We start from the raw sequence: 135,270 nt of genomic DNA, 5'->3' as shown, positions 1-135,270 counted from the left end.
TATTATCATTCAAGTTACACTTGTTAATCGCCAATTTTGGTAGTATCGATTTACACAACACGAGTTTTGTTCCTTGTTTCTTCCTGAGCTGCGTCCGAAATTCCATACTTCCACCCTAATGAGTATGCAAAAACAGTACGTGAGATTTTTTAGTGCGTCCGAAACATAAGTACGTACACAATAGTATGCACTATCCATACTCATTCTGGAGAAATTTATTAGTATGGGGATGGACACTAGCTAAGTAAAAACCTCCCACAATGCAATGCAGCAGTGTTTGGTTGCTAAGTGCTGCGCAGATACATGTGTCATAAGTATAATATTAAGTATAATAATATTATTATATAATATTAATATTATAATATTCGTATATAATAATATTATATAATGTCATCTTGTTTCGACCAGGATAAACGGGAAAGAGCGGAGCGGTGCTGCTACTGCTGCTGCCCCCCTCCCAACAGCAGGAAGTGCCGTTTGGCTCTGAGTAGTACGTTTGAATTAATGCATACTACTGATATTTACTCAAAAGCGTGCCAAACTTAAGTATACTTTTTGAGTATATAATGTTTAGTATGGCATTTTTTGACTTCTACAAGGCGTTTGATATGTTAGAACAGGGGTGGCCAATCCTGGTCCTCGAGAGCCCCTATCCAGCATGTTTTAGATGTTTCCCTGCTTCCTCACACCTGATTCTAATTACTCGTCATCATTAGCTTGTCATAAAGGTCTGGACAGCTCTGTTATTGAAACAGCTACTTTTATCACGGTGTGCTTAAGCAGGGAAACATCTAAAACATGCTGGATAGGGGCTCTCAAGGACCAGGATTGGGCACCCCTGTGTTAGAACATCAGTTTCTATTCAGTCTTGCGAATCTATGGATTTGGACCTACATTTTGTAACATAATATAATCTTTTTATCACTATTGACTGCATGTAAGCAACACCTGGGACGGACGAGGAAAAACTGTTTTGTTTTTCTGCCTTGGCTTTTCTATGAGCATGTTTTCTCTCACCAACACGCATTTTCAGAAGTGGACACATGTCCACATGTTTTTGCTTAGGGTTGCACATGTTTTGTTTGTTATCTTCTATGTGCCTTGTGCAATTACGTTCATTCTCATGGTTTCTGTGCCTTATTGTATGTAAACGATACATTAAAAAAAGAAACACGAGTAGATACATCCTATTGGTTTATTCACAATATTAGTTAATCAGTTATTGAACTGAAACGGATCACTACTTGCATACCAAGTATTTATGATAAAATATAGAATTCAAAGGCCGGAGAACGGAAAGAAGACAGTTGAAAGAGCACAATACAAAGTATGTCAGCATGAAATCATCCATTTTTAATGTGTGACAAAGTCCTGTGTCATACCTACCTACATATCCGTATCGGTATGTAATAAACTAAACTGTGTGAAATTCGCAAGAGTACCTGACTGAACTCTTCAGGTACTCGAAATTCGGGGCGTTATGATGATTATTGTAGGTGGGCAGTAGAGATAACTGCACTGGGGGCCGCATGGGGGACCCATCCAAGATGGCAGGCGCTGAAACGTCAGCTCCAATATTTGTTTATTTTTATTTTATATTGAACTTTATTTATTTTATAAATCAGTAAAATAATATAATCTGTCTACCATGGGCATAATAAAAAGTATGAACAAAAATAATGTGTAGAAAAGAAAATGTCAAGAAAACGTCAGCTCCAATAGGCAGCGTCCGTCTGTGAGGCGTCTACGTAAAGATGAGAAAAAATTAACTACAGAGGTCTCACTCCATTCTGATTTTCAGAATTTAACCTTTTTGTGAACCTAGAGCTTTCATCATCGTAAATTTAATGTATTCCTATGGAAAATAACGAGTTAAATAAAACATATGTACACATTTGAATCGATTGTACGTGTAAAAGAATAACACATTTATAATTGAAGTCGTTTTTTCTTTAAACGATGTCAAGCATCTTCTCGGAGACCTGCGTCTATGACGTCATTAAGTGGGCGGGCTCTCCAGGCATTTCCTTCCTTTCCAGAGAAAGCGTGGTGAAAATGGCGGCGCAAAGCTCGGTGCCGAGTGATCTCTACAAATGCGTTTATTCGTTTCTATTGGAGAACAAGTTCACGAAGGTCGCTCAACAGTTCCTGAAACAGACTAAAGTGGTGAGTAGCTCCCGCCGAGTGCTCGACTTCCAGCTGTTGTCGCTGCTCCAGTTACTTGTCTGGTAAAATGTGCAGGGTGAAATCAGCACGTGTAGCAGCACGCTGTTTATTTCTTACCACCTGTTAACTGAGATCATTTGTCTTAAAATTGCGTGTAGATATTATATATTTGATTCCGTCGTGTGTTATTGTAACTCACACGTTTGTCATTAAAAAAAAAGCCATTATACGTTGTTTGCCTCGTGTTTTTCAGCAAAATCCACCAGACCAAAATGAAGAAAGCCTCCTCAACATCTACAACTTCTGGGTCAAGTGAGTTGTATGGCTTTCGTTTTCTTAAATGTACCCATATGCTCTACTTGTTGGCACTAAACAAGGAAGATCTGGCCAAAGCCAGCATTATATCTGTAAATAAACCTGTTTTTCTTTACAATAAAGTATTTTTTTCTAATGGTGCCTCCAGGATTTGACAACAGTACAGGCAGTACTCGAGTTGTAAAAAAAAAAAAAAAAGATCAGGGGGGATGGTGGATTTTATCATATGGGGACAGATAATTTGTGCTGATTACAAATGATGTAATATATTACAAATAATAGCAGTGACCAAAACACCTGCAGAAATACTGCAGGAATGACATAGCAGCAGTTAAATGCAGCCTTCTGTAAGCTTTAAATATCCACTGGGCTTACATCAAATACATCAAAACACAACAATAAAAAAAAAAATTTCTGAACTTATCAATATGCCTAGGTCCTTCACAGGATAAGTAAAATGGATCACTGCAAAAATGCAAAATCTTAACAAGAATATTTGTCTTATTTTGTAGTTAAAATGTCTCATTTTAGTAAAAAAAAATCTCATTACACTTAAAACAAGACTCATTTGAAAAAACAATTTTCACCTGTTTCAAGTAGATTTTCACTTAAAATAAGTAGAAAAATCTGCCAGTGGAACAATATTCTTTTGCTTGTAATGAGAAGATAAATCTTGTCCCACTGGCAGATTTTCCTACTTATAATTTATAAGTGAAAATGTACTTGAAACAGGTGAAAATTATCAAATAAGTTATTTTTCTGGTGATGACTCTAAATGTTGAAATAGCAGTAAAACCACATTCATTGATGAAATGGCATATGGGATGGAAAGGCAGGATGACAGTTTTACAGGGGGGGATGATTTTGACCGTTTTTATTTTAGGGGGGATGCCTTCCCCCCTCAACTCGAGTACTGAGTACAGGCATTTAGTATTTGTGCAGTGTGTTATATAAAAAAAGAGTAGGTGGTCAGATTTTATTTTTTAGACAAAGAGAACATGTTGCATGATTGAAAAGTTTTTCTTATTTGTGAAATCAGTATGAAATATAATTAACTTCAATTGGCTAGGTCACCTGAGGCCAGGAAACGAAAAGTGTCCTCTCCTGCTAATGGTCCATCTGCCAAGAAGGCAAAAACCACTGCTGAAAGCTCCTCCAGTGAAGACTCGAGTGACTCTGAGGACACGAAGGCTCCAGCAAAGGCTCCAGCAAAGGTGCCAGCAAAGGTAGGCAGCGCTTTCTGCCAAAGAGATTTCTGCTACAGCTCGTCATTTTTGCCCTAAATATGGTTTATTCAGTTAATTAAAATATAGTTGTGTGTGTGTATATGTGTAGACTCCTGTTAAGGGAGCGGGTCCCGTTGCTGCTGCAGGCAGGAAAAAGGACACCAGCTCCAGCAGTGAAGAGTCAGACTCTGAAGACGAACAGCCTGCCAAAGCTCCTGCGCAAAGTGAGTTTCCACAGTTAGGTCCTTAAGAATACGCAATTCAGGTGAAAATCATTTAGATTTTAGAATTAGATTAGATTTTCTTCATTTTCCCACAATGGGGAAATTCACATTGCTACAGCAAGACATAAAAAGAAGAAAAACAGGGAAGTACAATAGCAGGTAATAACACCAGTCTTAACAGGTGTACATGAGCTCGTAAAAGAAAAGATCTTATTATATTATTTTATACAGTGGATATTGGACATTAAGTACTTAATAATAATAATAATAATAATAATATTATTATTATTAGTGGTAGTACGTAGGACTGAAACGATTCCCTGAATAATTTGAGTAATTCGATTTACAAAAAATGATCGAGGAATTTTCTCTGCCTTGAGAAATCGTTTAATTTTGCCAGGTCAAAGCATGGTATTTCGCCCAGACTACGTTTAATGTGTTGACGCCGCGCACGTAAAGGTAGAAGTTTGGTTTTTGTAAAATGCCATGCTCAGGCAGTCTGCAATGGCCCAGACGGGAGACGCATGTAGCTCAGTGCTTAACTTTTATTTTCAATCCACTCTATATTCTTCTGGTCCGTTCTCCTATATGTTCCCCCTCTAACCCAGTACATACATAGGTTCCTCTAAACATCTGTTCCCGTTACAGTTTTAACTAAAAGAAAATGTGCTCCAATACAGCAGGTCTCATAATTTTATTTTGAACACTGCCAAAACTCTAAAATCTTATTAAGACTTTAACTTAAAACTTAACTAGAACTTAAAATTTGCTTGACACAAATGAAAGTTCAATTGAAACACGTGGGGAAAAACACCTAACCTTTTAAGTTATGTGTGTTATCAGGTGTAATGGCATTTTTAGGTTAGAAATAATTAGTTTTGAGTGAAGGTAGTGAATTTGGTCAACTGGTATAAATTCAGGGTTTTTAAATGCACAGCCATGAACCTATTTAGTCTTAGTAATGTCAATTAACATCTAACATATGTATATTTATAATTGCTCTTTAACTAAACAAAAATGTTTTATCCGATTAATTGATGGAATTTTCAGTAGAATACTCGGTTACTAAAACATTCGAGTAGTACTATTAAACAATATAGTAGTACTATTAAACTCCGGATGTAAGTGTAGTATGCTTTATTTACTTGCAGAAACCAGTTCTGGGGCTGTCGCTAAACCCAAAGCAGCCGTTCCTGCCAAGGGTGCAGCTCAGAAGAAGCAGGAGAGCAGCAGCAGTGAAGACAGCAGCTCCGACTCGGAAGATGAGCAACCAGCCAAGGTATTTGAGAACTACACATTATTGCATGTTCCTGGTTGACTTTGAACAAGGGTTCCAACTAATGATGGCCAAATTCAGTCCAATGCGAGTTGTAGTAGATGAACGTGTACCGTATTTTCGCGACCATAAGGCGCAACTTTTTTTTTTTTTTTTTTTTTAATGTGCCGGGCGCCTTAAGAAACGGTGCGCCGTGTCTATTACCTGAATTACGGTAATGTAAGGCCGGCCACCATGAGAACGGTAAAGGGAGAAGGGGGCGGGTGAAGCCCCCGTGAGTTGCGACGTGAATGAGACTCCACTGAGCTGTTTAATGCGGAAACAGATGATGAAAACTTTTAAGGATTTGCTTGATGTGTAAAATACAATCAAACTAAGTTTTGCTCCGCTCTATTTAAATAAGCACACTTGTGTGTAGCGCGCGTGTGTTTTGCATGTCGGGAACCGAGGAAGCACCTGCCGTGGGTTTGCGGGTCCGATCGCCCCATCCCCGGGGCAGATCCGGCTGAAATGCCGGTGGTCTTTCCCCGGGAGCCCCTACTGCAAGTCCATGTGGGTTCCTCCGGTCCCGGCCGGTCGGAAGCGGTCACTTTCCCCGGTTAAAGCAGCGGCTGCAGCAGCGCGGCGATGCGCGCTGCTGCAGCCGACTTCCTGGTTCCCAAAGCGGGTCCGATGACCTGGTTCCCAGCCGCTTTAAGAGCAGAGATTTCTGGGGTCTGTCTCAGGTCAGATCAGCTTCACCCTCCGAAATTTGCAGCCAAATCTGTCGGTTACAAACCCGGTACCGGATCCCGACATGCGCGGGTGTTTTTCGCGGCGCGACACACACTTACTGGTTTATGTAGCGCTTGCCTGCTGCGCTGATGGACAGAAACCTATGGTGATTTTTAAAAGAAAAACTTTGCATAAGACGTTTCCAGCCGGAGTCATTATAAGGGCGAATGAAAAGGGGGGGCTGGATGAAGGGATGATGATCAAGAAGCTGAGACAGATCTGGAAATTCGGACTGGCGCAGCTGAATTAGCGGAGCGGAGCTCCTGTACAACCCGGTACCGGCTCCCCGACAGCGCGTGTGTGTGAGCGGGTCCAGCGCGGCGGTCCCGGGACCCCGGGCCGCCGCGGGACCAGCGCGGGGGGGGTCCCGGTCCAGCGCGGGGGAGCGGACGGGGAGCGGACCCGGTCCAGCGCGGGGGAGCAGACGGGGAGCGGACCCGGTCCAGCGCGAGGGAACAGACGGGGAGCGGGACCCGGGACCGCCGCGGTCGGGATTTTTAAAAGAAAAGCGTTGCCTAAAGAGACTTTTCCAGCCAGAGTGAAATGAAAAGGGCTGGATGGATGAGGAGATGATCAGTGGCTGAGACAGGTTTATGTGCAGCAACCCGGTGGTTTTTTTAAATTCTTTAATGCAGAAACAGAATATGAACCTTTGAAGGGTTTGATTGATGTGAAAAGTGAAATAAAATATCAAACTAAGTTTTGCTTCCGCTGTATTTTTAGCGCGTGTGTGTTTTGCAGCGTGCGTGTGTGCAGCTCCGTCTCAGTAGACGGCGCCTTTTGGGTCGGTGCGCCGTATGTATGTTTTAAAACCAAAAATGACACACAAAACTGAGGGTGCGCCTTTCCACACAGTGCGCCATATGGTCGCGAAAATACGGTATTTTAAACATGAAGCGTTTTCTTCTTCTGCTCTGCAAGGCTCCAGCCAAAGCTACTCCAGCAAAAGCCGCTCCAGCTAAACCTGCCCCAGTAAAGAAGGCGGCGGCTGCTGAATCAAGTGATGATGACTCGTCATCGGAGGATGATGCTCCACCAAGCAAAAAACCCAAAGCAGGTGTGTATTTGTTTATTTACCAGGATTTAGAAACATTGAGCAAAATTTTTAGGTGTCACTGCTTTCATTTACATTCACTGATTCCTTCAGACCTGGCTTTGGATTTAACCTAGAAGTTATTTGCTTACAGGGGGTTAAAAGCTTAATGGGAAAAAGGTACATTTGTGGTTTGATTAATGCAAATAAAGACTGCGTTTATTGCGCCGCAACCAGGAGTAGTCGAATGCACACCTCACCTCCACACGTTCAACGTTTCCCGGACTTCCTATTTGTTTGAAACTTAAATTGGATTCCTTCCTCTGTGTCAAAACTCCAAACCTTGAATGTAGATTTCATTTGGATGAAGTTGCAGAAAACCCAGTCTGGATTTTAAGGGCAAGGAATTGGTGAAGATTGTGCAGCCAAAAGACCTTTCTTTGATTGCATGTGACTGTGCATGGTGGTCTCGGTGCAGTTGGCTTAACCTCAGACACTCCAGAGTGTTGGTCCAGCTGTCATGTACAGGGAAAATCTTTGATATAATTTTCATCTGTTTAGGAATGTTGACACTTTTTTTAATGTAGGGTTGTGATTCAACTTTGTTTTTGTTTTTTGGTTTTCCACTGCAGATATTATGTCTTACATGTGACTGAGATTGGTTTCATATCTTTTCCCAGTGTGAAACTGATGTGGCAGCTAGATATGACGCAGCAGGTTTGTGAGCAGCCCTCAGTACAGAACAGTACACACATCACCACTCTGCGGTGCACGTATGTTTTACACTCCAGAGATCACTGGTAGTTTTAAAACAAACAGAATCTGCAAATCCCTGCTTCAGGGTTCCTATAAGAAGAGCATTTGGTCGCAGCTGTTAATGTGAATTGAACATTTTTTAATTCCACCGTGCCGCGCTGGGACGACATCTCGGCACGTCCAATAGGAGAGAAGGTGGTGGAGGCTGCGCCGACTCTTCTCCTTGCGCGGCGGTCGCACATACACAATGAATGGAGTTGTGTCGATTATGTTCTCACTACAAAATAAAAAAAAAAAAATAATGAACCGCTTCAGGTCTCGAATGGAATCGGGCCGAGACCACCTCTCCTAGGCGATCTCGGCTCGCTTGTTTTGTACCGTTTCAGAGCGTGATTGCTGTGTTCACATATACCAAACGTTCTGGTCTTTAGGGGGAAACGTTCCCTGTTCCGGAATAACTGCTCCAAACGGGACAGGTGTGAAAGCACCCGTAGAACAACACAAGCAAGAAATCACATATGAGGGTTCAGCTGGATAAGTGCTGGTCAGACTGCTGTGAGTCAGTTGGACACAGGTGCTGCCATGCCAGTGCTAGATTTTTTGTTGAAGTGTTTCCTTCCCACCCAACACAACAGTCTCTTTATACAAGAAAACTATGCCTTAAAAGACACCATCATAATATAATCTTGACATAAGTGCCTGCAGCTTTCTCAGTGCTGAGTCATGCAAAGAGCTGGACAAATCTTCTAGCTCATTTTGATGAGCAGAGAAGTTTTCTAGATGCAGAAGTGCTCCTTAAAGAGCTGAGTCTTTAGCTTGCTCTTAATAGTAGATGCAGACCCTGCAGATCGGACAGTTTGGTAGGTCGTTCCACCATCGGGAACAATGGAGGAAAAGAGTCTAGCTACTGATTTTACGCCACGTTGTGGTGGAAGCACCAGGCGTCTTCGCTGGCTGAGCGGAGCTGTTGAAAGGGAGTGTAGCTCTGGATGAAGGAGTGAAGGTAGGCAGGCGCCATGTGGGTAATTGTTTAGTAAGTCAAAAGCTTTGAAGCAAAGAGCTTTGAACTTGATGCTGCAACTGGAAACCAGTGCAGAGAGATTAACAGACATGAGCTCTCTTGAGCTGGTTGAAGACCAGACATGCTGCTGCATTCTTGATCATCTGCAGCGGTTTAACTGAGCACACAGGGAGGCCAACCAACAAGGAATTGAGCAGCCCCCTCTAAAGGTGGACTCCACTATGTGGTGTGGGAAGGGTCTTGTAACCTTCCCAGATTGATTGGGACATCAGTTGCTTTTATACCATCAGTGCTGCCACCTCTCCTTGGCATTGTGTTAACGCTTCAGAATATTCCAGACCATCACATTACCAGGTCTGGACACCTGATGATGGCCAGTTAATCAAGTGTAAAACTATTGTCGCTTTTATACCAGTACCTACTCGGCGCGACTCGCCATGTCCTCGTTTGTTTTTAGACAACCAGATGAGAAGTGGGCGGGAATGGAGCGAAGCTGCTGTGACGTATTTGATTGTGTGATTAAAACGGAGAAAACAACAACACTAAAGATGTAGAACCTGGAGGAGATGATATATATATATATATATATATATATATATATATATATATATATATATATATATATATATATATATATATATATATATATATATGGGCTGCACGATTCTGGACAAAATGAGAATCACGATTTTTTTTGCTTAGAATTGAGATCACGATTCTCTCACGATTTTTTTCCAATATAAAATTTATTGCACTTATTACTTTAACTTTGCAACAGCTGAACAAAAATATAATAACAATAAACATCTTGTCTTCTTTACACAAACCTTTGAATAATTTAAACAATAATAACAATTTTGAACAATATTTGTTCCTCCCTGAGTTGAACACCCTTTCAGAAAGGGGACTTGTAACAGATCCTGTAGTTCTGAGGCAACAAATTATTCCTCTGGCTGGGATGAACCCCCCATTGCCTTTTGCTGCTATTAAGAAGCTGCCGATACAAAAGGTAAACGTTACAAAAAATACGATGGTGCCTGATAAAAGACTGGCATCAACTTTGTAACAGCTGACATTGAACATAAAAACAATAAACATAAAAAAAAAGAATTAAATCGTCGTCATTTGGAAATGAGATTGCGTTCAAGCATGAATCGAGATCGCGATTATTATTTTTTTTTTTTTAACGATTAATCGTGCAGCCCTAATGTATGTATGTATGTGTGTGTGCTTCTGGGTCTGACTTGTGTTCAATATCAAGTTAAAAAATTAGAGTGAAAGAATCTTCAAGCGGCAACACTCGGCGCTGCTGAAAAGTCAACTGGGAGCCGCGAGCAGCTACTGTATGAAGTGACTGAGCTAGATCCCTTTTTTTTTTTTTTTTAATTTTTTTAAATTTTTTTTTTTTATAAATTCTCTCCTCAGCCACCAGGTTTATGAAACAGACTTTTGCGCTGCCATTGCTGGTCGAATAAAATGAAGAAGCTGCAAGCGGCTCTTGCGCTGATTCCCGCTTCCTGACTCAACCGTCTGACGGCCCCGACCAATCGGTGGCCTGTAGTGTGATGCCGTCAGACACAGGCGGACTCAGCCGCTTAGAACCTCGGCAGAACAGATACAGAAAAAGCATCAATTCGGCACGACTCCATCCGCAGTGGAGAAGCGCAAAACCGGGGCGAGTCGAGTCACGCTGAGTAGGTACTAGTGTAAAAGTGCCATATGAGACCCCCTCCTCGGCCTCTACCTCTAGTTTTAGAGCCTCAACTGGTTTTTGCTCATTAGGAAGGCTAGGCATTGACATTTTGGCAAACAAACTTCGACCACCGTCCTTATCACGCCGCGGGCTCTACTTCCTGAGGCGGTTGAGGCGTGCAGGACTTGGGGCCTCATCTCCTATAGATGTGCGGTGGAGAGTGTTGTGTGGTACGGAGACTGCACTGCAGCAGAGGGGAAGGCTCTGCAGAGGGCGGTGAAGGCTGCACAGGGAAGCGTGGGAGCCAGCCTCTCCACCACCGCGCTCATACACCCCCAGATGCAGGAAGAGCCACCTGCATCATGAAGGAGCCACTCACCCAGCACACACTCCCCTCAGGCAGGAGGTTGAGGAGCATCAGGTGTAAAAGCACCAGACTGAGAAACGACTTCATTCTGGAAGCTGGGAGACTTAAATACAAATGGACAGAAATTGCCACTGTAGCTCAAATCACTACTGACACTTTATCAATGCTGGTCATCAAGCCTTTATTTTGCTGCTATGACTATAATTCATGATTTCTACACTCCATATATTTTATATACACGCCATATCGATACTCAGGTTGTTGCACTCTTTACCACTTTATTACTTTTATTTCTTATTTATATTTTATTACTTGTTGCATGTTTACATGTTTTTTCATCGTATTTGATTAACCGGGACCGTGCCTACGCAATTTCCTTCCACCTCATGCAAATGTGATGCGAATGACAGTAAAGTAAGGCTGGGTACCGTTTCAAATGTCAAGAATCGATTTGATTCCGATTCTTAATATTCAGAATCGATTATAATGATTCGATCCGATTTGATATTGATTTGGCTTAGTGTTATTTAAAATGTTTTTTGAGCTGTTGCCCGAATTATGACTGTAAAATAACTAGTGAAATAATAATTTCACAATAATTATTGTGAAATAACTAAGAAATAACTCAAACAGGCCTTTCAATATCCATTTAAAGTGCAAAAAAGAGAGAAATTGCAACAGTTCGTGCAGTAAACAAATTATTTTAGCTTATCTAATTTATTCTGTCACCACGCACACACATTACCATGACGCACCTGGCATTTTTCAGAAGTGTCATGACAAACTGTGTGTCCGACTACTGGGATTAAAGTTCACCTGGCGAAAATGATGGAATTTTTTTTTTTTTTTTTTTTTTTTTTAAATCGATCTTTAGACATAAGAATCGATTTTTAAGAATTAATGAGAATCGATTTAGAATGGGAAAATCGTTTTTTGTTTTTTTTTCCAACACAGGCCTACAGTAAAGTTTCCTTTAATCCCATCATATTCAGGACGAGACATCTGAAAATGTTGTATAACTGTAACCCTTTGAACCCTGAAAGGAATGATGCCCCGATTGAGCTGCGGGGAACTGAGATTGATGACTAACGATCTCAGAGTAGTCACTGGGTCCAGCCTGGAGCCATGCTTAAAATATTGAGTTGCTTCAGTTGCACGTCACCTGATGCTGATCATCCGTCTGTCTCTTGTCAGGCGTCTACAGTGCAGTCCCACCCCCCGCTTCAGTCAAAGCAGCTCCTGCTGCACCGGCTGCCAGCAAGACTAAGGCTAAGGCCAGCGACTCTTCAGACTCCAGCGACGACAGCAGTGAGGAGGAAGAGAAAGTAGCTGGTAAGATAACCTCGCCTTTCTCATGTTGCTCCCTCTGGGTTTTAAGTCATGCATCTAACAGTGTTCGAATTGTTGCAGCAAAACCTGCGCCTGTCAAGAAGGCTGTTGCAAAACCCGCCGTGTCGAAACCAAAGAAGCAAGAGTCCAGCTCGGACAGCTCCGGTAATGATCAGGAATCCCATTCACTAAAGGCTCCCAGCTTAAAGTGAAGCTGAAAAGCTCATAAATGTTCTTCTTTATCCCCATGTCATTCAGATTCGAGCTCAGAGGAAGACGAGGCGAAGAAGCCCGTAGTCAAAGTAACCCCAGCTAAAGCCGCCCCTGTCAAATCTGCCCCAGCTAAGGCGAAGCCTGCTCAGGAGGAATCTTCAGACGAAGACTCGTCGAGTTCAGAGGAGGAAGAGGAAGCTAAGAAGCCTGCAACAAAGGCCACTCCAGCTAAAGCTACTCCAGCTAAAGCTGCTCCATCTAAACCTGCGGCTGTCACGCCTGCTAAAGAAGACTCCTCGGATGAAGACTCCAGCTCAGAGGAGGAAGAGGAGACGGCCAAGAAGCCCGCAGCTAAACCTCCACCTGCCAAGACCCCCCCAGCTAAGAAACAGGAGTCTTCAAGCTCAGGTAAGAGACCAGAAATGAACATGTCATTAATGTCTTAGATGTGTCGTTCTGGTTTCATACACGCAAGATGCTCTGACAGATGTTTTTGTTGATTGAAGACATTTTTCGATCAGTTTTCTAAACATTCTTGGTGTTTGATCCCTAATCTAGAGAGCAGCTCTGAAGATGAAGCCCCAGCAAAGCCCTCCACTAAACCTGCAGCCACGAAGGCAGCTGCTGCTGCTGCTAAAGCCCCAGCTAAAGCTAAAGCAGAGAGCAGCTCTGACTCTGACGACTCGTCCTCCGAAGAAGACGAGCCGGTTAAAGCCAAGCCAGCTTCAAAGCCAGCTACCCCAGCTGCTAAAGCTGCTACCCCTGCTTCTAAGCCCGCTACTCCTGCAGCCAAGCCTGCAGCAGAAAGCAGCTCAGACTCTTCATCCTCTGAAGAAGACGAGCCGATTAAAGCCAAGCCAGCTGCTAAAGCTGCTACTCCAACTTCCAAACCAGCTACTCCTAAGGCTGCTGCCAAGCCTGCGGCTAAACCTGCAGCAGAAAGCAGCTCAGACTCTTCCTCCTCTGAAGAAGACGAGCCGGTTAAAGCCAAGCCAGCTGCTAAAGCAGCTACTCCTAAAGCTGCTGCCAAGCCTGTGGCTAAGGCTGCTGCAGAAAGCAGCTCAGACTCTTCCTCCTCTGAAGAAGACGAGCCAGTTAAAGCCAAGCCCGCTGCTAAAGCTGCTACCCCGACTTCCAAACCGGCTACTCCCAAGGCTGCGACTAAACCTGCAGCAGAAAGCAGCTCAGACTCTTCATCCTCCGAAGAAGACGAGCCAGTTAAAGCCAAGCCCGCAGCTAAAGCAGCTACTCCGACTTCCAAACCGGCTACTCCTAAAGCTGCTGCCAAGCCTGCGGCTAAGGCTGCTGCAGAAAGCAGCTCAGACTCTGACTCTTCCTCTGAAGAAGACGAGCCAGTTAAAGCCAAGCCAACAGCAACCAAAGCAGCTACCCCAGCTTCAAAACCAGCTACTCCTGCAGCTAAGGCTGCAGCTGAGAGCAGCTCAGATTCCTCTTCCTCCTCAGACGAAGAACCGGCCAAGGCAAAGCCTGCAGTGGCGAAAACGGCCACCCCATCATCCAAACCTGCCACTCCTGCAGCTAAAAAGGCTCCGGCAGCAAAAAGCAGCTCAGAATCTGACTCTTCTTCTGAAGATGAAGAACCAGCCAAGGCTAAACCAGCAGCGGTTAAAACACCTGCTACGACCCCGAAGGCTGGTACACCTGCTGGAAAGCCCGGAGCAAAGGCAGAAAGCAGCTCTGACTCAGACAGCTCCGACTCTGAGGAAGAGGCAGCCAAACCGGCAGTCAAGAAGCCGCCCATAGCAGCTGCCAAGAAACCCGCCCCAGTAACTCCAGCGAAAAAGGCAGAAGAGAGCAGCTCCTCCGATAGTTCAGATTCTGAGCCAGAAACCCCTGCAGCGAAGCCTGCCGTCACTAACGGCAAAGCGGCAACCCCCAAGACCCCGAAGACCCCGGCCGCAGCGGCAAAGACGCCAGCAAAGCCGGCAGAGTCCTCGTCCAGTGACAGCAGCTCTGAAGAGGAGGAAGAGGCCAGCAAAAGTAGCAGCAAGCCTTCTACACCAGCTGTAAAGGCCAAAACAACTCCAGCAACCAAAACTAAAGAGAGCAGCAGCTCCTCAGACAGTTCATCAGATGAAGAGGAAGCACCGCGTAAAGCTGCCACTGCTCCCACCACTCCAACAAGTACGTTTTAAATCCACTGAACACGACAGGGGTGTAAACTGTGCATTCATTCATTATACGGTAGGGCTGGGCGATTTTGGACAAAAATAAAATCCAGATTTTTTTTTTTCTCTGAAAACCTGATTTTTTTTTTTTTTTGGTAAAACTACAAAAGACAATGGAATAAATTGTTTCAAATATTTTATCTTTATTTTTAAAGAAAAATAGCAAACAAATTTCCCTATTGGGAATGAAGTGCAATTGAAAGATACTGTAAATCCTCCTTGAGTTTAGTAAAGTGACAACATTTACAATTTTCTTGACCAAACAAAGATGACTAGACGAGCTCTGTCTGTAATGCAGCCAGCTGCAAAAAAGGAAAATCCATTTTCCTTTTTTTAACATCGTCTTGATTAATAAATACGATTTAATTTAAAATCGATTAATCGCACAGCCCTATTATATGGTATCTATTAGTGATTTTAAACCTTTCGTAGTTCAAAAATGTGTGTAATTTTAGACATGTAAAATTTACAATCATTAGTACATAACTGTTCTGCAGACTAATTCATTTTTAATTCATGCAGATACCAACGGAAAGGGAGAAGAAGAATCGTCATCAGAAAGTGAAGAGGAAGAAGTACAAACCCCCAAAAACAAGAAAGTAAAAACCACACCACAAACTTTCCCGAAAGCTAATAAGAAGGTAAGACTTTAGAGTTTAGTTTTTTTTTTCTTCTTGATTAACAGTCAATTCTTTCACAGCTGCTTTAAAAACAAATGCACCTGATTGGTAACTGGAATGATCATTGTCTTCCAGTCCAACGTACCCTTCCGGAGAATAGTAGAAGAGAGCGTCGCTGTGGATCCCCGTCTTGCAGACAACTCTTTCGATGCCAAGGTAACTTCAGCCCCCTCATCTTAAAGCATTTCCCAAGCATCACCTCACTTCCACGTCTCATATGACCCGTACATTTGTCTTTTGCCATTCCAGCTTGGAGCGAACGGAGACTGGGGCCAGAAAGCCAATGATGTGCTCAGGTTCACGAAAGGCAAGTCGTTCCGTCATGAGAAGACCAAGAAGAAGAGGGGGAGCTACCGCGGCGGGGCCATTTCCACCACAATCAACTCTATCAGGTTTGACAGTGACTGAGGATCCTCCTCTGTCACTGTAGCTTCGTATGATCAGGAGACGGCCGTCTGCTCCCGCAGCCGCCCATGAACTGTGACATCAACACCCAGCTGCTGCCGCGTCAGAACAGGAGCTGAACTTCTCAAGTCGGTAGTGGAGAACTTTCATTTGATCTCTAGTGTGAGGTAACAGTTTAGTGAAGCTGTGACGTCGCTGTACTGCTTGACATCCATGTGACATTAATACTTATGGCCACTAGGTGGCTGCAGGCCACCAGTTAATGGTACAGCACCAACGTTTGTCCTCTTAATCTGTGCTTCATCATAAAACGATGAGCAATATATCATCGTTTCTATCTACGTAAGAATAACAGGCCATCAACCAGTTCTTTGAGTTAAGATTTTCAAGTTTGTCAGGCTTTTATTTGTCCATGTGTAGACTTGTAAGGGGTGTTTGGGCTGATTCATGTAACAACACAAGTAAACTCTGAATGGAAATTAATTTTATACCATGTATTTATCAACTTTTATTCCATTTTGACCTCGGATGTCATCTGTTTGCATTTAAGGATATTTGCTTTGACGTTACTGTTTCTTTTTATTGGATCCCCGTGTTGACCTTCCTTTTCTGTTCAGCAGTAGAGTTTAAGTTGATATTCACAACTAGAACTGAGAGCCATACTTGCTTCCATTTGTAATTGACTTTACGACTTGAGAAATGTACTGTTTTTTTTTTTTTCTTCTTAAAACTGTAAATAAAAATTTGATTGACATCAGTGTTGTGTAATTCGTTTTTTTCTCAACATTAATGGAGATGTGTCCTTGTAAAGCAAAGTCATGATTTCCCAGAAAAGGTCAGATGTTCAGTGGTATTCAGCTAAACACCAGCTGTGAATGTGGAACAAAGTCCAGTAACACCTACCACTGCCATGGCCCGGTCTGCATCGTCCAGGCAGCGTGTCATCTTTCATTTACGAGACAGGGCAACACCTCTCCAAACGTGCAGCTGGAGCAGTAATGGTGCAAGTTACTGTACAGCAGGGCTGGTTTCCTGCCTCATCAAACCCAGGTACAAATGACTGCTGCAGACCTTGATGACAAGTTGATCCATTTATCAGAATCATGAAAACGTGTAGAAGGACAGCGGTCCTCAAGGACCGCTGCTGCTTTAAAAGGACACTGCACTAATGGAGCATCTAGACTGAAAATTCTGAGATCATGGTAATCTTGCAGGCACAATTTTCAAACTTCTAATATAATTGGGACGAGGTCTTTTGTGCTTTTCATATTGCATTTTTTAAAGTTCACAGAACATTGACATTTCAAAACTGGTAATGTGTCTGAACAGCAGCAGGTTGAATGAAAATAGTGAACCTAACAGTGAGGTTTTACTTTTATAAAGGCTTTGGTGAAAAATATGGGTGCGTAGATCGCTCTGGCTCCAGTTTTAAGAGCGTTATTGTACTTTTCTGGTTATTTTGGACATTTATCCTCAACCCCCTTTTTTTTTTTTTTAATCAAGTGAAGTCATTGTGAGGCTGAGTATTTCTAAAGTTGACAGACCATATGCCGAGACGTAATTAAACATGCATTTAATGGAAAAACAATTGACTTGACGCATGCACGCTTAACAAATGTGATTTCACAGAAAAGGAGCTGTTGACTTGAGGAAGAGGCCTGCAGTGTCAGCCTTTCTCACAAGTCTGGCACGTGCTACCGGCAGAGTGCTGCTTCAACGCTCACCGAGCAGACAGTTGACTGTGCGCTCGCTCAGGGTTCACATGGACGAGCTGCTGAGGAGCAGGAACTGTTGCTGGGCAAGTTTCCCAGCGCAGACACAAGCGTGTAACTGCTGCTGACCACTGGAACCTCTCGCTCTCTTTTTTTATAACAGTAAAAATGTATTTCTTTTTTCCTTTGCTATCGCTTCAGAAAACCCTCAAACCAAACTGACTTCCTTGGATGATGCCCTGCCGTTACTACATGGTGTGCATGTTTGAGGAGGAATGCTGAAAAGCTGTGATGTGAAGTTAAAAATCACTAACTTTAATTTAGCTTCCGGAAGAACAAATGTGAAGAATACTGATGAGAGCTCCTTTAACCTTTGAGATTTGTTTTAAATGAAAAGTGCGTTATGAATAAAATGTATCATTAACCAAATCTCCAGGCTGCCAATCGCTCCTCAGCCCCACGTCAGGCAGCCGTGACGCGTACGAGAGCAGAGCCGCGTGTGCGTGAGGGGCTGCAGCAGCGCCGAGCACTGCCCCCCTGTCAGTTTCAGTTCAACAAAACTGCTGACTGCTCTTCAGCAATCTCACTCACACACTCAGAGCTAAAAGATGCCATCGAGTGTGCATTTTTGTGCAAACAGGTTGAACCACATTTAATTTCAAGTGATTTCCTTGGTGCATCCGTGGATTAATTTTACTAATCTCTCCTGAAGCACTTTCCTTGAAGTTAAAGAGTGAAAATGAGAACATATAGACACAACAAACGCAAATCAAGCACAGTCATTAGAAAATGAGGCTCCCTCAGTTTTCATTTTTTACATTGTTAAAACAGCTTTAATAAGCATTTCTTTTAATATCCATTTTATACAAAGTGTTTTTCATGAGCAGTAATTTAATAATTAAAAGAATACATACTTTGAAGCTGACATTGCAGAGTAAGACGAGCAATATTGAGCTTTTATTGGACAATCAGAGGCTGGTGGACTGAATGACGTGGTGTCACGTACATTCAGTCCTGACCTGCAGATTCCTGTTCAGTAGTCAGGACCCTCAGTCACATCTGTCTCATCTGTCTCATCTTGCCTTTTGTAGTAAGATATTTCAAATGAAAGTATGTGTTTATTTTTAGTGTTCTGCAAAGTCACACAGTTAAAAAGCAGGTGTTGCATTTCTCAACACAATAAGGAAAAAATATATATAATAAAATGTACATATAGCCATAATGCTTTGGACAAGCATGCTGGAGAAGCTTTTCAGTACTTACTGCACTGCGTCAGGATGCAACGCTGCACTGACAGCATGAACTACAGCTACATGCGATAGTGACTGATGACGGCCCTCAGAGCTGCAGTCCTAATGAGTTCAATACATTAATTGTTGAAAGCTGTTGAACGAGAGCAACTGACTTTGTCTCTCGCTCGCAATGTTCTGTCCCGTCTCCATTATGTCTTGGGCATGGCAAAGTCCCAGGCGGTGTCCTGGGCGCACTTCCACATGGCGCGCACCAACCGGGTGAAGCCCATGTCCTTGGGCTTCTCCAGGCCGCGCATCAGCCGCTGCTTCATGATGGCAATGAACTCCTTGTTACTGAGCTCTCCGTTCCCTGGAGCAGGCGGACGGACGAGGGGAGAGAAGGGGAGAGAAGGGGAGAGGGACAGGACAGGACGGAGGACGATGAGGTTAAAAAAAAAAAAAGTAATAGGAAGATATGACTTCAATTTCTGTCCAGCTCTACAGGCGCTATTAGCTGCTCCTAATTGTTGACGGTAGTGAACGGCATAGCACGAGCTCAGGAGTCACCTCTAGGGAATCAAATCCTAGTGATCGAACTGCTACTCACATCAGAGTTAAAAATCATTTACATAAGTGGAACAAACTTCCTGTAGACCTGAGGTCTGCTCCAACTGTCAGCTCCTTTAAATAAGGGCTAAAATCATTACTGTATACTCAAGCGTACTCCTAAATTAAACTTACCTGCTGTATTCTACTGCCCTTATTTTTAACAGCTTGTGCTTTTTATTATTTTATTTATTTTCTTATCATCTTATTCTTAATTTTTTCCAATCTTATTTGTTATTTACTGTCTAATTATGTCTTGCCGCTTTTAATGTCAATGTAAAGCACTTTGAATTACCTTGTGTTGAATTGTGCTATATAAATAAATTTGCCTTGCCTAAGTTATTGATTTAGTCACAACTTTACATCCATCTGGATTGAAGCCAATGAGGAAATAAGAAAAGTTGCAGTTCATCGACTGACCACTGGGGGCTGGCTCCAAATGAGGGTCAATCTCCACCAACCTGCATGCTAAAATTTCCAATAAAACTAAACTATTTTGCACGTGTTAACCCATTCGCAGCTCAACACAGTGGTCATTTTTGCAATTGATGCTGCATTTGAAATGGGAGATTCTGTTAAACCAGGGGTGGGGGGTTAACCCTCAAGAGCCACAGTCCTTTAGATCATTGGTTCCCAACCTTTTTTTCCTTGTTTCCCCCCCTACTTGTGTCTAAGACCAGCCAGGCCCCCCGACCCGTACGTACTAGCACCAAAATAGTCTTTAATTGAAAAAATGAACATGAATTATGTTTTTTTTATACATTTCTTTCTTATACATATGACTTTGTTTTTCTCCAATGGTCACCAATGTATAAAATACGCACAAAAGGACATACAAATATTTCTGAAAAATGTCTCTTTTAATATGAGACCAACATTTTTTAACATTTTTTTCTTTAATAACCTGTCAGGGTAGATTAAATGTTGAGTAATGATATAATAATAAGGAATGAAATAATTTCCTGTGTTTGTCACCAGTGTATAAAAAACACAAAAAATATTCAAGACATTCATAAATTATTCCTAACAATGTCTTATGAATGACTCATTCGCAAATATAATTTTTACAACTGCATAATTTCAAAGCAGACAAAGTTCCGCGCCCCCCCAGGGGGGACCCGGACCCCAGGTTGGGAGACACTGCTTTAGATGTTGCCTTGCATCCACACACCTCATTCTAATTAAAGGTTGTCATCGCTTCATCATTCAGGTCAGTACAAGTCTGATAATGACAGTCATTTGTATCATGGTGTGTGTTGAATCAGGGAAAATTGTAAAACATGCAGGACTGCGGCTCTCGAGGACCGGGGTTCCCTACCCCTGAGCTAAACTCTGCAGGCGTGGATCAGCTGAAGGATCCAGGAGCCACGGCTAACTGGCTGACATGAGCTGGTCCTGTTGCAGTCAGCTTTGTGGGCCTGTTTGTTCTGCCCCGTTTGCAACAAGGCACTGCAAAGTATGAGGCTTCAAAACCACCCTTCACAAAGCCCTTGGGTGACGTCCCGGAGTATTTGTTCAGTAATTATGCATTACTAGGGTTGCCACCTTTCATAAATAGAAATAAGGGACGCCCTGATTTCAGCAGCGCAGGAGCCAAAAAAAAAAGCCCTAAAACTTCTAAACTGAATAAAAATGTGTTTATGTTATATGAAAAACAAAATGCTTTGAGTTAAAGTTTAAAGTGCTTTAATAGCATTGAACTTTCATGACTGTAGAGACAGACAACCATACTAGCAACTGAAATATCCTCCTATGCTACGTATGTCCACATCAGCCCGGATGTATAATATAGCTACAGGTGAAGAATATGGTGTAAAAGTTAACTTATTTCAATAATTCAACTAGAATATGGTGTAAAAGTTAACTTATTTCAATAATTCAACTAGAATATGGTGTAAAAGTTAATTTATTTCAATAATTCAACTAGAATATGGTGTAAAAGTTAACTTATTTCAATAATTCAACTAGAATATGGTGTAAAAGTTAATTTATTTCAATAATTCAACTAGAATATGGTGTAAAAGTTAATTTATTTCAATAATTCAACTAGAATATGGTGTAAAAGTTAATTTATTTCAATAATTCAACTAGAATATGGTGTAAAAGTTAATTTATTTCAATAATTCAACTAGAATATGGTGTAAAAGTTAATTTATTTCAATAATTCAACTAGAATATGGTGTAAAAGTTAATTTATTTCAATAATTCAACTAGAATATGGTGTAAAAGTTAATTTATTTCCATAATTCAACTAGAATATGGTGTAAAAGTTAATTTATTTCAATAATTCAACTAGAATATGGTGTAAAAGTTAATTTATTTCAATAATTCAACTAGAATATGGTGTAAAAGTTAATTTATTTCAATAATTCAACTAGAATATGGTGTAAAAGTTAATTTATTTCAATAATTCAACTAGAATATGGTGTAAAAGTTAATTTATTTCAATAGTTCAACTAGAATATGGTGTAAAAGTTAATTTATTTCAATAATTCAACTAGAATATGGTGTAAAAGTTAATTTATTTCAATAATTCAACTAGAATATGGTGTAAAAGTTAATTTATTTCAATAATTCAACTAGAATATGGTGTAAAAGTTAATTTATTTCAATAATTCAACTAGAATATGGTGTAAAAGTTAATTTATTTCAATAATTCAACTAGAATATGGTGTAAAAGTTAATTTATTTCAATAATTCAACTAGAATATGGTGTAAAAGTTAATTTATTTCAATAATTCAACTAGAATATGGTGTAAAAATTAATGAAAATACGGGACAAATCGCGTTCCGTATTAGTTCAATACGGGACGCAACATTTTTTTCTCAAATAAAGGACAATTCCGTATTTTACGGGACGGGTGGCAACCCTATGCATTACAAACTCATCCAACGGCATCTTCAGATTCCCGCTCAGGCTGTCAGCAGCTGTACTATAGCTGTAGCTGTTCTATAGGAGTCGGCTCTTCCCCCCCGCTGAGAGGAGCCATTTTGCCATCAGTAAATGTCCAGGGGTGAGATGTGATGAGATGTGATGAGTGTTTCACCTGCTTACCGTCACAGTCGAACAGAGCGAACACCACATCGCACACGTGATCCGACAGCTCCACCTTGGCCACAGTTCGGGCCACCTGCTTCATGGTCGCTGTGAGGCAAAACCACAAAGAGAGACGGTCACGTAACCAAAGCGTGAGTGGGAACACAGGCACTTGAGTCAGCTCACGAATGGCCCATGTGGAGAACATCGTGGGCACAAGTCAAACTCTGGATCAATAAGGGGGCAGGGTTTCCATCCACCAGGGACACATAAGGGAGAAGCTGAGAGGAGGAGGAGGAGGAGGAGCAGACAAGATGAGAATGAGTGCAGCAGAGAAAGATGGAGGCTGTGAAAGGTGCAATGTAAAAAATGAGAAAATAAACGGATGAAAACCATGTTGGCTTCATTAAGAATCGCTGCTTGGAAAACTACTTGGGCACAGGACATAAGGGAATGGGAGAAATGATGGCACAACAAGCTATCTGAGGAACAAAAATGGACCAAATCACACGGAGAATCTCATTAGAGGCCTCCTGTCTTTAGAAAGGCATGGAGGCTACAGCTCCAGACTACACTCCCACATACAGGAAACTGTACTGAAAGGCTGTGAAGTATTGGATTTGAGAGCAACATGGCTGAGATGAAAGGAATGGAAAAAGAGGAACAAAGACATGAAGGAGCAGAAAATAATACAAGCGCTCCTTCAGGCTGGAACAGCAGAAAGCCGGTTTCAGTGTCTCGACCACAGTAGGATGCAGATAATTTGAAGACTCATGCCTGGCAGCCCTCCATGAAATCCACAGCAGACTCATGTTTTCAATATCCCTTCTGATCCCACTCACAAACACACTAACCCACAAAAAAGGGTTTCTCGTGTGTACACATGCAGCTGAAACCGAAACCTAGAGACCGGGTCCTCGGGGTGAACCCCTCAAAGCCTCAGCACAGCAGCTGTTTCATCACTGAATACACAGGAAAAACAAATGGGGGCTTATTAATGACCTGAATTATCCTCATAAATGATAACGATGACGGCCCGTCAAACAAAGCTGCAGGTGTTTGATTCATGTGCTGCTGTTACATTAACTGAAAAATAAATCCAGTTAAAGGGGAAGTGTAATCTTAAGGATTAACACTGAATGTACTATGTATCTATGTGTCTAACAGAATACACCCTCTTGGTGTTTTGGAGGGAAGAGCAGACATTTGGGTCAGTCCAGTCTCCAGCCTCCACTCAGTGGCCTCATGATGAAGCCGGCATCTGTCAGCGCGCATTAGCCGTCTCCACTGCAAGTGGGAAGTCATCTGTCATGTGTGCATAAGTGTGTTTTTAATCTAAATATGCACGCTACTGCGGGCCTAAGGGGAGAAGAGATAAATAAATGGATGGGTGGACAAACGGATGACAAATAGCTGAGTTGGAATTGGTAGCGAAGCTGAGAAAAGAGAAAGATGTGGGAAGCAGATCTGGCTGGCAGGGTTTAGCCGAGGATGAAAGTGTCAACAGCCAAGTCTAAAGGGAAGTCATTAGGACAATAACATGAATGTGAACGTGGGAGTACCTTTATCTATGGAGGCTCCTGCCATGTGGTAGAAACTCAGGGCCGTGTCCACGTCATTCACATTCTTGAGGAAAGTAAAGAAGTTCTCCACCTCCTGGAATGTGATTCCCTGGGTAGGAAGGGAACATATGGAGCAAAGACAGTGTGGGTGAAAATCGTTGCGACATCTAACATCGTCCATCCTGTAAGAGCGGAGCAGTTGTGTCAGAAATGTTTCAGATACTGTCACAACAGACGCGGCGATTGCCCAATGCAGTTACTGGAAACAGCTCGCTTAGTGTGACACGAGTGACAGACGGAAATAGGCGGAGACTTTCACCCTCACGGAGGAAAAAAGCACCATGAATGGACGGTGGAACGGATCGTGTAATACACACTAGGAATGGGCGATATTTTACCGTTCACAATAAACCGTCAAAATTCCCCAGGGTAAGAATTTGTCATCTCGCGGTAAAAACGATAAATTCCCGTTGATGACGCGGAAGGATGGAAGGAAGGAAGGAAATGAGCAAGGAAGGAAGAAATGAGAATGAAAAAGAAAGAAAGAAAGAAAGAAAGAAAGAAAGAAAGAAAGAAAGAAAGAAAGAAAGAAAGAAAGAAAGAAAGAAAGAAAGAAAGAAAGAAAGAAAGAAAGAAATGAGCCTGAACGAGAAAGAACGAAATGAGCCAGAAAGAAAGAAATGAGCAAGAAAGAAAGAAGGAAACAAAGAAATGAGCAAGAAAGAAAGAAGGAAACAAAGAAATGAGCAAGAAAGAAAGAAGGAAACAAAGAAATGAGCAAGAAAGAAAGAAGGAAACAAAGAAATGAGCAAGAAAGAAAGAAGGAAACAAAGAAATGAGCAAGAAAGAAAGAAGGAAACAAAGAAATGAGCAAGAAAGAAAGAAGGAAACAAAGAAATGAGCAAGAAAGAAAGAAGGAAACAAAGAAATGAGCAAGAAAGAAAGAAATAAATGAGCAAGAAAGAAATAAATAAATGAGCAAGAAAGAAAGAAAGAAATGAGCAAGAAAGAAAGAAAGAAATGAGCCAGAAAGAAAGAAAGAAAGAAAGAAATGAGACAGAAAAGAAAGAAAGAAAGAAAGAAAGAAAGAAAGAAAGAAAGAAAGAAAGAAAGAAAGAAAGAAAGAAAGAAAGAAAGAAAGAAAGAAAGAAAGAAAGAAAGAAAGAAAGAAAGAAAGAAAAAGAAAAAAGGATAAATTTCTGTTGATGATGTTTTTGTGTAACAAACATGGCAGATCTGAGAGCGAGATAGATTTATAGTTACAAAGATGGAGTTGAATTGGTATTTTTTTTATCGTCATTTTTATAGTTATCGGGATAAATGCCAGAAATTATCGCGATACATTTTTTAGTCCATACCGCCCATCCCTAATACACACTGACACAAAACAACAGACTCACTGTCATACAACGCTCGCACTGCTGATGAGCCCATTTGCAAATAAAAGTCTAATCTTTGGGGAAACACAACCCTGGCAACAACACCCAGTCTGCATCTATATCACCACAGGAGGACTACGCTGCTCACCGTTTCTTTTCTCTGCTCAAACACTTTGGGGTCATGATGTTCTTGGGTATAATTTCAGTAAATTCACTCATGTGGCTCATTACAGCGAAGCAGAACAAGCATAAGAGCAGAATTCATGAAAGAAACCTGCCTTAAACCTAATTTGTGAAACATATATGACTGAGTGGTGAAAGAATGGTTGGTTGAAGAAAATGCTTCAATTCCTTTTTATTTCTTAAAACAACTGATGGATAGAGGAGTACAGAAGGAGCATTTCAAATGTGAAATATAAGTAATAATACAGAGAGAGAGAGCTGAACGAGGGATGAAAGCTCAATTTCTCTTGTGCTTGGCACAGATGACTGTCAGATAAATGATGTAAGACACTAAATGTGCTATCCACATGATGCAATCTATTACCTCTCACGCTCACAAGCATCATTTCCCAGCACAATCTCCTTTTCTCTTGGGGCGCCCACCACACCACCTGCCTCACCTCCTCCCATATAGGCCGGCTTGTTAAAATACATTCATCAAGTACTTTACGGTGATGTAAAAACAAAGTCTTCTTTCAGCTTTAAGGTTTTATAGATTCCAAACAAGGAAGTAAAAGAAAAAGGATATTACAATTAGGTATCTACATCAGTTCATTGCAGCCAACAACAGTGATTAGTGTTGCAGCCTCACAGAAGCACCAGCTCTGTGCTGAGTTGGCTGTTGTCTCCGTACTTGCACGCCTTTTTCCCCAAATGCTCCCATTTCCCCCAACAATAAAAAAGAAACACCAACTATTTTGGTTGATTGGAAAATTCTAATTGCCCCCGTCAATTATAAAAAGCAATAAATCACAAAAGAGATAAGAAAGATTCTACAACGACTAATGAAAGTCGTTCTAATTAAAAAGGATATTCCTTTGCATTTCAGGAACAAAAATACATCACATTCTTTCTGCTAATCAAGAAATAATAAAGTAAAAAAAACATGAACTCTGATTACGATACAATGTTGTGAAAAAAAAGATGTGCTACTTTTAAAATGAGCCAAATACAATCCAAGAATATCAATGATCTTTATGAAAGTTAAGTTATGATTAAACATTCAGGGGAGAGCTGCTCTTCTTCATCCGACACTGCAGAGAGCAACAGAGATGTGCTCGCTTTAACTCCTCACTAACCGGGGCAACATCCGATTCTCTCGCCTTGTTGAGGTTAATAAAGGTGCAGTCCTTTGAATGACCACTAGGGGCGGCCCCAAGAGTGAATCAATCTCAACTGACCTCCATGTTAATATTTCCAATTTTACAAAAGACATAAACAGGATTTAAATCAGGTTGAAAGTATAAAACAGCTTTGACCTTCATGGTAAGGCTTCACATCCATCACAACTGCTCGGGGGGGAATTTTGGTGCCTTTTTCATGTTAAATTATACAAAGCCACCAATAATTAGGGCCGTGGGTTTTTTGGAGTGACAGCTGTATTACAGTCCATGGTGTTAAAAGCTTGCTGTCATCACTTTAGATACTAAGCGCTTAGCATTTTCAGTGAGTTTGACATCTGAGCTTTGAATTAGCAGCCAAGAGTAAAATCACTTATTTTAATTATGTTGTTGTGCTTTATACCACAATCTGTACAATTAAATAGATTTGATCAGCAACACATGACTGCTATTTAATCTCTTAATTCCCATGGAAGCAGAAACAGTGTTTTCCACACTGCCGCTAATTTTGGGCTTAGGTTTTACCAAACAAACAATAACAGAGAAATATGTCTTAGGTTTTTGTTCATTTAAGGCTGTGAAGACCGCATTTCTTTTAGGGTTTGTAGTTTCTTATTCACACGACTGAATATCATCATAGAGTGCCTTTGAATGACCATTCAAACATGAAGGCTGATTTACCTGCGCATCCTTAAACATCTTCTTCAAGCCCTTCTGCATCAGCTTGAGTTTACGAGACTGGACGCCGCTGTAGGCGAGCAGCATACCCCCAAACTGTCTCTCTGAAATTCTGCCGTCCACGGGATCGTTCCTTTCAAACTGGAGAGAGAGAGAGAGAGATGGACACTCAAAGATATGCAGTGACAAAATTAAAACAAAAGTAATTAATTAATAATACGAGTTCAAAAGCATGGCGAGATGGGAAACGGTAAACACTGGTGTCACCCTTCAAGTTGAATCATGCTTGGAAGCTGCTATGGGAGCAGATTTCTCAGAGTTGGTGTAACAAGAGTGGGCTTTGGTTGTGGCAGGTCACTACACCAGATTTATGTCGGAGGACGCCAGACAGCCAAAACGCTCCCTCTATTCTTTCGCTTTGATTGGATTGACCTCTGAAAATGTCAATCAGTTGCACTTCTGGCAGACAGAACACAACTACGGCAAAAACACAACACAACTAAAATGGATATTTCAGGTATTATGTGATGAATCATGCAACCATCACTTAAAATGAAAGTCCCATGGATGACCGGAAATCTCTCTCTTTAAGATATCATAGCGTGTAAAGAACAATCTAATATACTTTTGAGCTGAAGGGCATTAAAAAAGTTACAAAAGTTGGGGAAAATAAGTCTGACAAGTTCAAAACTCAGTTAAACAGGCGAGCGTTGTTAAACAATGGCTACAAATTGTGAAATATAGCCATTAGTGAGCTGCAGTCTCATCCATAAATAAATAGAGCAAACGCATAGAAATAAACTGTCAGCCTTATTTGAGATTTCATTGTACTCTTGGGTACCGTGGTATTTCAAAGACATGACAGATAGTGCTTTCTTTCAGGCAGATGCTAAAGTTGAGCATTATTTTTGCTCTCAGTTGTTGTTACGGGAGAAGCGTGATGTCACTCTGAAGAGACGGGGCTTTTATACTTGACAGTCAAGTGTGACACAGACCAGTCCTGACACACAATCCATACAGCAACTTTACCAAAGTTTTCCTTTGTTCAATGTTTAATCTACACCTGTCAGTGGCTCTTTGTTTCTTCTCAGATCTGAAAATGTTAGGAGTTCACTTGTCACTTTGTTCTACAACGGCATAAGATTTACATGCTCTTCAATACTGTATACAACTTAAGGTGAAACCTTTGTACCCCTTCTTACGAGTGTTGTGACAGCAGCCTTGTTTGTAAATGCTTGTTAACATTTACTAAGTGTGGATCATTAGTATGTTCTACCACTACCCGAGTCAACGCAATGGAAAACAAGGACTGCAGCTGTTTTCAATCACGTTTTGGTCTCCCTTGCGGTCATGCTGCATCCCCTCCTCCGCAACACAGTGAAGTGTCAGTGGATCCGTGCTGTTTAATTAAGTGTCATCGTCTAAAGAGGACTTCTGAAGTCCCTAATAACTACAGATAAACTCAAGGCAGAGACAACAATCCGGCTAAGCTATAGCATTCATTTCCTTTTTCATTACCTCTAATTTGAGTACATCATGCTGCAGCATCCTCTGAAACTCCAGGAAGCTGCCAATAGTAAGTTTTCCCTTGAGGTCCTCCCCAAAGAAGTATGTGGTGAGAGCCGAGCTGCAGCCAGCTGTCTTCAGGGTGTTTCCGGTGGTGGAGCGGTCGCGGTGTCTCATGCCCATGCTGGTCTGTGATCGAATGATGCTCTGGACCTGCACATCAAGGAGTCAAATGTCAAACGGGCTGAGGATATATGCTATGCTTTTTTTTTTTTTTTTTTTGTCCAATGCAATCTGGCAATAATGGCTGTTTTTTTTGCCTGTTTTTTTGCCCGTTTGTGTGCATGTGCGTCTCCTGCCTGTGGGACGTAGAACTTATCGATAAAATCTCTACTGCTTTGGACAAAAATATGTTTGCCATAGGAATTTTCTTGGATCTCTCTAAAGCGTTTGATACCGTTGATCATGGTATTCTTTTGTCAAAACTCCATAGATATGGTCTTCAAGATGTGGTGATCACTTGGTTTAAAGATTATCTTTGCAACAGAGAACAATATGTTTGTATTAATGGTCATGAATCTAAGAAAGAAAAATTACGTTATGGTGTGCCTCAAGGGTCAATTCTTGGGCCTCTTCTGTTTCTAATTTTTATTAATGATTTTGCTGTAATGTCTGAGTCCTCCCTGCCCATTTTATTTGCGGACGACACCAACTTTGTCATGTCGCATTCTAATTTTGAATTTCTATTAAGAAATGCCAATACCCTGTTGGAATACGCCTCAAGATGGTTTCTGACGAACAAGCTTTCCTTAAATATAAATAAATCAAATTATATTCTTTTTAGAAACAAAAACTAATTTTTCCCTGAGCAGGATTTAAAGCTCCAAATTAATAATATTGAAATCCAACAGGTTTCATGTGTCAAATTTCTTGGTGTACTAGTGGATGAAAGATTAACCTGGGGAAAACATATTGAGTATGTATGCAAAAAAATTATGAAATCCTATGGTATTATTAGAAGAGTTTCTTTCTTTGTTAATCAGTCATGTCTCATGATATTATATTATAGTCTAATTTATCCATACTTGACGTATTGCAACATTGTTTGGGGCGCTTCTTATTCTTCGTACCTTAACCAATTATTTTTAATTCAGAAAAGATTCTTGAGAATGATCTCATATTCCTCTCATCAAGCACCTTCTGCACCCTTATTTAGCAAATTTAAATTATTATCAATTTTTTCTATTAACAAGTTTCAAACATGCCTGTTTATGTTTAAGTTCATTTATTGCAAACAAGACATTCCAGGCACTTTTCATAATTTTTTTCTGTTATCATCAGATATTCATTCTTATTCAGTTAGAGGTGGGAAGAACTTTCATTTACCTCTTTGTCGTACCTGCAGTCACCAATCCTTTATCAAATTCCATGGCCCTCAACTCTGGAACTGTTTAGATAGATCTCTTAAATTAGCCTCATCCTTAAAAACGTTTAGGACCAGCTTGGTGGGGTATCTTTTATCTAGACAAAATTAACAGGCTATTCTTACGGAAATGAAATTGCCATTTCATGGATATTTTTGTTTGTGTACTTATTGTATTTTTCTTTGTTTATTTTACCTTTTCTTTTTTCCTTTCTATTCTTTTGCTATTGACTGATTTGTTTTTGGAATTTTGTATTGAGGGGAGGATTTCTTATAAGCCCTTCGGGCTTCCTTTTCCTCTCCTGCACAAATTATTTGTCTTTATATGATAAAAAAATTATTGTATTATCACTGTGCAAAAAATAAATAAATAAATAAATTAAAAAAAAACTTCTCAAAGGTCTAACCTGCTCAAACTCTTCCAGGTCCACCTCTCCATCGCCGTTCAGATCGAACATCTTGAAAGCAATCTCGAAGTTCCTCTGGGGAGCTGGACACCCACAAAGAGATACATTCTTAAATCAGCTCATACCAATATGAAAAGAACAATCATTTCAACAACTCAAAAAACATCTGAAGAATGCCATACCGACTCAGTCATCATGTTTACTGTGACTCCATCTTGAGTTTTCCTTCCAGCCCACTGTGGATGAGCTGAGGCCCCACACAGGGAAAATAAATAACCCTCAGACTACGCTACAACAGCCGCATGGTCCGCCCCACCCAGATGCTGCATTACACAGGATTTCTGATTCATTTTAATCCTTAGCTCGCATCATTTTTCTGGAAAAGTTATATTCAATAAAAGTTAATTTATTACAATTTTACATTTAATGCATTTGTAAAGTCATGAGAAAAGAATATTAACAGCAGTGACAGCACAGGATTCATATGCACAATCCTCATGGTGTATAAACAGGAAAATATGAAGTGTGGTTGTAAAAATAAAACTAAAACATCGAAATCTATTTTGAAGAAATTAACTGAACAAACTCAGTTGACCTCCTGTGGCATCAACTGAGAGGGGCGTGGCATCATGAGTGACAGCATAACAGAGAATGTGGGGGACGTTCCTCAGTCAAGTTGCGTTCAGGAAACGTAGGTTGCAGAAGTTATCAGTAGAAGTATGATTCGTGATTGGCAGTAGAAAAAACTGATATTAGTGAGACATTTCTGTTTAAAAAGCTGTTTTAGACCGTACTTGGCACCAATCGCAGTATAAAAGCAATAAACTATGCCAGACTGTACAGTTCAGCCACACTTTAAAGTTTGACATTTCCCACTTCCACATACTACCGCATCGCAGTATCGTTTGCGGGACGCCAAAACAGCTTTTTAAACAGAAATGTGTCACTAATATCAATTTTTTCCACTGCCAATCACGTGAATATGGTGTATATACAGTGTTGAATCATACTTCTACTGATAACTTCTGCAACCTACGTTTCCTGAAGGCAACATGAGTGAGGAACGTCCCCCGCCTCCTCTGTTCTGCTGTCACTCATGATGCCACGCCCCTCTCAGTTGATGCCACGCCCCCCCACGCCATATCGGGGCCAAAAGTCCGAAACTGAAAAAAAAAATTTGAAACTGAAAAAAAAAGATCTGAAACTGAAAAAAAGGATGTGAAACTGGAAAAAAAGATCTGAAACTAAAAAAAAAGATTTGAAACTGAAATAAAAAAATTAAACTGGAAAAAAGAATTTTCAGGTTCAAATTTTATTTTTAAATTACCAAAACTTTTGGCCTTGATTTGGCTCCATACTGTGGCCTGGCCTGCACTTAAAACTTCCTCCTGGCATGCATGGACTGGCGTTAGGCGATCCATACCATCCACGAGCATGACTGACCCCTCAAAAGTGTGAGCGTGAGTCAGCGGCGTCTGCGAATAGCCCGGTTCAACTTGGTTACAGTGACTGCAACCTCTGGTGGCCTAAATATAAACCGAATTAAAGGATGAAGCCACAGTAAACCATTACACTTGGCTTCCTACCGCAGACAAGTGGTGTCTTAAGCCTGCTTTAATTGTGTTGTGGAGCTTGAATTCCTGTTCTGCTGCCACACTGGAGACTGGAATCACCAGCATCACTTGAGCCAGTGTTTTGAAGTCAGGGAACATTTGTCCCAGGGGGAGTGCGGAGGAGCTGCCAAGACTCCTGCACTTGCTATTTATGCACCCTCCTCTGTCCTATGGTTGTCCCAGACCCGCTCCAAGAGCGCCAGTCCAGAGCTCATCAATGTGCTGTCAGCATATTGAAGTGGGGTGCGTTGTGTACAGCACCAAGTTGAGCAATGACCCCCTCATGAGCTTAAACACCAGTTACGCACACTTAGCCCCATCTGGACAGGGGGGTCTATTAGTGGTCTATGTGTCGTTATTGACAATGCTGCTGCAAATGACATAATGTTATGGTGCTTCACAGCCTGTGTTCCAATCAGTAAATGACGGTAATTATTCTGCTAATGTGACCCCTGGCAACTGCCGCCCTCTGCCAACGCTAAAGCTGATAAAACAGACTCTGTATTGTCCATATTGGAAAACTGCAATAGAAGACATCCATTAGTCATATATGAGCATGTCTCTATCCTGTGTGTGTTCATCAATGCGTCTGTAAATTATTTTCTGAAGGCTGGCAACAACCACCACCAAACTCTGCCAGCCATTTAGAAAATTCAATCCAGTTTTTTGGAAAGGCTTCATTTTGGAAATCCATTGTATTCATTCCATTTTTTAATTTATGTATTTATCTGGAAATTAACCGAAAGAAACTTTTTATTTCCTCAGTTCTGCCTCTTTTTGAAAAGTAATGTTATCAGTTAATTAGTGGGAAGATGCTGTATATTAAATGTGTCTTCACTGATGAGGAAAACAAAGATGCCTATCCCTGATAGAGATGTTATTAGTTCTCTGTGTGTAAATAGTACCATAGAGTAGCATCTAACCCTGGAAGATCGCACTCCGCCCCAGATCACACTCTTTCCAGCCCCCTTCTAATCTGAAATGCCAGATGGGTTGTTACACAGAGCAATCTGGAAAGCCCTTGCTGGAAGCTCTTCGGGAAAAGGACAGGGACTTTGAGAAAATACTCGGCAGGTGACTGGATAAGCCATCTGTCCATCAGTGTCCACCCACGTTTGCTTCAAGTAATCACATCAACAGCGCTGGCTACAGTTGCTGAAATCAGATGCATAGCTTGAGGCAGCACCAGAAAGTTTGATGATGTTGTGAACTTGCAAGGCTCCAGCAGTCTTGTTGCCAAGCATTTCCCCAAGCATGGTTTATAATTTGTCCTGTCCCTGATCACTAATTGCTGAAACACATCACCACTGACGGCGAGTTCCTGCAAAACTTCCTGTTTGGGGCATTAAAGTCAGCCAGCTATGTGTGCATCTTTTTTTACGGTGGATAGATATTTTCATCTTATAAACCCTCTCAGACTACCAAAAATTGGTAAATATGTACCATAAAGATGCTTGAACAGAAGCTTGTTGAATCTGGTAGGAGAAATATGCAGTGTCCACAGTTCTGCATTTGCAGGAGTGTTAAATGGGCTGAAACCAACCACGATGCAGCCTAGCATGCCATCTGAGCCGATTATAATAAATAATCTGGGTACGATGAGGATAAAAGTGCTCCAACTATCAAAAAGGAAGGAGTCAACATTTATGTTCATGTTGATTAACTTGGGCTCATTAAGCGCAGGGGCATTAATAAGCCATCTTACATCCACAACCGCTGCTGGATACTGTTGGTGATTCTTGAAACATAACACCTCCACAGAAAACTTTGAAACAAATACAAATCCTATTCAACAATACATAGTCCAGGGAGTCTGGACACCTCAACAAAGTACTTACTGGACAGCACAGTGGTGAGGAAGATGTAGTCAGAGAAGGAGATAAGGCCACATTCTCCCAGTGTATAAAATATACTGTCTTCATCAGCAAACTTTTCCCTCTCCTGGGCAATTTTCTGCTCACAATGGAACACAAAAAGGAAAAAACTCTTATTAATAACATTTCTCCCTATTCTGCACAGTCTTCATAACTTTAACAGCGACAGTTGTGTTTGTGTGCAAGCGCATGTGTGTATGTGTGTGTGTATCTGAAACCAACTACGGTCAGGTGTAGAAACACAGGTACACACACATACACACACTGGGCTGCCGCACACATGAAACACATTCATAGTGCATGAGGTTAATTATATATATAGGTAGGTTAAGATAGTAACAGTCATGCAACTGCTGCATACACATGAAACTGTTCAGGCAGGTGAGGATGAAGGTGAGAAACAATTAGTCTGTGGTCAGTTCAGGTGCAAAACACTTAATCCACCAAAAGTTGTACTCACAGTGTGAAACTGATATTAAAAAGAGAAAAAACATTACAGAAGACTATAACATACACACATACTACAGCCTAACAATATCAAAAACATGAACATTTTTAATGATCACAAAATAACTGAGGAACTTTAACTCCCCACACAACCACACACACACAACCACACACACACAACCACCCACACACACACACAACCACACCTTGATGTTTCTCTCTTAGCATGTGTATAGTTACAGCATTGCATGAACATTTCTCTTAACCACATGCATACTACAACTCAGGGATAGACTTGAAAGACAGTGTCCCACTGAAAGGACGCTCCACCAGACAGAAGGAAAGAGCATGCCCAGAAAAGAAGCGTGGCAGGGGTGAGGGGCTGGGCGACACTGAGCCCACGCGGAGTTACCTCCATCTGTAAAGAGGTCCGTTTCAGAGGAGGAGGAAGGAGAAACAACTGTTAGAGGACATCATGGCCTCTGCTGTCTTTAGCAGGGCCTTGAATGACAAAAAATGTGCATGTGGATTCATTTTGACTCACACAACAGACACACACTCAGAAATCATCTCATTCATCACCAGATAACTGAGGGAGGCCACTCATATTCTAAGAATTCACTTATGTCTCATGTCCTTACTGTCAGAACTTATATTATGCCTTATATACACACGCAAATTATGTATACATACATGTATATATACACATGTATGTATGTATGTATGTATGTATGTATGTATGTATGTATGTATATATATATATATATATATATATATATATATATATATATATATATCCCAGACAGAGGTTAATACAGGTGAATTAGTTACTTCCAGAGCTGCATTCCAAGTATAGCATTTCCCATATTCTCATATATAATCTACCGAGGAAAAAGACCCATAAATGAATCTGAATATTTGTGGCATCCCTTCCTTGTAACAATTCTTTACAACATTCTTTCCCCATGAATCAAGCCTAGCCCTCATAACATCCACACGGCATCAATCCTCTCATTTTCATCTATCCTGGCTCTTACGAGCCAGTGATTCAAAGACGGAGAGTATAGCAGTTTCTTGTTAACATTTATTATTGATGATTGCAACATCCAGAGTATATGAAGAGAAAAAGGGCAGAGGGAATGACTGGAGGTCAGAGATGGAGCAGTTATTTTTGGAGAGAGAATGAAAGATGGGAAGAAATCAAAAGGCAAAATTTGAACTCTCGATGCCTCAAGGGTTGAAACGCTTTCAGGTGTTGGTATGTACAAATATGCAGAGTACTAAACACAAACAGGAGAGTATATAATGAAAAAAAGGGAAAAGAGCGGTAGTAAGAGGTTGGGTCTGGCTACTTTGCTTGGACCAATTAAACATGATGAGAAAGCCCTCTAAGCCTGAGGTGAGACAGCAATAATGCCAGTCCACACAACTCAAGATGCCCACAAATGTGCAAATGTGTATTTAAGTGCGCAACTATGCACTCACGTCCTGAACACACACAGCTACACCCACCAAGAGACATAAATGCGCTGGGCCTTATTATACTGATCAGAGCTGAGGCACAGAGCGCATTAGGCATGATAGCTCACTTTTTCCAGCGGGCCGAGTCAAGGACAAAAACAACCGCACAGAATAGCCTGTGTAACCTTGAAGGAAAACAAATGCAAATATGATGATCAAAGGGACCAAACGGCATATTCATCTGATCAAATGAGAAATATGAACCAAGAAACACACAGTCATCTCTCTCATGTCGTTTGTCTCAACGATATAACTCTCTCTAAAGATGCCCCTCTGCAGAGTTCACGGACATCAAAGCGGTCACACTCGTCTCCTATCGACAAGGCGCCATCATTCTGACAACCTATGTGTGATGCAACTCTACACACTTTCTAAAGCAAACACACACGTATGGCAGTGAGTATGCCAAGTTGACCAAGTGCCACATGTTTTTAGTAATTCATTATTTCCCTGGAGACCATAGCTCTGCAGTAATATCACGCCCTGTCCTCCTCTTCACCCTTCATCTTTCCGTTATTGTTGTCAAATCAAACTTTCGACTCAATATTTGAAGCACTGGAGGCTTAAGGGAAGAGCCATGGAGAGACAAAACAGTTCAGTACAATATTCCACCAATGAGTATCGATGCTTGAAAGTCTGTAAAGCATTTAGAATTCATGCCATTCCTGAATAAATACGATCTAAAACATCATAAGATTTGTCCTCCGGGTGCATGAAGAAATCCCAGTTGCCAGGATTTGAGTCTATGCAGCAGTAAGTTTTATGCTGCTTAATAGAATAACCTCTGTGTTGATTTGCTGTATGATCCGTAAGATCAAAATCATGGACAAATGTCCTGAATTCTTATAACTTGCTGGTTTTATTTAGAACGCGTTGTTCCATGAATGATGGCAAGTCTTTTTGGCTCACACACAGCGAAGCTTCCTATTTTGGTCTCTTCCATCCACAAACCTTTTCCCATCTGCCTTCCTGTCTGTCAGGATCTCTAGTAGGCTGCAGATGGCTGACAATGTTCTTCTTGGAGGGGCATTTCTTTTTCCTTGCAGGACTTCCGTGCACACTACTGTTGTCCTGATGCTGGACTCGCACCTTTCTGTGAAGAAGTTATCCTTGGTTTGAGCATATCCTTGTGTACCATTACACCCATTGTTCACAGAGTGTTTTTTTCTTTTCTTTTCTGGCTAATATCTCCCAACGATAAAAACAATGCTCTTAAAACTGAGTCGTTTGCACACCATCTGTTATACTGATGAATGACTGAGTTTACTCTCATTAGATATGATTTTCAGAACCCTTTTCCAGCCTAAGGGCATCAACAAATCCTTTTTTCTGAAGTTTTCAGAAATTCTGATTACTACAATGATATACTTCCAATAATCAGTTTTGAAGCTTTGATACATCTTTGCTCTTTAAATAAAAACAAGGCACCAAGTCAAACCTGAGCCCCATCCCATTGACCAATCTCAATTTATCCCAGGGGTTCCCATATTTTTGCCAGGGAGGTGCGCATCCTTGGATTATTTAAGTTGATAATGACAAGTACTGTACATTAAACTCTTATTTAACTGAGTACTCTATCTATTTCTAGGTCTGAATTGGAAAATTGCAAAAAAAAAGTCTAATTTCTTCAGCACTTAAGTACATTTCCTTCATTTGCGCATGCCTGATGCTTAATGTCAGCTTCAGAAATGTGATCATGCTATCTTTATAAATATCACCGTGGAAGATGGTCAAGGGGTCACGCATCTTCTCAGATGTCAGTAAAGTTACGGCCAAGTCCCCCAGCGGCACCCGTTTGACAAAATGAGCAGCCCCAGCGGCCCGTGAACTGGAGCAGAAACCAAGTGTTGACAGAGCTGCCAGTTGAGCTGTGCTGGTGGCTGCGCAGTGAAATGTACGGCTGTCACATACAAAAACAGGGTTAAAGGTTTGGCCGGGCTAATCTCTCCGCTGCACTGGACTAAAGAGCAGCCCAGAAGGGCCCCTGGCCAGCTTTCAAGCAAAGACACAAATCTACAAATGAGGATCAAAGCAGTCGCATGGAGGACAGCCAGAGGCAGATGTAGTACAGGGTTCAACTTCTTTCTGTCCATTTCACACCTTTGCAGTACAATAATGCAAAGTAACAAAGTTAATGGCCATGATTGCTTTATATGTTCTTTAGAATCTTATTTTTAATATGCATTTAAAAGCCACCAGGACATATTTAGATAATCATATCAACATCACAACACTGCTGTAGTGATGATCTTAATTGCCCATGATGGGCTCTCACTGCTGTAATGTCATTGTAACAGGAAAAAAAAGGTCAATTGTTGGAGAATAGGGATGGGCGGTATGGACAAAAAAATGTATCACGATAATTTCTGGCATTTATCCCAATAACGATAAAAAAAATACCAATACAAAAAGTGTCATCAACGGGAATATTTCTTTCTTTCTTTCTTTCTGGCTCATTTCTTTCTTCTTTCTTTCTTTCTTTCTTTCAGGCTCATTTCTTTCTTTCAGGCTCATTTCTTTCTTTCTTTCTTTCTTTCTTTCTTTCTTTCTTTCTTTCTTTCTTTCTTTCTTTCTTTCTTTCTTTCTTTCTTTCTTTCTTTCTTTCTTTCTTTCTTTCTTTCTTTCTTTCTTTCTTTCTTTCTTTCTTTCTTTCTTTCAGGCTCATTTCCTCAATTTATCGTTTTTACCGTGAGATGACAAATTCTTACCGTGGGGAATTTTTTTGACGGTTTATCTTGAACGGTAAAATATCGCCCATTCCTATTGGAGAAACTATTTTACAATTTGCTTTAATGAACTGTTGGATAATTAAGTATTTCATTTTCCATCCATCCATTGTACACTAGCGCTACCGTCAGATGTAATACTCCGGGCACCAGACCTGGGAGCTGATAACCAATAAGACTTGGTCTTCTCCGTGAAGCCTGCAGTGCTTCGTCACAGATAAGATCTGCGATGCCATCCAACACTGCAGCCGCAGGCATCAAGGACAAAGAGGGAAGTGTACAAACAAAGAATGGAAAGGGGAAAAAAAAACCTTTACAGCCCGTGGTCTTACTTTAAAATATTAAATTTTGGATACAATTACTTTTCCAAAGCGTTGTTTGCCACAGGAAAGAGATGCATTTAGATGTCTACAATGAGATCTGCCTCTGCAGATGAAAAGCTCAGCCTGCAAAGAGAGGTTTTGCTTCCTCATCTGTGTACGGATCTGTGTAGACGGGAATGACTATGCTAGAATAGAACCTGTCCTTAAGTGACCCTCTTTTTCTTTTCTTTTTTTTTTGCACATGCGAGTCGAAGGATTCTGGTCGGCTGGAGCATCGACATATAAAATGATTGATATATACGGTGGGAGAGATAAAGTCTGGTGGAAATGCATAAAAAATTTATCAGAAGCGGTACATCCTTTGTGCTGGTCATGTGATGCAATGGCTGGAGGGTTCTGTCACTTTGGCAGGTACGGCAGAGGCCTGATTTTCAAGGGGAACAGAATTAACAATGACCTGCTTGAGGGTAAAGTCAGCCTGGATCTGAGATGGATATTTCTGAAAGCTCTAACCGTGTAATCATAGTTGCTCTCTGCTGCGACACATGCATCTAGAGCAACCTAAAAGAAAACCGTGGCTTATAAATGTTACGTACTTTATAACATGTCTAAGAACTCCCAAGTGGTCACAACAGACTTTTTTCTTCTTGTATACGACGACAATTTGGAACGGAATGACCACAAGTGGGCGAGCAGGTGTGCGAGTGTAGAGGCCAGTAATGAACTAGCTTCACGTCTAGTCCCGGGAGTCAATGCAAAGCAGGTGTGCTTTATAATTAACTAGTAAGACGTGGAGAGGGAGGGGGAACTATTAAAAAATACTCCTATTATAGACAGTACTCGAGTTGAAGGGGGATGAGGGGGGATGGCATCCCCCCTGAAATAAAAACAGTAAAAATCATCCCCCCTGTAAAACTGCCATCCTCCCTTTCCATCCCTTATGTCATTTCATCAATGAATGTGGTTTTACTGCTATTTCAACATTTAGAGTCATCACCAGAAAAACAACACCAGAAAAATAACTTATTTGACCATTTTCACCTGTTTCAAGTACATTTTCACTTGAAATAAGTAGAAAAATCTGCCAGTGGGACAAGATTTATCTTCTCATTACAAGTAAAAAAAATATTGTTCCCCTGGCAGATTTTTCTACTTATTTCAAGTGAAAATCTACTTGAAACAGGTGAAAATTGTTGTTTTTTTCCAGTGATGAGTCTTGTTTTAAGTGTAATAAGATATTTTACTAAAATGAGAAATTTTACCTAGAAATAGGACAAATATCCTTATTTTGAGTTTTTGCAGTGAACCATTTTACTTATCCTGTGAAGGACAGAGGCATATTGATAAGTTTTTTATTTTTGTGTTTTGATGTATTTGATGTAAGCCCAGTGGATATTTAAAGCTTACAGAAGGCTGCATTTAACTGCTGCTATGTCATTCCTGCAGGTGTTTTGGTCAGTGCTATTATTTGTAATATATTATATTATTTGTAATGAGCACAAATTATCTGTCCCCATATGATAAAATCCACCATCCCTCCTGATTTTTTTTTACAACTCGAGTACTGATTATAGACCACTCTGAGATAAAATACAAAAATATTTTTAAAATCTTATGAGCTGAAGACTGTGAGCTGTCTCATAGCAGGAAAGGACAAACCAAAGTTAGATGACCAGGTTCAAAGCCAGCCCAACCTCTAATTAATTACCAGAGCAAAGAGGGAGAGATAAGCAATCTGGAATTGTCAGAGTGTATGTGGTTTGATATGAAAGCTTTTTTAAACACCGAAGCAGACAGAGGTCAAAGAAAGCAAGTGAGAAGTGGAGACTGTGTAAAAATATTAGAAAAAACAAAAGAAACAGCAGTGACAGTCCAAGCAGCTGCCCCGGGGAGCTTCCTGTGAAATCAGAAAAGGAGTGAACATGACATCAGTTGATTTGAAAAGGGACTCGTTTCCATGAGGGCAGTCTCCTCCACGTCTGAGTGACAGGTGCGGTCTTAGCAGGTTACACAGAAATCGGAGTAGCTTCACAAAGAGAGAGCACCACAGCAAGTAAAACAGTTCAGATGAATTTCAGATGTACACACCAAGTCCTTTCTTCAGTAAATCTAAACCATGCTCTACAGAAATCATGCACCACTGACACCTGGGCATTTCAGAGAATGAACTTGTGAAAGGCCATCAAGCACATCAATACAGCCTTGACATTTGCTAAAAGAGCCATTTCCTGGGTCCAAACCCACCCTGTGATGCCACCATGCAGAGAGAGGGGGCGCCAACACCAGCTGCTCTCCCTTTGAGGTGCAGGCAATAGAGCAGTGCATGCTGGGAAAATAGCTAGACCACCAAAGCATGTGGAAAGCTGTAGCCAATATTTCTCAGAGGAAATGAAAAGATGAGGAGAAAAGGTGTGTCCATAAAGCAAGGAAGAGAGAGAGGGCAGGTGAACAGCACTGCTAACATTTAGTAGAGACTACCGCTTCATAAATGACTCATTTTGGCCGCTCTTTGCATCCTAGCTTCCCATTCTCAATAAAATGTACGCATACACATAAGTGAGCTTCTCTTTTGGAAGCTGATTACTATTTTGTAAATTATGTAGCTGTGCTGTAGAGTTAATAATTGTGTTGAAGCGAAGGACGGTTTTCACTTTCAATAATTCAGCAGGGCAGCTTGCGGCAAACAGATGCCGCCTACAAACCATACAATGAGCACTTGAAAGGTCTCCCAATCGTATATTGTTTGAGTAGCTGATGCGAGTGCACATACAGTGGGGAGTGTGCTCACTTCACCTTATGACACTCCCCATTCCTTTTATGAGGAACAGGTTGTAACCGGCCCTGTCGCGGTTGGCTTATCTAGCTATTATTCTGTCTGACGGACGCATTCAGACCTGTCTACAGGTCTAATCAGTACAGAGATAAAGCTTACTGGTCAGGGTTCGTTGCTACTAAACTCAACATGGATGCGTAGATCAGACACTAATGTTACTGGAAACCAAGATGCCTTGAATGAACAAATCTGTGCACAATAATGCGTGATATGAGCATCTAAAGAGTCCCAGTCGACATGAAATTAACAGATGAGGTGAAAAAACAAGATATTTTTCATTATTAAAATATTTTAGAATGTTCTGCTGTAGTTGAACCATGGCCACTTATATGCAAACTTGTTGTCATACTCCATTTATTTCATTTTGTTTTAGAAATTAGTCATCTGGGAAGAATTTGGTAAAAAAAAAAAAAAATATATATATATATATATATATATATATAAAAAAATAGAAATAAAATTTGGTTGAACAAATATTAATAAAATTGTCTCCTAATTAGCAATACAACTACAGTCATGTTCAGTTCAGGCTAAATTATTGATTGAGTCATTCATTACAATATCAATTTGCATGGCCTTGGTATAATCTTCTTATCACACACAAATACAGCAGTGCTGCTTTACATTCAAGCTCCAATTATACGCCCATAGCATTTCATTAGCAGTTCATGATTTTGAGTGAGATTTTATATATATATATATATATATATATATATATATATATATATATATATATATATATATATATATATATATAAAATGCACAGTTGGGATTTGCTCCTGTCCGTATTACTTATAAAAAATGACTGCGACCATAATATGAGGAAAACTACTTATCCAGCCCTTCCCCTGAACTAACAAAAGTAAATGGCCTTCAACGTTATGGAGGTGTGAGTAATCAAAACATAGAAAGAAGGTAGAGAGACACCACAATAAGAGCAGGTAAAGTATACAGGTGTAAAAGGTAAAAAAGTGGTGACTACAAAGTGCATATTCTCATTCAGGTGCACACATGCTGCTCGGCACACACCCCATACCTGCCAGAAGTCCTGCAGAGAGGGAGGGGCAGAACGGCAAGGAGACGAGGACGGAGGGAGGGAGGGAGGGAGGGAGGGGGGAGACAGAGGAGGAGTAGAAGAGGCGGGGAAGAGAAGGAGGGACGGGGAGTTTGTGGGTGGAGAACAGGGATCGGCAGATGGAATGATTCAGGGGAAAAGACAGAGAGAAAGTGGGGATGTTGGGGGATGGGGAGTTCAAGGTGAAGTTTATTCACGAGGCAGAGAGGAGAGAGAAAATGGGGGCATTACTTGGTATGAGGACGAGAGGATGGCTAATCAGAGCATAGGAGAGTAATCAACAGTTAGCAACGGCAACATGAAATCAGAAACATTTCCGGCAGCTGAAAGCATAATACATGATGAAGGTACGAGGCAAAAATCACAGAGGTGCATAACATTTACAGCGGCGGATCCCATCACAATCCCAGTTACAGACTTGTAAAACAGTAGTCCAATAAATGCGCAAACAAAGCAAACAAGCTGGGTCGATATAAACCACAGACCTAAAGTAACCATATAAGACATGTAATGTTGGTCCTGGAAAAAAATGTGTCAGTAGGAGGAGCAGAGGGAAGGAGGGGGTAACTGATTTACAAAACCTACTCCTGCATATTTATTCCTCTTAACTATGTCCAAATGTTTATACATGAAATCTAGTTTGGATAAGCTATTCTTAAATATGAATGAGAGCTCCTTTTAAAGAGCTCTCACAGTACGTTTCACTATGTATCTGGCATCAGCAGATACGACATCGTGTGTTCAAGTTTGGCACCCAACTCCCAGTTTTCATATTTTTCATTCACCCTATAGACTTCAAAATTTTAAATATGGGTAAATGTACTGGCCATTTTATTTGACTCTACATTTTTGCCGTTTTTTTGTTCCGTGATAACTAGATTTCATGGTTTCTTGGCAGGACACTGGGATGATTTGCTCTTCTTCCAACTAGCTCTGAGCGACTGTTCAGCAGAAAAGAGGGGATCCTTCCCTGGGCAAGCGGGTTAGGGTGCAATCAAGGAGAGAGGGAAATGTTCACGCCCCTCTGGTCATGGCAGAACAATCTCCAGAGGCAACCAAAGCTAAATAGAGTATCATAAAAGAGCCCCGTTTCCAGAGTTTTTAAAGGCAAATAAAAACATATTTAGCCTTGAGATAGGGATGATCATTACATGAGCAGACGTGCCCTATGAACCAAGTGTTTACGCTTCTGATTTTTCTGCTACCACAGCACAAAAACACTTAATACTTAATTCTGATTAATGTATCCCCTGAGCTCTGACATTAACAGAATTTAAATACGGGTGATTAAAAGTTCTGAAGAACATGCCATAAAATATAACGACACGTAAAACTAAAAATGCAGAAAAAGAAAGAGGAAAAAAAAAATTGACAATGTATTCTTTTGTATGCATTCTCACAGACAATGTGGTTCATCAATATGGAGATTAGCGATAGAATTGCACCAGCCTGAAGGCTGATGAATTTTGTAATGAGGTTAGAAAGTTCAATCAGCACATGTATGACTCACTAAAATGAAATGAGCGAGGACGTTTAGCAACTAGGTATGAGATGATCACTGAAATATATGAGGCGGTAGTAACGCTCACAAATCAATACCACGTAAAGCAGTAAAAATAATGTTGATGGTGAGTTCTATTAATTGTTTCTTCTGTCCTTATGGCGGCCAGAGAAATGTATTCATTAGAGCACAGATACTTGCTGCTTCTGACTCATTCTGTGGCCACGGACGGTTTAACGCAGCTAAAGCTCACGCCTTTAAATTGTTTGTTTAGCAGCAGCGAGCTCATCTAGATGTAGATGTGTTTTGTTACACAACCATGTTTTACTTGGCTGAGATGGCCAAATGGTTTCGAACTAAAGACAAGCAGACATAAAAAAAAATAAGATCTCCTTAGAACCCCTCAAATATTTCTGTAAACTTTCAAAACTCGAAAATCAGTTTAGAAATTTACTGGGTGCATCAGTGCAAAACCATTCTTAAGCACTTTTATTTTTTTTAGGTGTATATAAATGAAATGATAGTACTTATTTTCTTTATTTCAATTTGATAACTTTTGTGCGTGAGCTTATCATTTAAAAAATAAATAATAATAATTAATCAAACAAACAGTTTGTTATGCCAGATCCTAGAACATTTCTAAAGGGAGACAAGTTACTGTTAAGATTTTAAAGTAATATCTCTCAGCACTACAAGCAGCGTAAACATCTCTGTTGTACTTAGGCAGATATCTTTAAATCTCTTGACATGAAAATTAAATTATCTGTATGGCAAGGCACCATGTGGAATTGGGAAAGATGAGAGAAAGTTTTTATTTTGTGCGAATGCGCTTTGGATAAACTAATCCTTTAAGCCTTTTTTGACACTGGTTATTTTGGGGAATGTAACTGGGTGTACTGGCCTGCTGTGAAGTGGGAAATTAAATAAACCAGTGAGAACAGCCTTTTAAAGACGTGTGACATACATTTAGCTGACAGTACATTTACATTATGCCAAAATATGTTTAAGTCAATTAATAACAAGATATTAAACTAAGACGTAAAAAATAATACGGTAATAACAAAACTTCTTGGGGCTGATCTTCTTAAGTTGAACCTCTTCAAAAACAAGACAGCCACATCTTACCTTCCCATCATAGCGCTTCACAATGAACTGATCCAGGCCTAGATCTGACGAAGAGACGATAAACAGATATTAACACAACAATATTCTATGTGAGACGGACTACATTTGTTACATAATCTGAGATTTCTGGACACTGAGATCATGAAGCCCAATTATTATCTTTAATAGGGTTACTGAACCACTGGGAAATAATAACAAGTCCTGGTGATTATAATCATTAACAATTCAACAGACACACAGACACACTAGCAAAAGCATATTAATGCATCACTTTGTCATCGGCAACTGAGACTCCACCACTTTTTTTCTCTATAAATCTGTTGGTAACGCTTGGTTAGTTAGGTTCAGTAAACTGAAGCCCCCACTAATCCCAACAAAGCTCACCTTATCTTTACTTTAAAAAACAGTCTGGGTGGGCAAAATAGAGGCTAAAGAAATAAAGAGCAAGGGAATCACGTAGCGGGGAGAAGAGGTTCTGGCTCCAGGAGTGGAAGGCCAATGGGGGTTGAGGCAACAGAAGTTTTCATCATGATTACAATTTAAGAAGTGCTAGGGTGAACAAAAAAAAGCCAGCATCAACGTGACAGGCCAGAATAAGTTCATATTAAGTGTTAACTGCAGTCTTGGCTCTTTAACTATGTGAATTAATACACCAGAGCTAACAATCCCCACATACTGAACATTAAACCGCAACTATATGACTGAAGTTAATGCTCTTCCATCCAATAAAATGTCAGAGATCTAACCCAGTTTTGGTGTGAGATAATAATACCAACAAGGGGGTATTTTAAAACATGGATGCTAAGTTAAACTCTATGCCTCCACAAACCTCCCCTGGTTGGAGATCAAATAACTCTTACTGGCTCCTTGCGTGATGTCAGATCTGCTCTGAGCTCAGCCAGTTAATTGTTACACCAACCGCTGTGTCGTGATTCCCTCAACCCAGCGTGACTGGACTGCCCTCCTCCATCCCTCCCTCCTAATACACTCAAAGTGTTGATGGCAAAAGAAATTGAACTCACTCTCAGGCTGCTTCTCATTGGGTGTGATGGAGCGTATGAAGTCCTGGGGTGTCATGTAAACCTCCGCATCCCCATGCTCACTTATGACCTTCAGGGTTGCAAAGTAGCGGAAAATTTTGTCCGGAGTCGAGTAGGCCCTTATTCTGTTCTCATACTCCATCACCTAAGAACCAAGCAACAGGAACAATTAAAATCAGGAGCTGCACACCACAGGCACCAGTACCAGTCTCGTGTAAATAAGAATCAATAAAATCAAATCACCAACAATTTTTCAATCAAGCCTGCAGTAAGGTAAATAATCTGAAAGAGAGTTAACCGAGTATGCTGGGATTGAAGGGGTGATAAAAGTAAATAATCAGGCAGCAGCAGGAAAGTAAGCTGTCAGCCCTGATGGAGAGGTATATTAACCTCCCGACGGCAGCACTTACACAACCAAAACAGGAAGTCAGGAGTCTTCAGGGTCAGTCTAACTGTCAGGCCCAAATGAAGGAAGACTGTCGAGTTTTCACCAGCACAAATGAGACTATCGTCTGTGCTCACCATCGTACGGATTTGGGACAAACTAAACTAATTCATTGAGCTCTGGTACACAGGTTAGCCATCTCTATGCTTGTTTTGACAACACCATCTGTTTTCCAGGAGAATATTTCAAAGAAACGATGCGTAGCTGGGAAACTTGACAGTGCAGCGCGTGCTTTTGAAGATAATCCACACAGGTGCTTTTTCATGCGGAAATAATTGCGAGTAGTAAAGCGACTCCCTGCGGAAAAATTCAAACTCGTTCAAACATTTTTTTCGGGCTGTCACTGAGATCAAATTGACAACGGAGAGTTTGTGAGCGGGAAGCCGCAGAGACGGATCAATCTATAATTTATTTTGAAGGTTTGTAGATATTATTAAATACTTTTCTGTTGATTATTCTAAATCAATCCACAATAATCCGTTGGGGAAATTTGTATGTCACAGGCAGAAGCAAACACCTCCAGATGCCTGTGAAACATAGATGTTCCACATTTTACTACAGTCGATGGCTAAATACGCAGATGAGCATAAAAAGTGAAGCCGACCCTCTTCTTAAAAAATTTGATTCAAGATCGTTTCCATTTTCAAAAGCTGAATATAAGAATATCACTATGGAAAGGTGTCTCAGCTTCTACTGTATCTACCTATCAAGCTTTTCACACGGGTGGATTGAGAGCCTGATATGTTTGCTCTAAAACTGTGGGAGATTTAATTCATTCGTATCATCCATCAAGCACTGAAATGTTCCTCATGCCAGCTGCTGTAACACAAACCAACAGCATGAATGAGCCGCCTTCAGAGTTTACAGCTACAGAAATGTTCAGTTTTTTAAATTCGGAACTTTCCCTCAACCAACGTAACCGTGCAAGTTGTTCCCGGTATTTTCTATTCAGAGTAGATCTATCAACGAGACTTGTTTTTAAAAATATGTCAAACTGTCCTAGTTTATTCGCAGAGCTCAGATGCTGAATTTTGTGTTGGTGACAGAGAAGCTCGGCTCAGATGACTCTCCATAACTGCAACATCACATCATAACATCCCCGGATCTGCTAAATCTTTCTGATGTCTTATTTTTTCCATCTTTCTTTTGCTTAGTCTTTGATACCTACACTTAAACTCCCAAATCATGATCTGAGGACACGTATCTGAAAATCATCATTTTATGGACTTCTCCTCCTTTATGAAAATCAAGTCGGCAGGAAGCTGCTTTGGTGCTGCGTGGATGCTGATTGTTGCGATGTTGCCATATCAAACTAATTCACGTCTAAGACCCTTGGTAAAATTATTACACCAGCAAATGTGTTTGGATTCACAAACCGATTTCCTCCCAGTCCACACAGGACAAAATGATGCTGATCTCTGTAAAGATGCTGAGAAGGGTTAACTATGAACTTCAAACCTTTGTGACTAAAAGTTAACAGTTGTGTGAAAATAGCTTGAGTCTGGAGAGAAATAAAAAACTTTAACCTTTGATACTGTGCTATTTCCCTGTTTTCATCTCTCTCAGAGTTGCAGCCTACTGAGCTCTGTGTAAACCAAACTGAATCAGACTGATGTTTGCTTTCTTTGACCTTTCAGCTCATATTTCCTTTATTTAACAAACATTCACATTTAGGGAGGTGAAATTCAAGTTCTATTCATTTTAAAGTTTAGTTTTAAATGTCTTTAGCGTCGTAGGCACATCACCTTTTTTCCCTAGAGATTGTTAAGCAATCTTATACAAAAGTATGTTTCAATTTAAAAGGAAAAGAAAGAAAGAAAAACACAGAATAAATGCCGAGAGTAAAAATGTCCTCCTGCTGTCCACTTTTGCATTTGATTTAAATATTCAAATGATCAACTTTAAAAACATGTTAGGAAAAAAAGAGCAGAATGAAAAGGCCATAAACAGAATTCCAGACAAATGGACGATGACCTAAACATTAAACATTGTTTGGATGACACTACTATACACAACTATGTTTAATGTTGAAGTCCTCATCCACTCATGCTGTAAAACTCCAAAGACATCGGCTCAGTAGGGACAGTGAGAGCATAAATCTGTTCCCCGGACTTATGGTTTCAACAGACTATGGATGCTGCTGCTGCTGCGGGAAAAGTGACTGCGCAATTTACCCATCTGCCCCCATAATTCACATGTACCTGTGCAACTGCATCACATTTCATCTTTAAAAATGGCATCTATTGTTCCAACCCTTTTCCTCATTTCTCAAATAATAAAATACTGAGCAGCGAAGCGTGTTCATTTGGCATCAAATCAAGCACCGTTGGTTGCTCTTCTGTTCATCCTCCGTCATCTGCTGCCTAATTAACAGCAATAAAACCTTCAGAGCGGTACAGTTTTGTTGTTTATGACAGCAGAAATGCATGACGATTTCCTCTGTGTCCCCCTCTAAATATTCTGTCCAAATATACTGTGTTTGCATATTGGACATTGATCAGGAAAACTTTCAAAACACCGTTCTGGTGACTGACTGAACGGCTGCAGGTTTATCGTTTATTGATCACCTTGCGGTCACGGAATCCTGAGCGGGGCTTCTTCTTTTTCCCCTCTCCACCTTCCTCGCTTCCGTCCTCATCACCGCTGCTCGGCTCCACTGATTTCTCAGACTCTGTATCTCTAACAAAATCAGGTTCTTCTCCACTTGGTTGCTCTGAGTGTCGAACAGAAGGGCCTGCATCAGCATATGCTCTGTTTTAAAAGACAGAAACACACAAGAATTATATCAATACGTGAGAGACAGTAAATGCTGTGACACAAGTGAAGTATTACACTATCTCTACCAAGGAAAATTATGGAAATAAGTTAAGCTTTTAGATGCAATGCTAAGAAATCTATCATGACAAATTCCCACTTGACCATATTTCTGACTAAATTGAAGATTAGAATAATTATAATAATAGTAAAAAAAATAAATAAAAATAATAATACTTAAAAAAAAAAAAGAAGCTTGGTCCGTGCGAGATTGGCTAAATAATTCAATCTAATGTGACATAAGAAGAATGAAGCCAGAGGTGAAGGCTTGGAGCAGTCCCATCCCATCAGTCTCAAACGCTGTAAGGTATCATCCATCATTCTGCCTCCGGCAGTACAGGCATTCTGTCCCCAAAGATTTCTACCTTAACCAGCTCCTATAACACTGTGCCCTAGCTAAAAAACAACAACATTGTTATTAATAAGTAGCCATAAAAACATTATAAATTGATTAATTCAATTTGGAATATGCTAAAAAGCCAAACTGCTTCAGAGAACTAATCAGATCTGCTGTTGTGTTGAGGTCGACAGAGGAGGCTGGTATAAGAGACTCAGAGGTGTCTCATAGACAGGGCGGTTGCTTTAAATAGGAAAGTAAATCCATAAAAGCGCAAACCTAAAGAAATAAGACGTAAATCACTCTTATTGTGAGACTGATGCTATCAAGACTTGGTTTGTCTATCATGCTGAGAAAGAAGACGACAACAAACTGCACACGTCGCTCATTCGAAAGATTGAAATGTCCTGAAATTGATATGCAACATAATATCAAATCAAACTTTATTTGTAAAGCACCTTTCATACAAAAATGTAACACAAAGTGCTTTTCATAAAACATAAACATAAAATGTATTAATTAATTAAAGGAATAAGACAGTAAAATGTATAAAATATACCATAAATAACAACTAAAATATTTAGATAGATAGAATAATGCAATTATTACCCAATCATTGGCATAAAGAAACACAAGGGTGCATTAAACAGCTCTACCTTTTCCAGAGTAGTCCGGCGCTAGCAGATACACCTGTCACGCCTGCCAGGGCTGCCAGCATCAGCCTCCTCCGACCAGGCCCTTGCGCTACTCCACGGTAATAACGGCGGGACAGTTGGGTCAGCCCCACCGAAACTGCGGATAATGCCCGCAATCGGAACATCCTGCAGTGAGACAAAGGCAGAATCAATACATTGCTTTCATATTTTGAACTGTTAGCATATGCACAGAAATGACTTAAAAACAACAACATAACTTATTTGAACATCATGAATTAAGCAAAGCTCTATTACTGCACCAATACATTTCCTAGTCCCATAAGCCATTGAAATTTTAGTTAAAGATTTGGAAACAATCGACCAAAAACATGATAAACACTTATCTCAAGAGGAACAGTTCACTCTTTAAGCCCCTTTTCTCCTCTACAGACGCAAACAGAAGCAAAACTCAAACTCATTTCCGTTGCAGAAGTTAAGCCCCTGAACTTCATTTTCAACTATAATGCCACTTAATTCTTAAGTGTCACGGAAAGCTGATTAACAATTAAGCTGACAGCTACTGGTGTGTATCTGTAGTTCCCATGTGTGTAATTTTAAAACTACAGGACAGACGAGTTCCCATCACAGAGGCCTTTAGCCATCACCTGTGGATGTTATTAACAACCCAGGTACCAAGTGTCAAATGGTCTAACCAGGAAGAAAAATGAAGAAATGACACGTGCTAACTGGAGTATTCAGCAACATTCATCTACAAGCCTGAAAAAGGAAAAACCCATGAAGAATTTCTGAATGATTTCAAAAACACTAACATCAAAAAACATGTTTAGCTGAAATGCTACAACAGAGTTCATTTCATTTCATTTCAATTTTATTTATTCCGTATCATGGAAATGGTAGTTAACATACATGTTCCATTCCATGATCGAAAAGGGGCAAGAAGAAGAAAGCCTTATATTACAAGCCCCTTTCTCAAAAAAAAATAAAACAATACATATGAAGATGGTCTGTCCGTCTGTTCAACAGTCACTGCTTATATAATACCAAAAAAAAAATAAAACAAAAAACAAAACAAAAAATAAGAAAACATACACAATAACTCACCAACAACACCAAAAACAAAAAAACAACAAAAGATATTTTACCTGTTAAATTCATATTGTCTGATTATCTTGTCTTTATACAATTTCTTGAACTGGTGAATATTTTTACAATCCTTTAAATCAATTGTTAAGGAGTTCCATAATTTTACACCACATACTGAAATACACGTTTGTTTTAAAGTAGTTCGTGCCAACGGATGTTTAAAATCAAATTTCCTCCTATGGTCCTTATTTTCTGAACTAAACACAAAAAAACGTATATTTTCAGGCAAGAGTTGGTCTAGGCAACAAATAATAATGGTAATTCTCTGTTCTCTGTTCGGTCTCCCTCCACTTTTCTTCTTCTAGCAGCTGGCCTTCAGCAGGACGGTCCCCCCCAACGAGCCAGGTCCTGCTCAAGATTTCTTTCCACTCAGGGGGAGTTTTTCTTTTCCACTGTTTGGCTTAAGGTTTTTCTCCCGCTATGAGGGTTTTTCACTTGCCTTGTGTTTTTTTTTTTTTTTGTATTCCTCAGGGGTCATGCTCAGCAACTCTGAAAATCCCATTGCACTGGTGTGACAGAGAGCTGCTTTTGCCGTGTTGCTTGGCACATCGTTAAGTGGTGGAAGCTGTTATTTATAATTTGATTTTCCATCTGCTGAGATGCTACACACCAATTCCCCTCATTCCTCTGCTATCAGCTACATTTCCATAGCCAGCTGAACTATCACTAAACTTAAAACGAGGGTTTCTGCAAAAATAAAATGACACTTGCTTGATTAAAAGTAGATCAAACAGATCGATGAAGAGAAAAACACAGGATAGAGTGACCAGTGTTCACTTTTCTACAAGTATGACAACAAAGAAAAGGAGATTATACGCAAATAAAATGTGCAAAAAGGACAATCTTAGGTTTACATTCAGTGAACTTTGTGACACGCACACAGCTCTCTTATCCTCCCAACCAGAAGTAGTAACTCCTAGGATGCATTCCATGCAGGCACACTAGACCAACAACGGGTTTTACACACTAAAAACCAATTTCAAGAGAAACTCCAAACAGTCACAACAAATTGGCTAGCACTCAATCATACAGAAACTCAAGCACATTCACTGATGAACAAAATCACAATCTTGCTGGTTCACAAATAAACAAAGTATAATATGTGCAGAATTAAAAGGCACTCTTTGTTTTTCCAGACGTGGTTGTGGTAATCTGCCACCTCAGGAGCAGACACATTTTTGGATTATATTCCTTTTTTCTTTCTTTTTTTTTTTTTTTTTTTTACACAGAATAATACATTGTACAGGAACAAATAACTGCAGTAAATAGTGACTGACTGAAACAATATACTATACATATAAAAACCAAGAAGAGAGGAGTAGATTAAAAAGCATCTCTGACATTCCACTGAGTGGCTACAATAGTAAATCATATGGTAAACTGTATTTCAACATAGATGGGTATCAAGGTAAAAAGAAACCTTCGCAACAGGGATTTTAGGAGGCATTGATGGAAGTCCTTTTGTTAAATTCTCTAGGCTTTTGTTAAAGTCATCTGATACAGGCTGAAAAAAAAAAATAGAGCACAGACCAAAATCTACCAAAATATTAAAGTGGTTGCTATATTTCAGATAGAAAAAAAAAGGATTTCCTTGTTGTGTGTATGATGAGCCAATGGCTGGTCAATGTTGACATTTTAAAAGGTTGATTCTTCTAATAAGGAAGTTACAACCCTAAAAGACAGCAACGCCCGAAAAAACACTTCTTACTTGTTTCTTTCTGTTTTTAACTTGTACACTAAAATTTGAATTGGTGAATCCACATTATTGTTTGCCATTACCAATTTATATCACTTCCTCATAATCTAAAATCTAAAATCTAAAAAAAAAAGTTCCTGAGAAAGACAGTTTTACCAAAACAAGCTGAGAAGTGTGAAACTAATCTCGGGTTGAGACTACTGCTGTTCGTTGTATTACCAAAAACAGAAATGAGACTCCTCTCATACAGTATATGACAAAAGCTCTACACGGTGCCTTTTTAACCTTATTGGGGCTCTACAAAGTGATTTGCATTGTATTTCTTATTTACCCATTCACAATCACGCATCTACACATGTTTTTTTTTTTTTTTTTACTTAAACGAAATTCCTATCACATTCCAATCACACCCCAATGAGCACATCTCGGTGTAATCAGGGGTGCAGTGTCTTTCACAGGGACACTCCGGCATGGGACTAGGCCAAGGATTGAAACACGACCTTCCGGCTGAAGGACAACCAACTGTACCCACTGATCCAGAGCCACCCCTAAAGGCCCAGGAGTACCAGCAAAGATATTTTCATTGCTGCCTCAGTACCCTGGAAGCCAGTAGTTGCTCATTTTAACCTTTCAAGGCAGCCAGATTCTCTGGAGATCCATTGATCATGACCACAAAACAAAATATCTTGCCAAGGTTTATTTTACGTGACAATGGTCAAAGTGCGGTGGGACAGTGGGATCTTCTTATTTAGAGGCAGCTGCATGCAAATTTTAAAGGGCATAACAGTGGAATAAAAATCTGGACCATATGTTTTTATGTAAGATATACACATACATATACATATATATATATATATATATATATATATATATATATATATATATATTGTTTGTTTTCAGTTCATCATCTTTTCTATCAAATGCAGATCTTTCTCAGTTTAAGGGTGTTTTTATATACATATAAAAAACACTTTCAGATCATTTGTTTACACTTTCAGTATACTTTATTTAGTTTCAAACTTCTGCTATTGATCTGATGTGAGGGGCGGTTCCCAATATTACTCGGTTGTGGAATCATGACTGTCAGAGGACGCTGAAGGGACTTCCCATTGACAAAGTTAGGCTATTTAAGACATTCATTACCATAATTGATCCTTAAGAGGTTATCAGATTTTTACAGCATCAACTGTAATAATTCAATATAATAACAGAATACAAGAACTGGCTACATTACACAGATCTGACAGTTTAAACCCAGCCTAACGGTGACAGATAGTGCTATACACATGATTCATCCAGTATTGTCCTATATGTATAATAACATCTGGCCAAGCCTGTTTGATCTACTACTACTACTGTCATTTAGCAGATGCTTTTATCCAAAGCGTCTTACATCTGAGAACAACACAAGCAAGAAATCACATATGAGGGTCCAGCTGTATAAGTGCTGGTCAGACTGCTGTGAGTCAGTTGGACACAGGTGCTGCCGTGCCAGTGCTAGATTGTTTTTTGTTGAAGTGTTCCCGTCCCACCCAACACAACAGTCTCTTTATACAAGAAAACTAAGTCTTAAAAGACACCATCATAATATAATCTTGGCATAAGTGCATGCAGCTTTCTCAGTGCTGAGTCCTGCAAAGAGCTGGACAAATCTTCTAACTGCAGAAATTATCCTTAAAGAGCTGAGTCTTCAGCTTGCTCTTAAAAGTAGGTACAGACCCTGCAGATCGGACAGAGTTTGGTAGGACATTCTTACATCGGGAACAATGGAGGAAAAGATTCTAGCTACTGATTTTACGCCACGTTGTGGTGGAAGCACCAGGCATCTTTCACTGCCTGAGCGGAGCTGTTGAGAGGGAGTGTAGCTCTGGATGAAGGAGTGAAGGTAGGCAGGCGCCATGTGGGTAATTGTTTAGTAAGTCAAAAGCAGTGCTTTGACATGAGTCATGAGTGACATGAGCTCTCTTGAACTGGTTGAAGACCAGACATGCTGTTGCATTCTTGATCATCTGCAGAGGTTTAACTGAGCACACAGGGAGGCCGACCAACAAGGAATTACAGTAGTCAATGCGTGACATGACCAGCGCCTGAACCAAGAGCTGTTCCGTATATTCTGTCAGGTGGGGTCTGATTTTCCTGATGCTGTAAAGAGCAAATCGGCAAGACCGGGAAACCGAGGGAACAAACCATATGGCATGTCAGTTTAAAAACTACTATAAACTACATAAATCTTGAAGCTCTGTAACTCGGTCCTGACTCACATAATATCAAACAATCTGAACAATACCCATTTATCCTTTGTAGGAATGGTTACCTCAATGTTCTATCAAACGCTATCAAATAAGGTGAAAAGATGACAGAGAATATTACTACAAACAGTGCAGTTACACGGAAGCAAGGCTTTTCTCATTGCCCAAAAGTAATATTAACTGTATAAACGCAAATGTCAAATCTATGTCTACTGTGGGTTATCCATCGAGACATTTTGCCTGATGTGACTATGTCTGACTATGTCTCTCGGCTGGCCTGGGAACGCCTCGGACTCCCCTCGGAAGAGCTGGAGGAAGTGTCTGGGGTGAAGGAAGCCTGAGCATCTCTGCTGAGACTGTTGCCCCCGTGACCCGGGAACGGATAAGCGGCGGACGATGGATGGATGGATGGATGGACATTTTGCCTGATACAAACTGATAACTGATCCAGACACAAAAACAGATTCTTCCCCCAAGCTGTTGCTCTGATGAACTCTCAACACTCATAGAGTCTCAGAGTAATCAATCAATAAAACTGTGCAATAATAATAATAATAATAACCACCTTTCAATAACCATGTCTACCTCATACTGCTGCACCTTTCACTTTTTTTTTTTTTTTTTTAAATTGTATATATGTATAGCTGTCATTTGTCTATTTACTGCACAGTGAGCGAGTCAAATTCCCTGTCTTGTTTGACCTGACTTTGCCAATAAACCTGATTCTGATTCTAAACAGAATCACTGCATGATGACCTGGCGAGACTTGGAAGCCCAGTTTTATGAGAACCAATGATTCCTAAAAAGTAGAGTACAGACAAATCCAAGGGTCCACCTGAGATATCTGTATCACCCCAATTTAGGTAATAAGAGCATATCATTTACTCACAGCAAATGGTAGATGTAGCTCATTTGAATGTAAATTATAGTCTCCTTACAGGACTGTCTCAGAAAATTTGAATATTGTGATAAAGTTCTTTATTTTCTGTAATGCAATTAAAAAAACAAAAATGTCATGCATTCTGGATTCATTACAAATCAACTGAAATATTGCAAGCCTTTTTATTATTTTAATATTGCTGATTATGGTTTACAGTTTAAGATTAAGATTCCCAGACTATTCTAATTTTTTGAGATGGAATATTTGAGTTTTCTTAAGCTGTAAACCATGATCAGGCATATTAAAATAATAAAAGGCTTGCAATATTTCAGTTGATTTGTAATGAAGCCAGAATGTATGACATTTTTGTTTTTGTAATTGCATTACAGAAAATCACAATATTCTAATTTTCTGAGACAGTCCTGTAAATGTCATAAGTGCACCACGCTCTAAATTAATAAATAAATCCTCCAGACAACCAACAAGGAGGCACACCGTTGTTTTCATGGGGTCTTCAACATTATGCACATAAATAACAGCATGCACATCTTGACCGACAAGCTTCATAACAAATGACTTATCTTACTGCTATATTTATTTACTGCAGTGGAAAAGTGAGCCTCTAAAGTTAGCCAGAAATGAACGACCACCCCTCGCAGTAACACTGGGCTTAGCGGTTGCCTGTCTTCCAACCAGTATTGGTCTACTTTTACAGCTCAAATGTTGTAGAAGTTGTTGACGTTTGGACACCGAGCTCAGCAGCATGATGAGCTAGCGCTTGCTAGTAAGTCAACGTTGTAATACATGATTACCTCAGTGCGCTGCTATTACACCGACTAGTTTCACTCTACTCTTTCATAAATATGTCTTACAGCTCGGGAAGTCATAATTATACTCACATTAAGCACGATAACGGCACCAATCGGTCTGAAGAGGATAAAGTAATCGGCGCTCGCAGCCGTCCAGCTGCACAGATGAAGCGCTTCCGTGTCTGCAGACAGTGGGCGGGGCGAGACCCAGTAGCCCCGCCCACACAGGTCAAGACCACGCCCACACAGACACCGTAGCCCCGCCCACTGTTGATATCAGTCTTTTTGGAATATTTATACTTTACTGAGAAAAAAGAAAGTTAACTTAAAGGGTATGGAGCTAGAACAGTCTCATAATTCACAAATGCACAGGACAAGTTTTACAAATGCACAGACCGTTTCACAAATGCACATAACAATTCACACGTGCGCAGGACAAGATATACAAATGTATTTTTGATGCACACACAAATATAACCTGATTTACAAACGTTTTTTTGTCTGTGAGCTGCGCTGGATTTGCGTGTGACTTTTGAGACTCCACTGACGTGACTCAATCCACAAATACGTTTTTTTTTACACAGAAGGATCTGCAACCAATCAGATGTGTTTCTTTGTTCCAGCCAATCATAAGAGTGCACCCCTAGTGGGGGACGCAGAGCAGTGGATAAAACACGACTTACTCGTAAACCAATCAGATTAAAGGGGTGGATACACCTGCTGTTTGAACTGCGTTAGCGCCGTTCGCTTAGAAAAGTGATTAATATTTAATAAAACGGGACCTATTATGAAAAACAAATTTTTTCTTGCTTTGACATATTTAAAGTGGTCTCCCCTCAGCCTGCCAACTCAGAGAAGGAGGAAAGCAACCAAATTCTGCAGTGTCTGTACAGCCGCCCGGATGAGCCGTCCAGTGTCATGTGACTTCTACGAGCCGTTCAGATTCTGCTCCCGTCGTTACGTAACCAAAATGCAAACCACGCCCACAACTAACACCGTGTACTAACTGCATGCAAGCGTCGGACTATCGCATCGCACTGCGTGACATCGGACGCTCTCTGTCCATCTCCCTCCAGCCAGCTGCCACTTTATTGAGGTTTTTGTAGTGAAATGAGGAGGTATCATAGAGATAACTTCTCATTTCAACTAACTGGATCAGCCGTTCCTCATCCATGACTGTTTCCTACAGCGATTTCAACCGGCTTTCAATGCGAGCGACAGGAAGAAAATAGAAGTAGGGCGTCCGACAAATGTTCAGCTCAAAACGCCGCACTGCGTCGCGCTGCGTCACTCGTGGCCAGTTAGGACAGTCAATAGAAAATAAAGCAATGGAATTGATTTTGTCACTGACGCTCACTCACATCGCATGCAGTTAGGACACGGTAACTCCGCCGGCCGGAGCTTCCGCCATTTTTTCGTAACGGTGTATCGCGTCATTCAGGCAGCCAATCAGCACAGTGACATTATCATAGCCCCGCCCACTCAGAATCCTGCATAGATAATGAGGTTAGAGAATGGGAAGATAAAGACATGGCTCAGATGCTGAATTTCTACTTTATTTAGCAAAAACAATCAAAAACTTGTTTTTAAGACATTCAAGGCCTGTTTAAAATAGGTATTAGATGCCATAATAGGTCCCCTTTAAGTCCTACTTGTGCAGTCCAGATCGATTCAGTTATGCCCATTAATCTAATTCTGTTAAATCCATTCATAATCCAATTCAATCCAGTTCATTTTTTTGCAGTCATACAATGGTAGTTCTTAAAAACGAACCAAGCCAACATAATGCATCAATTTTGATTCAGTCCCCCTGTCCTGAACAGGCACTGGACAGTAGGCAACAGTGGACAGAGGGGGGTGGTAGTCTAGAGGTGGGCTTGGGTCTGGAGGACCCAGGTTCAAGCCCTGGAATGGCTACCAAGAAGAACTCCTCTGTGTCTCAGATGTAAGTCGCTTTGGTTAAAAGCGTGTGCTAAATGACAGTAGTAGTAGTAGTAGTAGTAGTAGTAGTAGTAGTAGTAGTAGTAGTAGTAGTAGTAGTAGTAGTAGTAGTAGTAAGACATCTCCAACAGAACCATCCTAAGGAAAGATGGTTATCCACCTGAAAGCACTGAAAAGTTTGAAATTATTATGAGACAGCAGACCAGCAAACACAAAAGACTTTAGGCCAGGGATACCTGAAATGAGAAAAAAACTAATATAAGAGAGAGAGAGAGACAAAGTTAATAATAGCAACAATGACATATGAGTACACAGGAGTATAGAGAGCAGTGAGAAAGTGTCTGATGCATCATGGGATGTACCCCAGTAGTTTACACCTATGGAACTAAAACTAAAGACATGCTTTTCAACGAATAGTAAATTTAACCTTAACCAAAATGAAAGTCTTAAGGCTAACCTTGAAGTTAGAGAAAGTATCTGCCTTCAAAACCCAAACTGGGAGATGGTTCCACAAGAGAAAAACCTGATAACTGAAGGTTGTAACTCTCATTTTAGATAAACTATGCATGTACACATGCAAGCTTGAAAAACAATCGATTGGGAGACTCTGATGTCTTTAACGCAGGTGTTGAACACTGAATAATACTTAAAAATGTGACTGGTCTGAGTGACTGGCAGCTTCACAGCATGTCACAGCAAACACTCTAAATATTGCCTTGAATGCATATCTTGTGCACTGTCTGAAAGACATGAGGTGAAAAGCTGGAGAGCTCTGTGGGGATTTCTCATAGGTGACTGTCAATCACAGAAACATGATCTAAAACAGAGAATACCTACCCAGTTTATTCTTTATGATATGATGTTATGAATAAACTAAATATAAATGGCATGTAGAGTTGAACATCTGAGTCCAAACACCTGTTAAGTCATTTCAACCATACGGAGAATCTCAGGATTACCATCTCCACCTTTAGATATCAAAACAGCACCCTGTGTTTGTAGACTTATATGTCTAACTTAAAAATATAAAAGCAAGAAAACATTAAATTTTTGAGTGAGTGTAATCACTGAACACACAAAGAAAGTTTACGAACATGCGTAAAATTAGACTACAATATGCACATTTCCCCATTCTTGGAGACAGGAGCAGACATGTTGGAAACAGCAACACTCCTTTTTCTCACACGTGGGGTGTGACTCATCTTCATTATCGTACAAAAAAACGTCATAGACTGCAGTTTAAAAAAAATGCATACCCTTTTAATGTCACTTTGGTAGATTAATTTCAAAAGAATGCAACAATCCTTATTACTCTAATATCAGATCATCAAAATGTCATGAAGCTTAGCGGATGGCAGTCCACAGGGAGAAGAGATTTAATGGCTCCGCATTGATGAATAAGCAGAAAATTGGTGAAAATCGACACAAATATGACTTCTTTTCTTTTTTTGAAGATTTGTGATGTATGAGGAGAATATGATTTAATGATTGTAAAAATGGATCTTACAAGTTGGGCCAGACTCTGATCATGTATATTGCTTTGTCGATGAACTCTTACAATAACAAATGGGCATAAGGTCAAAAAGTTTCAGTTCAGCTGAGAATAAACTGCCCCTATGTTATAGCTCTTCTGTTATTAAGACCACCTACTACAACTACTATTGCTGCTTACAAGCTCTGTTATGAATTTCCATCTACAGTCTTTACCCGCCATCCCATGTCGAAGCATTTTTAAATCTGTCTGCTCTTTCGTTCTTCTCTGTTCCCCTTTTAATAAGTGAGTCTACCTCATTGTGCCCGCAGCTCTCCAGTGCAGAGCCCATTAATATGAGCAATTTATCACACAAATTCAACAATATGTAATTGTCAGCTATTGAAAATTCATATTTAATAGGAATAGCTTCACAACAACAATAACCTCGGCACGGCCCAGAACATACATAATGGTATATTTCTCTAATTTTAAGCCATTCATTTCATCTGTGTGCTCACTGTTTCTCACATTTTATTAACCTCATAAATATTCATAACACCATACAAATAAGTTTTTTAAACTCCTCAAAAGACATTAAGCAGGTCAAATGGATTTTGAATTGTTATTAAATTATGACAACAGATAAAACACACAAGTAATCAACTCCTGAAAAATGAAACTGAATAGGAAGAGCTGCTAAATGACTTAAGGCCGGTTCTTTTATATGTCACTGTATTCAAGGTCACTGGTTACGTTTAGGGCTCAGTATTCTGATGTATTTGAGGTAAATAATCATATAGCTGCTTTTCCATTTAGGTTTATGTTTCAATGTTCTCTTGTGACTCTGACACACATTTTCTTCAGCATGGCCTAATATTGTCTGGTTCATTAAGGTGGGATTTTTACTTTTATGTCCAACTGTCCAACTGTCTATGTGTTGTTATGTTAGAATTTACAGTATACAACGACAATTCCAGTTGATTACAGCCATCCTGTACCGTGATAGTTCGAAGGTGGATCTAGAAATAAGACAAACCAGCAGAGGTTCAACTGTCTTTAGGACCTAATTTTGTTTTAGAAACAAAAAACTTTCTCTGTGACTTTCTATTTATTCGTTTATTTTTACTGCAAGAGTGTTTCATGATAAACACGCGAAAATCTGCAAGGGAGGGCAGGCTTACTACACCCGCAGTACTTTTGTGCACCCATGACAAGTCCCAGCTGACCATATTTGGTGGGTGAAAACTAGTGAAACTTGATCCATACAGTGTCCCTTTGTTTAATGGTGAAAGATGGCTCAGTTGAAGACCTGCAGACAAAAGCAGACTCTAGTTACAGCTGTGCTGTGTTGTGTCTGTAAGCTCTCATATATGCATGAGAAACGCAGCATTCAGTGCCTTGTTATTGTGTTGACAGCAGCAATAGCAATAGCAATAGCAATATATATATATATATATATATATATATATATATATATATATATATATATATATATATATATATATATATATATATATATATATATATATATATATATATATATATATATATATATATATATATATATATATATATATGTGTGTGTGTGTGTGTGTATATATGACAGCCTTCTGCTTTGTCATGGTGCTAGGTTACATTTCAATCATGCACACACGTGCTTTCATATCCACCTTATTTTGTAGACAACGTAAGTTATCCATCACACCACCACGATGAGTTTATAAAAGTTTACAAGATTTGAATTATACCAATCTAAACTTGCCATACCTAATTTGCAGGAGTAATGCATCTGACATTTGAATTTATGAGACGTAATTTGAATTTAAATCAGTTTTCCCTTGAAATAAAACATATGACTATGGATTCCTGCTGTAGGCTTTTTTCATGCCGCATTCAAGCACTCAACAATGCTGAGTAGTAGTGGGCACCGATACTTTGTGATCTTATGTTGCATCTGCCCCATTAACTTATCATTGGATTTGATGGGTAGACATTGAAGACATAAAAGTCATAAAACTGCACAATAAAAAAATTATTCTCATTTAAATGTTCACGGTTTACTCCAGTTCAAATGCTAGGGCCTGATACAAACATGTGTTGGATATCTTCATTTTTTTTGGGCCACCTACACTGATTCAACTCTGGAAAGACAATTTAGGAATTAAAAGAGCTCTTGATTTAAAAGACGCAGTGGAATGTGTGTATATTCGCTTCACTGCAGCATATTTCTTTAGACTGCAGACACATCTTGTGCAATTAAAGAAACAGTGCAAAGGTTTATGTGACACGGAGCCTGGTAGTATTTGGTAGCCCGCAGGGATTCAGATGCATGAATCTGTGCAGCCTCAAGGTCTTGAGCAGGTCATTGTCCATACCTAAGAATTTGCATTTAAATTGCATCAGGCAAACAGCATTGGGCACCACAGAAGAGAAATTACATGAAATATGACAAAAGAAAATTGACAGACACTCAGCAATAAAACAATCCAAAAGCATGTTATGTTTTTTTATTCAGAGGTCAAAATTATGACGTGAAGCAATGTTACCATAGGCCTTTTCCCACAGAAAGAGTTGTGAAATGTCTTTACTTTTGCATATTCACAGTTCAAAATGTGCTATTTGCTATCTGGTCTCTCTCTCTTGATCAACACAGGTGTGGCACATGAAACTGTACCAAAGGTTTGGTGAAAGATTAAGGAGTGCACATTCCACCAGTGGGAGTCTCCTTGTCACTCATTGACCAAACAGACCCATTACCACTGCTATTATCTACATTTGCAGTGGTTGAGTGACTCTGGAGAGCACAAAACACCTCATAATTCACCGCTCGCACTGCCGTGCTGTCATGTGGAGTATCTGAGAAAGCATTTAAACAGTTCTACATTTGAAAGTAGCTGTTTAAATGTGGCTGAAGAATGGCTCAGATAAATTTGATCCTGTCAATTTGTCTTTTGGGACATTGTCACAAAGAGGGACTGAAGGACAAGCTAATATTAGACAGATGAATATAGTTGCCAGGGCACATTCAGACTAGTTGCATTGTCCATGCATCCTTCAAGGTAAACCTTTGCAAGAGACAGCTCAGACCTTGTCCTAGTAATGATTATACATGTATGGGTTATAATACCTTTCCAAAATAGCTACTTACACCCATGCACTTAAAGGAATTTAGGCCAATGTTGGACTGTTTATTTTTTAATACCTCCAACCGCTCTAAAGCAGTTTAACATGTAACTCAATCCTTAAGTCATAAAAGCATGTTCATTCTTCTGTACTCTTGGGAGTGACAGCTGTAGTAGTGACTCCCCAGAGTGTCCTGGGGGGTAAGATTTTCTGTTTTTAAATCACCAGTTAGGTCATTTAATACACAGTTTTTGCACATTTTAGTTTTTTACTTTGACATATTGGACGTATTTGTTTTCTTTACCCCCCCCTATAATGTAATGTATTGTACAGTAGGTAGGCTGGTGTATTAAGAGTGGAGTTTGGTGTTTGAGGAGAAAACAATTAAATGCAGCCGAGTTTTTTTTTCTTTTTCAGAATTAGAATCAGAATCAGAAAGAAGTTTATTGTCAAGTAGTTTAACACGCACAATTAATTTGTTGTGGTGATTGGTGCAATACAAAAGAGCAAATAACATTAAAGTAAAAAAAATTACATCTCTGTACTTTCCATACTAGTGCAACACTGGGCATGTGTATGAAAGCATAGTCCAGCAGTTTAACATATAACTCAATGCTAAAGTCATAAAAGCATGTTCATTATTCTATACTTCCTGTACTATTGGGAATGACAGCTGTAGTAGTGACTCCCAAGAGCCTCCTGGGGGGTAGGATTTTCAGTTTTTAGGTCATTAAATACACAGCTTTTACATATTTTAGTTTTTTACTGTGACATACTGGACCTATTGATTTTCCATAGCCCCCCTGTAATGTAATGTTACACTGCAAAAACTTACCAGGAATATTTGTCTTATTTCTAGTTAAAATGTCTCATTTTTAGTCAAAAAAAATCTCATTACACTTAAAACAAGAAAATCACCAGAAAAATAACTTGTTATTTGACAATTTTCACCTTTTTCAAGTAAATTTTCCCTTGAAATAAGTAGAAAAATCTGCCAGTGGGACAAGATTTATCTTCTCATTACAAGCAAAAAAACAAGTTATTTTTCTGGTGAGGACTCTTGTTTTAAGTGTAATGAGATTTTTTTTTGGACTAAAAATGAGACATTTTAACTAGAAATAAGACAAATATTCTTGTTAAGATTTTGAGTTTTTGCAGTGTAAGAGTTTTGTGTTTGAGAAAAAAAAACAAGTAAATGCAGCCTAGGCAGAGGTTTTTTTTTATCATTGCATATTTTAGTTTTTACTGTGACATACTGGACGTATTTATTTCCTGTATCCCCCTGTAATGTAATGTAATGTACTGCACAGTAGGTAGGCTGGTGTATTAAGAGTGGAGTTTTGTGTTTGAGAGTAAATGCAGCCGAGGCAGAGAGGTGTTTTTTTTCCTCTTTGCATACTGGTGCAACACTGGGCATGTGTGTGAAAGCAGAGTCCACCCCGCAACCCGCCCACCGCTCGCTCTTCCCTCGGTGCCGTCGGTAGGAGCAGCAGCAGCAGCTGGACCAGCAGCACCAGCACCAGCAGCAGCAGCAGTCGTCTCCTTCCCCGGCCCGCAATCACTCCCACAGATGGCTGCGAAAGTGTGCAGGTCGGTGCTGCTGCTGTCCCGGAGCAGCAGCGGCTGCCTGCCCGCTCTGGTCGGGTCCTCGCAGCGCCAGCGCCCGCACGGCAGGCCGGTAAGTTCCCGGGACGAGGAGCCGCTCCGGCGGGGCTGCACCGCACCGCCCCGCAGGGGAGTCGAATCGACGCAGAGCCTACGGCGTAGGGTACGCGGTGACGCGCACCGTATGGTGCGCGCTGCCGCGTACCCTACGCCGTAGGCTCTGCGTCGATTTAACGCAGGCAGGAGGAAAGAAGCGGCTAAGGAAGTAGCGCTCACTAGCCTCAAGATTCCCCCCCTCCCTACTCGTGTCTATTTCTTGCGACAAGGTGAAAAGCTCGGGATGAGTCAGGTTGTTCAGTCCCCGACCCGCTTTGGTTGGTTATATTCTTTCTAATGCAGCTTTTTCTGGAGCACTTTAGTGGCGCTGCCCCTCCGTTTACTGTAACCAGCCCTCATGATCTCCTCCCCTCCTCCCCAGCGCCCTTCAACTTCAACTCTATTTTCTTCTACCACTTCTATGTGGAGAATAAGGACATGTGGCTGGAGATCGGGGTTTATTTCGGGGGTTTATATCTGCAGTGCGATGGGAAACATCCTGCAGGGGCTGCTTGACAGTCACGCTGTGTGAAGCTGCAGTCTGTCTGCTGCTGCTGCTGCATTATAGGGCACAAAGTCCCAATCATGAAGATCTGGTCCAGAAAAAACTACACATCTGCGTGGGTGTGTGTGAGTAAGAGAGAGTGAGAGAGGAAGAGGAAGAGGAGGAGAGGGGGGTTGTCAGAGTTCCACTCACTGTTTATGCATGCACACGTATGAGCAGTACTCGAGTTGAGGGGGGATGAGGGGGGATGAGGGGGGATGGCATCCCCCCTGAAATAAAAACAGTCCATATCATCCCCCCTGTAAAACTGCCATCCCCCCCTTTCCATCTCTTATGTCATTTCATCAATGAATGTGGTTTTACTGCTATTTCAACATTTAGAGTCATCACCAGAAAAATAACACCAGAAAAATGTGACAATTTTTCACCTGTTTCAGGTAAATTTTCACTTGAAATAAGTAGGAAAATCTGCCAGTGGGACAAGATTTATCTATCTATTTTTCTACTTATTTCAAGTGAACATCTACTTGAAACAGGTGAAAATTGTTGTTTATTCCAGTGATGAGTCTTGTTTTAAGTGTAATGAGATTTTTTTTTTACTAAAATGAGACATTTTAACTAGAAATACGACAAATATTCTTGTTAAGATTTTGAGTTTTTGCAGTGATCCATTTTACTTATCCTGTGAAGGACGGAGTCATATTGATAAGTTCAGAAAAGTGTTTTTTATTGTTGTGTTTTGATGTATTTGATGTAATTCCAGTGGATATTTAAAGTTTACAGAAGGCTGCATTTAACTGCTGCTATGTCATTCCTGCAGCATTTCTGCAGGTGTTTTGGTCACTGCTATCATTTGTAATATATTATATTATTTGTAATCAGCACAAATTATCCGCCCCATATGATAAAATCCACCATACCCCCTGATTTTTTTTTTACAACTCGAGTACTGCGTATGAGACACCACATGAAGATGGAGGCTGGTGATGTCAGACTCTCCCAGGCCAGCCTGCTGTGTGTGCGTGTGTGTGTGTGTGTTTTTTTTCTTTCCTCCCTCCCTGGGTGTTTCCCCGTTTCAGCAGGGAGATCCTGGGTTTTCCTGCAAGCTGATGCAGGTCCTGTGCTCAGCCACTGTGGAGCGATTACTTGCAACCCTCCAAACTGCTGCTGCCCGTTCGCTCCCCGCTGAGGGAAGGTGAACATGTTTTTCCAAATTGCCACTGCAGTGCAATAGTTGCAGAGCTTGTTCCCGTGTTTGTGACCCTTTTTTTTTTCTCACCAATCGGAAGACGCCTCAGGTAGAAAAAGGTGAAGCTCGGAATGGACTCGATCGTGAAAGAATGAGGACATTCCTGCCACCTAGGACAGAAAAGCAGTTTTGCTTGTCTGTGGCAGATCTCTTTACTCTTTATTTGTCTTGACATTGCTTCCCCCTCCTCCTTTTCTTCCTGCCTTTGTTTCCAGTCAGTGGAGATGTAACACTCTGCTCTCCTTTTAGGCCGATTCAAACCTTTATATGACTGTGCAGAGGTTGTTGCGGCTCAGACGTGCTTCATGAATATTGACCTTTTAGAAGTTTTTGTTGTATGTCAGTCTCCTCAGGTTGCACTTTTGTTTTCTCGACCTCATTTGGCCCGTGTCCACTGAGGTGTTGCTGTCACAGCGCTCAACGCAGGTCTGTCACTCTGTGACAGCCGAGCCTCTGTGTTCATCCACCGCAGTGTGTGGACTTTTAGTTTTCACTCATGTTTATGAAGCTGCAGTGGGATGTGCACAGTTGCTACAGAGCATGCCGTCCCCGTTAGAGACTTCTGCTTCTGTAGTGCAGTTTTGTCCCGGTGGTCAGGGACGGCCAGCAGACGGTGGGCTCCAGAGGCTCACATTTAACCTGCACTATATTACTGTTGAGACACCTGTCATGTCCCAAAAAAAACCCACTGTCCTGACATGAAGACCGGTCACTGCGAGTAAACGCTACTTGTAACATGATTGTAAATGTGTTTATCTGCTGAATGAGCTTAATTGGGTCAGTATTTCCATATGCTGCAGTCAAAAGCAACACATTATGAAAAATTTAGAAACAAGAGCGATCCAATGATTAGAGGGGTATCTAGGGTATCCATTTCTGCTTAAGTAGGGGCTGACCGTTAAACCTGAGCTTCTCGGGGCTGCAGCTTTTGGAGTCATGGGGTCGAGGCTCACTCCCTGGTTTTAATCCAATCAGTGTAGGAGTAAACTAATTTAGTCCTGCTGTCTTCGTGAATTCAGGGCTCAAGTCACCCGGATTAGTGTGATAAGAGAGTGACTTTAAGCTTGTGACTGCTAGAGAGTGATTGATAAACTTGTCAGTGCAGACGGTTCCTTTTATAGAGATTTATTCTTGACGACAAAAGTGATGTGTAGTCTTTCATATATGCATGAAGGACTAAGAAATTTATGTATGTAGACTATGAAAGGCAACATATTTTTAAAAAGATGCAATGTAATGCTTTGGGGTCAGATGATTGACAGGTGTGTGGTTGGATAATATTGATCATAATTCAGCTCAAGCTGGATTTTCTGTGTTATCCATAGGATGTTTATAACGATATAATGGTCTCTATGTATTTCCTCCTATATCATGTCTGGTTCCTCTTGTGCAGGAGGTGAATCTTTCTCATCTTTGCTGAGGTTAGCTGATATTTATCCGTACGCAGGGGGAGTCTCGATGCACGTGGAGTTTCCTTTTAATGGGTGCAAAAACGGATCTGAGATTCCTTGCAGGCAAAGCGATTAGGTGGAATTTCAGTCAGCAGCAGTTAAAACAGGGATTGATTTACTGAATGAGTATTCCATTCAGTCCGTGTGCCATGTTGCGTTCTTGCCAGTGGTCATGAGAAACGTACAGTTTCCACATTACTTTAGTGCATCGACTGGCCTGGTGTATATGATTTAAAGCTTTTGAGGAGGCATGAGAAAATGAGATGCAGTGTAGAATCATAAGGTACACATATTGCAGAGAATACAGCTTTTAAAAAGCTGAATGATTTGTAGATATGGTCAAGTTAACGCAGTTCAGCGTTAATCCTGCACTGTGAACATGTTGGAAAACTGAGCCGAGCCCCCCGTAGAGAGCCCACTCTTCAATATTGGATTGGTTTGAGATGGTCAGTTCAGTTGCGGAGCAATGAACAGGAAATAGAGAGGAGATGGCCAATCGTGTGCTGCCAGACAGCCATGAGTTCACTCTCCTTTAGAGCCGACATATCTTTGTTAGACCAGTGTCCTGTGACAGAATGATTGCATTTGCACCGCCGGTGAGGGACATTTCTTCCCAGTAAAATCTACACTTTGCCACAAGATATGATCCCCATGTGTTTGTTGTTTGTAGTGGGTGCAGTTTCTTAGAAACGGCTGCTGTTTTATAGCGTCAGTGCAAATCGCAAAGGTAGACACAAAGCAGCATTAGGGACTTTTAGGGGGGGGGGGGCAAGTCCAATTTAACCCAACTTAGAGTAAACTGAGCTCACACAGTCAGTTTGTGTCTGCACTCTGCACTCATTTCTTTTTTAACTACCACCACAATACAAATATCTATTTGCCCATTTTGTAACTCGGGAATAAAAACCTCCTATTTATGGTGTTCATTATTGAACCATTTTCACAGGAGGCCGGGGACACAGCAAAGTAAATCCAGCCACTTCATTCAAAACTAATTGGGAAGGTAACCGGAGCTACTCTGCTTTAATGCAACACAGCAACGGGGACACAGTGCCAGCATGTGCAGCATCAAATACAGAAGAGAAACCATTTAGGGAAAATGTCAGGGATTACCCCCCATCAGACTAAACCAGCAAGCGTGTGTTGTCATCTCCGCAGAGTGATGAAATGTTTCTGTCTGGCTCAGCGCTTGTCCCGTCCTGCATGGTGGTAATCAGGATGTTGGTGAATGTTGAAAATATCTTTAACGGATGTTTTGGGAAATAAAATAGATTCAATAACAAGAAATCTGGATATTTTTTTTGGTAAACTTTTCAGCCAGCTTATAACCACTGAGATGAAAAGCTCTTCTTCTCTCTCCATCGGAGGCTCTGCTACAAATCAAACACAGGCCAGTGTGTGTCCTTTTCCCCCTGTGCTTTCCTCCTTTAATTTCCCTTCCCTGCCTGAGTTCATCACGTACCTGCTCGGCCCGTACCCTGCAGGGAGAAGGATGGTCTTGGTGGGTGGAGTGCTACAGAGTGGACGGTTACAGACACTCGTCTAAACTTAGCAGCTGCAGCTGAAACCCGCATCTATGCACCGTGGTGATTCTTTACGGTTTCATCTCCTTACCGGACTGAAGTGCCACATGCTCCTGTTATCTGGTTGTTGTGGCGATGCAGCAGCATTGTAATGATTGATACCATAGCAATGGGCAAAGTCCTCATTAGAGCTCTGGAAGGGATTTCACCCTTGAAGTGGTAAATGATTAGTGAACCGCCGCTGTTGGCGAAGACTAATTAGCGGTTTTCCATGTTTCTGTGTGGCCCCGCGTGTCTCCAGTCAAGTCTGAAAAGGACATCAAATGAGGCCGCTGTTTGTAATGTAATGATGGATGGACGGGACGCTTGGTTGCACCGTCCCATCTGCGACGCGGGGCTGCTGTCGGCGACCTCTGCCAGGACGGCAGGTCAGGTGGCTGCTGGCACCTGAAAGTCATCAGTAGGGGTGGGTATTGGGAAGGACCTCACGATACGATACACATCACGATACTTGAGCCACGATACGATACACATTGCGATATCCCGATTATTATATTCTACATAGTTCACCGAAAAATGTAAAAATGCATTACACATCTTAAAATCCAAGTTGTATATATGTACATCAGATGATAGTGATGGATCTTAAAATCCGAGTTGCACGTTCATCAGATTATAGTGACAATTCATGGGACAAACTGAGTCAAAACAATGTTTTATTATAACTATATAAGCTAAAGTTACAACAAATTTGTATATGTTTTTCATTTACATCATATGAAATTAACATTAAATTTAGTATGAGGTTGCTTTAATTATGTGGCAAATGATAATAAACACAAGAAAGATGGGTACTAAAACCAAGAACAGGCACAGTGATCAGTCAGTATAGATATAAATCCATAAATAAATAAACCTCTGTCCATTATTTTTCATTTTTTAAGGACAGGCAATTGTGTTTATATAAAAAATAAATTATAAAATGAAATAAAACGTGAAATAAAACAGTCAGTGCAGGGCCCTCCCAGGGTTGGTAGAGAGTGGCAATGCCCAGGACTGTCACTTAGGTAGGAGCACTGGTTGATATAATGGGAAAAAGATCGGGGATAAAAAATATAAAAAAAAAAAAAAAAATTAAAATTAAAAAAAAAAAAAATCGACATTCAAATCGATATTGAATCGGCTGGAAAAGTATCGCGATATATTGCCATATCGATATTTTTGCCCACCCCTAGTCATCAGCTGCCCGGCCTGTCACGCCCTCAGACACCAGGCTGGGTTCATTATTGTGACATTTCTGCAGGAACTTTGGATCCTAATGAGCAGCGTAAACAAAACTCATCACAGAAACGGATCAAGGTGTGCCTGGGTGGTATCGACTTGACTCATGTACATTTACGTCATGCAACAGGATTGAGTCTGCTTCCCTCAGAGTTCAATAAGACTTTATCCTGCTAAATATGAAGACTCTGGAGTATGCATCTAATTAGAAAGAGCGAGGTGCAACTGACCTCCCCCTCAGGAGGCATTGATCGTTTTCTGCCCTTGTTCATGCAGGTTCATGTGAAATCATACAAGCAGCAGACTGTGATCAATGTTGGTAAAGTATGGAAACGTGACAGTTAAGCTTAGAAAATTACACATTTCAACTTGTGTTTGCAGTGTAGTTGGAGGAAGCCCTTACTAAAAAAATCTGCTCATTTCCTGATTATTGTGTTTTCCATTCATTTGAAGGAAACAAAGAGGTGTAAATGGTCATCTTTCCATTACTATATACAATTCCCTCCCTTTAAACCTAAATAGCACACATTTGAGTTGTATAAGTCCTAAAATGCCTCATATACATGAATTGAAGTTTGATGAAAGGAAAATAGTTCATAGTTATTTATTGTGCTTCGTTGTATGACTGTATTTATTATCAACAAATGTGTTCAAATATCCGCATCATGCTGCCTACTCAGCTCTTAATATGTAAAACTTTCCCTCCATGACGTGCGTGTATCCCTGCAATTTAAACATCCCAGTGTTGCTGATACATACTTGATATAGATGTTCAATATTACGTGTGCAGTTTCTCACATGGGCCCTGTGACAGATTTCCCATCTCTGTACGTGCTGCGCCTGCTCTTCCCACCTACTTGTCTACATTTCTTTCCTGCTTTATTGATATCAGGCGGCGGGGGTTTCTGACTCCTGCAGATCCAGAAATGACAGTTAAACACAGAAAACTGTCATATCAGTGCAGAGCAGCAAGAGCAAACACATTCCAGAGAGACAGGCAGCTGCAGAGAGGAACCGGGCTGGATCGGCTGTCAACAGCGAGGTAGCCTTTAATTGGAATCGGGAGCATTATGCGTGAATAAGGCCCATTTTTACTAAGTGAGTAATTTGGTGGCGATTGCACGGGGGGGGCCTGCGAGGATTCCCTCGGCCTCAGGTTCACCTCTTTTATTCAGGAGAAAGTGCCTGCTTCTCTTACTGCCAGCACAAATGAATTTATCATTGCTTTAACAATGCAGTCCTCAAACCTGAAGTCTCAGTCCAAAATAGTTATTCTGCATCAGCAGAAATGTTAAGATTTAACTCCTGGAAAATGTCTGCCTGTAGACGCTTGCTTTTAAATTGTCTCTGGCATGTATTATAGTGGTTGTAACAGTTTATTCATGAATTATATGTTCAGGAATAGGTAATATACTTCTTCTTTGTCATCAATTCTGCAAAGTTAGGTTGTTAAACCAAAAGTATGATGCATATTTCAGTGCACAAATCACCAGGCATATGTTTTACATTAAACGTGGGGAATATCTATGAACTTAAACAACAGCTCTGATTGCTTGGCTGCACCTCCCACCGACACGTGCGTTACGATACACTTACAGCTCGTAAGTCGTCCTTCTGTTTCCGTTGGATCGATTCTCCAGGTTAATGGAAGCGGCCCTTGACATTTTCAATTTCGTGCCACCTTTTTGAAGGGGTGACTCGAGGCCGCGTGGGCCACCACCTCCTCCGATCAAGCCGGTTGACCCCCGACGAGGGCGAGGAGGGCAGGGCAGGCGGTCCTGCTGTGGGAGAATCTGCATGTATTGCTGAGGCGATCCGCCTGGTGACACGTACTCGCGGACGTCCTGGCAGATGTGGTTAAACGGGACGCGTGGGAAGCTGCAACATGGTGTCTCTGCAGAGGTCACTGTGGGGTGAGATTGTGTTGAAGAAGCAAAGGCAGGCTGCTGATTTGTGTTCGGCATCGCATCCTCTGCTCTTGTTCTCTGGGAAATCAGCGCGTAAGCTCCGGCTGTCAGAACGGGACTTACACACTTTGTACCAAGAAGACCTTTACAAAAAAGAAGAAAAATCAATTTCCATTTTTGATCTTGTAATGATGTTTACTGAACTGCACTTGAACCTGGACTTTCTCTGTATTTTCCATACATGTTCTCTTGTTTTGGAAACAGGCCCTCGTTTATGTTAGGTCTCCTGTCTCGGAGCTTCTGAAGCCAATTACGCTGCTTCTTAACACCTCGCTATGTCTGCTTTATCCCTTGCTGCTTGTATGACGTCCGCTTGCTCTCCGCCAGAAAATAAACCGTATGTATTTTGTGAGGGATGCTCATGAATGCCTCATTACACAACCAGAAGTCGAGAAGCGAGATTTAGCTGAGATTGATCAGACTGGGAGCTCATCTACCGAGTCGATGATCCCCGGGACGCGGTAGTCTGTGTCCGGCCGGGCGTCTGGTCTGTTTGCACCGTAATTACCCAGACCGCCGCGGTGTCATGGTAGATGCAAACGACACACAGTCGTATTCAGCGTGGAGAAAACTACCGGAGATATGCACACCTCTAACAAACAGTGGACCGCCAGCCCTGCAGCCACCTTGTGTTGTTAGTAATAATGAGCTGGACCCAGGGGACGAGCCAGATATGCCTAGGCCACAAAAACCTCGACCGTAATCTTGGCTCACACTTTCCTGGTGGGGTAACCGGGACCCATTCACATGTTTCCGTTGCTCCTCTGCCAGAATAATTGTAGCTGTTGTCTTCATGAAAGCAATGATGTCTGATGGGACTGCGTAATTACTAGTTTCAAATAAAGCGGGAGTCTGAGCTTTGAGCCTTGTCTCTTTTAATTAACTCCTCAATGAGCATAAATGCATCAATGACTGGAGACGCATCGGAGTTAATGTGGGAAGAGTTGGGAAGTGCTGGGGAGGGTGGCATCTTTTCATTTTGAACACATTGAAGCCTGATGCAAATCAACCAGCGGTTGTTTTTTTTAATGGTAACATATATTTCTAGGTAAATGAGAAGTTTTGACCTGGAAATCCCATCAAAAGGTTCTTTCACTATTGTATATATTGTGAAGACAAATACGCTTTGTTGTCAGCCATTTTACATCTTTATAACTGCACAATTTGAGCATGTGCACATGTTTACTTACAGGACTCTCAGAAAATTAGAATATTGTGATAAAGTACTTTATTTTCTGTAATGCAAAAATGTCATACATTCTGGATTCATTACAAATCAACTGAAATATTGCAAGCCTTTTATTATTTTAATATTGCTGATCATGGCTTACAGCTTAAGAAAACTCAAAAAATTTAAATATTCTGGGAATCTTAAACTGTAAGCCATAATCAGCAATATTAAAATAAGAAAAGGCTTGCAATATTTCAGTTGATTTGTAATGAATCCAGAATGTATGACATTTTTGTTTTTTTAATTGCATTACAGAAAATAAAGAACTTTATCACAATATTCTAATTTTCTGAGACAGTCCTGTATATATGTGAGGCTCAAATTAATGGATCAAACCAGTCACACATGAGGCTCAGTTTGGAACCATACTATACCATACCATGTGATCATGGTTGTGAGTTAAAATAAATGATTGATTGATTGATTGATTGATTGATTGAAAATGTTTGTAGGTTACCATTTTGCTGTACGTTATTGTCCAGTGCATCTTGACCTTTTCCACAACCTCGTACCCTGCGTTATGAAATTGTCTCATTCCTACCTGTGTCCCCAAAGACTCCCGTCTTGAGCCACTTTCGCATTGAGATCACCGGATCTTGCTCCAGAGATCTCCTCCACCTTCCAACTCCGGAACATGTTTGTTATTCTTATCTTTTATTTATTTTTTTGGTTCTCTCAAATGGCCACCTCAAAATTCAGCGCTCTCACTCCCCGGCAGCTGTTAATGTCACCTGCAGTGACGCCTCGGTTCATTTCCGCTGCTAAAGGGATGACAGCATACCGAGCAGCTCAGCTGTGGGGCAAGCATTCAGTTAAGATATGAAGAGTTGGCAAACAAACCCCTTCCTCATTGCATTTATTGCTAGATAAGAGTAGATTTATCTTGCATACTCCTCACACACATGAACTCTTTTGAATATGTGTTTAATCTGAATGAATGAAATGAATGGGTCCAAAAAAAAACACTTAAGCAATAAATCATGGCAGTATAAAGCCAACAAAGAAGATAATCAATCCCAACAGAGGCAGCGCCACGGAGACGGTGTCATTTGAGTAAAATGGCAGTCTCGCCGTCTTATTAGTGGTCTTTGTTTGTAGGTGTGTTTATTAATGAAACCCGACAGCTTCAATTGTTTTTGGTCACAGAGTTACTGCCGTTCTGTGGCTTTTGTTTACGGCGCAGGTGGTTTCTGGTGTTAAGAAGGACGACATTTGTGTAGCCTGAAGCTAATTGGGCCTATCAGCATAAGTGGAGAGGACCTTTCCCTGGAGTTGTGACAGTGTTTGCAGGACCGGAGGTAGAGGTCCCTCTGCTGCTCGGTTAATGAGTTTAGGCTGTGCTGCAGGTGTGCTGCAGCGGTGCCAGCCCACTCTTTGTTACTTCGAGGGAAAGGGGGAACATCAGGCTGTGTACCTTTTTAACGTCTGTTCTTGATGAAGATCTAAGAGGCAACCAACCTCGAAAACATCTGTGCTTTTCTCATCTGTATTCCACACAAGAGAGCAGGAGAAGCAACAGACTGCGAGTCCCCATGACTTTCTGTCAGGGAAGGTCAGTGATGACCCCGCCGTCTGCATATTTGTGCACACTCCGCCGGCCTTGCATCACCCCCTGTCTCTCTCTCAAGCTTCTCACAACCTCAGTCAGTGTGCATTCTGGGACTGGGGATTGTTAGTCAGCTGTTTTTTTGTGAAGCCTTTGATTTGAAGGGAGTCTGTGAAGACAAGACAGGCAGCTCAGTAAAGTGGAAATACCAGACATTTCATTCTCACCATACAGTAACTCAGCCTGTGCCAGCTAGCGATGGCTCCACTACACTATAAATAGATTTCAGGAGATGGGAGAGAAGAGACTTTGTTGGAAAAATCCATTTCCATGGAGACGGTCTTCATTGGGTTTGGGCTTTGTGATACAGGAGCCGTAGTGAAGGACGGGATTCTGACCTGTGACGGCTCAGCTTGAGCGGATGAAGCAGAGGTAGGCTTGAAAAAGGATTCATGGGATGGAAAAACATCACGTAAGGATCCAAACTCGGTGTTTCCGTTACATTTATGGATGCTTTACTTTGTTCACTTCAACTGACAGGCAGTTGTACAAAGCGTGATGCCCGGTGGTCCAAGCTTCAGTCATTAGAAATTCAGTGTCCATGTGGGTTTATGTGACATTGGCTGCAGGTTAGATGCAGTAGTGCAGATCAGGGCTGGGCGATATATCGAGATTTTAATATATATCCATATATTTTCAAACGCGATATCGTTTATATCGATATAGCTTATTTTGTGACAAATTGACTGTACATCAACGCTGACCCCTCGCGCTGGCAAAAAAGTACCTTTGTGTGTTGAAACCTGACAGTGTTGACAGGTTAGTTTTCCTGGCACAAAATCTGTAAAATGTACAGTAGTTGGCTTGTTGTAGTTATTTGAGATTTGCTCAAAGAGATGCAATATCTGTTTACATGTTTTACTTGAGATTTGAACAAATGTTTTATTTGCACAACTGGCAACCTTAGTGGAAAAGTCTGCCTGTTACTGTCTACATTGTATTAATTGCACAGTGTATTTTAATTTGATTGTTATGCAGGAAAGGGATATTTGTTTTATTTTATTCAAGAAGCATTTTTATTCTATATATGCAGGCAGTTTATTTTTATTTCATTTGTTTTATACATTTTGACATTGCAGACCTCTGTTAATAAAGGTACCTGTGTGACATTTGGCACGAGGCTTTGTATTAAAACTGAAACTGAAAAAAAAAAGAAGCTAACAGAGATGCTATGCTATAATGCTTTGGGGGAAACCCCAATTATGTCACAGAAAAAATATCGAGATATATATCGAGTATCGCCATTTAGCTAGAAAATATCGAGATATGACTTTTGGTCCATATCGCCCAGTCCTAGTGCAGATTCTGTACCAGTCTGTTGGGGGGAAGAGAGAGTTGACTCCTCATTCGGTCTTCCAACCTTCACCCATGCTCACAAACTCTGGGTAGAGACCGAAAGAACACAATGGTGAATACAAGTGGAGAAAAAGGGTTTTCTCTGCAGGACGGCATCACTCCCCTTTAGAAAACGCGTACGAAGTTCAGTCACGTGGAAGAGACTGGGAGTAAAGCTTCTCCTCCGCACCGAAGAGCCAGTTGAGGTGGTTTGGGCATCTGCTTAGGAGGCCTCCTGGTTCCATCCCAGCGGAGGGCTTTCCTGGCTGTCCCATCAGGAGAGGGCCCAAAAAATGCCAGAGAGATATATTTTTCAGCCGGTCCAGGAATGCTTTGATATTCTCCAGAAGAGCGAGAGGAGGCGTCGGGGGGATGGAGTTCTGGTCCTCTCTGCTTGGCCTGGCTGAACCTGGATATGGATGGATGGGCAAAACATTTCATTTTTGCAGGCCTTTTTTCCTTCATCTTATTTAAGGATATGTTTTGGGAAATTATTCTAAAGGATCCTGAATATCTTTCTTATTTGGATTCAAACTATGTAACCAGACATCATTCATCATCCACTCCAGTTGATTCAACGGCTACTATGATGCTATTCTCGGATAAAAAGTCAGCCAAACTAAAACCAGTTTGTTTCTTCTTGATTTCAAAAAAACGGTGTGAATCTGCTCCAGTTAGGGCGGCTGAACTGTCCCCATTCCTCCTGGCCAACAGTATGTGATGGGCTCCTGCAGAAAGCTGCTCATTAGACTTCTATCAGCATTCCTATTTTCATACCACACATACACGCAGAGACACTCACACACGGATGTACAGATGGTATGCAAAACAAATACGGCAGCGCTCCTTCCCCTCACACATGCTAATGTGTCTTGTATAGACGGATACACACACAGATTTAAATCTTATTTCCATAGACCGGAATCTGAGAGCCGAAGCAGCACTGGATTGTTTTTGTGATTTGAGACCGTTTCCAAGGTACATGGATGACTCTGTGTTTCTGTCTCTGTGTTGCTCTTAAGGTATTTAGTAGCCACATGTTCAGCTTGTGCTTCCATATTAAATTACAGTGGTTGAAGCATTTCCTTCAGCTGTTTCCTTGTTCAGCTGTAACGGCTAACAGTGTTGCTGTTGTCTCCAGCGCTCGCTGGGGTTATTGTTGGTGGGAGTTCCTCCGGATAACACAACACTGGAATTCAAAATGGAAAAGAAAGAAAAAACGTGTAAGCAAAAAAAACCCAAAAACTGACCTGATTATGGAAAAACGTGGCTCACTGACTTCGTTCTGGTCCTGCTAAGTGTTTGCCTCCTGAAACATTTTCCCTGCTGCACAGCCCATCTGTAACAGAGCTCTAATCTAAAGAGAAACAATTATCTGCATGCCAGCGAGGGAGGGGTGCTCTTCCACAAAGCCACCGCACGGAGATCAACCGCTGCCCATTCAGTCAGATACATGGCGGGTAGCAACTTGGCTGTTTTTCTTTTTTTTTTCCTCTCCAGAGTTTAGACGAGAGGAAGAAAAGCTGAGTTTTGCATCAGAGCAGATTAGTGATGCGCCTCTAGTAGATCTTTTAACCCATGCTGTCAGAGCCTTCAGCTGCAAGGATCCTGCGGGGAACCCTGGGGAGATCCCAGCCTGGGAGTGAACCGGGGAGGGAGGGAGGGAGGGAGGGAGGGAGGGAGGGAGGGAGGGAGGGAGGAGAAAGGGAGGTTAGGAGTGTCTCTTCAATACACGATACAATTTTGCATTTAGTGTTGGGGACCTGTACAAAACTTCTTTTAGGAAGGAACTGGAACTAAAAAGGGCCGTATAAAGCACAGGAGATGAAGAACTCTCCAGAGCTAATCGAACGTCCAGGTTGCTGCTGTTGCCTGGGCAACACTTTGCACCATAAAGGATAGAGGACTGAAGGTTATCCATTTCAGAGTCTCTACCTATGAAAGATTGCCTCTCCATTAATGTCATCTAGATGGATACTGCCCAACGCTGCTCATTGTAGACATGAAGGCGGTATTAAAATTGCCTTGGCTTCTCTGACTAATGCAAAACTCTGATTCATTTCAGTCAGATTAAATTGATCTAAAATATACGCAATTTATTTTTCATTTAAAACCTTCTGTGGAAGGAGTAGTCATATTTTCTGCCGCAATTCAAACAGCGAGGTTTGAATTGTGTCCTAGCTCTATGTTCGGAGTGACCCTGAGTACAAGGAACACCTGTTGCATGCATCCTTTCATCTCTTCACGTCTGTCACAGCCAGATGACTCCGACTGCACCTCCCAGCTGCTTTTTCTCCCCCGCCACGTTGAAAACTGACACCAGTTTGTCGAAATGCCAGTTTTGGGGGGGGTGGCGGCTGAACTTGCAGGACCCGCTCCACAATAAAAGCTTTGTAGAAGTCTGCAGATGGAGAACTACGAAGGAGTATTAGGGCCAAACTAAGAAAAAAAAAGGAAATTACGAAAATAAAGTCATAATAATATGAGAATAAAGTCGTAAAATTACGAGAATAAAGTCATAATGTTGCGAGAATAAAGTCGTAATATTACGAGAATAAAGTCGTAATATTACGAGAATAAAGTCATAATATTAAATATATTATAAATATATAAATATAACTTCACAAGATGCTCAATATTCAACATTTTAACACACTCTTCCTGTTAGAGTTCTCAATTACCACTTTATTCTTGTAATATTACAACTTTATTCTCATAATTACGACTTTATTCTCGTAATATTATGACTTTATTCTCGTAATATTACGACTTTATTCTCGTAATGTTACGACTTTATTCTCGTTAATATTATGACTTTATTCTCGTAATATTACGACTTTATTCTCGTAATATTACGACTTTATTCTCGTAATATTACGACTTTATTCTCGTAATATTATGACTTTATTATCGTAATATTACGACTTTATTCTATTACGACTTTATTCTCGTAATCTTACGACTTTATTCTCATTATATTATGACTTTATTCTCGTAATTTCCAAATTTTTTTTTTGTCTTAGTTTGGCCCTAATACTCCGCCGTAAGGAGCAGCACGCTGTTTTTTTTTTTTAATATACTTTTTATTTTGTCTTTTTCAAGTTACACAGAAAGGAAAGAGGGAAAAAAAAACAATAATAATAAAAAAAACCCAATAATAATAAAAATAAAGCAGCACGCTGGTTTAAGTTTGCGTTGATGACACCTAACTATGGCTGTTAAGCCGGGGTGCAGTATTGCAGCACGCTGGCGAGATGAAAATGCGCGGGGGAGACATTATACAAGCTGACCTCATAAAACCACCGCTAACATCTGCTATAATAAGATGAAGGATGCGCTATGAGCTCTTCATTCAAGTGCCGTAGGTGGAGGTGAAAGGCCGTCCTATTGGTGCTTTAATACACAAAAACTGTGAAGTTAAATCTTTATAACTGCAAATCATTCACAGAGTCTGAGATTAGTCAGATTAAAATGGGCTGTCAAATTGGGAAAGCAGTTTTATGTCCTCTGTTGGCATGTCGGTGTTAACAGAGAAGGGATTTGTACAGTTTCGATAGCAAATCAACGTGGGCTAGGCCCAAAATATTGTATTTAACAGATGGTAATTTCTTTGCTCCATTCCAGACGTGTGAATCAGGCAGAAAATGATGCTTGACGCAGACCAACACTGCATTTTTCTGCATCTTTGCATATATCCCACTTGGAAATGCCTGCCCGGCCTCAGTTTTCTCCCAATGACAGACCCATGAAAACTAGATTGATGCGGCGGAGGAGAGTTGCAGCGCCGGCTCAGAATGTAGTAAAAGCTGAGCTGCAGTGTTGTGATGGCAGCGTCCGGACGGGTGCACCGTAGGAGAACGGTTGTTTTAGAGAGAGCGAGCTTCAGCCTGCAGAGCCGGCGTTTCAGCTGCATTCTCGCGTCACAACTTCCATAACCAAGCACTTCCTTTCGTGAGAGCTGCAGCGCTGTAACAAAGACGCACACCCACAGAGCGGCTTCCACTGGTTGTGTAGACGCTAGGCCGGTTTAACCCGTGTTATTACTAACACGACCAAACATATATGTTATTTGACATTAAATCACTGAAAGCTGATGGCTGCTTTCAGAAATTTGAAAACGTGCCCGTGTAGCAGCGAGTCAGTGGGTGGTTCCTGCTATTTCTGGATTTCAGTGATGCTAAGAATGAGCGCTGTAATCAGTACACAAACGAAGAGAAATGCACTCAGACACTTTTTTCTTTTTTCTCCTACACGATCCCTCCTCTGCTCTCTGACGCTCGCTCACCACTTCTCCCTCACACTCATGCTTTCACTCTCCACGGCTTTTCTGAAGGACTCGGAGGATGTTGTGCGTGTCTTTTGTACAATATAAACAAACCAACATTACATATGCCTCTAAATAGTTTTTGAATCGGTGTTATGGTTTCATGGGCATGAAATCGATGAGATGAGGTTTGCAGGCTTGCAGTTATACACTAAATTTTGATTTCAAATGTTTTTTACACCAAGATGCCGATTAATTAGAAGTAAACATTTGTTATATGGACACGGAAGTTTGTAAAACGTGACTCTGAATTTTGACCGCGTCTTTATACCTCAAACTGGACTGTTTTCACAATATCTGACTTTAGTTACAAATACACCAACAAATGATCCTCTACACATGCATAATTTTTATTTGTTTTGCATAAATCTGAATTCCTCAGGCGTATTTATTTTACAGGGTGACCAAGCCTGATTTACTACAACACGCTTCGCAAACATTAATTTACAAGCTCAAAACATTGTTGACTGTAATTGGAGGCCACTCGGGTTGGGCTTTAAAACTCGTCAGCCGTGTCTAACGCGTGACTCTCAGGCCATTCTGGGCCTTTCAGCCACACATTACTGTTCCTCCTGCCCTTTTAAGCCTCATTCGCTTGATACCGGGTTCAGCAACTTGGGGTAGAAATGCCTTCCCCTCAGTTTCTTTTCCCTCCTTTTTTCTCTTTTCAACAAGTCATCAAGACGGAGAGGGGAGAAGCTGCTGTTGTCATATTCAATTATGAATGAAGGCGTTTTTAATCCCACCCATTCATCTTTGCTGCAGCGGGAGATGCTGAGTTGTCAACCCATATCTCCGCTCAGCCAGCTGCTAGAGCTGCGTCTGCCCGTATTGTCAGCATCCCACCGCGAGAGCACGGTTCAGGGTAGGGCTGGGCGATATATCGAGATTTTAATATATATCGATATATTTTCAAACACGATATGGTACGAGACAATATTGTTTATATCGATTTAGAAAAAAAAAAAAAAAATGTTTTTTTTTTTTTACATTTTTTTTTTATGATTTTGATATAGCTTATTTTGTGACAAATTGACTTGAATGTTTTATTTGAGATTTGCACAAATGTTTTGTTATTTGCACAACTGTCAACCTCAGTGGAAAAGTCTGCCTGTTACTGTCTACATTGTATTTTTAAGGGTTTGCCTCAGAAAAAAATGAAGCTAACAGAGATGCTATGCTATAATGCTTTGGGGGAAACCCCAATTATGACACAGAAAAAATATCGAGATATATATCGAGTATCGCCTTTTAGCTAGAAAATATCGAGATATGACTTTTGGTCCATATCGCCCAGCCCTAGTTCAGGGCTTGTTTTTATTGCACATATACAGCGGTGTGGACCACTGTTTGGTGTGTGTACTGGTCTGTGCTTGAACCCTGCAGGTGACTGGTGATTTCTCTGTCCATCTCCACCCCAGTGCAAACACACAAACACACATGTCAGCAGTAGCTCCGCTTCCTTCAGGGGAGAGGCTGACTGGCAGGTTCACTGCGTGTGGGATTATCTTCCGAGTGGTTAGTTTGAGTCTGTCACATCACCCCGACGGGCCGGACAGGTTGATTTCTGACTGTCCTTGAGTCTCCCGGTCGTCAGGGAGCTTCCAGGGAACCCCTGTAAATTGATCAATTTTCTGTAACTGTGAGATGCTTTCAGCGGCCGGCGGCTTGCTCAGCAGCTCACCAATCCTCACGTGCAGGCGGCGGGTGGCACTCGGTGTGCTTAATGTGTTGGAAATTTCATTTACTCCTCCCCCATCTCGTTTTCTATCTGGCTCTCCTCGTCTTTGCTTTCAGCGGCCAGTGATTTGCCTCTCCTCCGCGGGGGCTTTTTCGCCTTTTCGTCCCTCTGGGGTAGCGGAGAGGGCGAGGGAACAAAGCGGGAAGAGGATCAGAATGTGTAATCACTTTTATTCTGCAATAGATGTGGGGCACTTTGGTGCAGAGGTGTTGAAAACGTTCACATCCAGTTTACTTACAGTGCACGGATAGGTCGACACCTCTCTCTCTCTTTTTCAACATGTAGTATTCATTATCTGCGTGGGCACACGAGGGCAGGTTTAAAAATGGCTGTCACATTTATGGCAGCTAATTTTTCTTTAGGTCGCCATCCATTTACCATCTGCTGCTGAGGTTAACTCACTTAACGGGGAACAAATAGCTTTCCCCCGAATTTACTTGCTGATTTACTCGTGCGGCTTCTCAACCCACCGGGCAGATGGGATCTGCTGTCTGACACCTGCCAGAGCCCTGGTTTGTGTTATCACCATAACAGACCTGCTTGTTAACAGCCTCCCGGGGCGCGATGAAGAGCCTTCCCTCCTCTTTCTGGCATATTAAGACTACTGTTTGACTTTGTGCTTGTGGAGACTTGATCAGTAACATTATTAAGCCTTTACATGACATGCAGCGACAGAAGAAAAAGGGAAAAAGAAAGCACTATTTAAGGCTTTAAATTCTTCACTTTGGGCAAAATCACAGACTTTAATTAGCCTTTCTGGTGCAAAATGTGAACGCTCAATAAAACAGTGTTTAGAATAATTCAGCATCAGTGGAGCAGGCGCTGGAGCGCTGGTGGACTGTTGCGTTAGAGCCAGAACCTTGCAAATTTACTGCCAAACATTTCTGACCCAGATTTCCATTTCGGAAACCCTTTCTGTTGAATTTAAAAGAGAACGTTTAAACAACAATATTCAGGAGATGTAGAAGTTAATGGAAAGAAAACCTTTTCACCTCGCATCATTCTGTGGGATTGTGTTGCAGCGGAGGAACGGGTGAATTGGTAGTCTGAGGGAAGGATTTAATGAAATCCCATCTCAGTGAGCATGATTGGTAGTTTTATTTGTTTTCTGTGTGCTCCGGTGATGGACCGGCAACCATGGTGTATGGCAGGGCTATTCAATTGGCGGCCCGCGGGCCACATGCGGCCCGCCAGGAGCTTTTATGTGGCCCCCGGTCATATTTCAAAAAAGGGGGTGTTTCTTGAAAAAAAATATTTTTTTATTTTTATTTTTTTTAATAATTTTATAACTGGCTACTATGGACTAAAATGGTTGTGCTCAATTCTTAATATAATATTCAAATAAGGAAATCTTGGTGGAAAGTGGTGCTTTGTCATTATGGCGTGTTTTATTAAAAGTAGGTCAATATCAATTTCATTAAGTTTGCACAATGCATGGTTTCAAAATGAACTTGCATTCAAAATAATATTTCTTTATCTGAATATTATATTTAACATTCACAATTACTAAATCTGGAGACAATTAATACATAATTCATATGTAAACTAGATATATTCAAATGTATAATACAAATGTATATACATAAGTCATCGTCTTTGAGTGCAAAATACATTTTGAAAACCCCCACATTTTCAAATTGTGCGGCCCTCTCCATACAGTCCTTTTGCAGATGTGGCCCCCGGCCGAATCTAGTTGAATACCCCTGGTGTATGGACTAGCGCCCACGCCCTGCCTCTGCCTCTGCCTCTGCTGACGACACCCACATGCAGTCTCAACACGGAGGCCCACGTAACGCAGCATCTGTGACACCCAAGATTAACCATTAGCCAGACATCTGAGTCATCTGTACATCGCTGATGAGCTGTTTCCAGTAATTGAAGCCGGTGACGGTCACACATCACTGGGAATGCACCGAGGCGAGGGAACAGTGGGGTCTGGCCCCGGTCCCTGCATTTAACCCCCCCCGTGTAAGTTCCAGGGGATCAAGTAGCGCTCAGGTGTCGAGCTCGGGGGCGGAGGTAACTGTAGTTGCAGGTGCCGCGAGGGCAGACGCTGGAAACTGATCACAGGGGAGAGTTTAGGTTTGACAGGTGTGACAGGGGTTGAATGATGAGTCCCTGAGCAGCACAAAACTCATAATACACGGGGCCATAAGTCAATCAGCTGATCAATACGGAGCAGCCAGCGGACACTTCATTTCTCAGCGAGACAAATAGTTGTAAAGTTTGGTTCTGTCTAGGTCACAAAGGTGTCCCATGATGTTGTGACACATTTACACTGTATATGCTATATAACATTTATTAAGATAATAAAAGTGTATATATCAACATAAAATATTGTATTATTGTAATATAAATCTAATAAACCCACTGAGTGTGTGTTTGAGGGTTACTAAATGCACATTTTGCTAAGTTTTACTGAAGCACACAGTAATATGGCTGAGAATGTCAGCATGGAAAAACGGCGACACAGCTTTTATTTAGTTATTCATTTATTTATTTATTTTAGATCAGTGGGGAAAAATAGTGACTTATTTATATACTTTTGCCAGGCTGTGAGTTACTGTAAAACTATTCTCTGGAGGAAGAAACAAAAAACGTTGTTATTGATGTTTGAAATATCACTTTTTTTCTTTTTCTATATTTTTTAAACTTTAACATTTTTCTAAATATACATTATTAGAAAGCAAAAGGAACATACGTTACAAAACTTTCTCCCCATTTTTCAGAAATCAACAAAACTAGCATCATTTGGGAGTGAAATTAAATATATAACCAGTTATTATAACAGTTTTTGTTAGATTCGTATTGAGGTTTTAGTACAAATGTCTGTGCTGCATGCCTGCTGATGTTATTTTGTGCTGGTTTAAAAAAAGAAAAGAAAAAAAGATGGAGTAGCTCCAACTATATTCCATCGAGCTTGCAGCTTCACAAGCAGAGAAGAAGCACTTCCTCTCCGTTGTTTGTTGCTTTTGCAATTTATCCCCAAGAAAAGTTGTCAGAGGGGACCTAACCAGTTGGGACCTTTTGTACCAGGAAGACAAAGCAATCTGGTAGAGTGTGTATACGTTCTTATGTAGGATCTGACTGTCTTTGCCGGGTAGTATCTAGAGACAGCAGCTGTTGTCTGTGGAAATCTAATCTACAGAAATAGATGGACCCCACCTCCCAGCGTACTCTCTGGGCTGTGCGCCTGGTGGCACAGAGATGTCACAGCAACCGCTCTCAGACACGCCTCAAGCACACTGCTGCACGTCGTATCAGAGGAATACATGTTAAACTGCACAAACCGCTCAGAAACACAGACTCGCTTGCAAAATATCCTTTCAGCTTCCAGATTTCAGTGTTACATTACGGTCGGATTTGTAACCTTTTTGTTTTAGTTTCAGTCTGCTTGCATTGTGATCTATACTTATCACATTAGCAGCATTGGCCAGCGTGGGTTTGGCTCTGGCGGTCAAAGAGAATGGACTCTGATGTTTGAAACAATGGCCCGCACTGCAGGATTCCTGTTGATTGGGCCGAGCATTTGGCTGCAGCGTTTATAAAGAACCATCACAGTTATGAAGGCCTTTATATCTCACTGTTTGAGCTTATTGACGAGACATATTACTCTTAAAGTGTATTCATGCAGCAAGATTGCCGTCACATTAAAAGTGTGACAAAGTTTCAGAAAAATATCTCGCTTTATGGGTTTGAAAAATCCACCAAAGCTCTTTTCCCTCTGTGGTAACGTAGCTGAGAAGATATTACTGTCACTTCACCCAAAATGTTACATTCACCAGCAACCTAAACCCCCTCCTACAGGTTGATGGTGCATGCCTGGCCTGTTCTAGATAAGAAGAGTCAATAATCCTGTTGCAACATGCCATCTCAGCACTAAGGTTCATGGCCTATCTTAATGTTAAAGACCCCGGCTGCGTCTGGAAGTGTTACTGTGTTATTACACCCGGCTAAAGCTTCACCGCTCATTGCTTCACGAGTGTGGTTTCGTGTTGGAAGTGGCCCCCTCGCTGACCTTATGGACTTCTCCAGATGTATTCAGAGGACTGTTGAACGCATTTCTGAATAATAATGAGTGTTTCATAAGCTGTCCTCAACTTCCTTCTTTGCAAGAATGACTTCTGCTAGTTTTTTATTTCAAAACAATAGCATGATGCGTGTTTGTTGCCAGAGCATGTCGCCAGGGTAATCACTGAGCCTGATTGGTCGTGGATCTCTGCAGGTCTGTGGAAATTATTCAGAAGATCAACTACAGGCTTTATTCTTTAGTGTTTTGTATTGCTCTTCTCCTTTACAGAACCTCGTGAGCATAATCCATGCACTGTCTTGTACAATGTTATTCAACAAGGCTGAAAGCCTTTAAATAAAGGAAAGTTTTATGTGTGTAATGAAAGAGAAAAGGGAAATCTGGCGGAAAGGGCATAGTTGAGGTGCCATTAGAGTTAGTGTTACACCTCTCAACAGTGGTCATGGTTATGAATATGACTATGTTTATGCGTTTTATGTGGCTGGTGTATTAAAAAGCCATAGAAACACGATTTTATTTCTACTTTCACAGTAAAAAGCCTCTCTTTTAACACGATAAGTTGCTGTTGCAGCTCCAAATGATGTGCAGTTTGTGAGGATCGATCCTCCTCTTCCCATCAGGGCGTCAAACTCGTCCCAACTCGGCCTGAGGTACACCTGAAAACATCGGTGAACAGCTGCAGCTCCTGGACTAAGTTGTTCTGTTTTTTTTCTGTGATGGTAAAAGACAGCTTGTGTCTCATCAGCTGGGAAAAACTAGTTATTATCTTCTATCCGCGTTGTGAAAATCTTTTTTTGGTCACTTGGCAACTGGCGCCCTGCATCGGCACAATTTGCAGCAGCAGGTTTCCGTGTTCAGTAAGCAGTTTTACTGCGTCGTAGGTGAGTGCAGCCTTCAGATGGGCGACCAGCCCCCGTTATGAAACAAAACAGCAAATGATAGACATAAAACATAATTTAGCAAATGTTTCCCAGCTGTTCTTTGACAGAGTGAACTTTTCCATACCTTCCCACAAGTTCACACGATCCCACGGGAAGGTGCTGCATCGTCGGATTTAATGTGATTCCCCGTTCAATAAACACATAAATGCATTTAAAACAGACCTGAGCCGGAGGTGGGAGGAGACGGTGGTTTGAAATGATACCATCTTTTTACAGTCCCATACACCGACATGGAACTAGACCGCAGCCCGTTTTATAGTGTGTCATAAGTTTGAAATCACCTTTGCATGAACACATGCAATATTCAATCACTTCAGGAAACTCATGAGCTGGATCTGGTATGGGCAGCACGGTGGCTTGGTGGTTAGCACTGTTGCCTCACAGCAAGAAGGTTTCTCCCCGTGCTTGCGTGGGTTTCCTCTGGGTACTCCGGTTTCCTCCCATAGTCCAAAAACATGCATGCTAGGTTAATTGATCATTCTAAATTGCCCGTAGGTGTGAGTGTGAGTGTGTCTGGTTGTTTGTGGGGACTGCGGGTGGAAACTAGCATTTCTGCTAAAAACCTGGTGTATTTACACTGCTTAATGTAGTGTTGTCCCGTCTAAATAAACTTTGAAACCCCTCCCATTCACACCCGCTTCTTCCGGTACAAACCGCACCGAACCAATCACAACGGGGCTCGGGCCTTTATGCAGTGAACCACTATTCAGAACAACCAAGATGGCTGCAGAATAACTAATGACACTTTGAATCATCAAGTTTTTGATGCAAAACCAACTTCACTGCGTAGCATCTCAAATGTCACAGTCGATGGCAACCAGTGCGACGGCTGCTCTGCTGTGATCAGACGCTTTGATTGGGTGAAGACCCACCCGTTGGGATACAGAAACAGTTTCTTCTGCGTTCTTCGGAAATGCTCCCTATAAACCAAAGTTGAATCCAGAGGGACCAGATAAATTATTTGGATCAAAAGATAAAACCATCAGGGAAACTGGTTTTGCATTGCAGACCAAGTTTATTTTACTCTGAACAAGGTCATGAAAGGACGGAACAAATCCACATTTGTTTTTTTCAGTCAGGGAATCAACCCCTGTTGCCCATTTAAAGGATTGCAGATCAAAAGCAGTTTGGCATCAGTTTGTCTGTCTTTTATCTGCAGTCTGTGGTTTCTCATGGTGTTTCATGGAGCAGGCTCGTAGAGAGGTTATCAGGGATTTTACTATTAAAAAATAAAAACACAATTGTGTTTAGTGTTTATTAAATGGATTCTGCAATTAAAAAATATATCCTGAAAATGAAAATTAACTTTAAAGAAAATGATGTCTTTGTTTAGTAATTCATTTATATGAGCTAAAGTGTTTAAAACTCAAAAATGACTTGCATACTTATTTTTCTATTACAGTTCAAACCCACTTAGTAAACATTTAGGTTTTATATGTAAAAATGTCCTAAAAAAGCGACTGAGACATCTGGAAAAGCAGCTTATCATATTGTTTTCATTGTCCTTCGTAAAATCACTTGAAAACGTGTGAGTAATAAAAGTAAATAAGGTCTGGTTTTATGTTGAGCATCTTTGCTCCTCAAATAAACAGATTATGGTGGAAGATTCTCAAAACGTAATCTCGCCCTTTTCGTATTTCTGCTCAGTGTGGAATGACGGCGTGTTTAAAGACTAAGCATCCTGGGAAATAAAATAGCATGCTATCACATCCACTCAAAGACCAAAGGAATCCTCATACATGGATATAAAATGAGTAATAAATGAAGTGTGCTGGTTGTTGGCACAGTTGAGATGCTCCTGCGGTTAAAATTGCACTTTGTCTAATCTTTCCTCTGCGCTGGGAGGCAGGAAGCATGTGAGTGAATACTTTAAAGGTGAAAGTATTTTTGTTTTTCTGGTCTCTGTGTCATGATTCTCATACACTTGACCACATGCGCACTCATTCATAATTTCATCTATGTGAGGACAGACATGGACAGACATGGACCATCATCCTCTGAACCCTCCAAGACATGTCCATCCCTTCTGAGAATCTGTCCCAAACTGAGGAGTGTAGTGAGGGCCGGTCCTCTCTTTTAGGGCTGGGCGATATATCGAGATTTTAATATTTATCGATATATTTTCAAACGCGATATCGTACGAGACAATATTGTTTATATCGATTAAAAAAAAAAATATATATATATATTTAAAAAAATGTTTTTTTATTATTTGGATATAGCTTATTTTGTGACAAATTGACTTGAATGTTTTATTTGAGATTTGCACAAATGTTTTGTTACTTGCACAACTGTCAACCTCAGTGGAAAAGTCTGCCTGTTACTGTCTACTAGGGCTGTGCGATTAATCGATTTTAAATCTAAATCGGATTTATTAATCAAAATCGATGTTAAAAAAGGAAAATCGGAAAATCGATTTTCCTTTTTTGCAGCTGGCTGCATTACAGACAGAGCTCGTCTAGTCATCTTTGTTTGGTCAAGAACATTGTAAATGTTATCACTTTACTAAACTCAAGGAGGATTTACAGTATCTTTCAATTGCACTTCATTCCCAATAGGGAAATTTGTTTGGTATTTTTCTTTAGAATAAAATATTTTAAACAATTTATTCCATTGTCTTTTGTAGTTTTACCAAAAAAATCGAAATCAAAATCGAAAATCGGGTTTTCAGAGAAAAAAATCGGGATTTTATTTCTGTCCAAAATCGCCCAGCCCTACTGTCTACATTGTATTAATTGCACAGTGTATTTTAATTTAATTGTTATGCAGGAAAGGGATATTTGTTTTATTTTATTCAAGAAGCATTTTTATTCTATATATGCAGGCAGTTTATTTTTATTTCATTTGTTTTATACATTTTGATATTGTGCAGACCTCTGTTAATAAAGGAACCTGTGTGACATTTGGCACGAGGCTTTGTATTAAAACTGACTGTTTTTTTAAGGGTTTGCCTCAGAAAAAAATGAAGCTAACAGAGATGCTATGCTATAATGCTTTGGGGGAAACCCCAATTATGGCACAGAAAAAATATCGATATACATCGAGTATCGCCATTTAGCTAGAAAATATCGAGATATGACTTTTGGTCCATATCGCCCAGCCCTACTCTCTTTCATCCCCAGGTGTCCCCTGCAGCGACAGAGACTATCTCATGTACTTTCCAAAAACAGATGCAAGTAAACTGCACGTGATACTTTTACTCTTGTGCACATTCAGCTTCCTTTTCTCACAAAAAAAGAAATAGCTGAGGTCTGTGACAGGAAAATGAAAAGCGATATCACTTTCATGTGTCAGTGTTTGGAGCCTCTTTGTAGATGCACATGGGGCTTATTCTCAAAATAGAGAGCGAACTGCTGATTTGGGTCTGTGCAGAGATTGTCTGCTTTTGTAGGAACTAATGATGAGGCTTGTTTTTTTTGCATCTTTCAGGAAGTACTGCCCGCTCCTTTCGCCCGCCAGGCCGTCAGGAGAGCACACGGCCTGCGGTCAGCAGGCCACTCCACACTCTTCACCCAGCCTATCACTGCCCTGTCTCCACAGGTTAGTTCTCCTGCATGCCTTAACATATAAAACCACATCATTCCTCATCTTTGCTATTGATTTCTGTGGCATTTAATGATGTCAACAGTAAGTCGATATTTCGTTGATATTGTGTCAGATCGGTGTGTCTGAGTGTGTCTGGCTCATTAATGTGGCATCAGTGACCACCAGCCTTTCCTGACCCCGTCATCCACTATTGCTCATGTTTAAGGCATTTGTGGACATTGTAGTACCATTATGAAACCAAGATTTAGATCGTTGCATTATGGATGGAAATGTGACGGCTGTACATTGTAACCTGTCTGTCTCAGGAAGGTACCGAGTATAGATTTTTCCCATGCAGTCACTTAAATGCTTAAATAATGAAAGAAAATCCCCAGTGTGGATGTATCTTAGAAGTATCTCAATCTAGATGTACTTTTGTGTGGATATGAATGACTAAATGTCATAAAACATCCCTGTTGGTGACAGTTATGAGCTGGGGTATCACTTATTTTCAGCCTACCAGTGATTAGCGATGGCAGCTGTTTATGGAGAGGCTTTGATGGTTGATGAGGCAGCTGGACAGCAGCCTTTTGATAAAGATAATACTGAAAAGGATCTATTCAAATGCATAGAAAAATGTTCAAAGCAGAACCCGCCACCCTCCCACTGTGGTCTCTACTCCGTGACCTGACGCTGCAGTTTGTTTGTGCACGTATGAAGCCAGTTTCCCAATCATGTCCCATTACACTCTGCAAATCATTGATACTCTGACGAGCATGCAATCAGATTAGAAACGCGGGACAGTGATGCATGTCTGTAACATTTGTCCTGGGGTTGAAAGCAAATTTGGAAGCGTTAATCATGTCATTTCACCGTGTTGCACCTCAAAAGGAAACTTAATTGCTCTGAATGGGTTCAGCGTTACATTGCTCATAACAATTTCCACAGCAGAGAGTTGCTTTCTTTCTTTCTTTCTTTTGCATCTGCACAGCTAAAGTAGAGTCGCATAATTTATCATCATATACTTGCTGTTTATTACACTTTCTAAACTGCCTGGTTCTCGTGGGGCTTTCGAGCTGAAATTTGTTATCAGATGAAATGGATGCGTCCCCGTTATTGCATACGAACCAAATTGATTTCTTCCCCCAGTTGTATATTTGACTGGTTGCCATCTGCTGTTGGAGCTCATTGCTGTTGCAATCCGACATCATCTGTCTCATTTCTGCACGGCAGAATCTGAGACGCCACCCGCAGTCCGTGTAAATCTGACCCACTTTGCCTAAAACTTTTTGGGGGTTTTGGTGCATTTAGTCGCTGTTCAGAAACCTTTTGAACACGGCGAGTGACATTCATCACCAGATGAAGTTCAAAGGGAAATGCTGGCGTTTGAATTTCCATTTGCTCTTGCACCTTCTGATTTATCTGTGCATGGTATTACTGGAGGATTAGCGCCCGCGCTGTTCCCAGCACCGGGCGTTGTATCCGCGTCCTCCCGATGGAACTCGACAAACCCGTCACAAGATCCAACAGTGTGACTTCTCGACGATGTCACTTTGTCCTTCGTCGCGTCTCCGTCTTCTTGGCTTCCCTGGACAACAACTCCTAGCACTTAGTATTCTGGGAGTTGGGGCCAGTCAGAATCCAATAAAGCAGACGCATTATGTTGAAAAGATCAGCTCAAGGTTAAGTGTGTATATTTCTCTCCTGGAAATGCACTCGGCCTACCAACAAACTTGGACGGGATGAAAATGTTATAATGAGAACAGGATATTTATGCCCCGAGTGCCTGCAATCCTTGCGCGGTGCAGAGCAGTACATTATCTTAGCCCCCCTCTGTTTTGGTGTGTTTGTCCCGCCGCTTGAACCAGAGAGGTGTTTGTGCACGTCCAGCGTGCTCTGTTTGCGTTGGTGTGGGGGTATTAATGTGCCATCGGCCTAAATGAAATAGAGAATGCCACCATGGATTTGCACCGGGTGGGTTTGGCGGGGGTGACGGGGTGAAAAAAGAGCAGAGGCCGTCTCGTGCTTGTGTGTTGTGCTGCAGGAGAGACTGTGGTGGGAGGTGTGTGAGCGAGAACAGAGGAAATGTATAGCGGTACATTAATTACACCCACTTCTGTACAGTGAGAGCATCTGCCATGAGTTCAAGGCGTCGCTCACGGTGCTGGAGCAACGTCTGATGGCGAGCCAGTCAGTAGTCCTGGGTTTCTCTGCTCCTTGCATGTATCCTCCAGAGAAGGATGTTTGTTCAGGTGACGTGGAGGAGGGAGGAGGCCCAGGAGGCCCGGGGGGCCCAGCAGGGACCGTCTGCCCTGCCAGGTCGTCCTGCCTCCGCTCCGTACAGCTGAGGATAATATTTTTATAACGGCAGCAAAAGAAAGAAAATTGTGCTGTGCAGGAACTCTACACGCTTTAAATCATGTTACATAAACTTGTTAGAGCTGGTCTACATGTCTGCTGCATCGTTGGGTTTATTTAATCAGTGCTGTTCCTGCTTTTTTTCTGTTTATCCCTTCTTTCTTTCCACCTTTTCCCTTGACATCCCCCTCTCAAGCACCTGCATTGCTGCAATGAGGCACACTTTTCTTCTCCTTGGCTCCCTCCTTCCCTTCAAACTTTCCCCCTCCCTCCGTCGCTCCTTGGCATCCTTCAGTTTAGCTGCAGCTTCCCGCGAGGACCGATGGGTCACGGGCGTGTACACACTCCAACACACACACACACACCACTCTCGGCAGCACGATCAGCGCTTGAACTTCGCGATCCATCTGCGACTCGACTCCTCCAGAAGGAGAGCCGTGACGCCGAGACAAGAGCCATCTAAATCTGAAAAGAACCTTCTTTTTGTTCCTCACCAGAGCTGAGCTAATGCGGTCATTAGGGCTGGGGATCGATTCAAATGTCAAGATTCGATTCCGATTCTTAAGATTCAGAATCGATTATCAAGATTCGATTCGTTTCCGATATTGATTTGGGTTAGTGTTATTAAAACTGTTTTTTGAGCTGTTGCACGAATTATATGACTGTAGTTATGCAAAATATTACTACTACTATTATATTGAGATTAAACAGCAAGTATTGCAGCTAATGATGCTGTAAGGACCAATCAGCTCCCAGAATGCTGATAGAACTGCTTTCAGAAACATCGTGGGTCAGAATTACCAAACAGATCCAGGGAGGAAACAGAGACGGAGGAAATCGGTTTGATTTTTTTCCCACATTCCGTTTTTATTTGTTCCATTTTCGGTCTATTTTGGTTTTTAATTTTTGAGCATTTGGTTTTTAGCATTTTTTTGCAAATGTAACCCCAAGACAGTATATAAAGTAATGAAATATAGACCATTTATGCAATTATAACCCAACACTTTAATGTTTTCATACCTTTAAAAATATTTAAAGGCAAAAACATGGCACCAGTTATTCTCGTGTCCAACAAAACATTCCTTTTTTGGGGGATAAATCAAAAGTTGTAATGTAATGATGAAAAAAAAAAATACATAAATAAATAAAAAAAAAAAAAAAAAAAAAAAAAAAAAAAACGATCTTTAGACATATGAATCGATTTTTAGGAATTAATATGAGAATCGATTTAGAATTGGGAAATCGATTTTTTTTTCAATACAGGCCTAGCGGTCATGTTGCTCCGCAGGTACAGAGTTGTATTTCAGGGCATAGTTCCGGTTACACTGGAGATAAGATGGGTGGTGCAGGTGGAGGGTCACAGTAGTCAGGATGGCACCTGATAAAGACGTGAAGGGAGTGTGATGACAGCAGCATTGTGACTGCACTTTGTTGTTCATCAGCTCACACTTGTCAGGAACAAACTGTTGATGACTCACGTCTTCAAACTTGTATATGACTAATGAATCTCTTTGTCCTCCACAAACGGCAAGCATCCGCTCTGGTAACGTTCCCCATGAAGCCAAAGTTTAGAGCTTTAATGGATCAGTCCGTCTTTGACATTTCAATGCTTTATTTCTTTTCCTTATCTCTGCTTGGGGCATTATTGTCAGTAATCTATTCTTGAGCTATCACACATTGCTTGATCTCTACAACTGGAAGTAGTGTGAGCGTATAGTAAGACATTTTCACTGTAATTTTGGATCAGTGTTGAGGGAAGACTTCTGGACAATGACAGCTGTTGAGAACAGAGCTATTTGCGTTGTGATGAGTGTCATGAGAACAGCTTTGTCATGTTATTTAACTGCCTCTCTCCCTTAAACAATAGTGTTGGTCTGAAGCAGAAGTAGCTGTATTTAGAGAACATCTCTCCAAGCACTCGCTCTCCTTTTATGGCATGAAATCAGCTTGAGCGCGTGCAGTGATGTCCGTTGAAACTGTAAACCGCCTGGAGCCACGAGTCCTACTTGGAGGCCGGGACCCAGCCAGTGAGACTTAAAGACACCTATTATGGCATTTAATGTATATTTTAAACAGGCCTTGAATGTCTTAAAAACAGTATAAAGCTTGTTTTTTCTACATAAAACAGAAATTCAGCCTGTGGGCCATGTCTCTAGTTTTACCGCTTCTAACCTCCTTTTCTGTGAGGGATTCTGAGGGGCGGGGCTATGATAATGAGGCTCTGTGCTGATTGGCTGTCTGAATGACGTGTAGCAGGGGAGGGCACAAAGCCTCTCCGGGCAGAAGAGCAGCGGCTGCGTACACAAAACGTGTCCCATGCGAGGCAGCTTCTGCGACAAAATCAATTCCATTGCTTTATTTTTTTGTATTGGACTGTCCTAACTGGCCGCGAGTTTAACGGTTTCAGTGTGGACAGAGAGCGTCCGATGTCACGCAGCTCGACGCGATAGTCGGATGCTCTTAATGCAGTTACACGGTGTAAACGGATCTTAAAGCCTGATTTACGGTTCTGCGTTAAATCAACGCGTACCCTACGCCGTAGGCTCTGCGTTGGTGTAACGCGGAACTATAAATCAGCCTTTACTTCCCTGACCGGGTCACCTCGTCTTCACACTAATTCACACAGGAAGATTTAATTGAATTTTTAAACAGGTACACCACAGTTATTTACTCCGATTCCTCATTTAATTTCTTATGCTACAAGACAAATGAATCATGTTAACTGTAAAGAAATCACAACACTGAATGTTCAAAAATGACAACTTTATTGTTAAAAAAATAAAAGAACATAAATTGTATATAAATAACGTGTATACACTATTGCTGACTCAAGGAAGGACCGTGCGTCTTCTGAAGGTGTCTGAACAGCTTCAGGTGCTTGGAAGATCTGAAACCATAAACAGAAGAAAAAATGATTACTAATAGAGCTCCAGTGTAACCTAACACTCCGTTAGGGAACACTGGAGCACCGGAGCTAAACACTTAGCCCATGCAAAGATCATACTTGTAAACAAACTGTTGGTACTGATCTTTTTATGAGGGTAAGTGTCGATGCAAAACCTAATTTTAACTGTCCCTCGTTGTTGAAACAGCCACCGCTTCCAAACAATGGCGGATGCTCCGTCTGGCGGAGTTAGTTGTGGGCGTGGTTTCAGCAGCGGAGGCCAAACCTCTGCGCCTATCGTGACATCACGATAGGTGCAGAATCTGAACGGCTCGCAAAAGTCACATGACAATGGAAGATTCAGCCGGACGGGATGTACAGACACTGCAGAATTTGGTTGCTTTCCTCCTTCTCTGTGTTGGCAGGGTGAGGGGAGACCACTTTATATATGTTAAAACAAAAAAAACTTGTTTTTCATAATAGGTCCCCTTTAAGAGGGAATTTATTCAAATGTTGGAGAAGTGATGAATTCTGTGTATTTGTTCCTTTATGTGACTAGAAAGTTTTAAAAAACTCTTCAAAGACTCTGTGAAGGTGTTGGCCTCTGATGTTGCCTCACTTTCACATAACATCCTTGTCAACCACAGAAACCGCTTCACAGATCTTGTAACTATGGAGGAAATCTGCTTTCATTGTTTCTTTTTATCCCCCCACATCAGGAACTTTTACAAAAAATGGTTCATGTAATTGCTTTTAGACAGTTTTCTTTCTTTCAAAGCTCCAATTACAGCTTTCAGGATGAGTAAGAAGTCGGCCGTATATACAGCAGTTATTAATGTTAGCCACTGAAAGCCCAAAGGACACATAGAAGAATGAAGCAACGTTTAAATCCAGGCGTATTTTGGGCTGATATGCAGGTTTAACAAGACTTTCACTGGTCTCCCACCTGCCGCCTGGCTGCCGTAGTCCCATCCTTGGTGAAATCTGTTATGTTGCTCATTCTGGAGCTCCTCTAGTCTGCATAGTGTTTGCTAACAAAAAAAAAAGTGCTTTAATCCACTTGAGATAATAAGTGGACCTTCTGGTTTATGTGTATTCTATGACATAACGATTTTTGAATGACAAAAGGGAAATACATGTAAAAAAAACTGTCAACTCAGCTTTTCAAACTATCTCAGAACTATCTTATTTAAACGAATGAACCGCTATGTCAAGGTGACCCACGGCAAATCTTCCAATCCACCTAAAGCATCCACAGTGCTAGCATATTGTTCTGTTTGAATAATGTAGCACTTAATTAAGATCTTCAGTCTCATATCATTGTGTTAATTGAATAACACAATGGACAGTTTTGTCAACTTTCATCATAAAGGAGATGGAAAAATACTAAAACTGCTCCATGTTGACAAAGGGACAGCAAGTAAAGCAGCTAATCTCATGAATTCTTCATTTGCACCCTTCTAAGAGATGGAGCAGGCAGCCCTTCAGTATGCATAAATATTGAGTAGATTATGACTTTAATCTTTAATGCTTTAACTGCTAATTTTGTGTGTCTGCGTTATCTCCTTTAGTTGATTAATAGGGATGTAAAGTTGCAGCAGAGTCATGTTTCCTCTATCCTTCATGTTCTCAGACGAAACAAACGCAGCCTGGTGACTCGTATTGCTACACAATGCACTGAAGCGAGAGTATAAATATTGTTGAGGAGAAGTGTTTGTATTTGCCTCAGAGCACTTGTAAATGTCATAAAAAAAGACGCTTTTTGTAAAGAAAAGTAGGATTACTTATGTTCCTGTGTGATTTTTAAAGATGGGTATCAAATGTAAAGCTCTCTCTGCATGCTGCTCTGAATCCAATCTCCTAGCAACACTAAATCACGATGAAAGCTTTGAAGAAGAAAGTTGTTTTTTCTTTCTACGTCGACTGACTTTTTCTACCGAGGCTTCAGGTATCAGTCAGGAGACGTCCATCGATCACTATACCTTAAACTGCCAATAACCCACATGTCAAGTCAACAGCACTTTGTAAAAGGATAAACGTCCCTTTCCATCAATCTCAGGGCAGCTGCACACGCCAGTGTCATGTCTGAGTGACCGCTCCTCTGACACACTTTCTGCTTCCTGTTAGTTCACTGTCGCATCAGCATTTCCCATGTGGCCCACTGCTCTTATCGTTTATCCGTTCAGTGTAAACACGCCCAGACTCGACATTTCAAGTTGCATCGTCTCCAAATCGGTGTCTTATGATGATGATGTATTCGTCGCGGCTCCAGCTGACCCGTAAGAATGTCACGATATGACCAGAGTGTGTGTGTTTGTGTAAATGTTAACCCTCTGATGGTACAGTCTGACGTCCAGTACTGGAGTTGAGGGGGATGAGGGGGGATGGCATCCCCCCTGAAATAAAAACGGCCAAAATCATCCTCCCTGTAAAACTGCCATCCTGCCTTTCCATCCCTTATGCCATTTCATCAATGAATGTGGTTTTACTGCTATTTCAACATTTAGAGTCATCACCAGAAAAATAACACCAGAAAAATAACTTATTTGACAATTTTCACCTGTTTCAAGTAAATTTTCCCTTGAAATAAGTAGGAAAATCTGCCAGTGGGACAAGATTTATCTTCTTATTACAAGCAAAAAAATCTTGTTCCACTGGCAGATTTTTCTACTTATTTCAAGTTAAAATCTACTTGAAACAGGTGAAAATTGTTGTTTTTTCCAGTGATCAGTCTTGTTTTAAGTGTAATGAGATTTTTTTTACTAAAATGAGACATTTTAACTAGAAATAAGACAAATATTCTTGTTAAGATTTTGAGTTTTTGCAGTGATCCATGTTACTTATCCTGTGAAGGACAGAGTCATATTGATAAGTTCAGAAAACTGTTTTTTATTGTTGTGTTTTGATGTATTTGATGTAAGCCCAGTGGATATTTAAAGCTTACAGAAGGCTGCATTTAACTGCTCTATGTCATTCCTGCAGTGTGTCTGCAGGTGTTTTGGTCAGTGCTATTATTTGTAATATATTATATTATTTGTAATCACCACAAATGATCTGTCCCCATATGATAAAAATCCACCACCCCCCGCGAGTACTGCTGACGTCAGTGGTTTAGAAATGTGCAACACAGAATTAACTAACTGAAATATAACTGTATGGAAATAACCGCATAAAGGAAAAGTCGCTGATTACGCTGAAGCTGTGATTTTCGCCCTAACAGTTGCTCTCCAAGATTAACATAAACCCATTATTAGAGCCAAGCACTTTGACTTTGAGGAGCAGAGGTGGCGAACGCGGCCCCCTGTGGGAGTGCAATGTCGTGGGGAGCCTCGGGTGCCCTTGCCCAAGTTCATCCGCCAAAATCCAGGCAGAACTAAATCCTGCAGTGAGGGACTGGCAGAGCGGGGGCGGAGGGGGTTGGAGGGGCGGAGGGGGCTGTCTCGGGGAAGATGGAGAATCAAATCACATTCGAGCAGGGGAGAATGGAGGTAGAAAAGGCAGCACAATGAAGAGCAAACTGAATGTGAGGATTAAGATTGTGAATGAGGGCAGTGAGATATGCCGTCGGGTTTTGTCACAGCATTCAGGAGGTTCTCTAGCCGACTTCAATAATAGGTCATGGTGTCACAAGGGAGGATGAAAGGGCAGATATGAGATGATGAGCCAGAGGAGAGATGACAGGAAGGGGGCCGTCTTAAGTGAAGTAGTCAGATCGGCCTTTATCGGCTGACATTATTAGACTAATTTCCCTCCTCGTTCTTGTGTGGTCTCTGTGATGTTTGTCACGAGTGCGTGCAGCGAGGAACGGAGCCCTGCACGCAGACAGGACGGACGGCCTGACAGCCGAGACCTGGACTGACTGCTTATTTGACTGCCGTGACTTCCACTCCCACTGCCCTGCAGGTGGGAAGAATAGCAGACGCTTCACAGACCGGCCCACTGCAGGCAGACTGTCCAGAGCGTGGACGGAGCGTGCACGGCGCTCGCAACACCCCCCTCCTGTGTTCTGGGCTGTGAATACTTGATGCTTGTTGTGAAAAGGCCTGGAGTGATGTGTGTCGGTGTTAACAATCTGACAACTTGAGCCCAGAATGAATATCCTGGAATCTGTTTCTTTCCAGGGATTTCCCATGAAAACAGGATTTCACCAATAATCTGCGTTGTTTGCATGTAGTCGTGCACGAGCTGAATGCAGCCTTGCAAAACAGTGAACACGATGATATGAAATGATAACAAAATACAGGTATTTCACGTCGATCTCCTGTAAATAAAGTTGATTTACACTCTAACCCAATTGTATCTACAGTGGGGAGAACAAGTATTTGATACACTGCCGATTTTGCAGGTTTTCCCACTTGAAAAGCATGTAGAAGTCTGTAATTTTTATCATAGGTATTCTTCAACTGTGAGTGATGGAATCTAAAAAAAAAATCCAGAAAATCACATTGTATGATTTTTAAGTAATTCATTTGCATTTTATTGCATGACATAAGTATTTGATACATCAGAAAAACAGAACTTAATATTTGGTACAGAAACCTTTGTTTGCAATTACAGAGATCAGACGTTTCCTGTAGTTCTTGACCAGGTTTGCACACACTGCAGCAGGGATTTTGGCCCACTCCTCCATACAGATCTTCTCCAGATCCTTCAGGTTTCGGGGCTGTCGCTGGGCAATACGGACTTTCAGCTCCCTCCAAAGATTTTCTATTGGGTTCAGGTCTGGAGACTGGCTAGGCCACTCCAGGACCTTGAAATGCTTCTTACGGAGCCACTCCTTAGTTGCCCTGGCTGTGTGTTTCGGGTCGTTGTCATGCTGGAAGACCCAGCCACGACCCATCTTCAATGCTCTTACTGAGGGAAGGAGGTTGTTGGCCAAGATCTCGCGATACATGGCCCCATCCATCCTCCCCTCAATACGGTGCAGTCGTCCTGTCCCCTTTGCAGAAAAGCATCCCCAAAGAATGATGTTTCCACCTCCATGCTTCACGGTTGGGATGGTGTTCTTGGGGTTGTACTCATCCTTCTTCTTCCTCCAAACACGGCGAATGGAGTTTAGACCAAAAAGCTCTATTTTAGTCTCATCAGACCACATGACCTTCTCCCATTCCTCCTCTGGATCATCCAGATGGTCATTGGCAAACTTCAGACGGGCCTTGACATGCACTGGCTTGAGCAGGGGGACCTTGCGTGCGCTGCAGGATTTTAATCCATGACGGCGTAGTGTGTTACTAATGGTTTTCTTTGAGACTGTGGTCCCAGCTCTCTTCAGGTCATTGACCAGGTCCTGCCGTGTAGTTCTGGGCTGATCCCTCACCTTCCTCATGATCATTGATGCCCCACCAGGTGAGATTTTGCATGGAGCCCCAGACCGAGGGAGATTGACCGTCATCCTGAACTTCTTCTATTTTCTAATAATTGCGCCAACAGTTGTTGCCTTCTCACCAAGCTGCTTGCCTATTGTCCTGTAGCCCATCCCAGCCTTGTGCAGGTCTACAATTTTATCCCTGATGTCCTTACACAGCTCTCTGGTCTTGGCCATTGTGGAGAGGTTGGAGTTTGTTTGATGGAGTGTGTGGACAGGTGTCTTTTATACAGGTAACGAGTTCAAACAGGTGCAGTTAATACAGGTAATGAGTGGAGAACAGGAGGGCTTCTTAAAGAAGAACTAACAGGTCTGTGAGAGCCGGAAGTCTTACTGGTTGACAGGTGATCAAATACTTATGTCATGCAATAAAATGCAAATTAATTACTTAAAAATCATACAATGTGATTTTCTGGATTTTTTTTTAGATTCTGTCACTCACAGTTGAAGAGTACCTATAATAAAAATTACAGACTTCTACATGCTTTGCAAGTGGGAAAACCTGCAAAATCAGCAGTGTATCAAATACTTGTTCTCCCCACTGTAATTGTATCAATTGTATGCCATTGTAATTGTATCTCTGCAGAGTAGTGAGTTTCTGTGTTTTCTTGCAAGTAGTAAAAATACGAACTAAAAAAAAGACCTGGCCATGTTGCTGCCTGTGGCCTTTTGCCTTCGGCCTTCGGCCTCCAGCTGAGCCGGCCAGGCTGAACGCAGCAGCTGCAGAATCTGTGGAGGAGACATATGGTGCAGCTCATGCTCCCCGGGGTGAAAGTGGCTGCAGTACAAAGTGGAAGTGGGTGATAAATATGTTGGTGGGAATAACAGTCATGCATAGAGCTTGAAAACAGAAGGAATCAATCCCCATTTACGTCATCACAGAGAGCTTTGATCTCTTGTAATACTCTTGCTGATGCTGCTCTATAGTTTGAAGCAAAATATTAAGTGAAATTTCAACAGTCATGTGACATAATTACGTGCACTTGCATAACCTCAGCTGCACCCGCTGCTTCCTGTTTCCTGTCCAGTGTTTTCACATGTTTTTAATGTGCTAACCCCCAGACCTGCACGGCAACCTGCACGGCAACCTGCATCTGTTCATGTGCAACTGATTTATTTATTTTTTTAATGAGCTGCTGCAACACGAAGAGCAGTTAAATATCGCATGCAGATTCCGCCTGCAGTTGAAATGAGCAGGTATCTGGGGCTGTGGAGGCGGCTGTCGCCCAGATGTTTCAGACTCGTGCTAGCAGCTTAGCTCTGCGTGGCGCTACCAGGTACATCTAAACCAGCTCCCCCCTGGAATGAAAGGCAGTATAAACTCGGTGACAGCTCCGTGATGTTCCGCTGCTGCTCCGTTGTCTCGTAATAGATATAACGCTGGCTGATTGTTTTTCAGAAGCCGCGGCTGCTAACTGACTTACAGAGTCTGTGATAATTTAAGAAAATGAAAACGACAGACCACATAATGAGTTGAGTGCCGGAGATGTGGGTTTTTCTTTGGGTGACGGTAATGATTGTTGTCTCGGTGTGATGAGGCTGGAGCTGGAGAGCTGATTTCAGCCGGCGGAGTCGGCGGCCCGCTCATCAGACGGCTCACCCGTGACTGCAGACGACAATGTTAACACTCGGAAATCAAATGTAATGGTTTTACACCAGCAGCTTCGTCAACGTGAATGGGTGGTTTTAATGACTTTATGTTACATGAATACCAAACGGTGGGGCTCTTTGGTACCAACCGGGTCAGAATGAGGTTCTCCATCCTGCTCCATAATGAGGACCCAAGTCCGGGCTCGTTGGGCAGTGAGCGGTTGCAGACTGTGGGGCTTTCATTGACTACGTTTACATGCAGTCAAAGTTCGGGTTATTGCTAATATTCCGGTTACTGAAACATTAGGAATATTCCGTTTACATGCGTGAGCAAACAGGGTTATCCCTGTATACATGGTAATTAATCATATCCCGATCAAACCAGCGACGCGCAGAGAACGTGATGACGCAATTAGCGTCATTTCCGCTTCTTCTTCCTGTATCCAAATTCAAAACAAATGCTTCTTCGCACAACTTTTCACTCACCTTCTTTTAAATCTTGCTATCCCCATACTTTCTACAAATGCCAAAATGTTCATATCCTTCATTACATTTAGGAAGTGATTTGTCTCCTCCTCACTCCAAAAGTGTGGCGTGGTCTTGCGTTTCTCCGTGTTTATAAGAACTTCCTGGACTCAAAAGACCAGGATTCCTTGTGAACAGAGCATGCGCAGAAAACAAATTCATGTTCTGTTTGATGGGGATATTCCGTTTGACGTTTACATGACCCAATATTCAGGTTTTAAAAGGAGTAACCCAGGGGTCATATTCAGGTTTTTAAAAACCTGAATATGAGCAAATTTGGGTTATTCAAAGGGGTTATTGGTGTTTACATGGCCGTGCAAATTCAGGTTATTGCCAATATTCGGGTTTAAAAGGGTTATTGAGTGCATGTAAACGCAGTCACTGCTATTCTCTGTGTGGCCGGGTGTTGTGCTGCAGCATCACCTCCAGCTTTGTCTCGTCACATCCACGTCTCATTTGCATTCATTATCCAACTCTAGCTCATCTTCACGCCGCATGTTGCCCCGAGCAAAGTCACGCATGTCGTCACAACCGTGACAGCAGGACTCTGCGGGTTCAGGTATCTCTAGAGCTCTGCAAGCTTTCAGCTGGAAAGATTAAGTGGCCAGTGTTGGGAACTAAGGACTCAGTTCAGGTCAATGAAACTTGATTAATCCTCAAAAGACCGAAATGGTAAAAATGGCATTTTCAGGCGCAGTTCCAACTATTCTGAAGTATACATCTGAACTGCCAGTTCTGATTTTGTACCGTTTCAAATTTCAATCTTAGGACTACAATATTCTTTTTTCGTTTTTTTTGAAAATTCAGCTCTGTCTTTATAATAAAGCGTGGCTGCAACAGAACATTTTCGTCAAAACTCGACACCAAGTTTTCCAGCTCTTCCAAAGTCCATTTTACTGGACAGAAATGTTTGTGCTGATAAAATACGTTCGTAAGACATTTTAATGCAGTACATTATTCTTTATGGCTGGATTGTGAGTCCCCAGCTTTTCTCCGTCTCTCATATCTCAGGGTATAAAAGTGCCCCAGATATTCCAACAAAGTGCTGCAGCTACAATAATTCATTTGATATACAGTAATACACACATTTTTTTCCTAAAGAACAGTTGCCATGTCAACCAGTAAAAACTAAGATTTTGCCTGTAAAACCCAAAGTTCTGGTCTAATGTAACTACCGGTATTCCATCAGATTGACCCGTTGCCTGATTTCGATTTATGACACAACTTGTCTGAAGAGGAGCTCTCATCCCTGCACTCCCTAAAGTTCTTCACGTGTTTTGTCATTATTTCACATTACTATTCAAATGCTAAACTCAGATCTACTCAGATGTGTGCAAAGACGTGTGCTTGTGAGGTACAGACAGAAGCGTGCGCCTATGTTTCTCCACATCAAGGTTGTATTGCTCTGAGGAGAATGTGAATGTAACTGTATCCATGGTGAATTTCAGTCTAATCCTTAAAGTGTGAAACAATAATAGAAATCACAAAGTAGCACCTTAAATAACATAGTTCCATCCTTTGCCTTGCTCTACTGTTGAAAAATGTTGCTTTATGTTCATGCACACATGACTGGGAGAAAAGGAAATCAGGTTTCCGAGTCCCCAGTCCCCACAATGGCAGAGTCATTGGTGCATGGCTAATGTCGGCCAATATTTGAGCCTTCAACCTGCTGGAAGATGAATTTTGAGTAGTTTTAAACTTGCTTTTTTTTCCCCTCATTCTTTCTTTTTCTTGTACTGTTATTTTATTTTAGCTCAGCCGGAGTAGAAGGCAAGGAGAGCTGGCAGAAAAGCGGTCACAGAAGGATTAAGCTCTCTTAAGTTTCTCAGAAGAAGTATTCCCAGGCTCTGCTTCATAAATAGCACATGCTGCTTCAGGAAGAATCCACGGCGGTCCGTGGGATACTGTACATACGCTGCCCTGGCTGTCATTTCACTCCAGACCCCGAAAAAACACACGTCCCCGAGCCGGTGCCATCTGAACAGTGGGTCAGAAACGTTGCCAGATGACACCTGTTGAAACCACTCTTCTATTTTTCATCTTTCCAAATGCAACGTCTGATAAAATCACTTTGAAAGCATTTGTTCTAATTGGCGGTTGTAATTAGATGTAAAAAGCCTCCGTGATTTCACACACGGGGCTCACAGCCAGGCTGCAGCTGCCCTGCAGGGCAGAGAGAGGTGAGGGAGGAAAAGAGAGCGTGAGCTGTCAGGGCAACTTTAATCGCAACCTGTCCAAAACCCGCCTACCCACCAAAACCCGCCTACCGTCCAAAGTCACAAAGTTGATAACAAGTGCAAGTTTGAAGCACGTTTCCAGCTGACATCAACTAACAAACACAGAGGGAAAGGAGGGCAAGAAGCAAGTGGTGGGTGCTGGGGATTAGTCCTACGCACAATGACGGTGCCATATTATATTGATGTAAATGTTCATGTCTGATTTTGTCTTTAAAAAAAATAGTATAACTTAAAAAGCCAACCAGTTGTTTTTGAGCCATTTATGGGATCATACTACCTTCGGTTTTCCTGTTATTCCCAGCGTTCTGAGACGCCTCTCGTTGTTGTTTGAGATATTTCTTGAAAGCTGAGACATTTTGAAAGTCAGCCTTACATATTTTACCCATCTCCTCTTTTCCTCCCTCTTGTCTGTTGAGGTGGAAGGTTATCTGCCTGCAGGTTAACACACTTGTACGTCCTTTTACTCAAATTATTTGCAAATTTTCCATAGACGGGCCTAAACGACTCCAGCACTGCCAGGCAAGATTAAAAGCTACCTGACTGCCTTTGAAATAGTGAATTTGACATTTTCTTTGAGTTTTTTTCTTCCATTGACATTTAATTAGCCGGCCCAGTGTGGAGAAGCCCAGTGGACGCTTTGTTTCTCTTTTCCCTTTTCTTGAGACTTTTGGCTGAGAGTGCTGTTTGACATCAACACCTTTTAAGGACGAGTACGAATAGGGCTTATTAATGAAAATATAGATTTAAGGCGGTAACAAGTGGATATTTTCATTATCTACAAATCTTTGGATTACTTATGGAGTCTTCAAACAGGACAAGAAGACAGTTTTGGAAAATATGCACATCTTTTAAGTCGAGCCTAATCCACATACATAAAGTATATCAACATTACTCCAAGGATAAAATGAGCTTACTTTTTGTAGTGTAGCTTCTCTGGTTTCTTTTTTATCAAAACAAAGATCTCATAATGTCAGAATGTTCAGCCTCAGTTTTCCACAGCAAAGTATTTCAGAGACATGCTTCCTTACATTGATGGTTGCGTAACAAACAGGACATGCCGATGGCTAAATATAGATCAGAAGCAACGTTTACCCCACAGAATAACCAGCAATGTCTACTGAAACACTGTACATCCCTGCAAAGCATCATGGGATATCTGAAATGTAGTCTGACGGCAGAGATCCAACTTTGTTTTGTGCAAAACCGAGACATGTCTGATAGTTTGGCTAAATGATCATCATAAAGCAGCAAAATGTGGAAACAATGCTTATATTTTTAAATTATTGTTTAATTTACAAGGTCTAAAGTTATAGTCTGAATCCTAACTCGGTAAGAATATTAACACAAGCAAAGCAATTATGCAAAGAGATGATCCAGCTGGGAGAAAAGTGGAGCATCTAGCACCCCCGAGCATTGCTGATGAGAGAGAATCTGCTGGGGACTGAACGTCTGCTCCGAACACGAGATTTTGTTCATTGTTGGTTTTGTGAGAGCGTGATGGTGAGTGATGGTGAATGTGATGTCGAACAGAACTGACAGACACTATTAGTGGACATTTAAGATGAAGTTACATTACACACCACCTTTGGCAGCACCGTTGGCTCCTGACGCTTAAATCAGCACTTTGGTTCTAATCCGACTAGTCTGGAGCGGATGCCAGTTTACTTGCAGCATCAGTCCTCACATTTCCTGGGGTTCAGTCACGACCCCCTGTTATACTTATTAAAGATAAAGATATACTTTATTGATCCCCCAGGAAATATATACACTGACACAGCAACAGAGTGGATGGAGAATAGAAAAAGTCCATCCAGAGCCGGGAGAGGTTTAGTCAAGCTGTTTTAATAAAGTGTGATGGCAGTTGGTATGAAGGAGCATCTGAGTGGTTCAGTCCTGGATCTGAGTGGACCTGGGTGGAATAACCCACTGGCTGGACGAGCCACAGTTCATTGTACAGAGATTGTCCAGGACTGAACAGATTTTGTCCTGCACCCTCTTCTCAGCCAGCACCTCCATGCTGTCCAGCTCCAGTCCCACCACAGAACAGGCTTTCTTCACCCGCTTATTAAGTCTGTTGGTGTCAGCAGTCCTGACACCACCTAACCAGCACACTACAGCAAAGAATAGTGCACTTGCCTGTATGGCTGGGACGATACGGGTAACTCACGATTCAATACTGTGGCGATATGTGGTCCACGATAACGATAATATTCCGACACACGATATCTACGATATTCGATATATTGTAAGAAATTTCATCAACGATATATCACGATATATGTGACTGAAAAAGAAAAAATCCCCATAAAAAGGAAAACATCTGTAGTTTATGCATTTATTTAATGCCAAAACTTCATACAATGTACAAAGACAGTGCATTTGTATAGAGCCTCACTGCCTCCTAGGCTTGTAAATGTAAACACTGTACAGCTGGACACATTAAAGTGCATGAACGTTAATAACATGTTTTTATTTAAACCAGGACAGTGCTTTGTTTCTAATACTGAAAAGTCAGTAAGCAACTTAATTTTGCATAGTACCTCACTGCCTGTAAAGGACCAAATTGCCCTTATTTGGTCATTTCTTTATTCAGTTACTTCTCTTGTATAAATAGTTATGATTTACATTATTTTAGCACTTGTCTTTAGTTGAAAGGATGAACGATACTTTGAAAGGATGAAAGGAGAACTTTATTTTGAAAGGGACTTTTATTTTGAATGTTCGGACCGGATATCCTCCATCGCAGTTAACGGTTTTTGGCGACTTTTTCTGGTGCAGCTGCTGCATGAGATTGTGTGAGATTTCAACAGATTTTTTTGTTATAGTGTCCCAGTTAGAGAGGAAAAAGGTAATGTCAATTAATACGTTTGTAAATATTTGTTTGAAATGTGTTGTAAGATGAATATCTGTTTACTGACGCTCTTTTACGGTGTGAAGGAACTTGATAAAATCCTGGACATCCAACGTTTCCAACGTGACAACTGCGTAAATTCATTATGTGTGTTGTAATAAAATATCGATATTTGCCGTCAGTTCATCGATTATTTATTGCGACAGAAAGCGCAACAATATATTGCAATATCTATTTTTTTTCCCCACCACTACTTGCCAGCGTGGACTGGTAGAAGGTCTTGAGAAGCTGCAGAGGCTGAACGACCTCAGCTTCCTCAGGGGGAACGTCCTGCTCTGGCCTTTCCTGTAGAGGGCGTTTGTATTATGAGTCCAGTCCAGTTTATTGTTGATGTGGACCCCAAGGCATCTCCACCTCCTCACCCTGGATGGTAACTGGCCCCGGCCGACTCTGGTTCCTGCTGAAGTCCACCACCACCTCCTTAGTCCTGCTGAGGTTAGAGCAATAAAAAGCTTTGGGGGCTTCCAGAAGCATCTGCAGCTGCTTTTGCCCGAAGGCCCAATAAACCCCTTCAGAGGCTGCAGACTGGAACTGGAGGCTGCATTGCAGTACACCCAACTCATGAATGGACACTGTTTAAATAAGAACTGTTGTGTGTATGTCAGGATTTGCATAGCTATTCACACACAGTGGGATGTAAAGATGAACAGCAAGATTGTCAAAGCCTGCAATGCTTATTTAACTGCACCGATTCGAGGCGTGATACACGTAATATAAAGGAGCCGTGAACCTCCAGCTTGTCATGCTGTCGCTGCTTTAGCAATATTGTTAAAATCTCCAGTGAGATCAGGGCTGTAGTCTTTATTGCATTTATTCCTTAGATGCATATCTATGAATCTCACTGGAGCTTCAGTCACAATGAGGTGGAGAAAATGAAAAAAGAAAAGAGAGCAAGGTGACACTCTATCATCCTGTTTGCACTGACACAAGCAGCCAATGCCATCTGGATTATGGCTAATCAAAAGAAGTGGTCGCTGTGCCTGCAGACTGACCACACACACACACACACACACACACACACACACACACACACACACACACACACACACACACACACACACACACACACACACACACACACACACACTTAATGCAATAGAGGTAAATAAAGAAGTATTAAGTATTCAAACAGTGTTTTCCCAGCATGCACTCGCTGCTCTGCTGCGGGGTTAACTCCTTCGAGGGAACAGTGGCCGATCGCTGTCCGTCTCCTAATCACTGGCGTGAAAGTCTGCACCGCCAGTTAATAATGCATGAGTGTTCGGGGATGGCGGCCCCACAGAGAGGAGGACGGGCGGGGCGGGGCCCGGTTTACGAGTGACAGTCAAAACTGGCCCCGCGCCTCACGGAGCACTTTCCTCCTCAGCGCAGATCTTATCCCGCGGATTAGGCGGGCTGTGAGCTTGAATGAATTAATCAGAGCATGTCCCCGTCCCGAAATGCAATTTATTAAAATTACAAGGAAAGATTAAGATGGAATTATTTATGCCTGGCTGTAACTGGTTTCAGGTCATGATAACCTAATCAGGAGAAGGTTGTGTTCACTATCGAGCCTGCATTGCGGTGGAGTGATCAGATTATCAGATGTGCTTGTTAACGGCTCGCACTATTCTTCTGATAATTACAGTCACAGCCGCTGTAAAAATCCCCTCACTCACCCACCTCGCCTCGGTGCACTCTGTCTGGATGTAGTGAGAGTACGGACGAGGTTTGTGTGCAGACGGACAACTGGGAGCATCCTGGATGAGCGCAGCTGCTCCCATCAATCTCTCAAGCTCACATTTGGGAAAACATGACACAGCAGCTTTTTGCTGCTGTTTTACACTCATCCCACATTTCAAGGATGTTCAAGAATCCAGTCTGATGAGCAGTCTGTCACTCAGCAACCAATAGTTGGCCTCTACCGTTTCAAACTTTGGGTTGAACAGAATTTAGATGACACATCCAGGGTTATAATAGTTTTGAATTTTTCATTTTAGTTTAGTTTTATTTAGTTTTGACTTTTTCTCCTTCAATTCAGTTAGTTTTAATTCGTTTTTAGTGTGGGTTTGCTAGTTTTTCTTAGTTTTTATATTTTCAAAAATGCTTAGTTTTAGTTTAGTTTTTATTAGTTTTAGTTTTGACGTCACGCACCGTGAGGCGTTAAGGTGCCGTAGCTGCCAGTTGGAGATAAACGGCCAGAGCGGAATAAATTGATCATACCAAGAGGCTTATATTGACAGGGACGAAAACGGAGGAAATTATATCTATAATTTCATTTCGTTTTAGTTAGTTTTCTAAACACGCAATATAGTTTCAGTTAGTTATCGTTTTTGTCTTTTAATTTTCGTTTTTATTTAGTTCAGTTAACGAAATTGTTTTTTCAATTTTAGTTTTCGTTATTTCGTTCGTTTTCGTGAACGATAATCACTCTGGACATATCTTAGGAGATGAATGCCAGCGAGCTTTAAACCGCGTCCATCAGCGGCGTCTTTACGTCCCTCGAAAGAGTCGTGAAACCGGAATCAAGGGAGCAGAACTCCCCAGACATCTCACTCTTACTTAATGAACGAGGTCGTTGTGCAGCCACATTCTTCCCGCTAGATAATGAGAGAGCTGATAACGCAATTTCAATTAAAGAGCTCATAAACCTCATCGGCCTTCTCTGTCAATCCACAAGGTCTTCAGTGGAGTCAGCAGGCTGCCACAGCTGACTGTGGTGACACGGTTAACTGACTTTCTGCTGGAACTGGTACCACCAGCCCACGTCTCATCGGTGTCGATGCATTTGTCCTTTCAGGCGACCGCCGCTCAGGTTTTTGGGTGCGTCTCTTGAATAATTAAAGTGTTCCCTATGTGGACCCTTCTCTCCTTTTGACTGGCTTTATATCGATTTGGCATTCGTGTCGAAATTATTCAGCAGAATTTGGCACATGAAACCCTGTGCAGTCTACCAACACGTGTCCGTGCATAATTACATTTCTAAGCATGTGTGACCCCCCATGGTACGTTATCTGGTCTATAAGTACAACCCAGGGCGGCAGATCAGCACAGAGACGGATGCTGCTGTTGCAGAGATTCCACCCCCTCCCAAAGGCAACACTGGAGCGGGAATAAAATCGGTCACATTATTCCTCATCATCATTTAAAAGTTTGAAGGTTGAGTTTTAAATAGGGGTGTAACAATATATCGTGCCACGAAATTTCGCGATACAAAAACGCCACGAAACGTGTCGTGGAGGTGGCAAAGTGTATCGCGATATTGGGTTATTAATATTAATCTATTGTGCTGACTAGTAGCGCGCATCTGACCGCGCCTCGACCCGCGGACCAAAATCTTACTCTGCTCAGAAGAAACTAGTCCTGTTTTGCGGTCCCGATCACGGGACTCTTGGGGGGTTTTGAGCTCTGAACTTTTAAGTCTGGTGTAGAGTTAAGCCTTACCTTATTAAATTAAACCTTTTTCAGGTCGTGAGTAGGATAAACACGGGAAAACTTCTGCTGAGTTCCAGTGTACTTTAATGTCCGCTCAACAGCGTAGGATTTTAGAGCATCAACACAGCCCCTAGTGCTGTATCACTCCGCCCAATCTAAAACATACTAACAACTACAGATAAACTGACTAGTGTAATTATAGTCCCTGATTTACAGAATATAAAGAATATATTTATAAAATAATGAACCCTGAATTACCAAAATAACCTTAACAAAAATAAATCTCCTCTTACACTTATAAGGTGAGCATGAATCAATCTTTTTTATGATGTGAAATTGTATGTATTTATTTACTTGTATGTATTTATTTAATTTTAGTTGTTAAATTAGAAAGAAAAAAGTCAGATCATACATGAGAGAAACTATTCAGTTTGTGGCTAAATATTCTTACTTGTTTGTGTTCAGTTTGTGGAAAATGGTTGGCCTGGCTTTCTCTTTAAAACTTAAACAGTTATAAAGAATTACAAACTGTAACAATAGGGCAAATGCACAGCATTGTTTTGTATTTTGTGTATTTTGTGTCTTTCAAATAAAAGACAATTTTTTCTAGTCATATGTTCCTCATGTAAGGTTGTTAAAAAAATACTGCTATAATATTGTATCGTATCGTTATCGTGACCTCAATATCGTGTATCGTATCGTATCGTGAGATTAGTGTATCGTTACACCCTTAGTTTTAAATTGCTGTGTCATTTTGTGTTTAGATTGTGTCATAAAAAAACAGAACCAATAATCATGACAGTAACAGACAGCTATGATTCTTAACCAGATAATATGTATCTGGTCGTGTTGCTACTGGAAAACACTGCAGCTCATATTTCCATCAGGTTGTCTGAGTACGAGTTGTTTAATCAGTAGTTTATGTAAATGTTGCACTTTCACTTGTGGTTTTACACCTCCGTCGAGGACGTGTCGGGGTGCGGGGGTCACATTAGCCCGAGTCAGCACACTCGAAAAGCAAACCCCATGCAGCTTCAAATAATGCATCAAGCCTGCGCTCCAGATGAAGTGAAATTTTACGGCGTATTACCTTCATTTCGAACCCCATTTCCACATAACGAGATGGGGGCACAGGTGCGTAGATTGCTATTGGTATCATTAGTCGCATGGAATGAGCTGCAATATGTCATCATATGCGATATTTGAGGAAAATACAGTATTTCAGGGATTTTTTAATTCAGCCGGGTGCTGGAGCGTCTGTACGGTCTCCTGACTGAACAAAGATGTTGTGATCCACCGTCAAAGCAGCTCCACAAGCAGGGTATGGATATGTGTGACTGTGGCAGAGTACCAGGAGGCTGACGGATGCTCTAAATAAGATGTAGACCGATGAGAATACAGGCATGTTCCTGAAACTCAACAACTTCAAACGGCTGCATGTTCAGGAGGTGATGTTTCACTCGGTGAAGGCTGTGGTTTCAATTCTCTTCCTGCAGTGTGTCATGGCACGTATGCGCATGCTTGTTGCTGCAAAGCACTTTCTTCATACTCTTATCAAACTTCTTCCACAGTAGCGTGCGTGTGGTTAAAATCCCCCGGGTCTCTGCTTGTGCATCTTTTTAAGCTGGAATTAAGATTTTTCAATCGAGGAAAGTGCTCATGTGCACACGAGGGAAAAGATGAAATGCAGAGGAAGTTGAAGCGCAGTGCAGATGGCATTTGATCAAAAATAAAAAAAACCCAGCACATCGGTATTCACCGCGAGTGAGGAGATGGAGTGAGGGCACGTGGAAGCGATGGAGGGAGGGAGGGAGGGGGGGTGAGAGGCGGAGGGCGGGTGAATTCGAGGGGCAACCCCCCTTCGTAGACGAGGGATTCCTTTTACTGCAGTGATCAGCAGTCCTCCCCACTTCTCCCTCTCCTCCCTCCCTCTGCTTCCCCCTTCCTGGCTTTTCTCATTTCATCTCCCTCTCTTTCCTCTCGTCCTGCTTCAGCTCCACCACCCGCCTTCCCGCTCTCTCTCACGCCGCCATCTCGGTCGTACTCGCACACTAAAGAGTCACGTTTCAGTGGGGAGGGAATGGTCTGCTGCAGGGTACAGTATATACGCTGCACATGGTTGGCCGTGACTCGCCCCGTTTTACTCCAGCCCTCATTTATCTCCATCGCTCCCCTGCCGCCGCTCCATTTATCCCCACAGCTCCTCTCCTCCTCCGTCCTTCCACGCCTCTCTCCCTCCCATCATCCAGCCCGCCTGCCCATCTTCTCTCACGAAGCCCATTTCTTTTGTTTCTCTCCTCCTATTAGCGGCGTGACATTGATTCCGAGGTAGCCGAGCTATTGACTGCTGCCTCGCTGTTAAATATTTCAGGCTGCGTTTCAGCGGCCGCGTGCCGAGCGAGGGGAGGAGCGGGAGGAGCGGGAGGCTTCCAGTCACTCTGCAACCACCGTCTGGTGGCCATGCAGACATGCTGCAAGTGCACGGTGCCTCAATCACCCAAAGTGCCACTTACACAGTGCGTGCATGCCGGTGATGTGTTTTGAACATGATTATTGTCCATGCTGCACCGTGTGAGGTCGGCGTGCCTACGTGGGTGATGGCGAGGTCCCGGGTATTACGTTGAAATCCTTCCCTCCGTCTTCAAAGGGGAGTTCATGAATGAGCAGAGCAGCGCTGGACGGCTCTCTGCAGACGCCGTAGTTATTCCAGACTCTCCCAAAGCCCTTCCTCAGCATGCCGTCCGATCAGCAGCCTAATCACTGCTCCAGCTCTGCTCGCTACTCTGGGAAAGCATTTGTTATTCTGACTTGAAATGCAAACACACACACACACACACACACGTACTACACACTAGCTGTCAAGCAAGTCCAGCTCCCCGTGCACAGATTGAGGCCTGCTGGAGGCAGAGTGCGGTGGGGGTGTAATGGCATCTAATCAAGTGCTTTTTCTTTTGGAGCAGGGTCTTTGTTTTCAGGTTCAGATATTGAACTGCTCTGAGATCTCTCTCAGAACGGCTGCTTGTGTTCGGATCTGTGCAGCTTCAGCTCCAAACCGTGTTTATGTTCTCGCTCTTGTTGGTACGAACCTCCTGCTCTCCGGCTGCTGCTCTTCCTCTCCACTTCATCCGTAGCTCAGGAATCCTCTGTTGTCAGATGTTTCTCTGTTAGCTTGCATATCTTTGAAACGTAACCGAGGGGCGGCCTCCCGCTGGGTTTTTTGTTTTGTTAGTTTTTGTCTTGAAGCCATTGCAACACCATGCCGTTCTTGTCTTGAGTACTAGGTTTAGGAACCCCATGGCTAGATTTCCTTTCCTCAGTTAGAATTATATTAAACCACAATTATCCTGATTTTAAATGTCTAAAAAGGCTCTGGAAATTGATGCGCTTGACATATGAAAGAATTATAAATACCCAAATGTCAAGTGTGAAGTAGAAATTAAGGCATTTGAATATACAGGACTGTCTCAGAAAATTAGAATATTGTGATAAAGTTCTTTATTTTCTGTAATGCAATTTAAAAAAACAAAAATGTCATACATTCTGGATTCATTACAAATCAACTGAAATATTGCAAGCCTGGTATTATTTTAATATGGCTGATTATGGCTTACAGTTTAAGATTAAGATTCCCAGAATATTCTAATTTTTTGAGATAGGATATTTGAGTTTTCTTAAACTGAAAGCCATGATCAGCAATATTAAAATAATAAAAGGCTTGCAATATTTCAGTTGATTTGTAATGAATCCAGAATGTATGACATTTTTGCATTACAGAAAATAAAGGACTTTATCACAATATTCAAATTTTCTGAGAGAGTCCTGTACCACTTCATGCGTCTTGCTGACTTTTGTACCTCACTGTAATTTTTCTCCGAGAAATAGATAGTTTTTTTTCTCCATAAATAACCTCTGTACTGGTTAGGGTTACCTTTGTTGGAAAATGATGTGCAGATCTAAACAAGTAGTGACATTAGAGCGATACCAAACACCGTACTGGTCCTTGGACCTGGTTGTATCACAAAGACGTTCCAGTAACGGAGGAAAAATCAAGATCAGAAGTTGTGTGAGCACACAGAACGGTCCGGAGAGATGGATGACGTTAACTAAGAGGCATCAGAGCGTTTCTGTGCGAGTGGCATTTGTTTACATCAGGCCTGAGTGTGCACGGTGAAAGCATTCAGGAAGCGTATGCTTCCCGACATGACTTTTTCCCTGCTCGGTTGCTCCGGCTCTTCATCATTATCCCCCGTGTGTTTTCGTCTCATGCTCAGACGCATGACGGGCTTCGTAATTTAAAACATGTGCAGCACATAAAAGGACACTCCCTTCTAGTCGTGCACGCTATCTAAAAGCAACACAACAAAAAGACTTTCCTAAACCCCCCCTCCTGTGTTCATCATCCTTTTACAGTCTGTGAGACAAGATAATTCATATTAATGATCGGGCTGCGTTGGCTGCCTTCTCCTGTCCTCTGCTTCTCTGTCCTCTGGTTCTTTCCTTTCCTACTGGAGTATTTAAACTGGGCTGTGTGTGTGTGTGTGTGTGTGTGTCTGTGTTTTGTAATGTGTCACCTTGCGTGGGAAGAAGCTGCAGCTGGATCTGTTAATGTGCCCTCATTCTTTGGGGCGTGGTTCTGGTCTGCACGCCGGGTCGCTGCTACCAAAGGCCATTTTGTAAATGATACTCACTCACTGAAGGAAATGGAGAGTTAGGGGAGTGAATGGCGTGGCCGAGGGTGGTGTCACGTGGCTGTGCGTCACACGCCGGCCAGCAACACCTCTGGTTACTTGTAAGAACAACATGAAAGGTGAGAGCAGGCCGAGTCAGAAGCACACTAAGCAGTTTGTCTCTCTCTCCCTCCCTCTCTCTCTCTCTGTCGCTCTTCCTCTCTGCAGGTTTGGACGGGCGCCCCCTCATGGCACGGCCAGAGACTGTTGTGTTCCTCCGCTGCTCCAGAAGGTAACTCCAGCGCTTCCTCTAACACCATCACCCTCACACGCTGCCCATCAAAGACAGACATTTATATGACTTTCTAGTTATGCAACATAATAATACTAGTATTATATTGAGATTCAACAGCAAGTATTGGCAGCTAATGATGCTGTAAGGACCAATCAGCTCCCAGAATGCTGATAGAACTGCTTTCAGAAACATCTTGTGGGTCAGAATTATCAAACAGATCCAGGGAGGAAACAGAGACGGATGAAATTGTTTTTATTTTTTCCCCATTTATGAGAATTTGGTTTTTAACATTTATGCAAATGTAACCCTAATACAGTATATAAAGCAAAGAAATATAGACAATTTATGCAATTATAACTAAAAACTTTAATGTTTTCATACCTTTAAACATATTTAAAGGCAAAAACATGGCACCAGTTATTCTCGTGTCCAACAAAATATTCCTTTTTTGGGGATAAACAAAAAAGTACCAAAAGTTGTAATGTTATGATGAAAAAAAAAACAAAAAAAATGTTTTCTTTTTTTTTTTTAAATCGATCTTTAGACATATGAATCGATTTTTAAGAATTAATATGAGAATCGATTTAAAATCGGAGAATCGATCTTTTCAACACAGGCCTACTCTCCACCACGGAGGTTTATCGGGGGTTTCCCTCTAAACAAGCCACGGCTTCACGTCCGAGACAGATGAGACTTTCACTAAAGAAACCCCCCCCCCCTGCATTAATCGGACAGCAGAGGCTCGTTTGGAGTTAACAGCCAGCGGTCATTAATATGGAATATGTCTCGGGTAGCATCTGTGCGTCTGTGATGGAGAGCGTGAATGGTGGGAGGAAGAGGAGAGAAGTCGAGCTGAGAGGAGGAGGAGGAAGCAGCATTGCAGAACAGGATAATTTGATTTAAAGTGAGCTTTCATACTGTAGTACTGTAACACGGTCCTGGAGCAGCACGTACCCGTGAAGGCAGGGAAGGGGGTGGATGTGAGACGAGAGTAACTCCTCTTATTGATAAAGAAATGCCTGTGAATTATCACACACATTGGAATGCACGCTCAGGAGAAAAGAAAATGTGAAAATAAGCAAAGCTGCCAGCCGACTACCGCCTTTCCTCCCCGTGTGAGTTCAAGCAGAGATCTGCTGATTCACTGCAGTGGCTCTGAGCAGCAGCCAGTGGTTTTTGGATGCAGCAGGAGCAAAGGCAGCTTGGATCATCTTCTTTATGGGCTCGCGGCCATCCGCGTTGATTCATGGCTCCACCATCAGAGGCCATTCAGCAGCATCATTGTGCAGGATTCTCGTAACCGTAGTTTAGACCGTGGGCCTATCAAGACCTTATCTGTATGTGTGAAAGTGCTACTAAGTAGCTGTTAAGGGGCACTTTCTTTCTGTTATTAAAATCTTTCACGCGATCAATAAAAAGATGCTCCTGACCATTTCGGTTGTCAGTCAGTTGTCACGTCTTGTCTTTTAAGCTTTTCTGTGGGAATTAAAAAAAAAAAAATCAAGAGACATTAGGGCTGGGCGATTTTGGACAAAAATAAAATTGCGATTTTTTTCTCTGAAAACCCGATTTTCGATTTCGATTTAAATTTTTTTGGTAAAACTACAAAAGACAATGGAATAAATTGTTTCAAATGTTTTATCTTTTTTTTAAAGAAAAATAGCAAACAAATGTCCCTATTGGGAATGAAGTGCAATTGAAGGATACTGTAAATCCTCCTTGAGTTTAGTAAAGTGACAACATTTACAATTTTCTTGACCAAACAAAGATGACTAGACGAGCTCTGTCTGTAATGCAGACAGCTGCAAAAAAGGAAAATCAATTTTCCGATTTTCCTTATTTTAACATCGTCTTGATTAATAAATCCGATTAAGATTTTAAATCGATTAATCGCACAGCCCTAAGAGACATGTACAAACCATCTACCACACTTCTATGAGGAAAATACTGGAAATGTGTTCATTATTATGAGTATAACTATATTATTAGCACAATATACTGTAAATTTTATATAAGTATTGTTTATTTTGATGTTGCAATGTGTTTTTGAGTATAAAAGGGATTTTATGGTAGAACGGTTGAGACTAATGTTGTTTTCCGTAGGTTACAAGGAAAAACTAATTCTGTATGTAAAACCTTCGTCTCAGTATTTGACGAGACTCTTTTGTTGAATAATAACTGAAAAACAGTCTGCAAATCAGTTTGGAGGAAATGTTGACTTTGTTCCTGACAGAATGGCCTCAGGGCCGTTCAGAACAGTTATTACTGGAACACAGTCGGGACTTGGAATCGATTTAAAAACATCTCCTCAAATCTGCCTTAACCATCTTGTGCTGAACAAACAGCAGTCTTAGTACCGTTATTGTGTTGCTTGTCCAACATGGATGCGTGTCTTATTTCCTTTGGAATTTGCAATAATACTTCAGAATTAACATTAAACCGTGGAAGAAGGAGGCTTTAGTTATTTAGAAGCTGCATTAGACTCAGTTGTGAACGCTGATTCTGTTAAATACATTTCTCATTGCTGGCTGACAGCTCCGGTAGATGGAAACATGGGTCTCCACTTTCCCGTCTTTTTTGCCCTATAAAAGCATCTGGTTTGAAATCTTTTCTAGGCTGATTTTTAATTAATCTGATATTATCAGTTTAATAATGATAGTTTTATAGTCTCACAACCTTTTGCTACTCATATACTGTAAGACTGTAGTGTCATGTTTGAACAGATTGTTATATTCTAGCTAAGCTTCCGGTGATATTTATTCAAAGATTTTCATCATTTTAAAGGGTTCAGACATTTTCTGCTGCCGACACCGACCGGTGCTGAGCAGAGCAGCGCTAAATGTCGTCATGCATCATTACTAAACATCCAGCCGCTCCGTCTGAGGCGTCTCTGCCCGCGGCGCAGTTAGGACCTCGGGCTGTCTGTGACTTTTGTCTCACGCTCTCTTTTCTTTTTTCCCCCTTCCTTGTGATCCCCTCAGAGGTGACGGTGGTGTATCAGAACGGGCTGCCCGTCATCTCAGTGAGTTTGCCGTCCAGGCGAGAGCGCTGCCAGTTCACCCTCAAGCCTCTCAGTGACTGTGTGGGAGTTTTCCTGCAACAGCTCCAGGCGGAGGACCGAGGCATCGACCGAGTGGCCATCTACTCCATGGGTATGCGCTCCGTATCTCAAATCTATGAAGATGCTTGGTATTTTGAGAAAAGTTTGTCCTTTTGTTCTTCCTTCCTCTCATTTAACTCTTTATTATAGTTTAATCTTCCCTCATCTTAATTACTGCAACATTGTTTGGGCTTCGACACATTCAACATATATTAATAAATTATTGATAATTCAAAAAAGGTTTCTCAGAATGATATCACATGCAAACAGATATGAGCCACCTGCTCCCCTTTTCATTAAAGGAGATTGAGGCAGGATTGTGGCAAGATTTATGAAAAAAATCCGTATACATTTTAAGTTTTCTAGTAATAATGTCAGATGAAGCGTTCCAAACCCAAAAGAATGAGCCCTCTAGTGTATCTCTCCGTTGCCTTGAACAGGCTGTGTGCTGCAAAATGTGCTGCAATTCGGTCCCGAATTTCCCGCGCTGGGCTGCGGATGTGACGTCACATGACGCTGCATGCACGTTCTCCCCGTTCTCCCGTGCCGGCTTCACTGTTGGCTGCAGTACCCCCAACGGCCGTCGTGGTGAAGGGTGGCGCTAGAGAGTCTCATTTCTTAAAAGGAGCCTCAAGCTCCTTTAAATATTCATTATTATCAGTCAATAAAATTAACATTTTTAAAACATGTTTATGTTCAAATTTAAAAATTATATACAAGATCTTCCTTCTTCTTTTCAGAATTTCTTTTGTGTTAATTCCGATATTCATTCTTATGCCAAAAGGCACAAAGATGATTTTAATTTACCGTTTTGTAGAACATGGAAACATCAATCTTTCATCACTTACAGAGGTCCCCACTTGTGGAATTCACTCAATAAATCTCTTAAATCATCACCATCCTTGCCAATATTCAAAAAACATTTAAAGAACTTTCTTATTGTTTCATCTTTGTAATGTTCATTATTTGATCTGAGTTACATTTTCTTTTGTGTTTTTTGTTTTTTTTACTCCCCCTTGTGTAGCTTTGTTTTGTTTTTTATTCATATATGGAAAGGATTCTATATAAGCCACCAGGCTTCTTCCTTTTCTTGCAAGTTATTTCATTGTTTTTTTGTTCATATTTGTCTTATATTGCTAAAAAATAAATAAACTAATAAATAATAAATAAAATAAACTATCTCTACGCCACATAACTACATGTAGGGTGGAGCTGTGACTCTGCAACGGCACTAATGCCACTTCACGCATCACTCTGCTGAGTGTTCGCTGAACAGACACGACTGGTGCTCAGACTTGCTGAGAGTAACCGAGTCTTTGCTTTGCTCTTACCTTTCTAATCAGACGCCTGATTATCACGAGAGGTGAAGAGTGTTTGAAGTGGAACCCGTCAGCACTCCACCTTCTCACTACCTCCCTCCCCCTTTGTCTCTCTAACCAGATGGAGCACGGGTCGCCTCCTCCACAGGCATAGACATCCTGCTGCTGGACGACTTCAAACTCGTCATCAACGACACCACGCACCTCGTGCGGCCACCTAGACGAGGTGAGGTCCGGGAAAGTGAAAAAGCGGCTCTTTGCTGCCCGATCTGGGCGGTTGCTTCGAGGTAAATTGATTCGTCTCTGCTAACATTAAGGCTCTTTGATTTGTGTTCCTGTGTTTCTCTTAGAGATGCTTCCCCACGAGGAAGCCGAAAGGTTGAATGACGTCAAATTCTTAGTGCAGCAGCTCTACACCACGCTGCGCATTGAGGAGCACCAACTCGGCAAAGAGCGTGAACTGATCGAACGACTGGAAGATCTCAACTCCCAGCTCCGCCCCCTAGAGAAGGTCCGTATACGTTTTTGGAAGTTGTTCTTGTAGAAACGTCATTTCTGAAGGTTTGAGCCAGCAGGGTGTTAGACAATTAAAGCAGCAAAGAAAACATCAGTGACCGAGCACTTTGAGATGCAACGCAGCAACGGGAGATGCTCAGTGTTGTCCAGCCGTCGTCTGTGTAACACAAGAGCATCATTCTGTTCATCAACATAAAAAGCATCACTTCTGTTCATCAACATAAAAAGCACTGAACAGTTGAGCCACCATGGGTTCGTCCAAGCCTTCGTTAATCCCGTCATGAGATAATGAATTTGCACCAACACAAAAAAAGACTAATCACATTATAAGTACTGGTCTGAAGAAGATAAGCTGCACAAGATTTAGTGCTGGAAATCAAGAAAGTGATAGGTGGGGCTTTTATCATCCAGAATTATTAAGAATTAATTTGATTTGAGAGTTTTTTAGAGCATAAATACAAAAGTACCGTTTTTTTTGTTTGGTTTTTTAAATAAAATGTTCCAATTAAGGGGAAAAAAGAACAACTTGCATTGATTTGACTTTTTTTAGAGCATAAATACAAAAGTACCATTTTTTTTGTCTGTTTTTTTTTAAATAAAATGTTCCAATTAAGGGGAAAAATGAACAACTTGCATGACGCTAAAATAATGGAAGCACAATATTTTTCCATTCTGTTTATTTTTCTTCAAGGGGATCAAACTGATTTCGGGATAAAGTCAGAGCTTGTTGCTGCTTTACAGTAGTCAGTCTTTTCCTTTTTGGCACAACAAATAAGCTGTTGGACACTTGTTTCACATCCCTTTTGCTGAAAGAGCCAGGATCTTCACCTTAAAACCCATCTCTCCCAACCTCAGTGACACATTCGCCTCTAAAATACTCTGGTAGTTTTCTGGTTTAATTACGGCTTTGATACAGCCGTCGCCTCCGGTTCCTGAGGTGGCGAAGCAGCATCCGCACCGTAACGCAATCCACCACGGTTCGTTTTTTTATGACTGCCATTTTGTTGCCTATAAACAAACTGTTGCAGTGGATTCATTAAGCTCTTCTTTGGGTTTTATTGGTCTATAAAGTGCAATCTCAGAAAAAAAAAAACCGTGGCCTATCTGTAAGAATTATTGCAATCTTCAGTCCTGAATTGAAGTGCTTTTATTTTAAAAGGGCTGTCTTCCAGATGCACCTGCACATATTTTCTTGTTTGGGATCTGTATCAGTATTCAGACTTTTCCATCCAATTTTCTCTTTTCCTTTATATCCTGGAAGCATCTTAACAGTTTCATGACCAAGAAATTACTTCCCAAACTACTGAAACGTGGATTTCAGGATCTTTTAGCCGCATCCTTGTAGTGTGTGTAATTTAGTTTTTATTTGTTGGCATTTCAGTCCTCACACCTCCTTCAAGATCATCAATCTGTTTCCAATACCATAGTACTTTCTGATTTCCAGATGATTTTGGATATGAGCTACTGAGCACTAAAACGGCACAGTTGTGTCTGATTTATTTGTTTTAATCTTTCATAAATAAGTTTGATTTATTTTCTTTAGCATTTATCCTATTCTAAATCAGTGGTTCTCAAATGGGGGTACGCGTACCCCTAGTGAAGGCACTCCAGGGGGTACATGAGATTTTAAAATATACATATATTTAAAAAGTAGTATCCATGCAAAAATCCTTTAAAAATAATTATTTCATAAATAATTGAGGAAAATATACGGTAAGTCTAAATTCATAAAATGAATTTTATCTTCAGGAGTAGGCTATTCAACTTATTATCCTAAAACCGCAGAGTATCCCCCACACCAGGATGGTTCCACCTAACCTGTCAAATGCCACCTGGATTCACCTGTCAATCACTTGGACCAACGATGGAGTCGTGGTTGAAGCATAGCAGCAATATTTTTATGTTTAATAAATCAGTTACTGATGGCACAGTGCTCTGTTTTAGGTCTTTTTTTTTTTTTTTACAACCAAAAGTGCTTTGTGCTGGTTAGGAGGTACTTGGCTGAAAAAATATTTCACAGGGGGATATAGTTCTACAGGGGGTTGAGGACCACTGTTCTAGATGAGCAAACCTGTGCATACCTGCGTGTCTCCTCCTGCAGGTGAAGGAGGAGCTCGGTAAGAAGGCGGAGCGGCGCACCACATGGGTGATGTGGGGAGGCATGGCGTACATGGCCACCCAGTTTGGCATCCTGGCCCGGCTCACCTGGTGGGAATATTCCTGGGACATCATGGAGCCGGTCACCTACTTCATCACCTACGGCACTGCAATGGCCATGTATGCCTACTATGTTCTCACACGCCAGGTACGGTGCTGCCCTCTGCAAGTTCATGTGTGTGAAACTAACATATGTATGGAACCATTTCTGAAAAATTTCTTTCCGATTTATTATAAGCAGAGGTGTCTTCAGTATTCACATTCATTACTCAGGTAGAAGTATAGATACTAGAGTTTAAAAATACTCCTGTAGAAGTTGAAGTATCAACTCAAGTTTTTTACTCAAGTAAAAGTATAAAAGTACTGGTTTCAAAACTACTTAAAGTATAAAAGTAAAAGTAATGTAAGGGGGAAAAAAGCCATTAAGGACAAAAGCCATTGAAAATGAATGCATCTTAGTATAATGCAAATATATTAAAGAACCATATATGTGTACTATTGAGCATTAACATGTGTTTCAGAGAGCAGGAGATATGATGACTAGTTGCCTATAAGTATTGTAATGGTGCAAAAAGTCAAACTTCAGAGGCATGTTATCATTTATTCTAACCTTTATTGGAATGTACATCCAAGTTTAGTTGCAGGAATCTGATGTAAGAACAAAACTGGACAAGAACATCTGAAACAACCACAACCAAATTCACTCTATCTGGATGGAGCAATTTAACTGGATAGTTTGTTTTTAAAGGCCGAAATGAAATAGAGTAACAAGGCTGTTTTTAAAATGTAAGGAGTAAAAAGTACAGATAATTGTGTGAAAATGTAAGGAGTAAAAGTAAAAAGTCGTCTGAAAAATAATTACTCCAGTGAAGTATAGATAACCAACATTTCTACTTAAGTAACGTAACAAAGTATTTGTACTTTGTTACTTGACACCTCTGATTATAACACACATTATTCAAGGGAATTGCACCTATTAACATAATGCACAAAGTCCAATGTGTTTGTTTTTCCAAAGACTCACAAGGAGACACCGTTGTCCTTGAATTGAGTTTTCATAAATTCACAATGATTTTTAACTTCAAGGACAGAATCCATCTCGCGTCGGTGTGTTGTAGCCCAAGGACAAGCACACAGCGTGGAGGACGCCTGATGAAGTGGTTTCTCTTACACGCTGCTCCTTTTGTGTGCCTCTGTAACTTGCAGGAATACGTTTACCCCGACGCTAGAGACAGACAATATCTGCTGTTCCTCCACAAGGGGGTGAAAAGGACACGCTTCGACATTGAGAAGTACAACAAGCTGAAGGATGATATTGCTGAGGTACGGTTGCTCGGTGACAGCTGGATGTTGTGTGATCTAAAATGAGCTGGGGTTTGTGATGCTATTCATGGATGCGGTTTCATGCCATTCCCCTGCACACTCCCCCACACGCCTCTCTCTCTCTCTCCTGCCCCCTCTCTCCAGGTGGAGTTGGATCTGAAACGTCTACGGGACCCGCTCCAGCTCCAGCTCCCAGTTCAGCAGCTCGCCACCACGAAAGATTGATGGGAAGAGTTACTCTCTCCTCTCTGAGCTCCTACAAACCCCTTCCCCTCTTTTCCTTCTGCCGTCCAGTCCCCCTCTCCCTCTCCTCTCCCCCAGCTATTTTCCTCCATACCCAATAATCCTAACTCTTTCTTGACTATAGGAGTTAGTTTTTTCTTTTTTCCTTTTCCTTTTTTTTCCCTCCTTTTTTCCTTTTTTATTTTCCTGGCTGAAATCTCCAGATGGAATTAAAAGTGAACACTGCTGAAAGATGAAAAAAGGAATGTGAGAACACCCAGAACTGAAAACTTCTCACAGCTTAAGGATGAAGAGGATGCTAAAAAGGTAGACGACGACGACGGCGATGATGATGATGATGACAGAAGCGGGCACTATGGACATGCCCCGAAACTCCGGAGGGACAGCCTGCAGGAGAAATGTGAAATATCACGCCTTTAGGCGGTCCAAGACGGGGAACGCGCAGAGGAACTGCCTTTGTTAAAAGTGTGTGTGTGTGTGTTTGAGTGTATGTGCGTGTGTGAGGGACCTTCAGCCTACACAGGGACACCGAAACCCACTTCCTCTGTAAGTCAAACTCTCAACACACACATACATGCACACACACTCGACTCTGGCCTCGTGCAGGCTCAAGGGACAAGTTTACAAGGATGTTCTGACTGCAGTCGCACCATCGCAGCTGAATTCTGCTGCCCCTCCCACTCTGAGCCACGCCTCCTCCGGGTGACGGACAGCTGTCCTTCCCTGCGCGACCTTCACCAGGAGTATATCTTCACTTGCAGGATGCAGGAATGACGAGGCCTCACTTCCTCTTCCTGTCGATTTCCTGTAGCGGCCTCCGCAAGTTTGAGAGTACTACCGACAACAACATCACTGTGCGTTCTTTTATTCCAAAAAAATATTTTGGCACTTTTTATTTTGAAAGCCATAGTATATTTGTTATGAAAAAGTATAAATATATATGTATACAATCAAATAAACAGATGACCAGAGGCTAGTTTTTTCCAGTGGGGGGAGGAGCTCTTGTCCATCATTTCATGAGACACTCATTTGCATCTTCTCAAGATCTCCCGCCATGAAGGACCTCTCTAACAACGAGGTTACGCCGTTCCAATACCTTCTGCTACCCGTCCCATGGGTTTTCTTGACACGTGCACAAGTTAAATGTTTATGATTTAGGAGAAGGCTGCTGTGCATGGTCACCAAGAGGCGTGGAGGTGATGCTGGGCCACATCAGGGTGGAAAAAAAGGGGTTTAATCAGAGGTTTTTCAGTATCACAAAATATCCATTGTGGTTAATGCTTGACCAAAGTTTGCTTCCATTGAAATAGTTTAACACGATGACAGGGTTTGAAATGTTCACTTCCTTCAGCCTCAGACGAATGCAACAGGCACATTAAATGTAGGAGTTGAAGTGAAGTTTTCTCCCCTTTCTCACTGATGAAAACAGGTGAAATAAGATTAAGGTGTCCTCTCATCCTGAAGTAAAGCTTGAGCGTTCTCCTCCCACTGCTGCTCTTATCCCCCTCCCTGCTCCCTTTATTGCAAGGCAGGGTAGACTGCATGCTGTGGTATGCCCTCAGTAGAAATTTGTGAATGTGTAGGAGCATTATTGCAATTTTGTACTTAAATTGGACACTTTGCTTTACCACGTCTTGCTGAAGTCTCATCCAACATCAAGTTGAAGTTTCATCCTTTTTTTACGATTATCAAAGAAATCAAACATTGTGGAAGCCATATCTTTATGTTGTCCATTCTTTTGTCTTCTTTTTTTGGGGATGCTCACCAAATAAACCTTTTGTCAGCCTCGCATCGTTTCCTTCTTTGGCTCTGAACTGCTGTAGATCACCTCCGCAGAGAGGAGGGGCGGCCACTCCATCGTTTGTGTCAACAGTTGGCTGAATCCTGCTCAGAAAATCCTCATGTTTAGCTGCAGATTTAATGTTAAAATGCATGATTTTTATGTCAAATCAGAAGTTTGCCATGCCGATCTCAGAGCAGGATCACGTCCAACCCGCTGTGTTGACACGTGTACATTATCCCCCATAGAAATGGTGCCTTTTGGATAATTATGATTTCAAGTGTCCAGACAGAGTTGCAATTTGATAAGCCGCAACGAGAAGACATTGAAGTGACGGGAGAAAAGATGATCCTACTTGGAATGAGTCCATCGTGTAAAGCGGGGCTCTTTTTGAATGATTGGAAGTGGAAATCAATTTTTCTGAGTGTCAACGTAAATGTTTGAGTCAAAATACGAGTTTGCTGGGAGCAAAGAGCAGCTCAGTGTATCCATGAACCTTTCCTCCTAATTGCGTCTTGTCAATACGAGTAAAAATCAGTCTGCATCCCGTCTCTTAGATTCATTTCTCCTGCATAGGCATCCTTAAACACACATGGTGCAACATGCACAAAGAGCAAACAGCGCTTTCTTGGAGATGCAGTTCAGAGGGCGGCTGTTTGCAATCTGTTCCTCCTCTCTGCTGTCCACATTTCTCTCCTTCATCAACCCCTTCTGTTTTTATCAAAACCATTTATTGCCTTCTTTCTTTTTCTTTTTTCTTGTTTATTTTGTGAAAACAAAATATATCAAATATAGGGAAACTTTATTCTAAAGAGGGTGTTGCATGAATGTATGTTTACATGGGAAATTATGTAAAAAAAAATTAAAAAATGACGATTTATTAAAGTAACTGCAAAGCTAATTTAAGAACGTTGTTTGTAGAGATTCCTAGTTATCAAGGGCAGTGGAGGGAATCGGCCCTGCCAAATGTGATTGAAATCCAAAGCCAACAAACTGCTCAAACCCCAACCGAGTCCCATCGTCACACTCTTTATCACCATAACACTCCCTGACTCTGCGTCCATACTTACCAAAAGATTGGGAGGGGGGAGGGGCAAACAGAATCACCCTCCATCACTGATCACCCTTTAAAGGGAGGCTGGACGTCAGCCGCACATTTCCTGCTTACCGGGGTCAAACCTCCAGTTCTTGTCCCTTTCCTGCCCTTTTCCTGCGCCTTCAGAATTTTTTTTTTTCTCTCCAAAGTTCCATTATTATTCTATGTTTTAAATGTGTGTTAAGTTTTGGACATTTTTTTTGTTTTTCGTGTTACACTAAGACATGTTTAAAATGCCTCAAGAGTGAAGCGGAGCATAGGATTGAATCGATCCCGTACTTCATTCTGGCCTCTTATTTTATTATGCTTTTATTTTTTATTTTTTTCCTTCTCAGTTGACATATGATGCTGTAATGTTGGCAAAAAATAAAATGTAAAATCCTGTATCATTTATGAAATATGTATAAAAGAGAAATGTAATTCAATTACCAATAAAATCGTTATCCAGTTTTTGGAGCCAGTGGTCCCGGTGACGTTTATTTTTGTTTGCTATTGGTGTCTGAACGGATTTATGTGACACTCTGCAGATGTTTACAAAGAGCAGCTTTTCAAGGCCTTGATGGCATCCTCCCAGTTTCCTTGGCCTCCTGTTATTCCTTTACAGGACATCCTAAAAGATACCTCTGAATCAAACTCCAAAAACGGTTGCACCGATACTTTTAAGCTAAATGTATGCTCTAAATCTTAAAATGCTATAATATTTATAATGGAAATTAATTGGTTATCTAATGTAACTGGAGGACTTGGCATTTGAATGTTGGCTGTTTTGTAAAGTATTGGACTATTTAATTCATTAGAACACAAACTATAAGCCCAATTTGTTCTTAATGGGTTAGATATTATAGATTTATTTATTTATTTATTTATATATATATATATATATATATATATATATATATATATAGACGAGTGGAAGGAAATATTTTTTTAAACTATAGTTTGTCATCTTTAGAAGATGATCAAAGCTGGATATTTTTATGATTCTCATCCCTGGCAAAAATTATTAAAACTGTTCTTGAAGTGCTGTAATTGTGTATTATCATTATTTTCAGATCAAGTAGGATAATAAAGTTACAGGATCATGAATGTGCCTCCTCGGGCTTTTATGACAGCTTGAATGGATTTCAGTTAGAGAGACAGGATCTTCAGTAATTGGGGTTGAACCTTCTCGTCTAGTGATTGAGGCATCAGCGTTGCAGGAGGAGCCTTAATGCAGGTCTTCCATTGTAACAATTTTTAATTACGATCCGGATGGATTGCTGGGCATGTCATTGAGTTGGTTCGCCTTTTCAGACGAAAAAGTTTTGAGCCTCTTTGTTTTGTGGCACAAAGCACTGGTCTAAGTCTTTATTTCTAAGTGCTTTATCACCAGGCCTAATTTTGGCTGAAACTGCACGCCTCTAATAGTCTCCAGGTGTGCAGGTAACCATAACATGCTACTGCATATCCTTATTCTCTTCAGTCATTCCAGGTCAAACTAGTTTTGTTGCATCATCCCCTTCCTGAATGCGGATTATTGATGTATTACTAAATATCACTTTCATCCAATCAGCCACAGTCCATGACTGTTTTCCTTTACCTGCTGTAACCTTGTATGTACGTGTTTAGGTCGTAGTAAGAGTTTACGTTAGGATTTACAAACACAAAAGTCACTACTTTATAGTTTGGTCTACAGACACAGAGTCTCATTTATGTCCTTTTGCTTTTTCATTCCTTTGTGCGTAATCTATTTTCAAGAAATATAGGTAGGAGTTTTCTGACTTTTTGACACTTGCCTGGTCTACCTGAATGTGTCTTCTCTGTCCGTCCCATTTTGATTGCACTTGGTCCAGATTTAAACACAGCCGACTGGAAACAGTTGTTTTTAAACGGGGGTTGTGTTCAGCCTCTCACTGTACATTTACACTGAGCTGAACTGGATCAAATTTATTTACTCCCAAAGAGAAAAATTATATTGAAACCGCTGAGAAATTTAAATAAATTTGAAAAAACTGAAGAAAAAAAAAACAAACTGAAACAAACTGCTGGAAAGTTGGAAGCACAGCAGAGTACGACGGAGTATTAGGGCCAAACTAAAAAAAAAAAAAAAGGAAATTATGAGAATAAAGTCATAATAATATGAGAATAAAGTCGTAAAATTACGAGAATAAAGACACAATATTACCAGAATAAAGTCGTAATATTAAATATATTATAAATATATAAATATAACTTCACAAGATGCTCAATATTCCTCATTTTAACACAGGGAGAAGACTGCTCTTTCTGTTAGAGTTCTCATAAATTACGACTTTATTCTCATAAATTACGACTTTATTCTCGTAATGTTACGACTTTATTCTCGTAATGTTACGACTTTATTCTCGTAATATTACGACTTTATTCTCGTAATATTATGACTTTATTCTCATAATATTACGACATTATTCTCATAATATTACGACTTTATTCTATTACGACTTTATTCTCGCAACATTATGACTTTATTCTCGTAATTTCCTATATTTTTTTTTTGTTTTAGCTTGGCCTTAATACTCCGTCGTAGCAGAGAGAGGTGTGTTTGAACTTTTTGCACCTTAGAAGCAACTCAGCTGAGAGCTACAGCACCTGCAAGTGAGACACAATAACTAGCTCGGTCACATGGATATAAACTCCCAGCCAACGGTTCAATATCTGCAGTGTAGCCATGCTCCCTCGTGGTCGATGCTCTCAAATCTGTGAACAAGTTCTGTGACCTCTCCTCCTCCTAGTTTTGCATTCTTCGCCTCAGAGTAAATCGAGCTGGGTAGAGAGAGTCGTTGGAGTCTAGAAAATGTTCCCAGTTTGTCCGCTTCAGCGCTCCAGGCTCTTCCATTCTATGTTTAAGAAGTGATCTCATGTTTTACATGAAGACTGAGAGAATAAATGGTTTCAAATACCTCCTCGGTTCTCTGGGTCTCAACCCTTCCCCACCTCCTCAACGTCTCCTCTTCAGCCCATGTGGATTTAGGATGCTGGGGCTTATTTGGAGCACTAATTGGTCTTTGGAAAGTTACTAACATCACTGTTGTCATGGTTACCCACAACCGATGTTAAGAAGTACCAGAATCCTTCGCAAAATCCCTTCAAGCAGCACGGCATCCAGACCAGTGTAGAAAAATTAAATCTAGGACATAATTTTACCCAATCACATTATATTTTATGTTTACACCAGAGAGTGTTTGTGGAGTACTCCAAGGTAGGACGAATAGTGGGCGTATGTTTTTATGAACTCCTACTCGTCACAAGAATAAAGAAAAGCTTCCAGCGGTCTGAAACAGCTTTTGTTCTGTTATTTTGTTAATGTTTTCTGGACACCGCAAAGAACATCAGTACATGTACAGTCATGTGTGAAAGTAAGTACTCTCTTTCTAACCCTCTTAGTTTCTTGTGTAAAAAATAATAAAAATCATCTGATCACAGTGGGTGTTATTATTAGGAAAATATGTCTTCTGATAAAAAAAACATATGGATTTGTTCACAGAATGGGAAATTTATTTATCAATTATGAAGTTAATAGAACAAAACAGTGTGGGCAATACTAAATACCCCATGATTCAGTAGCTTGTGAATTCACTTTTAGCAGAAAAAACTGAAGTAGTCGATTCCTGTATGGCCCTGTTCACCTCACACATTATTGTGAAGGTATTTTATCCTTCATTTCTTCATTTCGCTGAGCTTTCTCAGTCTCTCTTTTAGGCACAATGCTTGTATGGTTCCCCTGCAGTGAATGAGCTGGATTGACTCCTGGACTTGGACAAGGGCATGGTTTTGATTTTGATGTTATTTGGATGATTATCCTGTTGTCTGACCCTCTCTCAGCCAGTCTGCAGCTATCACACTGATGGCCTCGCATTTGTCTCCAGAATATGTTCATGAACAGGAATCTTTTTCAAAAGCATTGTCAAGCACAGCTTCACATCGGCCATGACTGAGGCATTTTTGCTGAAATTCTGTATTTGATTTCACAAAACATGGCTTCACTTTCTTTTCATCTGTTCTTGGGAAATTTTCCCTGAAGTATTCTTATTTGTTCAGATGCCTTGATCATGAAGCTAAAATGTTATTGCGTATTTTTTTAGACAAAAGAGGCATTCTCATGCTGCTTTCTCAAACAAAATGGTCCTTATTTAAATTTGTTTTCCCGGACATTAACATTTAACATGCCCACTGAGGCCTGTGTGGTCCGGGACATTCTAACCTTGGGGTGAATTTGCTCCAGTTAAAGATTGTCAGCTGTACTAAATACTTCCCATTGGCTAATAATCCTTGCCGCTCTAGAGCATTGAACTCCAAATTGTTCAAAAACACTTTTCTAACCCTTTCTAAAATAATGTGCAGCAGTAAGACCACTTATGTTAACACACCTGAATTGTCCGGATCAGGAACCCGTCTAGAGAAACTTCTGCTTTCATACGGGTTCTCACATTTGCTGGTGGCCGGTTCATCGAGGGCTTTTGCACAGGACTGCATAAACAATAAATATGCATTAAAAATTGGGGTTATGTATTTGGTTGATTTTTTGATAGCCTTCTCCTCAAAACATTCTGTTATTTTCACCACAGCAGAGCCTTTTGACATGGAGTCACATTTCCATTCACATGCTCCAAAGGCACTCAGGACACAGGGGGCCATCAGGCAGAACCAAAACCCAGTACAACTGTGGTCAAACGGGGCTCAAGTTGACCACAGAGCATTCCAACGAGCCGCTTCGTGAGACCTGGGGTCGTGACGTTGTTGATGCTTTGGTAGATGGACTTAAACATGGAGCTCCAAGAGGACCCAAGCTTGCTGTCCGTCTATGTGCATGTCCAAAACCAATGGTCATGTCTAGACACTGAGTCATAACTACATAAATACTATC

At 41.2% G+C, this 135,270-nt stretch overlaps 3 protein-coding genes across 4 annotated transcripts; 2 read left to right on the top strand and 1 right to left on the bottom strand.

Annotated features, from left to right (window-relative positions):
* The first annotated feature begins 2,042 nt into the window (after positions 1–2,042).
* Positions 2,043–16,424, top strand: nolc1 (nucleolar and coiled-body phosphoprotein 1). Of its 2 annotated transcripts, none has more exons than XM_061745128.1 (13): positions 2,043–2,166; positions 2,420–2,478; positions 3,551–3,695; positions 3,817–3,931; positions 5,083–5,210; positions 6,903–7,038; positions 12,046–12,183; positions 12,262–12,345; positions 12,439–12,801; positions 12,952–14,538; positions 15,105–15,223; positions 15,338–15,418; positions 15,512–16,424. In XM_061745128.1, exons 1-13 carry the CDS (start codon positions 2,056–2,058, stop codon positions 15,668–15,670), a joined length of 3,225 nt encoding a protein of 1,074 aa, XP_061601112.1. In that variant the 5' UTR covers positions 2,043–2,055; the 3' UTR covers positions 15,671–16,424. The 2 variants fall into 2 exon arrangements, with proteins under 2 accessions (XP_061601112.1, XP_061601111.1); XM_061745127.1 differs by having other exon boundaries at positions 3,551–3,707.
* Positions 16,425–18,187: 1,763 nt separating this feature from the next.
* Positions 18,188–57,839, bottom strand: micu1 (mitochondrial calcium uptake 1). Its single transcript, XM_061745537.1, has 12 exons — positions 57,751–57,839; positions 50,884–51,048; positions 49,644–49,827; positions 46,614–46,776; positions 45,592–45,635; positions 34,004–34,118; positions 30,553–30,635; positions 28,735–28,935; positions 27,220–27,357; positions 23,817–23,925; positions 22,273–22,362; positions 18,188–18,981 (listed from the first exon to the last, which is right to left on the bottom strand). Coding segments are annotated over exons 1-12 (1,455 nt in total). The 5' UTR covers positions 57,753–57,839; the 3' UTR covers positions 18,188–18,820.
* A 7,818-nt stretch (positions 57,840–65,657) lies between these two features.
* Positions 65,658–130,851, top strand: mcu (mitochondrial calcium uniporter). The gene is made up of 9 exons (XM_061746239.1): positions 65,658–65,876; positions 92,513–92,623; positions 118,788–118,851; positions 121,836–122,006; positions 123,395–123,499; positions 123,624–123,784; positions 125,891–126,094; positions 127,153–127,269; positions 127,414–130,851. The coding sequence occupies exons 1-9, from the start codon at positions 65,769–65,771 to the stop codon at positions 127,492–127,494; spliced, it is 1,122 nt and encodes a 373-aa protein (XP_061602223.1). The 5' UTR covers positions 65,658–65,768; the 3' UTR covers positions 127,495–130,851.
* Positions 130,852–135,270: the final 4,419 nt, after the last annotated feature.

This window comes from Cololabis saira, chromosome 17, assembly GCF_033807715.1.
Source record: "Cololabis saira isolate AMF1-May2022 chromosome 17, fColSai1.1, whole genome shotgun sequence".
Taxonomy (NCBI): Eukaryota; Metazoa; Chordata; class Actinopteri; order Beloniformes; family Belonidae; genus Cololabis; species Cololabis saira.
The sequence above is the reverse complement of the archived record's forward strand: the minus strand, read 5'-3'. Positions and strand labels throughout refer to the sequence as shown.

Bases quoted from the DNA above. Each gene is read 5' to 3' on its own strand.
- nolc1 (XM_061745127.1), top strand. From the start codon at position 2,056: ATGGCGGCGCAAAGCTCGGTGCCGAGTGATCTCTACAAATGCGTTTAT. The intron at 2,167-2,419 runs GTGAGTAGCTCC...CGTGTTTTTCAG, and splicing joins TCCTGAAACAGACTAAAGTG to CAAAATCCACCAGACCAAAA. The intron at 12,346-12,438 runs GTAATGATCAGG...CATGTCATTCAG, and splicing joins GTCCAGCTCGGACAGCTCCG to ATTCGAGCTCAGAGGAAGAC.
- micu1 (XM_061745537.1), bottom strand. The intron at 27,358-28,734 runs GTAATGAAAAAG...CTCTCTCTCCAG, and splicing joins ATGATGTACTCAAATTAGAG to TTTGAAAGGAACGATCCCGT. The intron at 23,926-27,219 runs GTAAATCAGCCT...CTTCCTACCCAG, and splicing joins AGATGTTTAAGGATGCGCAG to GGAATCACATTCCAGGAGGT.
- mcu (XM_061746239.1), top strand. From the start codon at position 65,769: ATGGCTGCGAAAGTGTGCAGGTCGGTGCTGCTGCTGTCCCGGAGCAGC. The intron at 65,877-92,512 runs GTAAGTTCCCGG...TGCATCTTTCAG, and splicing joins AGCGCCCGCACGGCAGGCCG to GAAGTACTGCCCGCTCCTTT. The intron at 123,500-123,623 runs GTGAGGTCCGGG...TGTTTCTCTTAG, and splicing joins CGTGCGGCCACCTAGACGAG to AGATGCTTCCCCACGAGGAA.